At 55.2% G+C, this 133929-nt stretch overlaps 10 protein-coding genes across 14 annotated transcripts in view; 5 read left to right on the top strand and 5 right to left on the bottom strand.

The window, feature by feature from the left end:
* Positions 1 to 1770, top strand: part of LOC138734008 (microtubule-associated proteins 1A/1B light chain 3C-like) — a 1917-nt gene extending 147 nt beyond the window's left edge. The window contains exons 2-4 of the mRNA XM_069881540.1: positions 94 to 149; positions 307 to 413; positions 1353 to 1770. Coding sequence (XP_069737641.1) covers positions 94 to 149; positions 307 to 413; positions 1353 to 1770 — 581 coding nt within the window. The remainder of the gene's footprint in view (positions 1 to 93; positions 150 to 306; positions 414 to 1352) is intronic.
* Positions 1771 to 20267: 18497 nt separating this feature from the next.
* Positions 20268 to 34820, bottom strand: PIN1 (peptidylprolyl cis/trans isomerase, NIMA-interacting 1). The gene is made up of 4 exons (XM_069881584.1): positions 34741 to 34820; positions 29549 to 29749; positions 25296 to 25406; positions 20268 to 21409 (listed from the first exon to the last, which is right to left on the bottom strand). Exons 1-4 carry the CDS (start codon positions 34796 to 34798, stop codon positions 21300 to 21302), a joined length of 480 nt encoding a protein of 159 aa, XP_069737685.1. The 5' UTR covers positions 34799 to 34820; the 3' UTR covers positions 20268 to 21299.
* A 2792-nt stretch (positions 34821 to 37612) lies between these two features.
* On the top strand, positions 37613 to 41366 carry FBXL12 (F-box and leucine rich repeat protein 12). 2 transcript variants are annotated; one of them, XR_011339521.1, is made up of 5 exons: positions 37613 to 37713; positions 37789 to 37861; positions 39610 to 40813; positions 40890 to 41250; positions 41355 to 41366. XR_011339521.1 is itself a non-coding variant. In XM_069881613.1 (3 exons), exons 1-3 carry the CDS (start codon positions 37625 to 37627, stop codon positions 40363 to 40365), a joined length of 918 nt encoding a protein of 305 aa, XP_069737714.1. In that variant the 5' UTR covers positions 37613 to 37624; the 3' UTR covers positions 40366 to 40873. The 2 variants fall into 2 exon arrangements, 1 of the variants encoding a protein (XP_069737714.1); XM_069881613.1 differs by lacking the exons at positions 40890 to 41250; positions 41355 to 41366 and having other exon boundaries at positions 39610 to 40873.
* Positions 41367 to 41551: 185 nt separating this feature from the next.
* Positions 41552 to 46961, top strand: LOC138734056 (hepatic lectin-like). The gene is made up of 7 exons (XM_069881614.1): positions 41552 to 41580; positions 42820 to 42962; positions 44114 to 44221; positions 44723 to 44797; positions 44973 to 45124; positions 46371 to 46483; positions 46727 to 46961. The coding sequence occupies exons 1-7, from the start codon at positions 41567 to 41569 to the stop codon at positions 46860 to 46862; spliced, it is 741 nt and encodes a 246-aa protein (XP_069737715.1). The 5' UTR covers positions 41552 to 41566; the 3' UTR covers positions 46863 to 46961.
* A 3382-nt stretch (positions 46962 to 50343) lies between these two features.
* On the top strand, positions 50344 to 75534 carry LOC138734053 (LIM homeobox transcription factor 1-alpha-like). Its single transcript, XM_069881611.1, has 8 exons — positions 50344 to 50401; positions 52895 to 53081; positions 70690 to 70922; positions 71704 to 71861; positions 71946 to 72023; positions 73281 to 73416; positions 74680 to 74838; positions 75380 to 75534. The coding sequence occupies exons 1-8, from the start codon at positions 50344 to 50346 to the stop codon at positions 75532 to 75534; spliced, it is 1164 nt and encodes a 387-aa protein (XP_069737712.1).
* A 5659-nt stretch (positions 75535 to 81193) lies between these two features.
* On the bottom strand, positions 81194 to 83698 carry CHCHD5 (coiled-coil-helix-coiled-coil-helix domain containing 5). Its single transcript, XM_069881587.1, has 4 exons — positions 83650 to 83698; positions 83442 to 83582; positions 82492 to 82643; positions 81194 to 81508 (listed from the first exon to the last, which is right to left on the bottom strand). Coding segments are annotated over exons 1-3 (294 nt in total). The 5' UTR covers positions 83652 to 83698; the 3' UTR covers positions 81194 to 81508; position 82492.
* Positions 83699 to 84007: 309 nt separating this feature from the next.
* ATP13A1 (ATPase 13A1) lies at positions 84008 to 105739 on the top strand. Its single transcript, XM_069881603.1, has 26 exons — positions 84008 to 84379; positions 86242 to 86331; positions 87213 to 87403; positions 87717 to 87789; positions 88076 to 88231; positions 88741 to 88810; positions 89706 to 89812; positions 90736 to 90865; positions 91351 to 91406; positions 92537 to 92663; positions 92889 to 93026; positions 93794 to 93914; positions 94471 to 94628; positions 95459 to 95634; positions 96467 to 96577; positions 97504 to 97629; positions 97902 to 98010; positions 98862 to 99061; positions 99425 to 99521; positions 99902 to 100083; positions 100341 to 100455; positions 102005 to 102201; positions 102663 to 102805; positions 103514 to 103625; positions 104764 to 104907; positions 105539 to 105739. Exons 1-26 carry the CDS (start codon positions 84032 to 84034, stop codon positions 105647 to 105649), a joined length of 3588 nt encoding a protein of 1195 aa, XP_069737704.1. The 5' UTR covers positions 84008 to 84031; the 3' UTR covers positions 105650 to 105739.
* Positions 105740 to 106815: 1076 nt separating this feature from the next.
* MVB12A (multivesicular body subunit 12A) lies at positions 106816 to 111692 on the bottom strand. Of its 4 annotated transcripts, none has more exons than XM_069881608.1 (9): positions 111547 to 111692; positions 111365 to 111460; positions 109065 to 109155; positions 108823 to 108949; positions 108648 to 108746; positions 108454 to 108530; positions 107284 to 107348; positions 107156 to 107206; positions 106816 to 107028 (listed from the first exon to the last, which is right to left on the bottom strand). In XM_069881608.1, exons 1-9 carry the CDS (start codon positions 111628 to 111630, stop codon positions 106966 to 106968), a joined length of 753 nt encoding a protein of 250 aa, XP_069737709.1. In that variant the 5' UTR covers positions 111631 to 111692; the 3' UTR covers positions 106816 to 106965. The 4 variants fall into 4 exon arrangements, with proteins under 4 accessions (XP_069737709.1, XP_069737707.1, XP_069737708.1 ...); XM_069881606.1 differs by lacking the exons at positions 111365 to 111460; positions 111547 to 111692 and adding exons at positions 109263 to 110616; positions 111042 to 111340 and having other exon boundaries at positions 109065 to 109191; XM_069881607.1 differs by lacking the exons at positions 111365 to 111460; positions 111547 to 111692 and adding exons at positions 109263 to 109673; positions 109713 to 111339 and having other exon boundaries at positions 109065 to 109191.
* A 47-nt stretch (positions 111693 to 111739) lies between these two features.
* DSN1 (DSN1 component of MIS12 kinetochore complex) lies at positions 111740 to 117592 on the bottom strand. The gene is made up of 11 exons (XM_069881610.1): positions 117510 to 117592; positions 116449 to 116494; positions 114680 to 115027; positions 114424 to 114497; positions 114171 to 114243; positions 113575 to 113662; positions 113302 to 113361; positions 113088 to 113159; positions 112863 to 113010; positions 111966 to 112053; positions 111740 to 111878 (listed from the first exon to the last, which is right to left on the bottom strand). The coding sequence occupies exons 1-11, from the start codon at positions 117549 to 117551 to the stop codon at positions 111808 to 111810; spliced, it is 1110 nt and encodes a 369-aa protein (XP_069737711.1). The 5' UTR covers positions 117552 to 117592; the 3' UTR covers positions 111740 to 111807.
* Positions 117593 to 120079: 2487 nt separating this feature from the next.
* Positions 120080 to 132182, bottom strand: PBX4 (PBX homeobox 4). The gene is made up of 9 exons (XM_069881586.1): positions 131838 to 132182; positions 129026 to 129099; positions 123634 to 123875; positions 122599 to 122789; positions 122221 to 122356; positions 121742 to 121898; positions 121449 to 121555; positions 120989 to 121075; positions 120080 to 120445 (listed from the first exon to the last, which is right to left on the bottom strand). Exons 1-9 carry the CDS (start codon positions 132041 to 132043, stop codon positions 120353 to 120355), a joined length of 1293 nt encoding a protein of 430 aa, XP_069737687.1. The 5' UTR covers positions 132044 to 132182; the 3' UTR covers positions 120080 to 120352.
* Between the last annotated feature and the right edge of the window lie 1747 nt (positions 132183 to 133929).

Here is a 133929-nt window from a genome sequence, read left to right as displayed (position 1 = left end):
ACCCAGTTCCAACCCTATGACCATGGGCAGGGCCACCTCCCACCAGGTGTAGGGTTCAGCTACGCTTATTCCTCCTCCTTTCCTCTTCAACAGCCACCAGGATGCACGAAGTGACCGAGATCCGGATCAAATATCCCAACAAGATCCCGGTAAGAGCCACGTCCCCGTCTCTTCGGGGCCAGCTGGAAGCCAAACTCGGAGAGTCCTCACTCAAGACTTCATGGCTCAGCTCTGAAGACCCCAGTTCTTCTTTTCTGGATAAGAGGACCCCGAGTCTCACCCTCCGGCACCTTCTCCTCGCTGCAGGTGGTCGTGGAGCGTTACCAGAAGGAGAAGAACTTACCCCCCCTGACCCGAACCAAATTCCTGGTGTCCCAGGACCTGCCCCTCTCCCAGTTCGTTGTCACCTTGAGGTAAGTGGATAGTGGTCGGATGGGGCCAAGATTTGGATCCAGAGCCCTGGATCCGTGCAACCTGGGCTGGAAAACACCTGGAAGCCCCTTTGGCTGCTCTAATGGGCAAGTGATTTGGACTCCATGACCCCATGGGTCTTCTCCAACCTGGTGATTCTACGATTCTAAGTGTTTACACTTAATGCAATTAGCCTTTGCAATTAGCTCGTTGATGCACGGAGGGAGCCTCCTCCCTCTCCACCCTTGGCTCCTTCCCCAGGGTCAATTGCTAATTGGGGGTAGGTGATTAGCAGGGCTGCAAACGAGCAGCAGGGTTGTAGTTGAGTCTGAAGCCTTTGAGCTCTGGGAATCGCTCCCAGGGACCAACATCTCCCAGCAGGAAGGGTTTGGGATGGATGGAGATGTCGTGGCTCGTCTTTATGGATCTTTTTGGCTGTGTCCTTGCACCAACCTTGATGCTGGTGGGAGATGATCCCAGAATCCTGAACTGGTTGGGTGGGAAGGGTCCTCTGGAGCTCCCCGAGTCCCCTCTAGGTTAATGTGATTCTATGAACGGATTTACACGGGTGGCTCGTAGGCACCGAGATGCTTTTGGAGGAGCTGATGTCTTCATCTGGAGGAGGCTTGAAGCCTCCTGGTCCACTGGAAGGTCTGGAGGAGGCTTGAAGCCTCCTGGGCCACTGGAAGGTGTCCCTAGAGTTGGAACGGGATGAGCTTTGCCTCTTCCAACCCAACTCATTCCACGATTCTATGGGGTCCGAAGCTTTGTTGAGGTCGAGATAGACGACGTCCACTGCTCTCTCCTCACCTACCCAGCTAGTTGTGTTATCGAAGCACAACCTGGTCCCTTGGGGAGGAGCCACGAAGCGTCTGAGGCAGCTCCGTGTCCCCACAGATGGATCTAGGGAGCTTCCCCATCCTTCCCCTTCCTCCCCGCAGGACGCGGCTCTGCCTGGGCTCCTCCCAGACCTTCTACCTGCTGGTGAACAACAAAGGGCTTCCCAACATGGCCATCACCATGCAGGAGCTCTACCAGGACAACAAGGACGAGGACGGCTTCCTCTACTTGACCTACGCCTCCCAGGAGATGTTCGGCAGCTCCAGGGACCCCAAACTCACCCCTCGCCTTGTGGCTCCTCATCTCAACCCCCCAACGCTGATGGGGTTGGGGATCCATCCATCCAAACGTGGCTTCAGACCCCTGTGGAGCCTCAAATTGTGGCTGGATCAAGCCTCATCTTCTCTCTGGCTGCAGCCTGACAGGTTCGATCTTAAAAATTATTCTCAACACCTTAATCCGGTGGCTTCGGCTACGAATTCCTCTCCCCCTGCGGCAGATGGTGTTGGTTTACGCTGATGGATGGGGACGTTCTTCCTCTAAGAGGCCCTTCTAAAGGGCTTTAGAGCCTGTCATCCCTGCTCAGGAGAACGTCGCCTCCTTCTAAACGTTCCTCCTAACAGGATTGAGGGCTTGAGGAGGTTTGCGTTAAGCCGCGTGTCCCTTCTCGCCGCTGCTGGAGCATCCGAGCTCTCCAGAGGTGGAATAAAGGAAATTTTGGCTGATGCCTCTGGCTGCGGCTCATCCCTTGGATGCAAAACCAGCTTTAACCTCAGGGTTTAACCTCCCTGGTTTGCTGGGCTGGCATCTGGGGGAGGAAAAACCTAGGGAAGGGAACATTTTTTACTCCCCTTATAGCAAAACCAGCCTGGGAGAGAGACTTTTCTGCAGAAAAGCAGCTCCCCATCGCGCTCCCCTCTGCAGAATCAGGGGGGACCCTCCCCAACATCTCCATCCAGCACCCCAAGGGCAGGGCGAGCCGCTAAAATCCGCAGCGGAGAGGTGGCGGAGCTCCGATGAGTCAGATGGAGACGCTGCTGAAATATTTAAGGCTTCCCCCTCGCCATCAAATTGCGTGGTCACGCCGGGGGAATATTTCAGGCACGTTTCATCTTCAAATGTTAATAAATAAGCTCTAAAATTAGCTGCCAGCGGCAGCGGGAGCCGAGAGGCTGGTGGGGAGAGGGGAGGCGAGTTCCTCCTCCTGCAAAGGGCTGGAGAGTGGGAGCTGGGGGCTCTCCTGGACCCCTGGGTTGGATGCAGCCTCCAAATTTTGGAGGAGCAGGTTGGATTTTGAGGCTTTGGGAGGGGTTTTCAGGGGGGAGATGACAGCTCTGTGGTTGCTGGAGACCCTTCCCCTGCACAGAGGGATGGAGAGTGGGACCTGGGGGCTCTGCTGGAGCCTCCTGGCTGGATGAAGCCCCCAAATTTTGGAGCAGGTTGGATTTGAGGCTTTAGGAGGGGTTTTCAGGGGGGAGATGACAGCTCTGTGGCTGCTGGAGACCCTTCCCCTGCACAGAGGGATGGAGAGTGGGAGCTGGGGGCTCTCCTGGACCCCTTGGTTGGACGCAGCCCCCAAATTTTGGAGGAGCAGGTTGGATTTGAGGCTTTAGGAGGGGTTTTCAGGGGGGAGATGACAGCTCTGTGGTTGCTGGAGACCCTTCCCCTGCATAGAGGGATGGAGAGTGGGACCTGGGGGCTCTGCTGGAGCCTCCTGGCTGGATGAAGCCCCCAAATTTTGGAGCAGGTTGGATTTTGAGGCTTTAGGAGGGGTTTTCAGGGGGGACATGAGAGCTCTGTGGCTGCTGGAGACCCTTCCCCTGCATAGAGGGATGGAGAGTGGGACCTGGGGGCTCTCCTGGACCCCTTGGTTGGATGCAGCCTCCAAATTTTGGAGGAGCAGGTTGGATTTGAGGCTTTGGGAGGGGTTTTCGGGGGGAGACGACAGCTCCACGTCCTTCCCACGCAGAGAACTCCAGAGCTGGACCCAGAACTCCAGGTTTGGTCCCCCCAGAGGGGCAGAACCCTCGCTCTGCTGCTCCCCCGGCTTCGGCTCCAGCCCAGGCTCCGATTCCCTTCCCCTCATCTCCATCACTCCATCCTTTTCTCTCCATCTGTCGTCCCAACCACAGCGTTTCCCTCTGTGACTCCCGGAGCTCCCAGGCAGCTGCTGGGAGGCCGCGTTTGCTCCCTGCACAGACACTTCCCTGCTTGGGTGGTTGGTTTTTTTTTTTTTTAAACCATATATTTAGCTTGTCAGCCTGCAGCTGATCTGCTAATACCTCCACCAGCCTCTCTCCTTCTTGAAAAAAGAAGGGGCTGGCGCATCTCGGTGTTTGCACACACACGTTCCACGTTCCTCTTCCCTCCAGGCTCCCTGTAATTAAAACCGGGAGCTGTTTTGGGTGTGAAAATTAGTTATCAGGGTCCCTGCAGCCCGTAGGTTTGATTCTAAGCAGCCTGGAGCTCTCTCAGCTGAAAACTCGTCCTAGGAGCCTGGTTGAACCTCATCCTGTTGGCCCTTGGCCCATGGATCCAGCTTGTTCTGATCTCAAATTGGAGCTTTCCCACTCTCCATCCATGGATCCAGCCTGGCCTGATCCCTCTCTAGATCCTTCCTGCCCTCCAGCCATGGATCCAGCCTCTCCTGATCCCTCTTTAGATCCTTCCTGCCCTCCATCCATGGATCCAGCCTCTCCTGATCCCTCTCTAGATCCTTCCTGCCCTCCATCCATGGATCCAGCCTGTCCTGATCCCTCTCTAGATCCTTCCTGCCCTCCATCCATGGATCCAGCCTCTCCTGATCCCTCTCTAGAGTCTTCCTGCCCTCCATCCATGGATCCAGCCTCTCCTGATCCCTCTCTAGATCCTTCCTGCCCTCCATCCATGGATCCAGCCTCTCCTGATCCCTCTCTAGATCCTTCCTGCCCTCCATCCATGGATCCAGCCTGTCCTGATCCCTCTCTAGAGTCTTCCTGCCCTCCATCCATGGATCCAGCCTCTCCTGATCCCTCTCTAGATCCTTCCTGCCCTCCATCCACGGATCCAGCCTCTCCTGATCCCTCTCTAGATCCTTCCTGCCCTCCATCTGTGGATCCAGCCTCTCCTGATCCCTCTCTAGATCCTTCCTGCCCTCCATCCATGGATCCAGCCTGGCCTGATCCCTCTGTAGATCCTGCCCTCCAGCCATGGATCCAGCCTGGCCTGATCCCTCTCTAGATCCTGCCCTCCAGCCATGGATCCAGCCTGGCCTGATCCCTCTCTAGATCCTTCCTGCCCTCCATCCATGGATCCAGCCTCTCCTGATCTCAGGACCTGCCAGGAAAGCCAAAACTCTTAATTACAGGTTGAATTAACGCTGAAGGCTCCCTGAGCTGTGAGATGTGGCACCTTGGGGTTCAAATCCTTAATTAACTCGCAGGGAGGAAGAACAAAGGGGTCTGGAGCAGAGTTGGGGGGTGAAGAAGGTAAAACGCAGCCTCGATTTCTGCTGGGAAGAGGTTTTCTTGTCTATTCCAGCCCTTTCCCTGTGTTCTCTCATCATAAGGAGGGAGGGGGAACCCCAAAAGCTGTTTCCTTGGAGATGTCGGGGCTCACTCCAGGAGGGTGACTCCGACGGGGAAGGCTGCGGTCGAGAGTGAAGATGAAGAGTCTCCTGTGGCTTGGACCAGGTCAGCGGGACTGGGAGAGGAGGAGGAGGAGAAGAAGGAGAAGAAAGAGAAGAAGGAGAAGAAAGAGAAGAAGGAGAAGAAAGAGAAGAAGGAGAAGAAAGAGAAGAAGGAGAAGAAAGAGAAGAAGGAGAAGAAAGAGAAGAAGGAGAAGAAAGAGAAGAAGGAGAAGGAGGAAAGAAGGAGAAGGAGGAAAGAAGGAGAAGGAGGAAAGAAGGAGAAGGAGGAAAGGAGAAGGAGGAAAGAAGGAGAAGGAGGAAAGAAGGAGAAGGAGGAAAGAAGGAGAAGGAGAGAAGAAGGAGAAGGAGGAAAGAAGGAGAAGGAGAGAAGAAGGAGAAGGAGGAAAGAAGGAGAAGGAGGAAAGAAGAGAAAGAGAAGGAGGAGGAGAAGAATACAAGAAGAAAAGAGGAAGAGGAGAAGAAGGAGAAGAAGAAAAGAAGAAGAAGAAAAGAAGGAGGAGAAGGAGAATAAGGAGAAGGAGAAGAAGAAAAGAAGAAGAAGAAAAGAAGGAGGAGAAGGAGAATAAGGAGAAGGAGAGAAGAAAAGAAGAAGAGAAGAAGAAGAATACAAGAAGAAGAAAAGAAGAAAAGAGGAGAAGGACAATAAGGAGAAGGAGAGAAGAAAAGAAGAATACAAGAATACAAGAGGAGGAGGAGAAGAAGAGGAGGAGGAGGAGAAGAAGAGGAGGAGGAGGAGAAGAAGAGGAGAAGAAAAGAAGAAGGAGAAGACTCCAGGGAGACCTTAGAGCAGCCTTTCTGCATGGAAAGGGGCTCCAGGAAAGCTGGGGAGGGGCTCTTGGTCAGGGAGTGAAGGGATAGGACAAGGGGAACAGTTTTGAGCTGCAAGAGGGGAGATTGAGGTGAGATCTTGGGGAGAAACGTTCTCCTGTAAGGGTTGGGAGGCCCAGGTTGCCCCGAGAAGTGGTGGCTGCTCCATCCCTGGAGGGGTTAAGACCAGGTTGGATGGAGCTTGGAGCCCCTGATCCAGTGGGAGGTGTTGGATCTGGATGGGCTTTGAGGTCCCTTCCAACCCAAACCATGATTCCAAGTGCCGGTTTTGAAGCCTCCAGCTGCAGGAGGAAGAAAATTGGGATGAAAATCAAAGCCGGACACGCCACGTGATGAGCCACAAAATATCCGATGGGGACAAAAAGCCGCTAGAGGACTTAATCACCTCAATTTGGAGATGGATCTCATGGAAAATGCATATTCAAGGGCTGGAGAAAAGGAACCGAGCGTAATCAGGAGCCAGTTTGTGTTTCCCAGCATGTTCAGAGATGAAAGAACAATTTACCCAACGATGCGATTCTTCCATCCCATAAAGAGCCCGACAATAGATATTTAACCGCTAACGAAGACACAAAGTGAAGCTGAAGGGAATCTTAATGAGCAAGCGAGGAGGTGAAACCCTGTCCGGCCGCGTAGGTTGGAAAATCTCGATGTTCGGAAGCACCTGGAGTGAAGAATCGGGTGCTGGTTCCCTTTGGTGCCTCCGGAGACGAACGAAGCGAAGAAACGAGGGTGAAAAGGGCTCAGAAATCCATCTGTGTCTTCCCACCCAAACATCTCACGCCCCTGCTGAGGAAATTAGTCGCTGCGTAATTAACGGAGAATTATATTGGCGATAAATATGTAATTATATTTGTCCTCGCGACGGCAAATGGCATTTAGCGAAAGAAATGGAGCAGCAAAAAGTCCATCGGCGTCTCGTAAACGCCGGGTGGGATTCGTTGAAGTGATTCAGCAGGAGAAATGAGAGACGGGAAGATCGACCTTCGGGTTGTCCGCATTGGGATGGGGGAGAGGGGCTCCTGGTCTACCCAGCTTGGGTTTTGAGGGGCCTGCGGCTCATCTTGGGGTCATTGGGAGCCTTGGGGAGCAGGATCCGCACCTGGGAGAGCAGGATCTGCACCTCGGAGCAGGATCCACATCTTGGGGAGCAGGATCTGCACCTTGGAGCAGGATCCGCGCCTTGGGGAGCAGGATCCGCGCCTTGGGGAGCAGGATCTGCACCTTGGAGCAGGATCCGCGCCTTGGGGAGCAGGATCCGCGCCTTGGGGAGCAGGATCTGCACCTTGGAGCAGGATCCGCACCTTGGGGAGCAGGATCCACACCTTGGGGAGCAGGATCCGCACCTTGGGGAGCAGGATCTACACCTTGGGGAGTAGGATCTGCGCCTTGGGGAGCAGGATCCGCACCCTGGGGAGCAGGATCCGCACCCTGGGGAGCAGGATCCGCACCCTGGGGAGCAGGATCTGCGCCTTGGGGAGTAGGATCTGCACCCTGGGGAGCAGGATCCGCACCCTGGGGAGCAGGATCTGCGCCTTGGGGAGTAGGATCCACACCTGGGAGAGCAGGATCCGTGCCTTGGGGAGCAGGATCTCCACCTTGGGGAGCAGGATCCGCGCCTTGGGGAGCAGGATCCGCACCTTGGGGAGCAGGATTCGCGCCTTGGGGAGCAGGATCCGTGCCTTGGGGAGCAGGATCCGTGCCTTGGGGAGCAGGATTTGCACCTTGGAGCAGGACCTGCGCCTTGGGGAGCAGGATCTGCGCCTTGGGGAGTAGGATCTGCACCTTGGGGAGCAGGATCCACACCTGGGAGAGCAGGATCCGTGCCTTGGGGAGCAGGATCTCCACCTTGGGGAGCAGGATCCACACCTGGGAGAGCAGGATCTGCACCTTGGGGAGCAGGATCTGCACCTTGGAGCAGGATCCACACCTTGGGGAGCAGGATCCGCACCTTGGAGCAGGATCTGCACCTTGGGGAGCAGGATCTGCACCCTGGGGAGCAGGATCTGCACCTTGGAGCAGGATCCACACCTTGGGGAGCAGGATCCACACCTTGGGGAGTAGGATCTGCACCTTGGAGCAGGATCCACACCTTGGGGAGCAGCCCCAGGTCCCTCAGCTGGTCCCAGAAACCCTGCACTCCAGCCCCTTCCCAGCTCCGTTCTCTTCTCCAGATGTTCCCCAGCCCCTCAAGGTCCCTCAGACCTGAGCCCAGGATTCCAGATGTGGCCTCACCAGCTTCAAATCCAGGGGGACAATCCCTTCCCTGCTCCTGCTGGCCGCCCCGTGGCCCAAGCCGGGATGCTGGTGGCCTCCTCGGCCACCTGGGCTCGTGTTCAGCTGCCCTTGACCCAATTTTCTGCATCACTTCGCTATAATTCTATAATTTACAGATATTTTTCATCTTTTTAGGGGCAGCCAGTGCCCTTCCGAGGCTCCAACCGTGTCCAGAGACACCAGAGCCCCTTCTCCTCGCCCTGCGAGTCCAACCTCGGCGTTCTCTCCTCTCCAGAGCCGTTTATTCACCTTTATTTATCCCGGGATCCCCCGAGGCTCTTTAATTTCAGAGCTAAATCCCGGTTGATCCAGCAGCCGTGATATCTCCTGCCTGCGTCCCTCCTCTTCTCATTATTTTATATTATAAGTGATTTCACTCGCAGTCACATCTCACGCTTTTTATAACCCACGCGAGGGGAGATTTTATAGCCGAGAAGGTCCCGGAGGTTCTGAATCCAACCAGGAGCTCGGACCAAGGGCATCAAATCCCAGAGCATCCACCTAGGAGAGTCCAACCAGGTGAGCATCGTGATCGGAAGGAGATTTATCTTTATCCCATGAAGGTCTTGGAGCAAGGAGACATCCTTGGGTGCACCCACGGATCTCCAGGACCCACGTCCATCCAGGACCTCCCACCACCTGCATCCATCCATCCAGGATCTCCAGGACCTGTGTCCATCCAGGACCTCCCACCACCCACTGGGATGAGTGGAGCTGGAGGCCCAGGGGCCAGAAGGACCCACACATGTTCCCAGCATCCTCCATCAGCTCCAGGAAGGAGCAGATGAAGACGTCGGCTCCTCTGAAAGCATCTGGGTGTCACCATGGAGCTCCAGAGATGGGGTCCAAGAGCTGTTGACGCCATCAGAACCAAAGAATTATGGAATGGGTTGGGTTGGAAGGGACCTCAAAGCCCATCCAGGTCCATCCCTGCCACGGGGACACCTCCCACTGGATCCAGTTGCTCCAAGCTCCATCCAACCTGGTCTTCAACACCTCCAGGGATGGAGAAGCCACTGCTTCTCGGGGCAACCTGGTCCAGGACCTCCACATACTCACCGGAGAACGTTTCTCCCCAAGATCTCGCCTCAATCTCCCTTCTTGCAGCTCAAACCCGTTCTCCTCACCCCGTCCCTGCACTCCCTGACCAAGAGCCTCTCCCCAGCTTTCCTGGAGCCTCTTCCCATCCTGGAAGCTGCTCTAAGATCTCCTTGGAGTCTTCTCCAGGCTGAACAACCCCAACTCTCAGCCTCTCCTTGAGGTTCTCCAGCCCTCACATCATCTCCGTGGCCTCCTCTGGCCTCGCTCCATGAACTCCACGTCCTTCCCGTACCGAGGACTCCAGAACTGGACCCAGAACTCCAGGTTTGGTCCCTCCAGAGCGGAGCAGAGGGACGGAATCCCCTCCCTCACCCTGCTGGTCCCACAACTTTGGATGCAGCTCAGGATCTGGAGCTTCTCCTCCTCCATCACCCCAATTCCTTCTCCTCAGGGCAAGGTCACGGTCATCTGGAGCTCCTATAATGAACTTTTCTAATCCTCGTTATGAATAGAAACCTTCTAAGACTGCAGCGCAATCTCTGCTCGTTAATTAACGATGAGTGGCAGGCTGCCTTGTCAAATAAAAAGCTTTAAATGTGATTTGGGGGTGGGGGGGGGATGCACCTTCTCAGCTCCACTGGGTTCTTCTTCCTTCTGAAAGTGAGAGATGAGAGGTGAGGAGAAAAAAGCCACAGCAGAGCAGAGGGGGCTCGGCTCCAAATTGCCCCGTTAACGCTGCTGCTAATTGCGTTCCTGCTGTTCAACGCAGCAGCAGCCAAGAAAAAATAGAAGAAAAATTCAAATTTTGCTGCAGTTGGAAGCTGCAGCTCGATGGAGGAGTCAGAGGGCATCAAAGCCATCGAAATATCATTAAACTTGGGATGGGGACGCGGGGAAATCCAGAAGAAATGAGCAGAAATGAGAAGTGGGTTGGAAGAAACGATCATCGAGAGCAACGACTGCGGAGAAGGGTGGATGGGGACAGGCTGGGAGAAGAAATTGGGCTTGTGTTGAGCTCCAGGATCGTGCTCCATCCTTCTCCTCCCACCAGGAGCACAGAGGAGGAGGACACGGAGCTCAAGCTCTTCCCCTACAAACCTCTGTTGGGTTTATCCAAACCTCTCAGTCCTGCAAACCCCGTCGGTCTCATCCTCGGTGTCCTTCACGCCCACCTGGTCCATCCAGCAGGGACCTTCTGGGTTCCCTTCACCAGCCTTGGAGTTTTGATTAAAGGTTTGAAGCCGGCACCACCCCAGATCTTCACGAAGGCTCAAAGGGATCCACGGTGGTGGTAGAATCATGGAAGGGTTTGGAAAGGACTTTAAAGTCCATCCAATTCCAACCTCACGCATGGGTAAGGACACCTCAACTGGACCAGGTTGCTCCATCCAACCCTCAGACCTCACAGGAAAACGTTCCTCCTCAAAATCTCATCTTAACCTCCTTTCCTTCAGCTCAAAACTGTTCCCCACGTCCTATCCCTGATCAAGAGCCCCTTCCAAGCCTTCCTGGAGCCCCTCTCCATATGAGAAGATGCTCTAAGGTCTCCTCAGAGCCTTCTCCAGGCTGAACAACCCCAAGTCTCCTTGGATGGGAGGTTCTCCAGCCCTTGGATCATCTCCGTGGCCTCCTCTGGCCTCGCTCCACCAGCTCCGTGTCCTCCAGGTGCTGAGGACTCCAAAACTGGACCCAGAACTCCAGGTTTGGTCTCCCCAGAGCGGAGCTTGCGTGGGACTTGGGGCGCTGGGTGGGTTTTGAGGTCCCTTCCATCCCAACTCCTTCCATCATTCCGCGATTCTATGATTCCTCCCAGCCCGGAGCCTCATCCGGGACGGAGCGAGCGCTCTCGTTCTGCATGAGGAGCACATTCCCTGGAAGTAATTAAAGCCCCTCAGGTCATTAATATGGAAATAAATTCCTGCTCCAGCGCAGCGAGATGTTTGTGCAGATTGGAAGCAGCTTGCGGAGATTTTGCTTCTGACTGGGTGGACGTTAAAGGCTCCCATCACAATGTCGATGATTTCTTCTCTTCTTTTGGATGAATAGTTGGCCATAAATAGACTCTGATTAATTGCGGCTGCACTTGGAGGGGCTGGAAATGCAGCGTGTGCCGCTCGGGATTGGGAGAATGGTCATCATCTGCCTTTGAGAGTCGTTCAGCAGGAGAGGAGCTCGGCTCAGCCGGGAGCCAGGTGGCTGCTCGCACGTTGGAGCACCAGGAAGAGCCTTGATCGCACACGCGGCTCCAAAGAAACGAGCCCAGGGGCCTCGCTGCGAGTTAATTACCAGCCCTGCCTCGTTTTGTGTCTCCAACGAGGGGCAGAAGAGCTGGGAGGAAGCAGAGCTGGGCCAAGACTCATAGAATCTAATTGGAAAAGACCCATCGGGTCATCGAGTCCAACCAGAGAATCACCAGGTTGGAAAAGACCCATCGGATCATCGAGTCCAACCAGAGAACCACCAGGTTGGAAAAGACCCATGGGATCATCGAGTCCAACCAGAGAACCACCAGGTTGGAAAAGACCCATGGGATCATCGAGTCCAACCAGAGAATCACCAGGTTGGAAAAGACCCATGGGATCATCGAGTCCAACCAGAGAATCACCAGGTTGGAAAAGACCAATCAGATCATCGAGTCCAACCAGAGAATCACCAGGTTGGAAAAGACCCATCGGATCATCGAGTCCAACCAGAGAATCACCAGGTTGGAAAAGACCCATCGGATCATCGAGTCCAACCAGAAAATCAGAGAATCACTGGGTTGGAAAAGACCCATTGGGAGGGGAGATGTTGAAGACCAGGTGGGATGGATCTTGGAGCAACCAGATGCAGCGGGAGGTGTCTTGGAGCTGGATGAGCTTGGAGGTTCCTTCCAACTCAACCCAATCCATGATTCTATGATGTTCCCGGAGCCGTGAGGTGGTGTGGGGGCAGGTCTGGTGACCACAAACACATCCTAAAGATCCCAAACATCTCAGACAGACCCAGGGTCTCCTCCTCCTGCTCATCCCAACCCCACTGAGGCTTCTGAGCTGCCCGAAGCATCGCTTGAAGTTCATTTTGGAGAGGAAAACAGGGAAGAAAGGGCTTTCAAACCAGAGAAGCAGCAGTGGATGCAGATAAACCCAGATGACCCTCAGCAGAAAGCTCTTCTCCAACAAACCCTTCATCATCCAGGCGCGATTAGCCCCAGGAAGGAGAAAACGAGCCCCCCAGACGGAGCTTTCTGGAGGAAAAAACAGCTGAAGGAACGTTCCCGCTGTCTCCAAGGGATGAAAAAGGTTTAAACAGCTCCTTCAAGAGCGGCTCCTCTTTCATCTCCCGGCGGGTCAGCAGGGTCCAAGCCTCCAGGCGGTTTCGTGGACTTCAAAGGCAGCAGATGCCGGCACAATTTGGACTCGGATGATCTTAGAGATCGTTCCCAGCCTCAATAATTCTATAATTACCCAGCCAGCCTCGTCAACAGCCACTGGCTGAGCTCGGGCGGCTACCTGAGAAGGAAATAAAAGGCAGGGGAGGTCCCCCCTTGTCTTCTGGGCGCCTTTTTCTGTGGTTTGTTGCTTCAAACCAGCGGCGTTTAACCTCTTTGGGATGGAGGGCAACCTCTGCTCAGCTCTGGGGACACCAAACCTGGAGCCCCGTGGCCAGTTCTGGAGTCCCCAAAATCAGAAGGAGATGGAACGGGTCCAGAGGAGCCTAAGGAGATGATCTGAGGGCTGGAGAACCTCCCGTATGAGGACAAGCTGGGAGAGTTGGGGTTGTTCAACCTGGAGAAGAGAAGGTTCTGGATCCACTGGATCCAGTTGCTCAGAGAACTGGTGGCTGCTCCATCCCTGGAGATGTTGAAGACCAGGTTGGATGAGGCTTGGAGAACCTCATCCAGTGGGAAGCATCCTTTCCCATGCCACAGGGTGGAACGGGATGGACTTTGAGACCCTTTCCAACTCAAACCATTCCACAATTTCTCTTTTTAAAGCTTCTAGTCCTTGTGTCTCACCTTGGCTCTTCCCTACTGGATCCGAAGATGTGGTTGCCCCTCCTAGAAGGACTTGACACCAGGCAGAGAGACAGGAGAAGCCTCCAACCCCCTAAAAAAAAAGGTTAAAAATCCTTTCCAGGGTGTTTTTCCAACGCTGTAGAGTTTGAGTTATTAGTTTGGAGCCGGTGGGTGAAGCGAAAGCCACCAAACGAGGCCCTAATTGGCTGAGGGAACAAACAAAATGAGCTGAGCTCTGACTCTGGATGTCCTGCAGCTCCTGTCAGGCTCCGCGAGGCCGAGGAGGACGCGGAAAGCGCGGAGGGAGCCGCGATTAATCATCACGCTCGGCGCTTTAGGAGGGAAGAAAATAAGCAAACAAGCCACGAGGAGAAATGGGTTGGAAGCCGGGAACATTTATAACTTCTCGGGAACGAAGACGCTGGGGGGAAAGCAGCAGGCAGCTCGTTTTCTGGACGTCTCCAAGCTGGTTCTGAATCCTGGAGCTGCTGCAGCACCTGCCAGGGCTGGATTGAGGCCAGGAGGGAGCTAGAAGCTCCTCTCCTGAGGGACAAGGACCAGCAGAGCCCAGCTGGTGCCTGTGGCCGAGGCGGATGGAAGCCAAAGCTTCAGGAGAGCAGCCACCTCTCCAAGGAAAAAGGCTTAATGCAGGTGTCGGAGCGATTCCTTCTCTATGCCAGAGCTTCCTCCTGCATCTCATCACCTCCCCATCCCACCCCAGAGCTTCCTCCTCCACCCTATCACCTCCTCATCCCATCCCAGAGCTTCCTCCTCCACCCTATCACCTCCCCATCCCATCCCAGAGCTTCTTTCTCCATCCTACTGCCTCCCAGCTCCATCCCACAGCTTCCTCCTCCATCCCAGGGCCTCCCCATCCCATCCCAGGACCTCCCCATCCCATCCCAGAGCTTCCTCCTCCACCCTATCACCTCCTCATCCCATCCCAGAGCTTCTTTCTCCATCCTACTGCCTCCCAGCTGCATCCCAGAGCTTCCTCCTCCATCCCAGCACCTCCCCATCCCATCCCAGTGCCTCCTAGCTCCATCCTAGAGCTTCCTCCTCCATCCCACCACCTCCCAGTGCCTCCTAGCACCATCCCAGAGCTTTCTCATCCATCCCACTGCCTCCCAGCTCCATCCCAGAGCTTCCTCCTCCATCCCAGCACCTCCCCATCCCATCCCAGAGCTTCTTTCTCCATCCTACTGCCTCCCAGCTCCATCCCAGAGCTTCCTCCTCCACCCTATCACCTCCCCATCCCATCCCAGAGCTTCCTCCTCCATCCCAGCACCTCCCCATCCCATTCCAGAGCTTTCTGCTCCACCCCACCACCTCCTAGCTCCGTCCTAGAGCTTCCTCCTCCACCCCACCACGTCCCAGCTCCATCCCAGAGCTTCCTCCTCCATCCCACCACCTCCCCATCCCATTCCACCACCTCCCAGCTCCCTCCTAGATCTTCCTCCTCCATCCCACCACCTCTCCATCCCATCCCATCATCTCTCCCCTTCGGTACCAGCCTCCACTGGTGTGGAGCTGGGACTTAATGGCAGGAGAAGTTCTGGAGACAAGAATCCCACCCTACCAGGCGAGATCCCAGCCCGGCCGGGGGCAGCACGGAGCCCCTGGGAGGCGACCGCTCGCTGCCCTTTCCCTTTTCCATCGTTAAAGCAACGAGGCTGGATCAGAATGAGATCACCCACCACTAGCTCCCTCCTCGTGAGGAGAAGGACACGCAGGGAGGCGGCTGCGAAGCACTCGGGACGGAAAAGCAGCTGCTTTCAAATAAAAAGAGGAATAAAATCATGTCGAAAAGCAAAACTCGGCGCGTTTGGTGACCTGGCAAGAACAAAAGGGGCTCTCGAATCCCCCTCGGGGGCTGCTCTCCGGACAAGTATCCGGAGAAAGAGGGAAAAGCTGGAGCAGCGACGAGGGCGGAGAAGGAGAAGCGAAGGCCACCGGGATCTTTGCCCCATTTAAAGGTTCTCGGAGACCTTTCCCGGAAAGAACGACCTAAACAGCAGCCGGCGCTGGTGAAGATGAACAAATCGTGGGATCTCCAGCTATTACAGAGAAGGGTCCTGGTCCCCTCGCTCACGTGGGCAACGAGCGGAGGTGGCAGATGCCCCGAGGACTTCAACCTCTTCCGAGCTGCTATTTCTCTTCCCTGCTTCTAGTCTCCAAATCCACAGGAGCTCCTGCGAGAGGCTCGAAGAACTCGGCCTCGGAGGAGGCTGGAGAGCAGCCAACGCGGCTCCGACTCGCCGTGGGCGGCTTGTTATGGGGATAAAGCCGAAGGATCGAGACAAACATCCCTCAGACAGACAGACAGACAACCCCGGCCAGGGGGCAGCTCACTAAGAATCCAGCAGAGACCCGAGAAACGGAATCAAAGTCAGGAGCTCAACTGGGAAGGGACAAGGGAGAAGGGAAGCTAAGTTGTTCAGCTTGGAGAAGGCTCCAAGGAGACCTCAGGGCAGGTTCCAACAGGGAAAGAGGCTCCAGAAAAGCTGAGAAGGGGCTTTTGATCAGGGAGAGGATGAGGAGAACAGTTTTGAGCTGAAAACGGGGAGATTGGGATGAGATCTTAGGGAGAAACATTCTCCTGGGAGGGTGAGGAGGTCCTGGACCACGTTACCCCAAGAAGTGGTGGCTCCTCCATCCCTGGAGATGTCCAAGACCAGGTTGGATGGAGCTTGGAGCAACCTGATCCAGTGGGAGGTGAAAAGGGTTGGAACTGGATGGGCTTTGAGGTCCTTTCCACCTCAAACCATTCCAGGATTCTGTGTTTCTCAAGCAAACATCAAGCTCGAGCATCCCAACCCCTCTCAGCACGCGTGAAGCTTTCCAGCAGCTTCTCTGCTGTGCAGAAACATCTCCCAGCCCCTCCGAGCCCCCTCCAGGCTCTGGAAAAGCTAAAATACATCGGAAAAATTAAAATCCATCCCATCTCCAAGGAAGAACCTCACCCAGACAACCTCTTCCCTTCCCCAAAGCCTCCAGGTTGCGCGGAGCCCTCGGAGACGCAGCAGCCCAGGCCACGGCAGCCAACCCTCGCTCTTCGTTAAGCTGGGAGTGCCGGGAGCTAATTAGCAGGGAAGTTCATGACGAGGGGAGCTTAAACGCTCCAGCATCGTCCTTGGAAGACGCCAGGAGGTCTCAGGCAGCTGGAGGTGCCGAGAAGGAGACCAGAGCCGGTAACGAGACGCGGGGTTGGGGAGGGGAGGGAGGGGGAGAACTCAGCAAATTAAATCCGGTTGATGATCCAATTAAGGGTCCGTTTGGAGGGAAACGAGAGTCCCCCGGCAGATGGAACGCTGAGAGGCACAAAATGGCCCTGCAGGGAGCGCGGGGGCTGGGGAGACGCGGCTGGTTCCGGCTTCGTACCACGGCTCAAGAGCTACATCTAGAGGTCCAAGAGCCTTCCAAGCTGGAGCCGCAAAGGGCTTCATCCTAGAATCGTGGAACCATTAACGAGGAATATCACAGAATCCTAGAATCATGGAAAAATTAATGAGGAATATCACAGAATCCTAGAATCATGGAACCATTAATGAGCGATATCGTAGAATCATAGAATCGTGGAACCATTAACGAGGGATCTCGCTCCTTAGAATCCTAGAATCATGGAAAAATTAATGAGGAATATCACAGAATCCTAGAATCGTGGAATCATTAACGAGGAATATCACAGAATCCTAGAATCATGGAAAAATTAATGAGGAATAGCATAGAATCCTAGAATCATGGAACCATTAATGAGCAATATCACAGAATCCTAGAATCATGGAATCATTAATGAGCAATATCACAGAATCCTAGAATCATGGAAAAATTAATGAGGAACATCATAGAAACCTAGAATCACAGAATAATTAATGAGCGATATCATAGAACCATTAATGAGGGATCTCGCTCCTTAGAATCCTAGAATCATGGAACCATTAACGAGGGATCTCGCTCCTTAGAATCCTAGAATCATGGAACCATTAACGAGGAATATCACAGAATCCTAGAATCATGGAAAAAAATAATGAGGAATATCATAGAATCCTAGAATCACGGAATAATTAATGAGCGATATCATAGAATCATAGAACCATTAATGAGGAACATTGCTCCTTAGAATCCTAGAATCACAGAGCCATTAACGAGGGATATCATAGAATCATGGAACCATTAACGAGGGATCTCGCTCCTTAGAATCCTAGAATCATGGAATAGTTTGAGTTGGAAGAAACCTCAAAGCCCCTCCTGTTCCAGCTCCACTGGATCAGGTTGCTCCAAGCCCCATCCAACGTGGCCTTCAACACCTCCAGGTGTTCCCCTTCTTCTCCCCTCCCAAAAAACCCTTGTGACCTTTTTTTTCAGGGCTAGAAATGACAACTCCGAGCACCCCCCGTGTCCTCCTGAGCTCAGCTTTCCACACGGAGCCCCAGCACCTTCTCCGAAGCTCCTCCAGAGCCACGCGTGCACTCAAGCTTCCTTGTCTCCTCCACAGAAGCTTCTCCAGAGGTGCCGGAGAAGGATTTTTAGTGGGATCGACGCTGCTCCAACTCCCTCTGGGTTTAGCAGGTAAAAAACGAGACTGGAACCTGGGAAAGCAGCGAGGGGGCTGCTCCATCCCCACTTTCCTCTCACCTTCAGCCCCCTCGAGCTGGAATGAAGCATCGTTCTCCCACGCCTGCATCCAACCCGGTTCCTGATCTCCTGGGACGCGACAGCGTCTTCCTCAGGCTCTGGAGAAGAACCAGAAGACGTCCCTTAAATGATCCCTCTGGAGAAGCGAAGGCTTCCAAGACGCCACAGTCAGAAGTCGTTAATGTCAGTGTCGCGGCTCCAGCGACGCGTCCAAGAGTTGACGCTCGCTTGGAGGACCACGCCAAGGTTCCCTGCAGGAACGAGGAGGGATGGATGGAGCCCGGCTGCTCCGTCACTCACCCGGGAAGGAGCCTGGGAAGGGCTGCGAAGGGAGGAGGTGATGGAATCGGGTTACGATAGCGCAGACGCTCACCGCAAGCGCGAGTTCCCTGAGAAAAGGGCACGAAGCCAAAGCAGCTCGTGGTTCCGAACCTCCACAAAGACATAAAAGAGCACTCAGGGCTCTCAAATCCTGAAACAACCAACTCCAAAGGGATGAGGCACCTGGGGGTGTGGAGCCTGGAGAAGAGGAAGATGAGGGGAGACTAGAAAGGAGGTTGTGGTGAGGTGGGCGCTGGGCTCTCCTCCCAAGGAACAAGCGATGGGATGAGAAGAAACAGCCTCAAGTTGCACCAGGGGAAGGTTTAGGTTGGATATTATGAAAATATCCCAAGAAGATACTGGTGGTGAAGAGCGATGAAGCATTGAAGTGTCTTCTCAGGGCAGCGGTGGAGTCTCCACCCCTGGAGGGTTCAAAACACGAGGAGCTGTGGCACCTGGGGACGTTGTTTGGTGGTGTTGAGCTGATAGTTGGACTGGAGGAGCTTAAAGGGCTTCTCCAAGGAGGAGGACAAAGGTTGTGAGCTGAAAAGAGGGAGATTGAGATGAGATCTTGGGGAGGAACATTCTCCTGGGAGGGTGGGGAGGCCCTGGGCCAGGTTACCCTGAAAAGTGGTGGCTCCTCCATCCCTGGAGGTGTTGAAGACCAGGTTGGATGGGGCTTGGAGAACTGGATCGAGTGGGAGGTGTCTCCCTTTGAGGTCCTTTCCAACCCAACCCATTCCATGAATTGTTATGTTTTAGGGTTCTTACAAACATCCCAACCATCATCAAGCACCTTTGAGAAGCCAGAACCTTCCCACAAGCTCCTTCCAAACCTACAGCAGGAAAAGAAAAACCCTCGGTAGCATCTTAACCTCCTTTTTCTTGGCCACAGCCACCTCCTCAACCCTTCGCTCACGGCCAGAGACGATCCCTGTCCCGCAAAAGGTGGTTCTAACCCCACCACCGCGACCACCTCGATGCTGCAGGAACATCTAAGAAGCAAAATCCTTGAAGCCATAAAATTCCCCTCACCTGCCGCTGCTTTTTGCTGCGTCACCACCTCTCCAGGCGGAGATGACACCTCCGCTTCCCTCGTTTTCCCTCTGATCCCCCTTCCCCGCTCTCGCGCAGCTATTTCAGGGAATTTCTCTTTTTGAAGCTCTCACCTGCTTGTCACCCTGAGCCGGATATTTCTCGTTGGAGTTTATTTTATTGTCTCAAATCGCTGCGTAGCTATGGAAACCGACTTTTAGCCGATGCACAGGAGCTTTTTGTCTTCTCCAGCGCAGCAGAGCTGCAAAAAATATTCATTTTTGGTGTCAGTGAGCACAGGAATTGTAGCAGATACGGAGACGCTGCCTTTTCCAGCTCCAAGATGAGTTTTCAGGGTCAAAAAATAAGCGAGGAGCCGCTCATTGTGCTGGTTGATTCCATCCCAGGAACACCTGGAGCTGGAGAAGTGAGAAGAAGCTATTAAATCACATAGGAGAGCTTGTGGGTGGAGAAGGGATGGGGAGAAGCCCCGAGGAGAAGGATTTGGGGGAGGAGAAGCTTCAAATGAGCCACCAAAGTGCACTTGAAGCCTGAAAAGCCAAACCAGATCTTGGGCTGCACTCAAAGCAGCTCAAAAATGGGACCAGGAGGAGAATCTGCCCCTCTGCAGAGACCTCACCTGGAGCTCCTGGTGCTCTGGAGTCCTCAGAACTGGAAGGACGTGGAGCGAGGCCTGCAGAGGCCACGGAGATGATCTAAGGGCTGGAGAACCTCTCAGATGAGGACAAGGTTGGGAGAGTTGGGGTTGTTCAGCCTGGAGAAGGCTCTGAGGAGACTTTAGAGCAGCTTCCAGGATGGAAAGAGGCCTCCAGGAGAGCTGGGAAGGGGCTTTTGATCAAGGAGTGAAGGGACAGGACGAAGGGGAATGATTTTCAGCTGAAAGAAGAGATGGGGATGAGATTCTAGAGAGAAATAATTCACCATGAGGACGGTGAGGCCCAAGCTGCCTTGAGAAATGGTGGTTGCTCCATCCCTGGAGGTGCTGAAGGCCACGCTGGATGGAGCTTGGAGCCACCAGATCCAGCGGGAGGTGTCCCTGCTCCTGGCAGGGTTGGAATTGGATGAGTTTTGAGGTCCCTTCCCCTTTCTATAACCTGTTTCCATTTCAGAATTTACAAAATAAACCCCCGCAAGCCCCAACTCGGCGCAAACCACAGAGGATTTTGGGCTGTTCCACTAGAAGCACCAAGACCTCCGCCGGCGAAGGAAGAGAAATAATCAATACAGGAGCTCTTGAAATGTTTAAGTGGAGAGGGTTTTATTTTCTGCGCAGAGAACCGGAACTCGACAGCACTGGACCAAAGCTGGGATTTGGTTTTTTCCCTGGTTTTTTTTGTATTTTGCTAAAGAGAAGCAACACGGTGCAACTGGAAAACAAGTTTACAGTGTTTAAACCACGAGAGGATCGAGAGGAGGTGGAGAATAAAAGGAAAAAAAGAGCCTTCTAGCTACAACTTAAATCCACAGCGCAGCCCGGCCGAGGAACGGCACCGGCGCGGCTAAAAATTGGAGTGATTTCAGGCTGGGACGGGGAGAAAACAGCATCCTACGTACCGCTCGGCAGCTCAGGGCTCTTCCCGGGCTGGGAACTACTGGCCTTTAGCCTCTCGCGGTTGGGAATCGGAACCAAAAGGCAGCTTCAAGTTTTCGAGTCAACGGCAGGAGCGGAGAACGAGCTCCCGGTGCCTCTCCGGGAGGGGACGGAGGGAGGATCCCGGCCTGACGGAAGCTCCGAGGCTCACGCCAAGCGAGGCTCAGGCCAAGCTGGCTCCTCCTGCGCTATCTTCACGGTGAATTAGTGGATGGCTTTGAGAAATGAGGCCTACGAACCGCAGAGCCGTCCCCGTGGGGGTTAAGCAAACATGCAGAGGGAAGGGGAGTTCGTTCCGTTAGAGATTTCCAGGCGGCTTCGCAATAAATACTCGGCGTCTCGGTCGGGGGGGGATGAGAGAAGCGTTGAAGGGTGACCTGCAGCATCCTCGGCGTAGAAGCCGCGTCCCTAGAACTCAAGCAGCCAGAAAACATCGCGTTTGAACATTCTCTCCGCTGCTGAAAGACGTCGCTGGCTTATTTTTCGATTGCGTCCTCACCCTTGGCTACACGTCTCGGCGAGAACCACGGAATAGACTGATATGAAATGAGCTCGGTGGGTTTTTTTCTGGATATGAAGTTCATTCGGGAGAGCGCGGGCTCGGAGAAGGTTTCGCGGTGGGTTTCCTGGGCTTCCCCTCGCCCTTTACCTTTCGAGGAGGCACCGAGGCACCTTCACTCCGTGCGCAGGATGATGTGGATCCCTGATTCTGTGAAAACCGGCCCGCTCATCTCGCCGGCCCTCAGCGCAAACGAGGCGTCTTCGAAAGGTTTCTGCATCTGACCTGGGGAGAGCAGAGAGCACAGAGCTTCATTAAAACCCCGCGACGAAGAAAAGAGCTTGCGGAGCAAGCGAAGCCTCAAAAAAACGAAGGCGGCTTCCAGGCAGACAACAAAGTCACCAATTAATAACTCGCAGGGGGCGTTTGTTTGCATCGGCTCCCGGAAGATGATTCCAAACAACTCCCTCACGCTTTTAAACAGGGGATGGGAGGCACCAACTGCTGACTAATAGATTCAGTTGGGCTGGAAGGGACCTCAAAGTCCATCCAGTTCCACCCTCTTCCACGGGTAGGGACACCTCCCACTGGATCTGGTTGCTCCAAGCTCCATCCAAGCTGGATTCAGCATCTCCAGGGATGAGAAATGAGCTTCTCTGGACAAGCCGGGCCTCCCCACCCTCCCAGTTGGAGGGAAGGGAGGGCACCCAGAGGGACCTGGAGGAGCCGGAGAGGTGGGAATGTGTGGACATCAAAGTTCAACAAGGTCCCGCGCTGGGGTCAGGACGATCCCAAGCACAAATCCAAGCTGGGTGAAGCCCTAAACCAGGATTGGGAGCAGCTCTGAGGAGAAGCAGCTCCATGCGAGACCTTAGAGCAGCTCCTAGTAGGGAAAGGGGCTCCAGGAAAGCTGGGGAGAGGCTCTTGGTCAGGGAGAGGATGAGGAGAATGGTTTTCAGCAGAAAGACAGGAGATTGAGATGAGATCTTGGAGAGAAACGTTCTCCTGGGAGGGTGAGGAGAACATTTCCCAGGTTAACCAAAGAAGCGGTGGCTGCTCCATCCCTGGAGATGTTGAAAACCAGGTTGGATGGGGCTTGGAGCTCCTGATCCGGTGGGAGATGCCCCTGCCCGGGGCCAGAAGGTGGAACTGGATGAGCTTTGAGGTCCCTTCCACCCCAAACCATCCTCCAACTCAAATCCTACAGCAAGGAAAGACGATGGGAGAGCCGCGGACCCAAAAGGCCGAGGAGATTAGCTCTGCAGCCTCGTTGGCACAAGAAAACGTTTGTTTTCCAGGCTCCTGTGCCCTCTAAATAATTGACACGGCACACGTGGAGGATGTCACGACCCAGATGAGAATCGTTTTCAAGGCTCCAGCCTCTAAGTCAAGAGGTTTAATCATCCAGGCTTGGGAAAGCCAGAAGAAAGCTCAGAGGAAGGACCCTGAACAGGGAGCGGAACCGCTGCAGCTCTGCAGCAGAAGGAAAAAAAAACGTGGCCCGAGCCTCAGGCAGCAGAATTCGAGCCAAGAGGAGCCCAGCCTGCAGAGAGGGGCTCGAGGGGGACTGGATTCTAGTTTCCAGGGACGGAAGGAAAAGCAGAAAACCCAGATAAAATAATCCTGGAATGGTTTGGGTTGGAAGGAACCTCAAAGCCCGTCCAGCGAGCTTCAGGAAGGGGCTGCAGAACGATTCCTGACAGCCCGATCGCAGCAATATCCTCGTCTCCCTGCAAACTCAACCTTCCCGACCCCTCCAACGACCCCAAATCCCAGGAGAACCTCCAGAATTCACGATTTCTTTCCGACCCTCCATCCACCCGCGCCCCGGTCGAGGCCTCCAAGCCACTCGGGTTCCTCTTTCAGCATCACTAACAGCTTCAGCTCGGCACCTTCCCCCTCCCAGAGTGTTTTATTACCGATGCAGTCGCCTTTCCAGAGCTTCTCGGCTCTCGTCTCAGCGCTTTGATTAACGCCGAGGTGACACAGGCAGCTCGCTCGGCTCCGGTTACAAAGCTGCCGTCCTTCCCTCTCAAGCAGCTCTGAATTTTTGGGTTATTTTCCACTAGGACCTGAAATCTTCCCCCTTCAGCCGAGGGAACAGCCTCCCCGCGGTCCTCCTCGAGCAGGAACATGACTTATGTGAAGGGTTTCCAGAAGACAAATTGAAATGTTTTAATAACTTCAGCTCCAACGTACCCAGAGCACCAAGTTCTAAGAAATTAGATTTTCAGCTCAGGATTAAAAAAGAAGAAAAACCGAGGGAGGATGGAGGGGGGATGGAGCAAGAGATTTTGGCCACCACGCAGGGTGTCAATGCCACCTAGTGGAACCCAGTTCTTGATTTCTTTATATTTTGGGGAGAAGAACGAATCTTTCTGTTTATCTGCGAAAAGCCCAGAGAGCTGAGCATCCGCTGAACCCCAGGATTAAAGCTTCGTTATCTCTGAACCCATAAATCATCCCTGTTCAGCCTTGAAAGAATCTGTGAGGCAGCAATTGCTGACTAATAGATTTAATTGGGTTGGAAGAGACCTCCAAGTCCATCCAGTTCCACCTCCTTCCATGGGAAGGGACGCATCCCCCTGGATTCGGTTGCTCCAAGCTCCATCCAAGCTGGATTCAACATCTCCAGGGATGAGAAACGAGCTTCTCTGGGCAACCTGGGCCTCCCCACCCTCCCAGGAGAACATTTCATCCTCATATCTCATCAAAAATCAGCGATCGGATAGGGAGCAGTGATTAAAAAGAGTATTTTGGGGGAGAAAATCACCTGGAAACACATTCCTGAAGGCGAATTCTCCTTGACTTCAGCAACAAGAGGGTTCTGGGGGTGTTTAACCTGGAGAAGAGGAGGCTGAGGGGAGACCTCATCGCTCTGAGCGGCTCCTGGAAGGGAGGTTGAGGTGGGTGCTGGGTTCTTCCACCAAAGAACAAGCGATGGGATGAGAGGAAACAGCCTCAAGTTGCCCCAGGGGGAGGTTTGGGTTGGATATCAGGGAAAATTCCTTTATGAGAAGAGCGATAAAACCTTGGAAGCGCCTGCACGGGGCAGCGGTGGCGTCTCCATCGCTGGAGGGGCTCAAAACTCGTGGAGATGTGGCATTTGGGGACAGGGTTTAGTGGTCTTGGGTTGACTGGATGAGCTGAGAGGTTCCAAACTCATCGATTCCACAATTCTATGGCTCAGAAGCTCCAACGAGCCTACTAGAACTCTATTTCTGAGTGTTTTTAACCTTCCCAGGGTGTCCTACAAGGGTAGGAGCCCAAGAGGAGCTTCCAAACGCTTCTCTCCATGAACAGCGAAAGAAAATTCCTGCTAAAAGAAGACACCAGGGTGTTGCTCACCCTTTCTGGTGTCGCAGCTCTTCCTACAGATCTTCCTCGAGGAGCTCTGCCAGCCCCAATGGCTTCAGAGCACTAATTAGAACAATAAAACCAGCATTTTGTCTCCCTGGCAGGGACCTTTCGTGCCCGTCTCCAACTAAAACACGCGCAGACGCTCTCGCTATAAAGAGATTTGGGGTTGGTCCTTCGCTATCGCAGCTGCACTCAGCGACATCGCCGCTTTCCGTTTTCCTCCTAGTGGGAAACGGCTGCAAAAAAAGCAGCCGGAAAAATCAAGCAAACGAGGTCTCGGAATTACACGTTCGCAGCCAAAGCTCCTCCAACAAATCTCATTAACGAGGATGCACCAAGGAGCTTCTCTTTGTCGCTGCGATCAATAATCCTGTAAGAAAATCGCATCGCGCTGCGGATCATTCCCCCTTCCACGATGCCTTAATAGCTTTCTCCTCAAAGATTCCAGCGCCAAATCATTAGATTAAATTAGATAAATCTGTTCGATTTCTCCGCTCCTTCCTTATTCACGATGCTGGGCAGCTGGATTGTCACTCGGCGGCGCTGGAAAATCCCTTTTCCAGGGGGGAAAAGCCAATTTCACGAAGGGTTTTTTTGCACGACGCCTCCTCCCTGCCTCGGATAACATTAGGGTTGCGCTCCTAATCGGTTTAAGTTCTCAGCATCGAGCTCCGTTTCCCGCAGAGCGGGTTGCTGAGCGCATCAATCCCCTTCCCGCGGTCATCCCCCAGTCAGCGGGATGAGTTCTTCAACCCCTCCCCTGCCAAAAGAATCGGAGTCGTCCCCGTGATCTCGATCCGGCTCCACTCACCTCTTCCAAACGCACCCAGATCGCCTCCTGCTTTCGCGGAGCTGCAGTCGCTGAACTGCGAAGCCAGGGATTCGAAATCCTCCTCCCCCGACTTGATCTTCTGGATGTAGCCTGTGAGTAGAGGGAATAATTCAATGAGGGGAAGGCAAAACGGGGAAAACCTCCTCCAAAACCTCACGTTCAGGTTCACGTCCCACATCAAGAAGCGCAGAAACACAGCAATGTTGAGGTTGGAAAGACCTTCAAGCTCAACCAGTCCAACCTTCAGCCCAACATCACAAATTCTGTCCCCGAGTGCCACATCTCCACGTGTTTTGAGCCCCTGCAGGGATGGAGATGCCACCACTGCCCTGAAAAGCCACTTCCAACCCTTCAAAACTCCTTCCATGAAGGAATCTTGCTCAATATCCAACCTAAACCTCTCCTGGTGTAACTTGAGGCTGTTCCCTCTCATCCCATCGCTTGTTCCATGGGAGAAGAGCCCAGCACCCACCACCTCACCACAACCTCCTTCCTGGAGCTTCTTGGAGCGACGAGGTCTCCCCTCAGCCCCAATCTCTGGGCTCCAAACCCTTCCCAGCTCCGTTCCCCTTCTTCTCCAGATGTTCTCCAGCCCCTCAATGTCCCTCATGGAGCGAGGGGCTCAAAACTGAACCCAAGATTCCAGGTGCGGCCTCACCAGCTTCAAGCCCAAGTCCATCTTTGCATCATGGTCCGGATCTATTTAAGCTTCTGTTAAGCAAAAAGGTTGATTCCACCCCCCCGTGAAGCACGGGAATTCATTATTGGGCTGGAAATTAATGAGTTTTGACATCAGAAGGGCTCTCACCGTGGTAGAAGAAGCCCCAAGGAGGGAATTATTTGTCAAAAGAGGTTTCTAAAAGGTCAGTCAAGAAATATTTGGAGCCTTAACCAAGAGCTCTGACTCTTTCCGGAGCAGCAGAAACCTCCGCGCTAGCTCAGAACGAGAAATCTGAAAAGAAGGATCAGATTTTCCAGCTAAAAGCTCACTATCGCAATTACGGAGCCGTTAATTACAGAGAAAAAGCCCCAAAGTGGTGCTCCAGCTTCCAACCCAAAGCAATTCTCCATCCCAAGTGAAATCCAGCTGAGAGTTGGGGTTGTTCAGCCTGGAGAAGGCTCCAAGAAGACCTCAGAGCAGCTTCCAGTACAGAAAGAGGATCCAGGAAAGCTGGAGAGGGGCTTGTGACCAGGGAAAGGACAAGAGGAACGGTTTTGAGCTGCAAGAGGGGAGACTGAGATGAGATCTTGGGGAGAAATGTTCTTGTGGGAGGGTGGGGATGCCCTGGACCAGCTTGCTCCATCCCTGGAGGTGTTGAAGACCAGGTTGGATGGAGCTTGGAGCCCCGATCCAGTGGGAGGTGGAACTCGGTGGGTTTGGAGGTCCCTTCCAGCCCAAACCATCCCACGATTGCTCGATTTTATCAATCCAAGAGCGAAACACAAGGCGAAGGTGTTTCTCAAACCATGAAGTTTTTGGCCTTAGAGACTCCAGCGCGATCAGCAGCGTTTTTACATCACCAAGTTCGTTTAAATCGTCACGTTAAGATAAAATTTCATCTCCCGAGTCACCTGCCCTGGTCACACCAGCTGGTTCCTGGCAGTAACGAGTTTCCTAAGGACACAGAGCAAACCAGTCACCTCCGCGCTGGGTAATTAAACACGAATTTCACATTAACGAGCAACCCGAGAGGAAAAGGCGCCTGTCAGCTGGATGAGGGTTTCCTTGGATAAAGCCCGAGGTGGGTGTTTCGAGGCATTTGCACCAGCACCTCGTGTGGAAACTTCAGTTCTGCAAAGTGGGATTAATGAGCCTTAACGATCGGAACAAATTACGCGCATCGGGTGTTGTCCAGGTCGCCCCTAGAACCGCTCCAGGCGTGAGCAAACGAGACGAACGAGCCATTAGCGCCAAGAGGAAGAACGGATTGTACTGAAATGAGGAATTCCAAGGAAAAGGAGCTTTCCGGGATTGAATTTTGGGATGAGTCGCAGATAATTCTGCGTCAAGGAAGAGCAGGAAGCGACTGCGAGATGCTGATAACCTGGAGGGCGAGGAAGGTGGGTTGGAAGATTATAGAAGACGTGAATTATCAACATCCAAGAAAACCAAGTGAAAACCACAAGGATTCACAAATGGAACCAAATTAATCTGCTTCTGCAGGAATCCAAAGATATGAAGGTGGAGTAAAAACTCCAGAATAGGGTGTTTGGCTTTAAAATTAACGCGTGAGGCTCTGAAATTGTGGAATTCTCTGCAGAGGGAAGGGCAGGGGGGCTGCCGGGAGCCGATCAGGATGATGAGAAACCAGAAGAAATTCAAGCTGGAGGAAGATTAATTGGAACTGAAGCGCAAAGGAGGGGTGAGAAGAGCAAGAAGGGCTGACCTACATTCCAGAAACTAAAAAACCAGCACGTAAAGACAAGCTGGTGAGGAGCAGGGCTCCCCAGATGCGCCGAAGGGTCAGTATTAATGAGCTATTAAATGTAATTTGGTAATTAAAAGGAAGTCCAGGCAAACTGGGGAGGGGCTCTTGATCAGGGAGTGCAGGGATGGGACAAGGGGAAGGGTTTTGAGGTGAAAAAGGGGAGATTAAGATGAGATCTAAGGGAAAAATGGGGGTGGGGAGGTACTGGACCAGGTTACCCAGAGAAATTGGGGCTTCTTCATCCCTAGAGAAGTTGAAGACCAGGTTGGATGGAGCTTGGAGAACCTCATCCGGTGGAAGGGGGTGGGACTGGATGGGCTTTGAGGTCCCTTCCAACCCAACCCACTCCAGGATTCTATGAATTAAACACTAACGCAAGAAAGGATAGAAACGGAGCGTTATTTAGCTGGAAATTGGGTTTGAACGTGTCAAGAGTGGAGATAAGTTTGAAGGAACCTTTACAGCAGACTCAGAGCCTTCCCTGCCCCTTTAATTTCCAAGAGATTAACTACTTTCCAGAGATTCCGGAGCCTTCCAGCCCTCCTAACTCGCTCCCCTTATTATCTGGGAAAAGCCAAAGGGAATATTTGACTTCAGTCACGTTCACCTACCAAACCCAATTGTCTTTAGCATCGTTCCCTTTCCTGCGGGAAGAAAACGCTCCCTGATCCAATTTCTTCCTTGGATTTTTATTGCAGAGCATCAAACCCAGAAATCTTGGACATAATCTACCACCGAACACAACACGAAACGCAGAGTTTCAGCTGAAAACCGTCCTGCTCACCCTACAACAACCTGACTCCCATCTCTGCCGGTGAATTTTATCAGAAGGAGGGAGCGGATACCACCTGGTGGCCGCTGCCTCGCTGCTCCGAGTTATTTAGCAAAGATATTTCCCTTCCCAGGGCTTCCAAACGTGGATTTATTGTGGGTTAGAACTGAGGGAAGGGCCAAAACACCCTCCCAATCCTCCTCTCATCGCTGAAGATTCCCAGCTCGCATCCGTGTGCTCCCAAACCAGCTTCACTGCTGGAAAAGATAGAGCTGCCTGCTTAAAATGGTCTCGGTTTCATCATTTCATTACTGGAAAGGATTTAAAACTGCTTAAAATGGTCTCGGTTTCATCATTTCACCACTGGAAACTATTTAAACCTCACCCCAAGCTCCTAAATCCTGCGATTCCAAGAGGTCAAAGACCAGGAAGAGCTGGAAGTCGCCTGCCCTCCCTAAGATCAAAACCAACATCAGCTCAATCCGACTAGGGGAGCCGCAAGGAGAATTCCAGGCTGTGGAGATTCTCCAGCGCCTACTATGAAGGTTCCTGACCTAGAATACGTTGGGAAAAGTCAAAACCGATCCCCTTTACAGCCTTCTAAAACGATGGAAACATCAAGCAACTGGATTTGAAGCAGAGATTTAATCAGCACTGAATCTAAGTTGCTCTTAGGGCAAGGAGTTGTGACATTAAATAAAAAAGAAATGGTTAAAGATCTCATTTTTAGCTTTAAATTGTTTTATTTTCGAGATAAAATACACATTTACACGGGGAAATACAAACAAACCTCAGAGATGGCAGCACAAACAGCCCCAAAGGGGACGAGGGGTGGGCTGGGACCTACCTGGAGTCAGTTCAAACGATTTATTCGAGTGGCTGGGACGGGGAAGTCCGACTCCAAACCACTTGCCTCAAAATCTTTGCTCTAAACAAACCAAACTCCTCATTCCGGACACCGATTCCAGCCTCCAAACGCCTTTCCCCCCCCCAACAGCCTCATCTCCTTTCTTTTTCCTGGGTTTACTTGCCATTTATAAGCTCCAGCGCCTCATCTTTGGTCCGCGTGATCTTTTCCTGCCTCCAGGACGAGGGTCTCCGCGACTGGTTGTGTTTCACCAGGAGGTGAGAACATCGCACTCTGCTCGGCTCCCCTTGCCCGTTCTTCCCGCTGCCGCTGGGTCGTTCCCACTGACTCGCGTTCGTGATGTGGTTGAAGTAATAAACTCGGCCTGGGGGGAGAGAGAGAGAGGCGCCCGGGGTTAAAACAGCTCTCGGCAGACCCCAAAAAGCAGTTTCTCAGCCCCAGAATTGGCTCCTCGGCCCCCTGAACCAGTTGGTGACACAGCAAAGGTCGTTTCTCACCACGAGAATCAGCTCCTTGACACTAGAATTGGTTTCTGACACCGAGAATCTGCTTCTCAACCCCCAGAATCAGTTTCTGACACTGAGAATCAGCCCCCTGAACCAGTTCGTGACCCCCCAGAGTTCGTTTCTCACAAGAATCAGCTCCTCGACACTAGAATCTGTTTCTGACACTGAGAATCTGCTTCTTGACCCCTAGAATCAGCTCCTCAACCCCCAAAATCAATTTCTGATACTGAGAATCAGCTTCCCAACCCCCAGAATCAGTTTCTGACGCTGAGAATCAGCTCCCTGACCCCCAGAATCAGCCCCTTGAACCAGTTCGTGACCTCCCAGAGTTCGTTTCTCACCACAAGAATCAGCTCCTCGACACTAGAATCGGTTTCTGACACTGAGAATCTGCTTCTCAACCCCCAAAATCAACTCCCCAACCCCCAAAATCAATTTCTGATACTGAGAATCAGCTTCCCAACCCCCAGAATCAGTTTCTGACACTGACAATCAGCCCCCTGACCCCCAGAATCAGCCCCCTGAACCAGTTCGTGACCCCCCAGAGTTCATTTCTCACCACAAGAATCAGCTCCTTGATACTAGAATTGGTTTCTGACACCGAGAATCTGCTTCTCAACCCCCAGAATCTGCCCCCTGAACCAGTTTGTGACCCCCCAGTGTGTTTCTCACCACAAGAATCAGCTCCTCGACACTAGAATCTGTTTCTGACACTGAGAATCTGCTTCTTGATCCCTAGAATCAGCTCCTCAACCCCCAAAATCAACTCCCCGACCCCCAAAATCAATTTCTGATACTGAGAATCAGCTTCCCAACCCCCAGAATCAGTTTCTGACACTGACAATCAGCCCCCTGACCCCCAGAATCAGCCCCCTGAACCAGTTCGTGACCCCCCAGAGTTCATTTCTCACCACAAGAATCAGCTCCTTGATACTAGAATTGGTTTCTGACACCGAGAATCTGCTTCTCAACCCCCAGAACCTGCCCCCTGAACCAGTTTGTGACCCTCCAGTGTGTTTCTCACCACAAGAATCAGCTCCTCGACACTAGAATCTGTTTCTGACACTGAGAATCTGCTTCTCAACCCGTAGAATCAGCTCCTCGACCCCCAAAATCAACTCCCCGACCCCCAAAATCAATTTCTGATACTGAGAATCAGCTTCCCAACCCCCAGAATCAGTTTCTGACACTGACAATCAGCCCCCTGACCCCCAGAATCAGCCCCCTGAACCAGTTCGTGACCCCCCAGAGTTCATTTCTCACCACAAGAATCAGCTCCTTGATACTAGAATTGGTTTCTGACACCGAGAATCTGCTTCTCAACCCCCAGAACCTGCCCCCTGAACCAGTTTGTGACCCTCCAGTGTGTTTCTCACCACAAGAATCAGCTCCTCGACACTAGAATCTGTTTCTGACACTGAGAATCTGCTTCTTGATCCCTAGAATCAGCTCCTCAACCCCCAAAATCAACTCCCTGACCCCCAGAATCAGTTTCTGACACTGACAATCAGCTCCCTGACCCCCAGAATCAGCCCCTTGAACCAGTTCGTGACCTCCCAGAGCTCGTTTCTCACCACAAGAATCAGCTCCTTGATACTAGAATCGGTTTCTGACACTGAGAATCTGCTTCTCGACCCCCAGAATCAGTTTCTGACACTGAGAATCAGCCCCTCAAACCAGTTCGTGACCCCCCAGAGATCGTTTCTCACCACAAGAATCAGCTCCTCGACACTAGAATCTGTTTCTGACACTGAGAATCTGCTTCTCAACCCCCAGAATCAGCTCCTCGACCCCCAAAATCATTTTCTGATACTGAGAATCAGCTTCCCAACCCCCAGAATCAGTTTCTGACACTGACAATCAGCTCCCTGACCCCCAGAATCAGCCCTGTGAACCAGTTCGTGACCTCCCAGAGTTCGTTTCTCACCACAAGAATCAGCTCCTTGATACTAGAATCAGTTTCTGACACCGAGAATCTGCTTCTCAGCCCCCAGAATCAGCCCCTCAAACCAGTTCGTGACCCCCCAGAGTTCGTTTCTCACCACAAGAATCAGCTCCTCAACACTAGAATCTGTTTCTGACACCAAGAATCTGCTTCTCAACCCCCAGAATCAGTTTGACACTGAGAATCAGCCCCCTGACCCCCAGAATCACCTCCCTGAACTAGTTCTTGACCCCCAAGAGTTCGTTTGTCACCACAAGAATCAGCTCCTCGACACTAGAATCAGTTTCTGACACTGAGAATCTGCTTCTCGACCCCTAGAATCAGCTCCTCAATCCCCAAAATCAACTCCCCGACCCCCAGAATCAGTTTCTGACACTGAGAATCAGCCCCCTGACCCCCAGAATCAGCCCCGTGAACCAGTTTGTGACCCCCTAGAGATCGTTTCTCACCACAAGAATCAGCTCCTCGATGCTAGAATCGGTTTCTGACACCGAGAATCTGCTTCTCGACCCCCAGAATCAGTTTCTGACACTGAGAATCAGCCCCCTGACCCCCAGAATCAGCCCCATGAACCAGTTTGTGACCCCCCAGTGTGTTTCTCACCACAAGAATCAGCTCCTCGACACTAGAATCTGTTTCTGACACTGAGAATCTGCTTCTCAACCCCTAGAATCAGCTCCTCGACCCCCAAAATCAACTCCCCGACCTCCAAAATCAATTTCTGACACTGAGAATCAGCCCCCTGACCCCCTGAATCAGCCCCCTGAACCAGTTCGTGATCCCCGAGTTAGTTTCTCACCACAAGAATCAGCTCCTCAACACTAGAATCTGTTTCTGACACTGAGAATCTGCTTCCCGAACCCCAGAATCAGCTCCCTGAGCCCCAGAATCTGTTTCTGACACTGAGAATCAGCCCCTCAAACCAGTTCGTGACCCCCCAGAGATCGTTTCTCACCACAAGAATCAGCTCCTCGACACTAGAATCTGTTTCTGACACCGAGAATCTGCTTCTCAAACCCCAGAATCAGCTCCCCGAGCCCCAGAATCAGTTTGACACTGAGAATCAGCCCCCTGATCCTCAGAATCACCTCCCTGAACTAGTTCTTGACCCCCAAGAGTTCGTTTGTCACCACAAGAATCAGCTCCTCAACACTAGAATCAGTTTCGGACACTGAGAATCTGCTTCTCGACCCCTAGAATCAGCTCCTCAAACCCCAAAATCAACTCCCCGACCCCCAGAATCAGTTTCTGACACTGAGAATCAGCCCCCTGACCCCCAGAATCAGCCCCGTGAACCAGTTTGTGAGCCCCCCAGAGTTCGTTTCTCACCACAAGAATCAGCTCCTCGATGCTAGAATCTGTTTCTGACACTGAGAATCTGCTTCTCAACCCCCAGAATCAGCTCCCTGAGCCCCAGAATCAGTTTGACACTGAGAATCAGCTCCCTGACCCCCAGAATCAGTCCCCTGAACTAGTTCTTGACCCCCCCCGAGTTCATTTCTCACCACAAGAATCAGCTCCTCGACACTAGAAGTGGTTTCTGACACCGAGAATCTGCTTCTCAACCCCCAGAAAGAGCTCCTCGACCCCTAGAATCAGCCTCCGACCCCCAGAACCCACTTCTTGATGCCTAGAATCACTTTCTGGCCCTGAGAAGCAGCTCTTCGGCCCCCCCCCCAAACCAGCTTCTGACCCTCAAAATCAGCTCCCTGAGCCCCCAGACCAGTTTCTAACCCTGCAAATCAGATCCTTAATGCCCAGAATCAGGTTTTTTACCCTGAGGATACGCCCCCCACCGTCATCACCAGTTTCTGACCCTGCGAATCATCTCCCTGGCCCCCAGGCTCCCTTTCTGAACCCCAGAATCCACTTCTTGACCCCCAATAACTGGGTGAGATCTGGCGTCTCACCTCAATCTCCCTTCTTGCAGCTCAAAACCGTTCCCCTCATCCCATCCCTGCCCTCCCTGGGACCCCCCCCCAGCCTCATTCAGCCCCCACTGAGGCCCAGAAGCCGCCCCCCAAGGGCTGCGTCCCCCTCTTACCCCCCTAGACCCCAATGAGCCCCAGACCAAGCCCACCCTGCAGCCCCCCAGCCCCCCAGCAGCCCCCCAGATGCCACAGAGGCCCAGATTAGCCCCCACAGATCCCATTGAAGCCCACTCTACTGCCCTCCCCAGCCCCATTTGCAGCCCCCCAGGCCCCACTGAGCCCTAGACTGACCCCTCCCCACTGACCCCCAGCCCCTCTTGCAGCCTCCCCAGGCCCCAGCTGATGTCCAGGAGCCACCCCCAGCCCCACTCGCAGCCCCCCAGGCCCCACTGAGCCCTCCCCACTGACCTCCAGCCCCACTCGCAGCCCCCCAGCCCCCACTGAGCCCTCCCCACTGACCCCCAGTCCCATTCGCAGCCCCCCAGCCCCCACTGAGCCCTTCCCACCGACCCCAAGCCCCACTCACAGACCCCCAGGCCCCACTGAAGCCCACGAGCACCCCCCCAGCCCTACTCACAGCCCCCCAGAAGCCCAGGAGCACCCCCCAGCCCCACTCACAGCCCCTAGACCCCACTGAGCCCTAGACCGACCCCTCCCCACTGACCCCCAGCCCCCACTGAAGCCCAGGATCACCCCCCAGCCCCACTCGCAACCCCTAGACCCCACTGAGCCCTAGACTAAACCCTCCCCGCCGCCCCCCCAGCCCCCCTCACAGCCCCCTCAGCCCCACTGACCCCCACACCGAGCCCTCCCCGCCGCCCCCCAGGCCCCACGGAGGCCCAGCCCGGGCCCTCCCCGCCGCCTCTCGCCCTGGGCCCCGCTCCCAGCCCCTCCGAGCCCCAGCCCGGCTCCTCCCCGCCCCCTCCGGCCGCCCTCGCAGCCCCCCGGGCCGGTCCCTCCCCGCCCCTCGTACCGGAGCTGCGGCTCATGCGCTTCTCCCAGCCCGCGGGCAGCTTCTCCTCCTCCGCCATCTTGCCTCTCGCCTGCGCTGCCCGGCCCGCCCTTTTATGAGGGCGGAGGGGGCGGGGCTAAAGGCCGCGATCTCCGCTTTCATTGGTTACTGAGGCGCCGGCTCCCGCCCTCCCCGCGCTCCCATTGGCTGAGGCGCATGCCCGTCAGCGAGCGAGCAGGGCCCCGTCACGTGACGCAGGCGCGGACGGTGGCCGCGGGGGGACAAAAGGCCTCGAGAAACAGCGCAGCGCAGTCTCCAATCCCTTTACTAGCTCTTCGCTCCCCATGGAGCTAAAAAACCTGGAAAAACACCTTTATTATAAAGCAAATTAACGCTCCAGGGTCATTCTTGAACGCTTAGAGCCTCAGCGCGAGTCCAGCTTGGCTGTACTGACAGATAACAGTGATATAAGGATGCAAGCTCTCCAGCACCAGCGCGCAGTTCGCTTTGATAACAGAGCAATTGATGAAATTTTCTCTTTTGTGGTTTTTCCCAAGGCTTCTCGCTGCAGCTGGGATTCTATCCTTTGTCTCCATGCCTCAAGTGGCCCTTTTGGGGTAAAATCTAGGAGCTGCCACGCGTGTTCCCTCCCAGTTCCCCCCTTCCCACGGAGCCGCGCGACAATCAGAGCCTGGAAAAACATCTTTATTATAAACCAGCTCCACGCTCCAGGGTCGCTCCTGCACGTTGAGAGCTTCAACGTCGCTCCAGCTCGGATACAAGGGGAGTTTAGAAGCGGATAACGGGAATTTTGGGATGCAGAGGGGGTCCCATGATTCACCGGAACAAACTTTATTGGTAGTAGAGCTCCAGGTTCATCCCATCGTGGATCTCATCTGGAAGGGGGAGTTAAGGAAAAGGGGAGGAGATGGATGGGGTGAGGGTTTGTGGGGTGAAAAACCTGCTTGGAGAAGGATACAGTCGCCAAGAGTGACGTGATCCTTGAAAATCGTGTACCTGGAGACGTGGAAAAGAGAGATATGAAGGCTCCAAGCCCCATTCCAGAACCTGGGAGTGCTGGAGAGGGCCTAACAGACCCCGAGGGGTCACCGTTCTCCTTCCATCACCCCAGGACGGAGTTTTTTTCCACTCTCGCCTCCACTCACCACTTCTTGAGCACAATTTTATCCCAGCGCGTCCCGGTTTGCGCCGCTATCAGCTTCTTCAGATCCCGGATGGAATCCTCGGTGCTAACGGAGCCGTTAAGGGAAACCAGGACAGGAGGAAACCACCTTCCCCACCCTCACCCCCCACCCCCAAGCCCCCAAACCCCCCGGTTCCCAGCGGATACTTGCATTTCACCCGCACTTTCTTGCCCAGCCGGTCGTTGCAGACGACTTCGATCATGGTCGCCTGGGGGAGGAGAGAACAGGGGTTAACGAGGAGAGCGGAGTCTTTCCCAGCTCCGACCCCTCAAAGACCCTCGGAGCGTGGATCCAGGTCCCTCTGCAGAACCTCCCCGACCCCCAGCAGATCCACTCTCCCTCCCAGTTTAGTGTCATCCGCAAAGGGATGAAAAGGGAGGGGAAAAGGGATGAAAAGGGAGGGGGAAAGGGGATGAAAGGGGAGGGGGAAAAGGGACCAAAAGGGAGGGGGAAAGGGGATGAAAAGGAAGGGGGAAAAGGGGATGAAAGGGGAGGGGAAAAGGGATGAGGAGGGAAGGGGGAAAAGGATGAGGAGGGAAGGGGGAAAAGGGACAAAGAGGGAGGGGAAAAGGGAGGGGGAAAAGGGATGAGGAGGGAGGGGGAAAAGGGGCGAAAAGGGAGGGGGAAAAGGGACCAAAAGGGAGGGGGAAAAGGGACCAAAAGGGAGGGGGAAAGGGATGAGGAGGGAAGGGGGAAAAGGGACAAAGAGGGAGGGGAAAAGGGGCGAAAAGGGAGGGGGAAAAGGGATGAAGAGAAGAGGAGAAAGGGATGAAGATGGAGAGGGGAAAAGGATGAAGAGGGAGGTGAAAAGGGATGAAGAGGGAGGGGAAAAGGGATGAAGAGGGAGGGGAAAAGGGATGAAGAGGGAGGGGAAAAGGGATGAAGAGGGAGGGGAAAAGGGGACGAAAAGGGAGGGGGAAAAGGGACCAAAAGGGAGGGGGAAAAGGGACCAAAAGGGAGGGGGAAAAGGGATGAAAAGGGAAGGGGAAAAGGGGACGAAGAGGGAGGGGGAAAAGGGATGAAGAGAAAAGGGGAAAGGGACGAAGATGGAGAGGGGAAAAGGGGACGAAAAGGGAGGGGGAAAAGGGACCAAAAGGGAGGGGAAAAGGGACGAGGAGGGAAAGGGAAAAGGGGACGAAAAGGGAGGAGGAAAAGGAATAGGGAGGGAAGGGGGAAAGGGACGAAAAGGGAGGGGGAAAGGGACGAAAAGGGAGGGGAAAAGGGACGAAAAGGGAGGGGAAAAGGGACGAAAAGGAAGGAGGAAAAGGGATAGGGAGGGAAGGGGGAAAGGGACGAAAAGGGAGGGGAAAAGGGACGAAAAGGAAGGGGGGGAAAGGGACGGGGAAAAGGGACGAAAAGGGAGGGGGAAAAGGGACGTAAAGGGAAGGATGAAAGGGATGAGGAGGGAAGGGGCCGAGGGGCCGAGGGGGAAGGGGAACCGGAAGGCGGAGGGAAGAGGCGTCAAGAAGGAAGGGGAGGAGAAAGGGGCGCTGGGAAGGGGTGGAAGGAAGGACTCGGCGGGGGTTGGACAAGGAAAAAGGGTTCAGGGGGGTCGCTCGGGCCCCCCCGGGGCTCCCCCCCCCCCAGCGCCCACCGAGCTCCGCGCGCTCCGCCGCCACCGCCGCCGCGCCGGAACCGGAAGTGACCGGCGGCCTTCGCGTAGCCGGAAGCGGAAGTGGCGCTGCTCGGCGGCGGCCAAGATGGCGGCGGCCGCGGCGGAGCTGCCGGACTCGGTGCTGGTGCGGATCCTGGCGCTGCTGCCGCTGAGGGAGCGGCTGGGGGCGGCGAGGTGCGAGAGGGGAAGGGGAAAGGGGAAGGGGAAGAGCCAGGGGAAGGGCCCTGACCGGCTCCCGCCTCCCCTCAGCGTCTGCAGGCGGTGGCAGCGGTTGGCGCAGGACCGGGAGGTGTGGAGAGACGTGGATGGGAGCGCGCACCCGGTACGGGGAGGGGGGGCTGGAGTGGGAGGGGAGGGGGGGGGCCTGAGGTGGGAGGGGGGTGGAGATGGGGAGAAAGGGGAGGGGGGGGCTGAGGGATGCGGGGGGGGGAGCTGAGGGGTGAGGGGGGGGCTGAGGTGGGAGAGGAGGGCTGAGGGGAGGGGGGGATGAGGTGGGAGGAGGGGGCTGAGGTGGGAGGAGGGGGCTGAGGTGGGAGGAGGGGAGGCTGAGGGGTGAGGGGAGTCTGGGGTGTGAGGGGAGGCTGAAGTGGGAGGGAGGGGGGGCTGAGGGGTGAGGGGAGGGGCGTCTGAGGGGCGTGAGGGGGGTCTGAGGGGTGAGGGTGGGGGCTGGGATGTGCGGGGTGGGGTCTGAGGAGCTTGGGGAGGGGGGTCTGAGGTGTGTGAGGAAGGGGGGTCTGAGGTGTGTGGGGAGAGTGAAGCTGAGGGGTGAGGGGAGGGGGGGACTGAGGGACAAGGGGGGGTGAGGGGAGGGGGGTCTGAGGTGGGAGGGGGGTGGAGATGGGGAGAAAGGGGAGGGGGGCTGAGAGGTGCGGGGAGGGGGAGCTGAGGGGGTCTGAGGGAGGAGGGGAGGGGGGTCTGAGGGGCGCGGGTTTGAGGGGGCTGAGGTGGGAGGGGAGGGGGGTCTGGAGGGTGAGGGGAGTCTGGGGTGTGAGGGGAGAAGGGGGTTGAGGAGCACGAGGGGGGTCTGAGGGGCACAAGGTGGGTCTGAGGGGCTCAGGGAGGGGGGGCTGAGGTGTGTGGAGAGAGTGAAGCTGAGGGGCAAGGGGAGGGGGGCTGAGGTGGGAGGAGGGGGGCTGAGGGGTGTAGGGAGGGGGAGCTGAGGGGCGCGGGTTTGAGGGGGCTGAGGTGAGAGGGGAGGGGGGGTCTGAGGGGCGAGGGGAGAGGGGGCTTGAGGGGTGAGGGGAGTCTGGGATGTGAGGGGAGGGGGAGGCTGAAGCAGGAGGGGAGGGGGGTCTGAGGGGCACAAGAGGGGTCTGAGGGGCTCAGGGAGGGGGGTCTGAGGGGCGCAAGAGGGGTCTGAGGGGCTCAGGGAGGGGGGTCTGAGGTGTGTGGGGAGAGTGAAGCTGAGGGGCGAGGGGAGGGGGGACTGAGGGACAGTGGGAGGGGTGAGGGGAGGGGGAGGCTGAAGTGTGAGGGGAGGGGAAGAGGGGCTGAGGTGGGGGGTGGGGCTGAGGTGTGCAGGGAGGGGGGTCTCAGGTGTGTGGGAGGGGTCTGAGGGGCACGGGGAGGGGGTCTGAGGGGCGTGGGGAGGGGGGTTTGAGGGGTGAGGGGAGATGGGGTCTCGGGTGCTTGGGGAGGGGGGGTCTGAGGGGTGCGGGGAGGGGGTCTGAGGGGTGAGGGGAGATGGGATCTCAGGTGCTTGGGGAGGGGGGTCTCAGGTGTGGGGGGGGGTCTGAGGGGCGCGGGGACGGGGGTCTGAGGGGTGAGGGGAGATGGGATCTCAGGTGCTTGGGGAGGGGGGTCTCAGGTGTGTGTGTGGGGATCTGAGGGGCACGGGGAGGGGGTCTGAGGAGGAGGAGGAAGAGCGAGCTGAGGGGGAAGAGAGAGTTGAGGAGGAAGAAGGGGAAGCTGAGGAGGAGGAGGAGGAGATGGGGGAGCTGGGGAGGAAAAGGAAAGGGGAGCTGAGGAGGAGGAGGAAGAAGGAGCTGAGGAGGAGGACAGTGGGGCTGAAGAGGGTCTCGGGTGTCTCCGGAGGTTCCCCCCGTCCCTTATTCCCCGTTTCTCCCCCAGCTCAGCTCCCGCTCCCTGTGGCTGCTGCTGCGCCGGCGTTTCCAGCCGAGCCTGCGGACCCTGCGGCTGCGAGGAAGGCTCCGCTCGGCCCTCAGGCAGCGCCTCCTCTCCCCGGCGCTCCTGGCCGCCCTCGCCAAGCGCTGCCCCCGGCTCCTCGGCCTCTACCTCACGGAAACCGACCTCCGGCACCTGCCCTCCTCCAGCCTCCCCGCCTCCCTGGTGGCGCTGGAGCTGAGCTGCTGCGAGATCCCGGCCTCCTGGTTCTGCTCGGCCCTTCCCAACCTCCGGCACCTCGTGATCCGCCGCGTCCCGGCTTTTTCCGACCGCCACCTCCTCAACGTCGTCTCCGGGAGCCGCTTGAAGAGCTTGAGCCTTTCCGGCACCTACCGCCTCACGGACGTGGGGATTTGCCGAGCGGCTCCGCGGTTGGAAGAGCTGGAAACGCTGCGGTTGATCCGATGCGGCGTCGGAGACTCCGCCGCCGGCTCCATCGGGCTCTACATGAAACGTTTGCGTCTCCTGGAGCTCGGCGAGGCTCACGGGCTCACGGAAGCGGGTTTGAAATCCTTGGGATCCCTGCGGAGCCTGGAGACGCTCGACCTCCACCTCCCGCTCTCTCCCGGCGCCGTTATCGCCGTGTGCCGAGCGCTTCCCGGGCTGAGGAGCCTCCAGCTGCGAGGGCTTCGCTTCGAGGATGGAATCACAGATCAAATCCGAGCGGATTTTCCTTTTTGTAGCTTTTCCAAGGCTCCTTGACGCTCAGCAGGGATTTCGAGCTTCGTTTTCACGCCTTAAGAGCCCTTTTTGGGGTCGAATCTGCTTCCCGGGAGCTGCTGCGTCTGGTTTGGGGCCAGAATCTCCTAGCAAAGCACCAAACTTGTCACACAAAATGCTTTATCGTAAACTTAATTTTGGTTTCCGTGGATTCAGGGAGTCAGAAAGCTGAGGAGCATCCAGCTTTGGGAACCGAGTCACTCCTCAATGGTCTAAAATCCAAAGATTTTTAGCCGTGGGGCTTCCTGAACCCCCAGTGCTCCCGGGATTCTTTTCTGGTGCCTCAGGTTTGCTCCGAGCAACCTCTTTCCCTTTTCTTTTTCCTTTTCTTTTCCTTTTTTCCTTTTATTTTCCTATTTTCCTTTGATTTTCCCACCTCCTCCTCCCTGCGATGTCGCAGCACGGCTCCCACGCCACAAATCACAGCTCGGTGAGGATGTTTTTAAACTGAATATCGCTTTTATTTAATAAAAACCACTGTCTAATTCTATTTTCTCACCCTGCAGTGTTTTAATTGATGAAGATTTTCCTTCAACGACCTGAATACTTTACATTATGACCCTTCAGGTGTTGGGAGCTGCGGAGCCGCTGGCTTGAGGCCACGGAATCAGCGCCGGAGGCAGGATGCAGCGATCCAGATGTGGATTTATCCCTCGAGTTAACCGGTTCTTGGATCCTAGAAAAGCTTTTTCTTTACGCAGGAAACCTGGGGAGGGGCTCTCGAACAGGGATGGGGTGAGAGGAATGATTTTAAGCTGAAAAAAGGGAGATTGGGGTGAGATATCGAGAAGAAACGTTCTCCTGTGAGGATGAGGAGGTCACCAAAGAAGTTGTGGCTGCTCCATCCCTGGAGCTGTTGAAATGCAGGTGGGATGGAGCTTGGAGCGACCTCGTCCAGTGGAAGGAGACGCTTTAATTCCTTTAAAATCCTCCTGATTATTCAATGTTTCCAGCTCCTCTCTTCCTTCCAGACCTGGGAAGTGGGAATCGCTGCTCCGGCTTGTTCCGTGTTTAGCTCCCAAAGCAAACGTTGAGGTTCTCCTTGCGTTGAGCGACGTCTCAGCTGCCCGATGGCTTTTTATTTGGTTCTGTGCTCCCTTTCTACCTTCTCTACCCGAGCCTGGAGAGAGAGGCGGCACTTGGAATGTTAATATCGCTAATTACTCCAGCGTAAAGGCCTGTGATGGAGGCGGAGAGGTTGGTATTAAACCAGCAGCCTTGGGATTTGTTCCAATGCTGAGCTGGGGCCTTTCTCCCTTGTTTATTTGCCCCGAAGCTCCTGAGATCGTGTGTAGGAGCAGAAAGGAGCCCAGGGCGCAACGACCGGTTGCTAACGAGGCGCAGAGCAACGAGGGTTTCGTCAGGCGCGGGGTCACTGCCCCCCGGGTCTGTCCAAAACCCAGCGGCGATTGCGAAATTGGAGGGGAGGGTGGGGAGAAAAGAGCTGGAGCTGGAGCAGAACCCAGAAACGGCTCCACCGAGACCTTCATCCGCCCAGGGGAACGTTCCGGGCTGAAGAAAAAACCCGATGAAGAAGTTTAGGGAACGTCAGGTCGCGTCTCGGATGGTCTCGGGGGGTGGACGAGGTGGGAAGAGCCTCTTGTAGGGTTTTAGGAGGATCCAGGACTTGGATGGAGAGTGTTGTGATTAGAATCTTGGACTCGTGGGATGGTTTGAGTTGGAAGAGACTTCAAAGATCACCTTGTTGCAAACCCTTTCGTGGCCAGGGGCACCTTCCACTGGGTCAGGTTGCTCCGAGCCTCATCCAACCTGGCCTTGAACCCCTCCAACACGCATTTTATCTCAACGTGATGGGTTTAAATGATCTTCACTGCGCAGAAGTCAAGTGGTCGCCCTTTGCTTTGCCACCAGAGTCTTATTTTAAGAGAAATAGCTGCAGTTAGGCTGAAAAAACTCATTATTTGAGAAACGTGGTGGAGCTTCTCTTCCCTCAACACCCCGAGTCCTTCTCCTCAGGGCTTCTCCCAATCCATTCTCCATCCAGCTTGGATCTGAGCTTGGGATCGGTCCAACCCCAGTTCAGGACCTTCCTCTTGAGGGTTGAACTCCATGAGGTTCACGTTGTCCCGTTTCTCCAGCCTGTCCAGCTCTATTTCTTGGATGAGCTCTTCCGTTGGGTCCCTCCTTGTGCCTCAGCTTTGGTTTCCAGACCATTCCCTAATTTCCTGACCTGCTCCTTTCTACTCTTGGAGGAAACGCCTTCAAAACTTGAGAATTTGCTCTTTTTTTAATGCAAAATGATCAGAGAAAGTCACAAACATGAGGCCACCTGGCTTGGCTGGAGGAAAACTTCTGGATTGATGAATTATTGGAAGTGGATGCGATCCAAGCTGCTATTTTGAGAGGACAAACCAATCGGACACGGCCTCAAAAACTGCCTGGTTAAATTATAACCTCTAGGTTGTCCATCCCTAGAGGCGTCGCAGATCCTCAACTCCAGAGATCTGGAGTGAAAAAGCTTCTGGCTCGATCGGAAGCTTCATCCCCACCTTTTCCCAACCGCAGCTCCCCCGGGATGGATGAGGAACGTCTTCACGATGATCTACGTGTTTTTAAAGGTAAGTTCAGCCACACCGACCCTTCATCCTGTTAATTTGGGGACAGAGGGTAACGAGATAGAAGCTCGTGGCTTGCTCTTCTCCCAACACACTTGTTTTCTGAGGGAGAGGAAGGTCCGTGCTCCTCTTCCTCCTCAGCTTGAGCATCTCGGCTCTACCGGGATCGATGGGTTGGGATGGAGAATCCAACCCTGGTGAGCCAGGAAGGGGAAGGGACGTTCCTGGAGGTCTGGGGCATCCCTGAAGGATTCTCGTGGTCCTCTGCCAGCAGCACCGGGGAGGGTTCAGCCTTGGAAGCGTCTTGGACTGGAGTAAATCCAGGTTCTTCTGAAGTTCTCCCAAGCTGAGCTCCTCAAAGCAAGAGTTCCTTGAAAATCTCCCAAGGCTTGGAACCCAAGGGTGTTTCCAAGGCTGAACCTCGGAATCCGAGGTTGTTTTCAAGGTTCAACCCCTCCAAGAGGTTCACTTGGGTCCTTCAAAGAGTCCTCCAGGTTTTGGGATGTCACGAAGGGGGTAAATCTCATTTGGAAAGGGTAACGAGGCATCTGGGGGGGGGTTTAGAAACACAACGGAGCCCAGAAAATGGGATGAAACCTTCTAATCCCTCTTTATTTTGCTGAGATCACCCGCCTTGTGATCTAACGCAACGTTTGGGGGGTCTGAACCATCAATGTTTTGGCTTCTGCGGCAAATCGTTAACTATTTTGGGTTATTTATTAACCCTCCGATAAACGGAACCACAGAAACTATGAAATATATCCCGGTGACCTGAGGGAAATGGGGATCCTAGAGAAGAGAAGGCTCTGGAGACACCTCAGAGCAGCTTCCAGGGTGGAAGGAGGCTCCAAGAAAGCTGGGAAGGGGCTCTTGGTCAGGGATGGGACAAGGGGAAGGGGGTTGAGCTGGAAGAGGTGAGATCTTAGAGAGAAATATTCTCCTGTGAGGGTTGGGAGGTCCAGTTGACCTGAGAAGCGGTGTCTCCTCCATCCTTGGAGATGTTGAAGACCGGGTTGGATGAGTCTTGGATCACCCTGATCCAGCGGGAGGTGTCCCCGTGAAAGGAGTTGGACCTGGATGGACTTTGAGGTCCCTTCCAACCCGTTCTACGATTCGATGAGTTATTTTCACACCCCTTCTGTTTTCTTTTCAAGACAGAAGCTTCTTCCAGCAGAAGGTGAGATCCTTCTCCACTGTCTACCTGCTCCTGGCCCTCTCCGTGCTCCTGACCATCATCCTCTTCGCCGTGTCCCTTTCCAGAGGTACCGGGACATCTTTTAACTCAATTAAGCAGGGAAGACCGTGAGATAATTGAGGTCTAAGTGCACTTAGGGGTCTCTAGGGGACCCTACAAGACCTAACTCCACAGGACAGAGGGACCAGAGGAGCTTCCAGACCATCCCATGCAGTGACTGCTGATGTCCAAGCCACCACTTAGCTATGAAATAGAAATAAATCTACTAAATAATTGTCACCAACGTCACAGAAACCGAGATCAGGGACACCCAGAGCAGGTTTGGAGATGACCCCAAGTGTTGAGGTCCCTTCCAACCCAACCCATTCCTATGATTCTATGAAATTTCTCTCTAGAAATTGAAATAGCTGCACATATAAACATGCAAAATACCAGATAATCTGAGCTCTAAGCCAGAATTTAAGATTTTTTTGCTGGAAAAGTGAATCCAGAAGCCAAAAAACCCCATCTTGGTGGGTTGAGGAGATTGGAGACAACTCAACCACTAACCCGGCGTCTCTTCCGATAGTTTCATCCGTCTCTTCAAAACTCCACGAGCTGCACTCGGAACGGAAACAAAACTTTTCCAGCAGGGATTTTCTCCGTAAGTTCCTGGCTTCTTCCCAAACCCACGAGTTTTATTTCCCCTCCGGAGCTGAGAGGGGAGGTTGGAGAGTTGAGTTTCCTCAACTCCGTGAGTTTCCTCAACTCTCCAAGTTGAGTTTCCTGAGTTGTTTTCCGCTCTGGATTTTGCTGCTTTTCCTTCCTTCTCTCTCCAGTTTTTCCCTGCGGAGCCGAATCCAGGGAGTGGGAATATTTCGATGGGAAATGTTACTACTTCTCGCTGAGCAGGACGAGTTGGCACAAGGCGAAGGCTCATTGCGAGGAGATGCACTCGCACTTGGCCATCGTCGACAGCTACGCCAAGCAGGTAACGGTCCCACCTGGAAAATCCAGGCTTCCCGAATCCCAAATCCTATTAAAACCTCCTCTAGGAAAGCTCAGGCTTCCCAAATCCCATCCCAACCCCCTCTAGGAAAGCTCAGGCTTCCCAAATCCCATCCCAACCTCCTCTAGGAAAGCTCAGGCTTCCCAAATCCTATTAAAACCGCCTCTAGGAAAGCTCAGGCTTCCCAAATCCCATTCCAACCCCCTCTAGGAAAGCTCAGGCTTCCCAAATCCCATCCCAACCTCCTCTAGGAAAGCTCAGGCTTCCCAAATCCTATTAAAACCGCCTCTAGGAAAGCTCAGGCTTCCCAAATCCCATTCCAACCCCCTCTAGGAAAGCTCAGGCTTCCCAAATCCCATTCCAACCCCCTCTAGGAAAGCTCAGGCTTCCCAAATCCTCTTCCAACCCCCTCTAGGAAAGCTCAGGCTTCCCAAATCCCATCCCAACCTCCTCTAGGAAAGCTCAGGCTTCCCAAATCCCATCCCAACCTCCTCTAGGAAAGCTCAGGCTTCCCAAATCCTATTCCAACCTCCTCTAGGAAAGCTCAGGCTTCCCAAATCCCATTCCAACCTCCTCTAGGAAAGCTCAGGCTTCCCAAATCCCATCCCAACCTTCTCTAGGAAAGCTCAGGCTTCCCAAATCCTATTAAAACCCCCTCTAGGAAAGCTCAGGCTTCCCAAATCCTCTTCCAACCTCCTCTAGGAAAGCTCAGGCTTCCCAAATCCTATTAAAACCTCCTCTAGGAAAGCTCAGGCTTCCCATATCCCATCCCAACCTCCTCTAGGAAAGCTCAGGCTTCCCAAATCCTCTTCCAACCCCCTCTAGGAAAGCTCAGGCTTCCCAAATCCCATCCCAACCTCTTCCAGGAAAGCTCAGGCTTCCCAAATCCCATCCCAACCTCCTCTAGGAAAGCTCAGGCTTCCCAAATCCCATCCCAACCCCCTCCAGGAAAGCTCAGGCTTCCCAAATCCCATCCCAACCCCCTCTAGGAAAGCTCAGGCTTCCCAAATCCCATCCCAACCCCCTCTAGGAAAGCTCAGGCTTCCCAAATCCCATCCCAACCTCCTCTAGGAAAGCTCAGGCTTCCCAAATCCCATCCCAACCCCCTCTAGGAAAGCTCAGGCTTCCCAAATCCTCTTCCACGCATGGAATTTTGCTTCTCCAGCTCCTCCGTGATGCAAAAAATGCCCCCGAGGAGCCTTTTTCCTGATCCCTCTCCCCGCTGCAGAGTTTTATCATGTTCAGGACCAGGAACGAGCGGTTCTGGATCGGGTTGACGGATGAAAATTCCGAAGGGGAATGGGAATGGATCGACGGGACCGACTATAAAACCACCTTCACGTGAGTCCCACCCGCTCGGAGTTTTATTTCCCGTCATCCCATAAAGAAATCAGCATCCCGGCTTGTTTTAAACTGAATTTTTTCAGTGGGAACAGGCACAAACGCGGCCTCAGAGGTGAAAAAATAGCATTTAAATCCATTTAAAATCCGATTTAGGGGATCAGTTCCCACCCCCAGCCCCAGGGGAGGATGCTCCGCTCAGTCCTCGCCTCCATATCTCAATTTTTCTCCTTTTATTCCCAGGTTTTGGAAGGAGGGAGAACCCAACAACAGCGGCAGCAACGAGGACTGCGCCCACCTCTGGGTTTCCGGGAAGTGGAACGACGTTTACTGCACCTACGAGTGTTACTACGTCTGCGAAAAGTCCCTTCCCCGCTGAGGAAGCTCCTTTTTCCTTCTTAATTTATAGCAGCCGAGCGCCCTGCTCTTCCTCCCCACCTTCCTCCCCACCTTCCTCCCCACCTTCCTCCCCACCTTCCTCCCCACCTTCCTCCCCACCTTCCTCCCCACCTTCCTCCCCACCTTCCTCCCCACCTTCCTCCCCACCTTCCTCCCCACCTTCCTCCTCCTCCCCACCTTCCTCTTCCTCTTCCTCCCCACCTTCCTCTTCCTCTTCCTCCCCACCTTCCTCTTCCTCTTCCTCCCCACCTTCCTCTTCCTCTTCCTCCCCACCTTCCTCTTCCTCTTCCTCCCCACCTTCCTCTTCCTCTTCCTCCCCACCTTCCTCTTCCTCCCCACCTTCCTCTTCCTCCCCACCTTCCTCTTCCTCCCCACCTTCCTCCCCACCTTCCTCCCCACCTTCCTCCCCACCTTCCTCCCCACCTTCCTCCCCACCTTCCTCCCCACCTTCCTCCCCACCTTCCTCTTCCTCCTCCTCCCCACCTTCCTCTTCCTCCTCCTCCCCACCTTCCTCTTCCTCCTCCTCCCCACCTTCCTCTTCCTCCTCCTCCCCACCTTCCTCTTCCTCCTCCTCCCCACCTTCCTCTTCCTCCTCCTCCCCACCTTCCTCTTCCTCCCCACCTTCCTCTTCCTCCCCACCTTCCTCTTCCTCCCCCCCTGAAGGGATCCAGGTTCTCTCTGGGGGACCTCGAGCCTTAATAAAGGATAATTAGTGCTCTGGTTAACGAGGATTCTGCCTGGGAAGGGGGAGCTGGGGGGGGGTCAGCAGGGAACAGGCTCTTTGCACCCCTAAATGGAGCCCAGTTCCCCCCAGTTCCCTCTGGTTCTCCCAGTCCCCCCAGTTCCTCCCAATTCCCCTTGGTTCTCCCAGTCCCCCCAGTTCCCCCTGGGGTCCCCGGGAGCCTCATCCCGCCCCGGAGGGTCCGGGAAGGGGGAGAAGAGGGGGGGTGTGTCTCATTGTGGACGGGGTCCCTGGTGCCGGCGCCTCCCAGTGCTCCCAGTCTGGGAACGGCGGCACCGGGAACCGAGGGACTGGGATGTGAGTGTGAGTGGAGACCCCGATACCGGGAACCGAGGGGTTGGGATGCTCGGGATGTGAGTGTGTGGATACACACGCGTGTGCTCCCCGTCCGTGAGTGGAGACCCCGATACCAGGAACCGAGGGACTGGGCTGCTTGGGATGTGAGTGTGAGTGGAGACCCCGACACTGGGAACTGAGGGGTTGGGATGCTCGGGATGGGAGCGTGTGTGGATCATCCACACGTGTGCTCCCTGTGTGTGAGTGGAGACCCCGACACTGGGAACCGAGGGGTTGGGATGCTCAGGATGGGAGTGTGTGCGGAGACTCACACGTGTGTGAGTGGAGACACTGACACCTCCACCAGGAACTGAGGGGTTGGGATGCTGGGGACGTGTCTGTGTGCGCAGACGTCACGCGTGTGCTCCCTGTCTGTGAGCAGAGACCCCGATAGCGGGAACCGAGGGACTGGGATGCTCGGGATGTGAGTGTGTGCGGAGACTCACACGTGTGTGAGCGGAGACCCTGGTACCCGCACTGGGAACTAAGGGGTTGGGATGCACAGGATGTGAGTGTGTGTGGAAACACACGCGTGTGCTCCCCGTCTGTGAGTGGAGACCCCGATACCAGGAACTGAGGGACTGGGCTGCTTGGGATGTGAGTGTGAGTGGAGACCCCGACACTGGGAACTGAGGGGTTGGGATGCTCAGGATGGGAGTGTGTGCGGAGACTCACACGTGTGTGAGCGGAGAGCCCGGTACCAGCCCCAGGAACTGAGGGGTTGGGATGCTGGGGATGCGTGTGTGAGTGGAGACCCCGATGCCAGCAACCAAGGGGTTGGGATGTGAGTGTGTGTGGATACACACGCGTGTGCTCCCTGCGTGTGAGTGGAGACCCCGACACTGGGAACCGAGGGGATGGGATGCTCAGGATGGGAGTGCGTGTGCAAATCCCCACACGTGTGTGAGCAGAGACACCTCCACCAGGAACTGAGGGGTTGGGATGCTGGGGACGTGTGTGTGTGCACAGACGTCACGCGTGTGCTACCTGTCTGTGAGCAGAGACCCCGATAGCAGGAACCGAGGGACTGGGCTGCTCGGGATGTGAGTGTGAGTGGAGACCCCGACACTGGGAACCGAGGGGTTGGGATGCTCGGGATGTGAGTGTGTGTGGATACACACGCGTGTGCTCCCTGCGTGTGAGCGGAGACCCCGATACTGGGAACCGAGGGACTGGGATGCTGGGGATGTGAGTGTGTGCGGAGACCCACACGTGTGTGAGCGGAGACCCTGGTACCAGCACCAGGAACCAAGGGGTTGGGATGCTCGGGATGTGAGTGTGTGTGGATACACACGCGTGTGCTCCCAGTCTGTGAGTGGAGACCCCGACACTGGGAACCGAGGGGTTGGGATGCTCAGGATGGGAGTGTGTGCGGAGACTCACACATGTGTGAGCGGAGACCCCGGCACCAGCACCGGGAACTGAGGGGTTGGGATGCACGGGATGCGTGTGTGTGTGGAGACCCCGATGCCAGCAACCAAGGGCTTGGGATGCTTGGGATGTGAGTGTGTGTGGAAACACATGCGTGTGCTCCCTGCATCTGAGTGGAGGCACCAGCTCCGGGAACCAAGGGACTGGGATGTTTGGGATGTGAGTGTGTGCGGAGACCCACACGTGTGTGAGCGGAGACCCCGGTACCAGGAACCGAGGGGTTGGGATGCTCGGGATGCGTGTGTGAATGGAGACCCCGATGCCAGCAACCAAGGGGTTGGGATGCTCGGGATGTGAGTGTGTGCGGATACACACGCGTGTGCTCCCTGCATCTGAGTGGAGACCCTGATACCGGGAACCAAGGGGATGGGATGCTCGGGATGCGAGTGCGTGTGCAAATCCCCACACGTGTGTGAGCAGAGACACCTCCACCAGGAACCGAGGGGTTGGGATGCTGGGGACGTGTCTGTGTGCGCAGACGTCACGCGTGTGCTCCCTGTCTGTGAGCAGAGACCCCGACAGCAGGAACCGAGGGACTGGGCTGCTCGGGATGTGAGTGTGTGCAGAGACTCACACGTGTGTGAGCGGAGACCCCGGGAACCGAGGGCTTGGGATGCTGGGGATGCGAGTGTGTGCAGACCCCCACGCGTGTGCTCCCTGTCCCTGAGCAGAGACCCCGACACCAGCAGCTCCGGGACCCGTTGAGCTCCGCGTCCCGCCTGGCTGGGATGGCGAGTGGGAAATTGCGCCGTCGCAGCCCCCGGAACGGGCTCCGCTGATGCCACGGGAATAATCGCTCCTAACCCCAACGGGCCGGTGGGGATCGGAGCGGATTCCTGCCTCCCCCTCCCCGATTTCGTTGCCCTTCGTTGAGCTCCGGGACGCAACGAAGGAGCCGCGTTGACCCACCGGTGGTGGTCCTCGACGCTCTTCGCCGTCCGCAGCCAAAGGGATGAAGACGGAAGAGGCTCCGTCCTGCTTGCAGCAGGCGACGCCGCTGCTGGGATTCGGTGAGTGCTGGGGGGACCGGGATGCAGGGAGCCCCTCCGACCCCCCCAAGGCTCCATCCATGGTTGCCTTCCCCATCCTCATCCCCCCCGAGGGTCTCGGCTCAGCCGCAAGTTGCATTGGGACCAACCGACCCTGCTTGCGCTTCCAATTTTTCCGTATCTGTAGGATACGCAACATTCCCAGCTCCCCCGAGGGGCTTATTCCTCACTCGGGAAGGAGATTCCTTCCCTCCCGCAGGGCTGGGGGCAGCGAAAAGAGGGAAGACCCCCTGGTTTTTCCACCTTTGTGGATTTAGAGGTGCCGGCTCGCCGCGAAATCCCAACTTGTGATCCCACAGCGGCCGCTCCGCGCGTTGAGGTTGTTCCCATCGGCATCCAGCGAGGAGCTGGGGAGGGAGAGGGACCCCCCCCAAGCCTCCGTCCATCCCTCGCGTGCCCCCCAAACCTGCAGAAACCCCTTCGGCGCCGCCGTTTATCCTGATTTTCCGGAGCTCCCCAGGCTGTTTGGCCCTGGAGCGTCCCAGCCGCAGCCCGTTTCCAGCTTTCCGCACCCGGATTTCAAATTTCATCGAGGATTTCAGCCCAGGAGACCCGCTGGGGGATCCCTGGACCTGGAAACGGGGCTGGGGGTGGGGGGTGGAATGAGGGATAAGACCGGGATGAAGCTGCCTGCTGGATGCTCTCCGGGTCGCATCCTCCTTTTCCCAGGGAAAAACATGTTTGGTTGGGATTTTTCTTCATTAACGTAATTGTGGGTCCAAACTGTTGCGTTTTTATGATGTTTTTAAGGCTCCTTCGCTTTCAGTTTTGCCTCTTTCTCCCTGGCTGGCGGGGAATTCGGGGAAACCAACAGCTTTCCTGGGATTCTCCACCATCCCGACTCCCCGGGGCTGGAATTTTGGGTCTCTCCCTTTTATCCGGAGCCCACGTTCCCGCAGCTCCCGGCTGATTTAACTCTCCGCTCTCAGCTAATTCGCTCTTCGCTCCAATTCCTGCTTTTCCTCCTTAAATTAAAGAGGAATCGGGATTTTTGAATCCCAGATGGCTGTAAACCCTTGGAGGTTTGGCTGTGACACCGGACTCGGTGACCCTCGTGGGTTCCTTCCAAGTCGGGACGTTGTGACACGCAACCCAACGCCAAGAAGGGGGAAAATATTTGATGTTAACAGAGCTGGAAATGAGATGGGGAGGCTCCACGTGGGATAAATATCCATGGAAAACCTCGGCGTGCGCCCCTGGGGTGGGATGATTTGGTGCCTTGGCCATCCTCGGGGTGTCCTAGAGCTGGGAGAGCTCTGCTCCAGCCCAAAATTCAATTAAATTGTCCTCTTTGGGGGCTAAAATAGACCTCAGAGCAGCTTCCAGGGTGGAAAGAGGCTTCCAGGAAAGCTGGGAAGGGGCATCTTGAGGAGGGAGGGCAGGGAGAGGATGAGGGGAACGGTTTTGAGCTGGAAGAGGGGAGGTTGAGATGAGATCTTGGGGAGAAACGTTCTTTTGGGAGGGTGAGGAGGTCCTGGGCCAGGTTACCCCAAGAATTCATCCCTGCTCCATCCCTGGAGATGCTCAGAGCCAGGTTGGACGAGGCTCGGATCCCCCCGATCTGAGGTGTCCCCGCGCACGAGAAGGGGGGTTGGAATTGGATGGGCTTGAGGTCCCTTCCAAGCCAACCCATGCCGGCATTCCACGGAAAGCATCGGGGAGCTCGTAAAAGCCGAGGAGCTTGGCCGAGCGGAGGCTGCGGAGGGTGCCGAGGGTGCCGCCGCCTGGCTCAGCCGGCAGCCCAGATCCAGAGCGCCAGATAGCGCCTTTACGACTCCCTCCTCTACCTTGGAGCCAGCGGGACGAAGCCTTTGAAGAGCAGCCACAGATTTCCACGTCGATAGCACCGAGGAGGAGTTAAAAAAAAAAAACAAAACCCACTTTGCAAAGCTCTGGAGCCTTTTCCAGCCCCAAATCGGGGGTGAAACTGGATTAAATTCAGGTATCGGTGTGGCCTCTGCCCTGGATCGAGGTGGTGAAGAAGCTCAGCACCCAGAAGGACTTAGACTTGCTCTCATTTTCCATGGGTTTGGGGTTCACCTGGGATTCTCCACCTGCAAAACCCAAAATTCGTTGCTTTTGCAGGGCCAGCTTGGATATTTCTAGTCAAGGTTGAGCCAAGCGAGTCCACGTTGAGCCTTTTGCCTCCTTCTTCTGCTCTAAAGTTATAAAAGGAAAGGAAAGCAAAGCAGCAGGTGATTGTAGGGAGTGAGGTGAGGTGAGCATCACCCCTACAAGGGACGTAGTCATGGAATTATGGGTTGGTTGGGTTGGAAGGGACCTCAAAACCCACCTAGTTCCACCCATGGGGACATCTTCTACTAGATGAGGTTGCTCCAAGCCCCATCCAAGCTGGTCTTGACCCTCAAGGGGCGTCCACGATGCCTTGTTCCAGCCATCGTGGTCCCCGGCGAAGGGAAAAAACATCTCACGGCGTCTTCTCCCCCTGCCCAGGTTCAGAGTCCAAGATGCAGGAGGTTTGCGCCGGCTGCGAGACCCCGATCGCCGACCGGTTCCTCCTGCGAGTCAACGAGCGCTCGTGGCACGAAGCTTGCGTCAAATGCACCGTCTGCCTCCAGCTCCTCTCCGGGACCTGTTATTGTCGCAACCGGCTGCTCTACTGCAAGCACGACTACGAGAAGTAAGTGTCCTCTGGTCTTTTTTTGGATTTTCGTGCCTTCTGGAATCATCTTTGGCTGCGTCGAGGGGGGTTCTGGAAGGGGGGGTTGGGAAAGGTCATCGTGGTATTGGTGTCATGTAGCTTGGGGAGGTCCAGGTGGGGTCCAGGAAGGGTCTACAGAGGGATCGGGCCAGGCTGGATCCATGGATGGAGGGCAGGAAGGATCTAGAGAGGGATCAGGAGAGGCTGGATCCATGGCTGGAGGGCAGGAAGGATCTAGAGAGGGATCAGGAGAGGCTGGATCCATGGATGGAGGGCAGGAAGGATCTAGAGAGGGATGGGGACAGGCTGGATCCATGGCTGGAGGGCAGGAAGGATCTAGAGAGGGATCAGGAGAGGCTGGATCCATGGATGGAGAGCAGGAAGGATCTAGAGAGGGATCAGGAGAGGCTGGATCCATGGATGGAGAGCAGGAAGGATCTAGAGAGGGATGGGGACAGGCTGGATCCATGGATTGAGGTCAAGTCTATGAGATTCAAGTGCTGAGTTCTGCTCTTTGGTCCCAACAACCCCGTACAACGTTCCAGGCTTGGGGGAGAAAGGCTTGTGACCTCCAAGCCCACGCCAGGTGGTTGTTGGACTCGATGATCCGATGGGTCTTTTCCAACCTGGTGATTCTCTGGTTGGATTCGATGATCCCATGGGTCTCATCCAACCTGGTGATTCTAGGATCCACCTCGTAGGGTTTCCACCTCCTGAAGGGCTTTTTGGTGCTTTCGGAGGCATCTCCGCTCCGCACCTTTGCGCTTCCACCATGGGAATTTGCAGGGAGCCAAACTCCCCGTCCCTCTGCTTGGAAATCTCACCCCCTCGCGGCTTCGTTCTTGGCTCGGACTCCCCCAGGTCCGTTTTTTTGGCCGACGATGAATCTCAAAGGGCAGGATCCGGCGTCGCCCGGGGCTGGCGGCCCTGGTGACCTGGAGGGGAGCCCCATCTGGCATCTATTCCTCTTCCACGTGAAAGAGGAAAAGGCTTTAATGGGGAGATAAGCCGGCAGCTGCATCTCGAACGCGGGGGAAGCACCGAGGCTGTTGATCTCGAGATGAAATGTTAAGCCTGAAGATGGATGTCGTCCCGAGCATATCAAAACCCACAAGCTGGAAGGTTTATGGGGAAGTTCTCCTCTTCCCCTTCCCCCTGGGGCCCCGCCAGCTCCTCCGGGGGCTTCGCGCAGGCACCTGCCCTGGAAATCCAGCTCGGAGAAGCGCGGCGGCGCGGGAGGAGGAGGAGGAGGGGGGTGGAAGGCGAAATCCTCCTGGACGATGAGAGAGCGGCCGCCACGGCCAAGTCCCCGCCGCTTGGTTTACTTTGAAGTTTTGTTTTGGTGGGACGACGGGGGCTGCGGGGGCTGCTGGGAGCTGGCGAGAGGGACGCGAAGCGCGGCCGTCCCCCTCCCTTCTCCTCCGCCCGCGCCTTTCTACCCATGTGGAGATGATTTGCTCGTCCTTCTCTACCAGATAACGGGGTGAACTCGGCTCGAACCCGCTTTCTTCGCTCCTCCGTCGCGCGACCCGCACGGCTGAGCGCAAACCGAGTCCTCCCAGCGACCTCTCGGTCCCCAATCCTTGCTTAAACCCAGGGGGTTCTCCATCTGGTTGGAGGAGAAGCTTGGAAAGGGCTCATCCCAGCACGTCCCAGTACATCCCAGCACATCCCCATCCCTTCCGAGGTGCTTTTGGAGCTGTTCCTTGCTGGGTGAGATGTGGAGAACCACGCTGGGATGATGTTCCCAGCCATGAGGGGGTTGGAAAGGGGGTTGAGGTTCAGGAAAATCCTTCTGAACCATCGGCAGCAAATTATACCTTTGGGAACCCACCACAGGTAGCCTCACCTGGAGCTCCACAGCCAGTTCTGGAGTTCAGGGAGGACCTGGAGCTGGTGGGAGGAGGACAGAGGAGGTCACGGAGATGATCTGGAGAAGCTCCCATCCAAGGAGAGGCTGGGAGAGCTGGGGTTGTTCAGCCTGGAGAAGGCTCCAGCAAGACCTTAGAGCATCTTCCAGTATGGAAAGGGGCTCCAGGAAAGCTGAGGAGGGCCGGGAAAGGACAAGGGGGGACAGTTCTGAGCTGCGAGAGGGGAGATGGAGATGAGATCTTGAGGAGAAATGTTCTCCTGGGAGGGTGGGGAGGTCCTGGACCAGGTTTCCCAGAGCAGTGGTGGCTCCTCCATCCCTGGAGGTGTTGAAGACCAGGTTGGATGGGGCTTGGAGCCCCTGATCCAGCAGCAGGGGTGGAACTGGATGGGCTTTGAGGTCCCTTCCACCCCAAACCTTTCCATGATTCAACGACACAAACAGCGTTACCTGAGAAAATCGGAGCTGACTTATTTTTTTTGATCAGGTGGAGCGAGCAGGTTAAAGGTCCAGGGACAGGTGACCGGTGGGATGTGGACAAGGGGCTGGAAGTCCCTTGTGCAACCAGAAAAATCAGTGTGGGGCCATCAGGGAGAAGGCAGGAGCCCCGATCCTCCCCGCAGGGACCCTCCCTGCTTGGCTATCGCAGCCTGACCCAGCCCGAGCACCTTGGCAGCTCTTCTGAGCGAGCTGGTTAATGTTTAAACCCGTGTGGGAGGGCTCCTCGTCCCAGCAAAGATCTCCCGGCGCGGAGAATCCAGGCTAGAAGTTGGATAAGAGCGAGACCCCGCGCTGTGTGCAAAGCCCAGTGCATTCCAGGAGCAGGAGTCAGGCTCTCAAAGTGATGAAATCGGGGTTGAAAGCAAAAAGATTGGGGATTTTCTGTTTTTTTTTCATGGATTGTGTTGGTTTTTAAGCCTCAAAGCTTCTCCTTCCACTTTTCTGCGGCCGAGACTCGTGGTCGCAAGCAGCTCTGAGACCCTCAGGGCGATTCCTCTGGGAAAACGTGGGGCTTGAGATGCATTTATGACCTAAAAACCAGAGAATTGAGGAAAAACCAAATCGAGGATGGGTTGTAAGAGCTGGTGGTGGCTACTGGACTTAAAAAAGGGGCTTCTGGTTGCCCCTCCAGCCTCGTTTTCCCAAGAGCTCCGAGATCCTCAGAGCGATTCCTCGGGGAAAACGTGGAGCTGGAGGTGTATTTTTAACCTAAAAAACTGAGAATTGAGGAAAAAATAAATTGAGGGTGGGTTGTAAGAGCTGGTGGTGGCTACTGGACTTAAAAAATGGGCTTCTGGTTGCCCCTCCAGCCTCGTTTTCCCAAGAAGGGAGCAGGTAGGGATCCACGTGGGATCTCTGAGCACCAAGGTCCCCCCTCAAGTGGTGTCTTCTCCAGGTTCTCTTGGTGCTTTGCTGGAGGGAGTTAATGAAACGCGACAGCGCCCTGCAAAGGGAGCGAATAAATGAGATAACGAGCGCCCTTGACGAGGCAGTGATGGATGGAGCCTCACGGACCCTGCGGGGACCTCCAGGGCGTGAGACGAGGAGGTGGGAAGGAAAGAGCCTCGTTCTGGGTGGTGGGACCAGCTCCAGGAGTGACCATTAGCGTGACGAGTTGTGCTAATCGCTGGCCCTCCAAGGAGCATCTGAAGCTCTCGTCTGGAGAAACGATGCTCCTCCAAGTTGGGGAGGTCATCCTGGCTCCACTGGTGGGACCTGTGGGACCTCAGCGGAGCAGGAACTGGGAGGTGGCTGGAGCCACCCCTGATCTACTGGTGGTTCCTCAGCAATATAGAACTTGGGAGGTGACTCCAGCCACCCCTCATCTACTGGTGGGACCTGTGGGACCTCAGCGATGCAGGAATTGGGAGGTGACTCCAGCCACCTCTTCTCCACTGGTGGTTCCTCAGCGATGGAGAACTTGGCAGGTGGTTGCAACCACCTCTTCTCCACTGGTGGGACCTCAGAGGCGCAGAACCCGAGCATCCTCAACCTGAGAAGGAACCAGGTTGTCCTCTTTTTAGGGCAACCCCGGTGGGTTTGCAGCTTCCCATCCCTCTGGGACCTCCAGGGTCGCCACCACGGAGCAGGATCAGCTCCCAAACCCGATGGCTAAAACCTCATCCCTTTTTTTTTCCCCCCACCCCAACTCTCTCCCCCTTCTCCATCGGGTGGGCGGTTTGGCCCCGTCTCCCACTGCGCGCGGAGCCCGTCTGATGATTAACGACGTTAATTACGCGCAGTCGTTCCTACCCGGCTTCTCCTCGTTCCCTCGCCTCGGCTCGTTGACGAGGCCCGGGAAATTAAGCACTAACTCTATAATCACCACGAAACGAAGGAGACCTGCAGATGCGCCTTGAGCGTCGTTAAGGTCCCAGCCGCCACGTGTCGTCTGCTCCTCAGCGCGTCGTTATTTTTCTAACGGGGAGGGAGAATCCACGGGGGGAGACGAACTTTTTCTTCGTACGCCGCACATTATTTTAATTAAATGTCATTTACTTTTGATGGATGTTCTTTCTTTTGGGGGCTGGTATTTTATTTTATTTTATTTTATTTTATTTTATTTTATTTTATTTTATTTTATTTTATTTTATTTTATTTTATTTTATTTTATTTTATTTTATTTCATTTTATTTCATTTTATTTTATTATTTTTTCCCCTTCTATGCTTTGTGTCCCGTGGTTTTGAGCTTCTCCTGGAACCCACATCACCAAGTTTCATTCCTGGGTAGAGTTTTCTCACCCCCCAGCTCCTGGAACTTGGTGATCGTAGCTCTTCTCTACCAAATGTGAAGCACCAGATGGTTTAGTGGTCGATGGGAATGGTTGGACTCGATGATCTGGTGGGTCTCTTCCAACCTGGAGATTCTATGATTCTAGAATTCTATGATTCTATGGTTCTATGATTCTATAATTCTATGATTTTGTGATTCTATAATTCTCTGATTCTATAATTCTCTGATTCTATGATTCTCCCACATGACGTTCTGGTCTCCAAATTGGAGAGACCTTGATTGGATGGATGAACTTGGCGGATAAGGAATTGGACGCACTCTAAGAGTCAATAACTCAACGTCCAGGTGGAGATTGATGATGAGAGACCTTCCTTAGGGGTCGTTATTGGGACTGGCGGCGTTAAATGTCTTTGTTGGGAGGTTGGAGAGTGGGATTGGGAGAACTTTTTGAAAATTTACCGATGACATCAAGCTGTGTGATGTGGTTGATGTGGTAGAAGGCATCTAGGTGGCTTTTAGAGGGAAGGGACCCCACACAAAGGGATGTGGAGAGGTTGAGGGTATCTAGGTGGCTTCTAGAGGGGATGGGACATCATCCAGGTAGAAGGGACCCCACGCGAAGAGACCTGGAGAGGTTGGAGAGGGGTCTCTACGACCACCACACAGTTCAACAAGGCCAAGTGCACCTGGGTCAGAGCAATCTCCATCCCTGGAGGGGTTGAAGGGCAGGTTGGATGGAGCTTGGAGCAACCTGGTCCGGTGGAAGGTGTCCCTGCCCTGTCTTTGAGCCAACTGGATGGTCCTTGAGGTCTCTTCCCACCCCGTTCCACGGTTCCTTGATTCTTTGCGTGCCTGTGGGAATAATTTGCTTGCTGTTCGGATGAAAATAAGGAAACTACGAACCCCAGAAGGCTCAGATATCAAAGCAGAAACTCCTGATCCAAGGTGTCATCTCCCCCCAACCAGGAGACACGGAACAAAAGAGGCGTTGTGAACGTTTTGGATGCTCAACCCTCTCAGTGAAAGGAATTTCTCCTTCCCTCCAGGCTGCAGGTGCCTTTATGGGCACACGACAAGGGTTTTTGCTCCTCGAGGATGCTCCCAGCCGGCCCCTGGGCTCGGGGAGGGGGACACGGGCCAGCGCGAAGCGGCCTGGGAGCCGCACGGGGTTGGGACGGGTTGTTCTTCAGGGCTGAGATCATTCACGAGGCGCTGAGAGACGAGAGCTGGGGGTGGCCACGGGGCGCTGGGCTGGGGAGGGAGGAGGAGGGACGTTCCGCTTGGATCAGAGGCGGCTGGAAGGATGAGGTTCGGCCTGAGTGCTTGGTCGTGTCCCCGAGATCCCTTTGGTTCATCACGGAATCGTGGAATGGGTTGGGTCGGAAGGGACCTCAAAGCCCATCCAGTTCCAACCTTTTTCATGGGCAGGGACACCTCCCACTGGATCCAGTGGCTCCAAGCCCCAACCTGGCCCTCAACACCTCCAGGGATGGAGGAGCCACCACTGCTCGGAGCAACCTGGTCCTCCCCACCCTCCCAGGAGAACGTTTCTCCCGAAGATCTCATCTCAATCTCGCCTCTTGCAGCTCAAAGCTGTACCCCTTGTCCTATCCCTTCCCTTCTTGACCAAAAGCCCCTTCTCAGCTTTCCTGGAGCCTCTTTCCATCCTGGAAGCTGCTCTAAGGTCTCCTCAGAGCCTTCTCCAGGCTGAACAACCCCAACTCTCCCAGCCTTGACCTCGGATGGGAGGTTCTCCAGCCCTCGCATCATCTCCGTGGCCTCCTCTGGCCTCGCTCCACCAGCTCTAGGTCCTCCTTGTGCTGAGGACTCCAGAACTGGGCCCAGAACTCCAGGTTTGGTGTCTCCAGAGCGAAGCTGAGAGGCAGAACCCCCTCCCTGACCCTGTTGATCCCACAGCTCTGGGTGCAGGTTTAGATCCAGCACCACCCCAGCTGGGCTTGGGGGTTCTTGGGGTGTCTGGGCAAGGAGAAAGGCTTAAAACTCCAGCTGTGGATGTTCTTCTCATCCCAGAACCTCCGTTGCCTTCTCCACGCCTGCAGTGCCGCTCGTCCCGTGCAGCAGGAGGGTCTGGATGTTCCCCTCACGCTCTCTCGGCTGCAGCTCATCAGCCTCTTCCCTTCTCTCCAGCCTCAGGAGAAGCTCTGGGACGCAAGCCTGACGGCTTTGGAAGGCACCAAAGGCTTGGAAGCTGCCCCCGTGCTCCTGGCCACGGCATCTCTCCCTCTGTCCAGAGCCAGGGACCAGCGGAGGGCGGCCGCGAAGGCGAAGGTGCCAGAAATAAACTCCCGAGAGCCGATTTTCCAGCGGTGCCAGGGGCCGCGGAGCTGGAAAAAGCCATCGGAGAGGCAGGCGGGAGCGTATTGGCAGGCAACGTGGAGCCCGGAGCTCCTCATGCTTTAAAACAAACCTTTTTTTTTGATCCCAGATGAGCTGGTTCCTGGCGTATGGTCGGCCCAGGTTCATCTCTCTTCTATCGGGGTCTCCAGGAAAGCTGGAGCTCCCTGAGCTGCGTCCCAAATGTGGGATCCGGAGGGTGAGGGAGGGGGTTCTGCCTCTCAGCTTCGCTCTGGAGACACCAAACCTGGAGTTCTGGGTCCAGTTTTGGAGTCCTCAGCACAGGGAGGACCTGGAGCTGGTGGAGCGAGGCCAGAGGAGGCCACGGAGATGATCCAAGGGCTGGAGCACCAAGGAGAGGCTGGGAGAGTTGGGGTTATTCAAGAAGAGAAGGCTCCAAAGAAACCTTCTAGCAGCCTTCCAGGATGGAAAGGGGCTCCAGGAAATCTGGGGAGGGGGTTCTTGATCAGAGAATGCGGCAATGGGATGAGGAGAAGGGTTTTGAGCTGCAAGAGAGGAGGTTGAGATGAGATCTTGGGGAGAAACGTTCTTCTGCGAGGTTGGGGTTGCCCCGAGATGTTGAGGCTGCTCCATCCCTGGAGATGTCAAAGACCAGGTTGGATGGAGCTTGGAGAACCTCATCCAGCGGGAGATGCCCCCATGGCAGGGATGGAACTGGCTGAGCTTTGAGGTCCCTTCCCACCCAACCCATTCTGTGCCTCCAACCTCTTACAACTCCTTGATTTCTGGTTTTACCTGGCCCTGCAGGTGTAGCACCTACAATCCATCATCCCATTTCTCCATCCCCCATTTCCTTCTTGGCTCAGTCGGTGTGAAACCAGCCGCTAAGAAACAAACAGGCATCAAATTCCTCTTCCTCTCATTTTTTCCCAAGCTATTTTTGGCTTTTCTGCTTTCGACCCCTCTCCCTTTCCCACCCTCTGGACTCCTGGTTGCCCCTCGTCTCCATCGTTGCCGCTGGAGAATGTGGCCCCGTCTTTCCTAAATCGAATTATAAGCCATAATCTGCTTCTAGCTCTCAGTCCACACCCCCTCCTTAATGCAATTAAGCTTAAATGAGGTTAATTACAGTTTATCCCGACCATCTTGGTGGCAGCTTTACACCTCGTTGGCTGCTCACGTGGGTTTTTCTGTTATCGGGTCGTATCTGAGCTGCTCAGCCTGGAAGCATCACCCCAAATCCCTTCGCAGGTGCCTGGATGGGGGAAAGAGGGGAGGTCGAGATGAGATTTTAGGATGAAAAGTTCTCCTAGGAGGGTGGGGAGGTCCTGGCCCAGGTCTCCCCATCCCAGGAGGGGTTCAAGACCAGGTTGGATGGAGCTTGGAGCCCCTGATCCAGTGGGAGGTGCCCCAGGGTTGGAACTGGATGGGTTTTGAGGTCCCTTCCAACCCAACCCATCCCATAACTCTATGAATCCATCCCAATTCACTTCAAGTGGTGACTCCAAGGTCACCGTGTTGCTCAAACCGAGAATTTGTTGACTATTCGCCTTGAAAATGAGACTCCGGCATCAAACCCCTTGCCCCACGGCGGCATTTCTGCGTTGTGGAGCTAATTTAAGCCGCCGCATTAGGATAATTAATTGCTGGAGGTGTTGAGGGCAACTGGTTTTGGGTCTCTCTTCGCTTCCCTCCAGCTGCCAGTGGCTCTGTGGACCAGGAGAGGCCACGTTGCTGGTTGTGACCCATTCCCTGAGGCTTTAATTGGGGTTTTGTTGCTCCTCTTCTTTTTTTTCTTCTCTAAACTCCCCTCCCCTTCACCCCAACTCGCTCCCTCCCAAGTCGGGCTGGTCCCTCAGAGACGAGGCAGCCGGTTTCTCCAGTTAAACAGGCAGATCCCTACGAGGCGACAGCTTCACAGCTCTCCCCGCGTCAAAAAACCTCTTTAAATCTGATTATACTTCCCCGACTCCTGCTCTAAGAGCATCCCCACCGCGGGATGCAGGAGCCGACCGCGTGGATCGCTCCTCAAGGTCCATCAGGGCTCGGGCTGGGACCAATTCCTCATTCCAAGTCGCTCATCGGCTCAACCCCCCAACGATGCTCAACCCAAGCTGGGCTGCGAAGCTCTGAAACGCTCCAGAAAGGGGGAACTAGAGGCATTTTGCGCGGAAACGTCGACTCCGCTGCCTACACGGGGGTTGGACGGAGCTAAATGTCAACCCTGAGCAGCAGGAGCAGCTCCGGCTCCGTCGGGAGCCACCAAACCCTCCCTCGCGCCACCTCGTTCCTCCTTTCAGCCCCAGCCAGGAGGGGCGAGAGCGCAGACTTTAATTTAAATCACGGCTCCCCAGCTCGTTCTTTCCTCAATCAATATTGCTTTTTACATCATATCTAATCTCTTTTTTTCTTTTTTTTTTTTCGCTCGCCTTCGCCTTCCCCCCCCCCCACCCCAGCCCACTTCCCAAAGTAAAATTTAATTAAATAATTCTAATGAATGTTTAATGATCTCCTTTTGTCATTATTAAAGCTGCAATAAAAGTGTCTGCGGCCCCTCTATCTCCCTCCCCCGTTACTCCCCCCCCTCCCCTGCGCACACGGGTCCCGCTGGCTCGTTTTCTCCCCCCCTCGCGCCGACATTCAGCTCCGCAAACAGGAAATGAGAAAAGGAGAAACAGGATATTGAGTGGAGATAGTAGCCCGATCGGTAATATCACCCCTAGCTACCGAGCTAAAAAAAAGAAAGAAAAAAAAAAAAAAATAAAAAAAGAAGCCTTCTCCTGCTAGGAATATTAATGGAGACGAGGAGGATGCTCGGAGCCGCGGAAGAAAGAAGGAAAAGTCAATATGGATTGAGAAATCCCAACCCCAACCACAAAAAAAGCGTTCGGTTTGTGTTTCGTGCAGCGGAGAGGAGGCAAATGATGGAATCATGGGTTGGGTTGGGTTGGAAGGGACCTCAAAGTCCATCCAGATCCACCCCCTGTGCCACGGGGGCGCCTCCCGCTGGATGAGGATCTCCAAGATCCATCCAACCTTTTTTTTTTTTGATAGGAATGGTTGGACTCAATGATCCAGTGGGTCTCTTCCAACCTGGTTATTCTATGATTCTATGATTCTATGATTTTATGAACCTGGTCTTCAAAACCTCCAGAGATGGAGGCTCCAAAGAAACCTTCTAGCAGCTTTCCAGGATGGAACGGGGCTCCAGGAAAGCTGGGGAGGGGGATCTTGATCAAGGAGGGCAGGGAGAGGATGAGGGGAACAGTTTTGAGCTGCAAGAGGGGAGATTGAGATGAGATCTTGGGGAGAAATGTTCTCCTGGGAGGGTGAGGACGCCCTGGACCAGATTCCCTGAGAAGTGGTGGCTGCTCCATCCCTGGAGATGTTCAAGGCCAGGCTGGATGGGGCTTGGAGCATCAGAATCCAGTGGGAGGTGTTGGAACTGGATGGGCTTGGAGGTCCCTTCCAACCCAATTATTCCATGATTCTGTGCTTCTAAGCCCTTTGCTCGGGGATCGATGGGATTGGGGACGTGCTGCTCCTCTAGGAGAGAAACCACCTGGAGGTCCAGGCAGATAAAACTTAATTTTGAGACCTTCTTTCCTCATCGTTGAACCGCGTCCGTAAGGGAGACGCGATGATGGTCTCTGAAATTGCTTGGGGAAGGGCCACAACTCCTTTTTCCTATTTATTTTTTTGAGCTGGTAGCATCCATCCCACCTCTCCTTCACCTGGAAGAGACTCAGCAGCCCCGTCCCTCGATGAAAATAAAAAAAAAAAGGTGGCGAGAAAAGAGACGCAAGAAAAACCCACCCCACATTTTTTCGTGTTTTAGCATTCACGGCGCTACGAGAGGCGCCCGCTGGATGCCGGGAGATTTTAATAAAGAAGACAGGCCTGTGAAATTTAATAAAAGAGTTCATCAGATTAGATGGTGATGGCTCCGTGCCACCGCGCTGGCAGCAATATCCTCGCCGGGGATGGGGGGGGGGGGTTTAACCCCTTGAGGGCCACGCGGCGGCGCGGTATTAAATCTTTGAGTAGCGTTTCGCTCGTGTCACTTTAATATTTATGAAGCTTTGGGTTTGGGAAGCACTTTATGGTTGTTTTGCTTTTTTTTTTTCTGCTGGTTGGTGAGAAGCTCGAGGTGAGCTCGTAGGGCAGAAACCAAGGGTGTCCTGGGTGGCATCAAAAGACAAGGGAGTAGGGAGGGAAGGGATCCGGCCCCTCTATTCATAGGATCGTAGAATCACCAGGTTGGGAAAGACCCATCGGATCATCGAGTCCAACCAGAGAATCGTAGAATCACCAGGTTGGGAAAGACCCATCGGGTCGAGTCCAACTGTTCCTCATCTGGAGGATCGTGTCCAGATTTGGAATCCTCACCAGAAAAAGGAGGTGGAGCTGTTGGAACAGGTTCAGAGGAGGCTACAAGGATGATCTAAGGGCTGGAGAACCTCCCGTGGGAGGACGGGCTGAGAGAGTTGGGGTTGTTCAGAAGAGAAGGCTCCGAGGAGACCTCATAGAGACCTTCCAGAACCTGAAGGGGCTCCAAGAAAGCTGGAGAGGGACTATTCATAAAGGCTTGAGTGATAGGATGAGGGGGAATGGGGATAAATGAGAAGATTTAAGCTTGATATAAGGAAGAACTTCTTCACGATGAGGGTGGGGAGGCCCTGGAACAGGTTGTCCAGGGAAATTGTGGCTGCTCTAGCCCTGGAGATGTTGAAGGGCAGGTTGGATGAGGCTTGGAGAACCTGATCCAGTGGGATAGTTGGAACTAGATGATCTTTAAGGTCCCTTCCAACCCAAACTGTTGATTCTAAGTCAGAAATGAAGAAGGAAGGAATTCTTCTCCTCAAACTGAGAAGCTGTGGTTGATGCCGTAGGGACTGAAAGAGCAGACGGTGCTGTGGTTGCCTCCTCCTTTCCCTTGGGTGTCCCCTTCTCCATCCCCACCCTCATTCCCACCCCAGGAGCTGAGAAGAGAGGCTTTGCGCGTTCCATTTCAATATTTCTGGTGGCTACGGTGGATTTTGCAGCTCAGCCTTAAGTCAACAGACCTTGCTTAAGCCCCGACTGCTTCATTTTGACTAAACCCAAATCAAATAAGCTCGTTTGGTGAAGCCCGGCTTCTTCTTTGCTTCATTAACACCTTTTAATCCCACCAGGATAATCACGTACCCCTGAAATTCCCCTTCCCAGGCCTGGGTCGGCATCTTCTCGCTGCCACGGGAGGTCAGAGAGGTTCTCAAATAACTCGATGCTCAGCTCTGTGGGACTCGATGATCCGATGGGTCTTTTCCAACGTGGTGATTCTCTGATTCTATCTGGAGAGCTGGGAGCTGGGCTGAGCTTCTCCTCCAGAGCCGTGACAGAGCTCTGCGAGGATTCTTGGAGAACTGGGACTCGGGGTGATTTGCAGTGGTGGAGACTCCTGGAGGGCTTCAAAACATGTGGAGCCATGGTGCTTGGGGACATGGTTTAGTGGGACTGATGGACTTGATGATCTTAGAGCTCTTGGGCTGATGGACTTGATCTTAGAGGTCTTGGACTGATTGGACTTGATGATCTTAGAGGTCTTGGACTGATTGGACCTGATGATCTTAGAGGTCTTGGGCTGATTGGACCTGATGATCTTAGAGCTCTTGGGCTGATGGACTTGATTTTAGAGGTCTTGGGCTGATTAGACTTGATGATCTTAGAGCTCTTGGGCTGATGGACTTGATCTTAGATATCTTGGACTGATTGGACTTGATGATCTTAGAGGTCTTGGGTGATGGACTTGGTGATCTTAGAGGTCTTCCCCAATTTTCATGATTCCATGACCCTCGGACTCGTTAGGAACAGGCGTGGGATGTCGTTATCATGAGTCACAAGCCCTTCGACGTGGTCCTGATCCGCTCTTCTCCAGGATCACCAGAAGATCCTGGTCCTAATTACCCTTTTCATGACGAACCCGGGAGCACGTTTGATTTTTGGACCATCCCTCCACGTAATTTCTGCTGCTCCTCAACATCCCGGAGCCGCATCCACAGCTCGTCCTCCCAAACCTCCTTCCAACCCACCACGGTTTGTTCCCATGGCGACGCAAACAATATTACCTCGACTTAAACGGATTCAGGCAATATTAAAACCAGCCTCTTTAGGAATTCCTGGGGTTGGAGGGGGCTGAGAATTTTAATTTCGTGTAATGCGAGCTGACACCGTCTTTATGAGCTGCTTGCTGAATGTTTTCTTCAATTAGGCCAAAGCGGAGCGGATTTGTTTTCGGGGCTTAGCGAGGAGGTGGGAGGGAGCAGACCTCGCGATGTCCGAAGATTTTATTGAGTTACGAGGCAGGGACGGCGCTTCCCTCACCTGAAAGCTGCAAAAAAAAAAAAAAAAAGCCTTTTTTTTCATGGTAAATTGGCACACGCCTCTAGATTTAACGAGAATCGCTCATTGCCTCGTCCCACAAGCGGTCGGGGAGAGCTTCGAGCAGCTTCCAGGGTGGAAAAGGGGCTCCAGGAGAGCTGGGGAGGGGGGTCTTGACGAGGGACAGCAGGGAGAGGGTGAGGGGAATGGGTTTGAGGCGAAAGAGGGGAGATGGGGATGAGATCTCGGGGAGAAACGTTCTTCTGGGAGGGTGGGGAGGCCCCGAGAAGTGGCTGCTCCATCCCTGGAGGGGTTGAAGGTCGGGTTGGATGGAGCTTGGAGCAACCTCATCCAGTTGGAGGCGTCCCCATGGCAGGGATGGAACTGGGTGGGCTTTGAGGTCCCTTCCAACCCGTTCCATGATTCTATGTTTAGGAATATGTCCCACGTTCCCGTCTGAGCCCAGACAGCCACGATCGTGGACTGACCCGGCCATTGTCCCCCAGGGCTCCGTGGTGGCTCCAGCCCTGGTCAAGGTCTTTATCAACGACCTGGATGGAGGCATCGAGGGCACCCAGAGAGAGTTTGGGGGTGACACTGAGCTGGGTGGATCTGCTGGAGGGTTTGAGGTTCTCCAGAGGGCTCTGAGCTGGTTGGATCCATGGGCTGAGACCAAGGGGATGAGGTTGGAGCAGGACCTTGGGGCACAACGACCCTGGGCAGCTCCAGCCTAGGAGGAGTCTGGCTGGAAAGGGCCTGGAGGAGAAGGACCTGGGGGGGTTGGTGGAACAGGAGGATGTGGAGGCTCTGGAGCGAGTGCAGAGAAGAGCAACGAAGCTGGGGAGGGGGGTGGAGAAGGAGAGGAGCTGAGGGACACGGGTTGGTGATTGATGGGGGTGGTAGGACTCCATGACCCAATGGGTCTTTCCCAACCTTGGTGCTTCTCTGATTATTTTCCGAGTACAACTCAGGGAAAGGCAAAGAAGAGAAGGAGGCGAGAAGGAGCGACGGGGACGGGGAGGGGAGCACGCAAAGACGCTCACACAAAGGGGAGCCAAGTCCCACCCCGCTCCACTCGGAAGGTCCCAGCCCCTTCGGCGAAAGCCACCGCGTCGCGCAAATCCAGGGTGGTATTTGGAAGGGCTGAGCCCACCCCGTAAGCCTCTTCATGCTGCTCCTCCGAGTTTGCCAGGAGGATTAACCCAGGCTTGTTCTCAATCCCGGTTTATGAGTTCCCTGCTGGTGGGGAAGATCCCGCGTGTTTAAACAACAGCCTAATTAATCCCGATTTTATTACTTTCTCTCGTCAAGTGGCTAAATAGAAGCTGTCAGCCGGCAGCCGCCGCCGCTCGCGTTTGTTTAGATCCCAAATTACTTCATCAGAACCATCTGCTCGGGACGCGGGGCGCTCGGGGGGGGGTTGTTTCTCTCTCCGGACACGGTGTGGGGCGCAAACAGCCTCCCCACCGTGGGACTCGCAGCAGGAGGCTCCTCCGAGTCCCAGGGAAGGTCCAGGAGGGGTTCGAGAAGCTCTTTCACCCAACAAAGCCAAAGAGTGAAGAGCCCAAGAGAGGAAGAGGGGACGTGGATCTCTGGCCTGGTGGGTCAAGCAAGTTCTTGATCCTCCCTGGGGCTTTGGGAGGGTGAGAAGCCCCAAAATCCAGTTGGGATGAAGAGTTGGGGTGAACGGAGCTCAATCCAGTTGTGTTCCTAGAGCTCAGCGACGGTTTAGTCTCTTTATCCATGACCTGGATGAGGGGATCGAGGGCTCCCTCAGTGAATTTGCAGGTGACACCAAACTGGATGGATCTGCTGGAGGACAGGAAGGATCTAAAGAGGGATCAGGAGAGGCTGGATCCATGGCTGGAGGGCAGGAAGGATCTAGAGAGGGATCAGGAGAGGCTGGATCCATGGCTGGAGGGCAGGAAGGATCTAGAGAGGGATCAGGAGAGGCTGGATCCATGGATGGAGGGCAGGAAGGATCTAGAGAGGGATCAGGAGAGGCTGGATCCATGGCTGGAGGGCAGGAAGGATCTAGAGAGGGATCAGGAGAGGCTGGATCCATGGATGGAGGGCAGGAAGGATCTAGAGAGGGATCACGAGAGGCTGGATCCATGGCTGGAGGGCAGGAAGGATCTAGAGGGGGATCAGGAGAGGCTGGATCCATGGATGGAGGGCAGGAAGGATCTAGAGAGGGATCGGGACAGGCTGGATCCATGGATGGAGGGCAGGAAGGATCTAGAGAGGGATCAGGAGAGGCTGGATCCATGGCTGGAGGGCAGGAAGGATCTAGAGGGGGATCAGGAGAGGCTGGATCCATGGCTGGAGGGCAGGAAGGATCTAGAGGGGGATCAGGAGAGGCTGGATCCATGGCTGGAGGGCAGGAAGGATCTAGAGAGGGATCGGGACAGGCTGGATCCATGGATGGAGGGCAGGAAGGATCTAGAGAGGGATCAGGAGAGGCTGGATCCATGGCTGGAGGGCAGGAAGGATCTAGAGAGGGATCAGGAGAGGCTGGATCCATGGCTGGAGGGCAGGAAGGATCTAGAGAGGGATCAGGAGAGGCTGGATCCATGGATGGAGGGCAGGAAGGATCTAGAGAGGGATCAGGAGAGGCTGGATCCATGGATGGAGGGCAGGAAGGATCTAGAGAGGGATCAGGAGAGGCTGGATCCATGGCTGGAGGGCAGGAAGGATCTAGAGGGGGATCAGGAGAGGCTGGATCCATGGATGGAGGGCAGGAAGGATCTAGAGAGGGATCGGGACAGGCTGGATCCATGGATGGAGGGCAGGAAGGATCTAGAGAGGGATCAGGCCAGGCTGGATCCATGGATGGAGGGCAGGAAGGATCTAGAGAGGGATCAGGACAGGCTGGATCCATGGCTGGAGGGCAGGAAGGATCTAGAGAGGGATCGGGACAGGCTGGATCCATGGATGGAGGGCAGGAAGGATCTAGAGAGGGATCAGGACAGGCTGGATCCATGGCTGGAGGGCAGGAAGGATCTAGAGAGGGATCGGGACAGGCTGGATCCATGGATGGAGGGCAGGAAGGATCTAGAGAGGGATCAGGACAGGCTGGATCCATGGCTGGAGGGCAGGAAGGATCTAGAGGGGGATCAGGAGAGGCTGGATCCATGGCTGGAGGGCAGGAAGGATCTAGAGAGGGATCAGGGCAGGCTGGATCCATGGCTGGAGGGCAGGAAGGATCTAGAGGGGGATCAGGAGAGGCTGGATCCATGGATGGAGGGCAGGAAGGATCTAGAGAGGGATCAGGGCAGGCTGGATCCATGGATGGAGGGCAGGAAGGATCTAGAGAGGGATCAGGCCAGGCTGGATCCATGGATGGAGGGCAGGAAGGATCTAGAGGGGGATCAGGAGAGGCTGGATCCATGGATGGAGGGCAGGAAGGATCTAGAGAGGGATCAGGCCAGGCTGGATCCATGGATGGAGGGCAGGAAGGATCTAGAGGGGGATCAGGAGAGGCTGGATCCATGGATGGAGGGCAGGAAGGATCTAGAGAGGGATCAGGCCAGGCTGGATCCATGGATGGAGGGCAGGAAGGATCTAGAGGGGGATCAGGAGAGGCTGGATCCATGGCTGGAGGGCAGGAAGGATCTAGAGAGGGATCGGGACAGGCTGGATCCATGGATGGAGGGCAGGAAGGATCTAGAGAGGGATCAGGAGAGGCTGGATCCATGGCTGGAGGGCAGGAAGGATCTAGAGGGGGATCAGGAGAGGCTGGATCCATGGATGGAGGGCAGGAAGGATCTAGAGAGGGATCAGGCCAGGCTGGATCCATGGATGGAGGGCAGGAAGGATCTAGAGGGGGATCAGGAGAGGCTGGATCCATGGATGGAGGGCAGGAAGGATCTAGAGAGGGATCAGGCCAGGCTGGATCCATGGATGGAGGGCAGGAAGGATCTAGAGGGGGATCAGGAGAGGCTGGATCCATGGCTGGAGGGCAGGAAGGATCTAGAGAGGGATCAGGAGAGGCTGGATCCATGGATGGAGGGCAGGAAGGATCTAGAGAGGGATCAGGCCAGGCTGGATCCATGGCTGGAGGGCAGGAAGGATCTAGAGAGGGATCAGGAGAGGCTGGATCCATGGATGGAGGGCAAGGAGGATCTAGAGAGGGATCAGGAGAGGTTTTTTCCCACCTCAGTGACTCTGTTATCCCATGATTCTTGCTGGGATGTCCTAGCCCAGCTCCAACCATCCATCCCTTTCTCCCTGTGGCTTCCGAAGCCTCAGGACAGGGTTGATCTTCCCCTTTCCAACTCTCTAACCACCGGGACCTTCTCCGCAGGCTCTTCCAGACCAAGTGCAGCAGCTGCCTGAAGGCCATCGCCCCCTCCGAGCTCATCATGCGGGTGCTGGAGAACGTCTACCACGTCCACTGCTTCTCCTGCTGCGAGTGCGAGCGGCGCCTGCAGCGAGGGGACGAGTTTGTCCTCAAGGAGGGGCAGCTCCTGTGCCGCAGCGACTATGAGAAGGAGAAGGAGATGCTCAGCGCCATCAGCCCAGCGCCCACGGAGTCCGGTGAGAGCCTGGAGATGTCCTGAGGGTGGAGAACCAGGGTGGACTTGGTAGAGAGAAGGTCTTTTAGTCCATAATTAACTGCGGGGAGGGAGGAGATGTAGGTAGGTGGATGTTGTGGCATCTTTTCTTCTTGGTGACAGCCAACCGAGGGGGTACAAGGTTGAGATCCACTTGGATGGTTGATCTGGAGAGGTTTGGGTGCCTTGAATGGTTGATCTGGAGAGGTTTGGGTGGGTTCAATGGTTGATCTGGAGAGGTTTGAGTGGGTTGAGTGGTTGATCTGGAGAGGTTTGAGTGGGTTGAGTGGATGGTTGATCTGGAGAGGTTGGGGTGGGTTCAATGGTTGATCTGGAGAGGTTTGAGTGGGTTGAGTGGTTGATCTGGAGAGGTTTGGGTGGGTTCAGTGTTTGATCTGGAGAGGTTTGGGTGGCTTGAATGGTTGATCTGGAGAGGTTTGGGGTGGCTTGAATGGTTGATCTGGAGAGGTTTGAGTGGGTTGAGTGGTTGATCTGGAGAGGTTTGAGTGGGTTGAGTGGATGGTTGATCTGGAGACTTCTGGATGGGTTTAATGGATGATACGGGGCCAAGGTGGCCTAGAAGCTCCGTCTCTGAGTTTCCAGCGTTCCCGGGAGCCCCATCTCAATCCAGGAGCTTCTCTGGCTTCGTTCCCTGCTCCAAACCTCACCTTGGATGGAGCAGACCTTGGCCACATTCCTCTGGATCCTCGCCCCGGGAGAAGATCCAGAGAAGCTGAACCACGGCTCCCGCTGTCCCGTTGCAGTGAAAAGCGAGGACGAGGACGGCGGCCACCCCCACGGCAAAGGGAGCGAGGAGAACAAGGACCACAAGCGCTCCAAGCGCCCACGCACCATCCTGACCACCCAGCAGCGTCGGGCGTTCAAAGCCTCCTTCGAGGTGTCCTCCAAGCCCTGCAGAAAGGTACGAGGGACTCTCCACACACGAGGCTCGGAGCCTTTTTTTTGGAAGAGCCACTTCAGTTCTGATTCAGGGTTTTGTGGACAGGTCAGAGAGACCCTGGCGGCCGAGACGGGCTTGACCGTGCGGGTGGTGCAGGTTTGGTTCCAGAACCAACGAGCCAAGGTGAGTGGTGGCTCCTCGGCGACCGTTGGGGTCTGGGAGGCTGCGGGGCAGCAGGTTCGCTCGCTCAATCCAAATAAAACATGGAATAACTTCAAAAAATAGAGGAAAAAGGGCGAAGAGCAGCTCTGAAGGACCATCCCATGGGTCCAGCTGGTCCTACCACATGTATCCAGTAGCAAAAGCTTGAAAAGAAATTAAAAATGGATTAATTATTGATGTTTTCAGGGATTAACGTATTTCACTTCGTGGTTTTTGGGTTTGATTTCTCTTTTTCTACTTGCTTTTCCTCCCTCTCTGTAGAAAGACGAGGAGGATGAGGTTGTAGAAAGACGAGGAGGATGAGGTTGTAGAAAGATGAGGACGATGAGGTTGTAGAAAGACGAGGAGGATGAGGTTGTAGAAAGACGAGGAGGATGAGGTTGTAGAAAGATGAGGAGGATGAGGTGGTAGAAAGATGAGGAGGATGAGGTTGTAGAAAGACGAGGAGGATGAGGTGGTAGAAAGACGAGGAGGATGAGGTTGTAGAAAGACGAGGAGGATGAGGTTGTAGAAAGACGAGGAGGGTGAGGTGGTAGAAAGACGAGGAGGATGAGGTTGTAGAAAGACGAGGAGGATGAGGTTGTAGAAAGACGAGGAGGATGAGGTTGTAGAAAGACGAGGAGGATGAGGTTGTAGAAAGACGAGGAGGTTGAGGTTGTAGAAAGACGAGGAGGATGAGGTTGTAGAAAGACGAGGAGGATGAGGTTGTAGAAAGACGAGGAGGATGAGGTTGTAGAAAGACGAGGAGGATGAGGTTGTAGAAAGACGAGGAGGGTGAGGTTGTAGAAAGACGAGGAGGGTGAGGTGGTAGAAAGACGAGGAGGATGAGGTTGTAGAAAGACGAGGAGGATGAGGTTGTAGAAAGACGAGGAGGATGAGGTTGTAGAAAGACGAGGAGGATGAGGTTGTAGAAAGACGAGGAGGATGAGGTTGTAGAAAGACGAGGAGGATGAGGTTGTAGAAAGACGAGGAGGGTGAGGTTGTAGAAAGACGAGGAGGATGAGGTTACGAGCAACCACTTCATAGACTCATGGAACGGTTTGGGGTGGAAGGGACCTCCAAGCCCATCCAGTTCCACCTCCTTCCATGGGCAGGGACACCTCCCACTGGATGAGGCTGCTCCAAGCCCCATCCAAGCTGCTCTTCAACGCCTCCAGGGAGGTGGGTCAGCCCCACGTGTCTCCCGCAGACCGCTCCAGGCTCTCCATCTCCTTGCAGATGAAGAAGATCGCTCGGAGGCAGCAGCAGCAGCAGCAGCAGCAGCAGCAGGAGCAGGACCAGCTGGGCAACCCTCGCTTGGGGAGCGGGAGAGGGACCGGGCGCAGCAGCAGGCAGAGCAACGACGACAGCGAAGGTGAGGAGGACACGGGGTGTAGCTCCTCTTCTTGAGAAGACGGTGGTTGAACATCAGCCCTGAGCACCAGCTGGTCCAGAGCTCATAGAGCCATAAAATTGTTTATATTGGAAAAGAGCTTTAAGGTCGTTGAGTCCCTTAACCCAACGCCGCCAACTCCACCACTAACCAGGTCCCTAAGCACCATGTCTCTATGGCTTTTAAGCCCCTCCAAGGATGGAGACCCCACCACTGCCCTGCAGAGCCACCTCCAGTGCTTGGAGATCCTTCAAGTGAAGGAATTTTTTCTAATATCCAACCTAAACCTCCCCTGGATCATGGAATCGTCACCTCTAAGATCAAGTCCAATCAGCCCAAGACCTCTAAGATCACCAAGTCCATCAGTCCCACTCAACCATGTCCCCAGGTCTCCACGTGTTTTGAAGCCCTGGAGGGATGGAGGCTCCAACGCTGCCCTCCAGGGCTGCTTCACTGCTCTTTCTTCCCAATGTCCAACCTTCCCACGTGCAACTTGAGGCCGTTTCTTCTCATCCCATCGCTTGTTCCTTGGGAGAAGAGCCCAGCTCCCACCTCACCACAACCTCCTTTCTGGAGCTGCTCGGAGCAAGGAGGTCTCCCCTCAGGCTCCTCTTCTCCAGGCTGAACCCCCCCAGGTCCCTCAGACACAACCCCTGAGCTCCAAACCCTTCCCAGCTCCATTCCCCTTCTTCTCCAGATGTTCTCCAGCCCCTCAATGTCCCTCTTGGAGTGAGGGGCCCACAACTGACCCCAGGAGTCGAGGGGCCGAGGCCAGAGGGAGAAGAACCTCCCTGGCCCTGCTGGCCACGCTGGGGCTGCTCCAAGCCCAGATGCCCTTGGCCTTCTTGGCCCCCTGGGCCCCTGCTGGCTCCTGTCCCACCAACCCCCCCAGGTCCTTCTCCTCCAGGCCCTCTCCAGCCAGACTCCTCCTAGGCTGGAGCTGCCCAGGGTCGTTGTGCCCCAAGGTCCTGCTCCAACCTCATCCCCTTGGTCTCAGCCCATGGATCCAACCAGCTCAGATCCCTCTGGAGAACCTCAAACCCTCCAGCAGATCCACCCAGCTCAGTGTCACCCCCAAACTCTCTCCGGATGCCCTCGATGCCTCCATCCAGGTCGTTGATAAAGACCTTGAGCAGGGCTGGAGCCACCACGGAGCCCTGGGGACACCGCTTGTGCCATAACCTTACGGGAACAGCTCTGCTGGACTTTCTTTTCTTCACCCCATCCCACCGCTTGTGTCTTTAGACGGCGCGAGCGTTCACGGCCTGGACGGGCTCATGGTCCCCTACCCCAGGATGTCCCAGCAGCAGCTGCTGCCCCTGGATCAGAACAGCTACAGCTCCGACTTGTACCGACAAGGGCTGACGCCGCCCCAGCTGCCTGGAGACCATCTACATCCCTACGGTAGGAGAACATCTGGATCTCTATTTTAGGAGACCGTCTACATCCCTGTGGTAGGAGAACATCTGGATCTCTATTGTAGGAGACCTCCTGCATCCCTATGGTAGGAGAACATCTAGATCCCTATTTTAGGAGACTGTCTACATCCCTATGGTAGGAGAACATCTGGATCCCTATGGTAGGAGACCACCTGCATCCCTACAGTAGGGGATTCTTTCTGGATTTTTACCTGTGATGACAACTCGTAGACTCATGGAATGGGTTTGGTTGGAAGGGACCTCAAACCCCATCCAGTTCCACCCCGTTTCATGGTCAGGGACACCTCCCACTGGATCAGGGGCTCCAAGCTCCATCCAACGCAGCCTTCAACCCCTCCAGGGATGGAGCAGCCACAACATCTCAAGGCAACCTCAGCCAGGGCCTCCCCACCCTCCTAGGAGAACGTTTCTCCCCAAGATCTCACCTCAATCTCCCCTCTTGCAGCTCAAACCCGTTCCCCTCGTCCCATCCCAGCGCTCTCACCGCCTTTTCCTTCCTCTTCCAGACTCGGAAGGAGTTTTTCACGACATGGACGGCGACAGCATCGGCCACCTGGGGGACTGCCTGCTCTCCACGGCCGAAGCCAACCTCCTCCAAGCCCGCGTGGGCAACCCCATCGACCGACTCTACTCCATGCAGAGCTCCTACTTCACCTCCTGACCTCAGCAAAGCTCCCGACGCTTCCCGAGCATCTCGGACGGAGGCTGCTTCCAAGTCGGAACGAGGATGAGGGAGAAGAACCAAGCCTGAGACCTTCAGAGACGTTCCTCGAGACCTTCAGAGACGTTCCTCGAGCACCACGCGACGGAGGAGGCGACAATCTAAGCACTAACCCAGCCTGAAGGACTTTGCGTTGCCTCTCTCCGATGTTCTAGCCACCAGTAGAGCGAAGGTACGATGTTGTTTAGCTGTAACTTTAGCCGTTTGTCCGGTGTTGAAGCTTTTTTGGAGCCTTCTGTCCTGCAAACAAAGACTGGCCAAGCTCAGCAGAGCCGCCCCTGGAAGCAGGAGGTGCCCTGACCACAAGAACTCTTGATTATTTAAGTCCTGGCTGCAGCCGCGCCGCTCGCTGAGCTGGTTTCACCTCATTTCCCACCCCTAATGCAGGTTTCCTGGCACAAGGTTGACGTTCAACAATAAAATCCAAGCTCTTGAGGCACCTCAAGATGCTCCTTTGGAGATTCTCCGCGTGGTTGTGGATCAGCTGGACCAGGACGGGGGCTCTTTTAACATTTGATGTTTCAGAAGAGCCCAGCGGTTTGGTCCTTAGTTGAAACGACTCATGGATCTGCTTCAAGAACCCATGGAACGCGTCCCCTGCCACCTTGAGGGAAGAGCAACGCGCCCACAGTGACTTCTCCACCACCTCCATGCCCCTCGGTCTCAAAACGATTCGTTTTCCTCCCCATAGGGACACAACAAAGTCACGTTCTCACAAAATTGTGGAATCGTTTGGTTGGAAAAGACCTTTGGGATCATCGAACCCAACCATACGTGTCTTCTACTAAACCATCTCTCTGCTTTTGAAGAACTCGATGGATGGAGACTCAAGCCCTTCCTTGAGAAGCTCATTCCAGCGCCGGCCACGCTAATTCCTGGTTGTTTTTCTTTAGAGAAACGAAGGGAAATGCTTTGACTCTAAAGATGCTCCTGCTAGAAGGCTCTTCAGCAGCTCCATCTGCAGGACTTCCCACCCCAACCGCCTCCTCCCAGCTCCTCCCTTCCCACCTCTCAAGGAAAGGAACCAGATTGCAATGACAACGCGTCCCCAGCGAGCCACTTAACTCCATTTGGGTTTTGAGGAGAACCCAGGGATGATCTAAGGACTCAACCAAGGGAAAAGTGCGTCCCTGCTGCAGATAGAAAGGAATAATCCACGTTCTCCACCCATCCTCGTGCCATGGGGTGGTGAGGTATGAGAAGAAGGTGGGCAAGAGGCAAGAAAGGGAGAGGAGAGAATGAAAATCTGGGTTCCTACCAAAGGGAAATGTGTTTTTCTCCTGCCTAGGACGCAGCTCTGGGATCTGGTTCTTTATAAACGTGATGGAGAGCCTGGAAAGGTCCCTTTTCCTCTGCTAACGGCCGAAGGAACACGGTCCTCCAGAACCAACCACCCCAAAATGGAAATCTCAGAGCTCCAGAGCTCCGATTTCAAACCTCAGAGCTCTGAGAACCAGGCTGAGTGGTGGCTCTGTGCATCGTGTCTCTCTCTCTGAGCCTCTTGAGGCCTCTCAGTTGGGTTTGAAAGCCATCAGTTGGGTTTGAAAGGGATGTAGCCTCTCAAATGAGAAAAAAACCTTCATTTTTGTTGCCTGGAAGGACACAAACCTGAGTTTGGAGAGGAAACGAGACGCAGTCCCGACCCATTTTGCTTCTTATCAAGACTTTGTCCCCTCCTGGGCTACTTCTAGAGAACAAGAAACCCCGAGAGACAGCCCCACAACCTGTTTAAAGCTCATTCCACGCTCCCAATCTTTACAAAACCTGTGTGAACACGACCCGTGTAGAAATTCCTGGTGTCCCCAGTGCCAACTTCTGGAGTCGGACTTTTCTTTGCTCTCCAGACGCCGCCGGGAGCCGCACGTAGAGTTTAAAGACACTCGGACCTTTCTTTTCCCAAGCTCTTTTGCAGAAAAGAGCCACTTAGGACGCGGGCGCCCAGGTAGACGCGTCCCAGCCCGAGCTGCTCCAGCTCGTTGACTCCCACCGTGGTGGGACCATCACCCACATCAGATCAGCTCCTCGAGCTGCGTGTCCCTCCTCGAGGCTCTTGCACTAGGGACGGGCTCGCTTTAGATTCAATTTTAAGAGGACGTGACCACGAACTCTGCAAATTGATGTTTCTCTCAATTATCAGAACCCCCTTCTTGCCTTTCCTCGTGATCCCGTGCTGTGACGTGCCGGTGGTTTATTATTATTATTATTATTATTTTTTATTGCATGTACATTTGGAAATAAAAAAAGAAGGAAATTAAGTGGAAATGTGAAGTTGCCTTTCCCGGGTATCCTGGAAAAAAGGAGAAAGTGGTGGTGGAGTCACCAACTCAACAGGGTCGGTCGCAAAGGAGCAAGAATTTCAACAGGAATCAATAATTCCAAGCGTATCCTGAGCTGCAGCCAAAGCTGTGGGAGCAGCAGGATCAGGGAAGGGGATTCTGCCCCTCTGCGCCGCTCTGGAGAGACCAAACCTGGAGTTCTGGGTCCAGTTTTGGATCCTCAGCCCAGGGAGGACCTGGAGCTGGTGGAGCGAGGCCAGAGGAGGCCACGGAGATGATGAGAGGGCTGGAGAACCTCCCATCCAAGGACAAGGCTGGGAGAGTTGGGGTTGTTCAGCCTGGAGAAGGCTCTGAGGAGACCTGAGAGCAGGTTCTCACGTGGAAAGGGGCTCCAGGAAAGCTGGAGAGCGGCTTTAGATCAGGGAGAGGATGAGGGAAACGGTTTTGAGGTGCAAGAGGGGAGATTGTGATGAGATCTTGGGGAGAAATGTTCTCCTGGGAGGGTTGGGGAGGTCCAGGTTGCCCCAAAAGTGGTGGCTGCCCCATCCCTGGAGGTGTTGAAGGCCACGTTGGAGCAACCGGATCCAGTGGGAAGTGTCCCTATGGCAGGGGTGGAACTGGATGAGCTTTGAGGTCCCTTCCAACCTAAACCATTATATGATTCTATCACCTTTGGAGTCACTCATGAGCCTCTTTCCATACTGGAAGCTTCACTGAGGTCTCCCCAAAGGCTTCTCTTCTCCAGGTTGAACAACCCCAACTCTCTCAGCCTTTCCTTGAGGTTCTCCAGCCCTCACATCATCTCCGTGGCCTCCTCCGGCCTCGCCCCACCAGCTCCAGGTCCTCCTTGTGCTGAAGACTCCAAAACTGGACCCAGAACTCCAGGTTTGGTCTCTCCAGAGGGGAGCAGAGGGGCAGAATCCCCCTCCCTGAACCTGCTGGTCCCACAAGTTTGGATGAAGCCCAGGACACGGGTCGATCTCCTGGCCGGGCTCCAAGCGAAGCCCCCGCGCGAGGGGTTGGAATGTGGCTCCGCGTCGCTCTCTGCCCTCGGCCCTTGCCCGTTGCAGCCTCTAAATCTGTCGCCGCGACTGCAAAGACCAAAGGGGAAAAAAGGTGATTGATGGTTCCTTTAAGGAAGAGAAGCAGAGTGGAAAACGAGACGATTTTCTGGATGAAAAATTAAAGGGACGGTTTGGGTTAGTTCCTCATTCCAAGAGCGCGCGTCACTCACCTGGTGGGTTTGAAAGTTCTGCTTGAGAGGAAAAGGGACGTCAACAGGAGTTACAGCAACAACGCGCTGCCACCCGGCACTGCTGGAGATCCAAACCACAAAGAAATGGAGGAAAAACAAAGCCGAGAGTTAAAAAACCTCATGAACATGGAATGGGGTGGGTTGGAAGGGACCTCAGAGCCCATCAGGCTCAGGATCCAGGGACATCTCCACTGGATCAGGGGCTCCACGCCCCATCCAACCTGGTCTTGAACATCTCCAACTCATATTTTATCTGTCCCTTGGGAGAAGAGCCCAGCTCCCTCCTCTCCACAAGCTCCTGGCAGGGAAAGAGCAAGGAGGTCTCCCCTCAGGCTCCTCTTCTCCAGGCTGAACCCCCCCAGCTCTCTCAGCCGCTCCTCTTCTTCTCCAGCCCCCTCCCCAGCTTCGTTGCTCTTCTCTGCACTCGCTCCAGAGCCTCCACATCCTCGTGTCCCACCAACCCCCCCAGGTCCTTCTCCTCCAGGCCCTTTCCAGCCAGACTCCTCCTAGGCTGGAGCTGCCCAGGGTCGTTGTGCCCCAAGGTCCTGCTCCAACCTCATCCCCTTGGTCTCAGCCCATGGATCCAACCAGCTCAGATCCCTCTGGAGAACCTCAAACCCTCCAGCAGATCCACCCGGCTCAGTGTCACCCCCAAACTCTCTCCGGGAGCCCTCGATGCCTCCATCCAGGTCGTTGATGAAGACATTGACCAGGGCTGGAGCCACCACGGAGCCCTGGGGACACCACTAGGAACTGGCCTCCAGCTGGAGTTAATGCTTAAAAATCAACTTCTCCCTCTTTTCCCGTAGCAGTCGCCCTCTCTAAACCCATTTTGAAGCAACTCTCAGCTTTTTCTCTTAACTTTTCTAGCAGAAAACATCCCTTGATGTTTAAAATGCATCAGATAAAGGGAAATAGAGTTTCCTGCGAGCTTGCGTGTGTCTTTTAGAGGTACAAACCACCCTCTCAGAGGTGAAAAACACGCTCTCGGAGGTACCAAACCCCCTCTCGGAGGTTCAAAGGAGCCTCAGGGACACAGCAAAACCTGCTCAACTCCCAGCCCAATATCACTCCGGTGCCGTACGCAGAGTTTTTGTGTCATTTTCTCCCTTTTGGAGAGTTCGGTTCCCTCGAACATTTCTGGGAGAGCACGTTCCAGCTCCAAAGAGCAGCAAAACCATCACATCAAAGCTGAATTTGTGTAATGAGGTGATAGAAGCTCCTTTCTTCCTCCTCAACCCTGGTCTCGGTGCCTCAAAGGACCCTCTAAGGTGAAATTATTGTTTCTTGCAGTGGTTTTTAACTGTTTCTCACTAGTTACAGCCCCAAAACTCCTTCTTCTTGGAGCTGAGGTGTCTGTTCCCCTGTGAGAGAAGCAGAAGAGGGAAGACTCCCTCTGCTGTTCTAAACCAGAAGAAGACCTGAAGCTCTGAACCCTTCCGAGCACCCCAAAAACAGAGATATTTTCAAGTTTACAAGCAAAGCAAAGTCCCTGTGGCAGGTCCAGCTCGGAGAGCGGCTTCCATCCTCGATGGAAAAAGCCTGAGCTGGCGCTGGATCACAGAATCGTGGAATGGTTTGGGTTGGAAGGGACCTCAAAACCCATTTAATTCCACCCTCTCCCACTGGATCAGGGGCTCCAAGCCCCATCCAACGTGGCCTTCAACACCTCTAGGGACGGAGGAGCCACTACTGCTCTGGGGAACCTGGTCCAGGGCCTCTACACCCTCCCAGGAGAACATTTCACTCTAAAACCTCATCTCAATCTCCCCTTTTTCAGCTCAAAACCGTTCCCCTCCATCCTCTCCTTGACCAAGAGCCCCTCCCCAGCTTTCCTGGAGCCCCTTTCCACCCTGGAAGCTGCTCCGAGGTCTCCCTGGAGCCTCCTCTTCTCCAGCCTGAACGATTCCAGCTCTCCCAGCCTCTCCTCAGACAGGACTCCAGCCCTTGCATCACCTCCACGACCTCCTCCACATCTTCCAAAGTGGTTTATTTATTTAGATAATAAATATTTTACTTCATTACTAAAGGAGCTGCTGAAGAAAGGATCGAAGAAAAGAGCTCAGGGTTGATTTTAGCTTTGGGCCAAGCACCTTCCTAGGTCGTTTCCGACCCTTTGGTGTCGCTTCAACGCAGTCTCGCGATTTATTTGCTTAGAAACGTTTTTAGATGGAGAAAACCCAGTGTCACCAACGCACAAGTGAAGAGGAAACGCTCCCACATCCCTGCTGTCCACGGAATCGGAGCACGGCGCGATCAGAACCACCCAAAGGCAGCGTTTCGTTTATCGGCAGAGGGAAAACCCGCTCGATCGAGCACAGGATGGATCCTCCTGAATCCAGAAAGGCTTCTCCTTCCCCTCTGAGGCTGGATTTATCAGTCCCTGTGGAAAGAAAACCACAAATAAAAGCATCAGGGAGGCTCCGTGCGCGCACAACACCCTCGTTATGAGGCACCGGAGGCCACCACACGCTTAGGAGCTCAATATTCTCTTTAACGTCGCTCCGCAGGCATTTAAAGAGCATTTTCCGAGCGACCTATGTCAACAAAATTGCTCTATGGGATTACAGCAAGATTGCTTCCAGCCCAGAGCCTTTTCCCACAGGGAATTGGTTCGGAATGACCTGGATCGTGACCAACGCTGCGGCTTTTCCAGCCACCACAGCCCCAGATTTACACCGGCGAACAATCCATGCTGCTCAATTCCCTTCGTTTTAGCCTCAATAAACCTCCTGGCTGAGCTCTGGCTTCTCCCGAGATGAGGGGAGAAGGTGGATAGAGATAAAATTAAAGTCTGTGTCCATTCCAGGTTGTTTTATTCCATTTTAGGCATTTAAATGAGCTTCTCGGGGACACAGGAGGGCTCTGAACGCGGGTCTGGAGGGAACGCAGAGCTCTTGCTCTTAACGTGGGAGGCTGGAGTTCGAGCATAAAACTAAAAACCACGTTAACAAAGAGCTCTGAATCACCGCCAGTAACGAATTTGACGTGTGTATATTCTCTCTAAACTTCTTACTCGTTATCTTGTGTGAAAGAAACCTCCTTCTTCGCACAGCAGGAGCGAAGCAAACCCTCCCTAGCCAAGTCCTTTCTGCATAACCTCCCCGAAAGCAGAACTATAATTTTATGGCATTTAATTTAAATAATTTATTTAAGTGATCAAGGCCCTGCACTTTGGAAGCAACTCGCACCACGCTTGGAGCAAGAAATACTGATGAGATTAGGCAGATAAAGCTGCGGGTTTCGCAGTTATCTCAGCTCATGGTTTAGTTTTGATAGGAATGGTTGGACTCGATGATCCAGAAGGTGTTTTCCAAGCTGGTTATTCTAGGAAAGGAGCCCCCCGCTCGGCCTCTGGCCACTCACCTCACGTGGAGAGCTTCACCCGGTCAGCGCAGAGCAGGAAGGCGTTGACGTGGTCGCTGCAGTTGACGACGGAGGCTTGATTCTCCTTCAAACACTGCTCGAAGGCGACAAACGGCTCCGCGCAGGCCTGACGGATCTGCCGGATGATGGGGCTGCGAGACAACAGGGACGGGAACTGGCTGGATCCACGGGCTGAGACCAAGGGGATGAGGTTGGAGCAGGACCTTGGGGCACAACGACCCTGGGCAGCTCCAGCCTAGGAGGAGTCTGGCTGGAAAGGGCCTGGAGGAGAAGGACCTGGGGGGGTTGGTTGAACACGAGCCAGCAGGGGCCCAGGGGGCCAAGAAGGCCAAGGGCATCTGGGCTTGGAGCAGCCCCGGCGTGGCCAGCAGGGCCAGGGAGGTTCTTCTTCCTCTGGTGAGATTGAACCTTGAATCCTGGGGTCAGTTGTGGGCCCCTCACTCCAAGAGGGACATGGAGGGGCTGGAGAACATCTGGAGAAGAAGGGGAATGGAGCTGGGAAGGGTTTGGTGCCCAGAGGTTGTGTCTGAGGGACCTGGGGGGGTTCAGCCTGGAGAAGAGGAGCCTGAGGGGAGACCTCCTTGCTCTTTCCCTGCAAGGAGCTGGTGGAGAGGAGGGAGCTGGGCTCTTCTCCCCAGGGCCAGGGGCCAGGCCGAGAGGGAACGGCCTCAAGCTCCACCAGGGGAGGCTCCGGCTGGACAGCAGGATGGAATCTTTCCTGGAAAGGGTCCCTGGGCCCTGGGACAGGGAGGGGGTTGAGTCCCCTGCCCTGGAGGGGTTTGAGGGCCGGGTGGACGAGGTGCTGAGGGACACGGGGCGGTGATTGATGGGGACGGTTGGACTCCATGATCCGCTGGGTCTTTTCCAACCCCACCGCCCTCCGAGCGGGCCCAGGGACCCCCCGGGGGCCGCGCCCCCCCCGCACTCACTGCGCGGCCGCACAGCGGGAGATGCCGAGGCGGAGCCGCTCACAGTCGCTCTGCCAGGTGGCCGGGCTGGCGGCCACGCAGCGCCCGTATTCCTCCATCTCCTTGCGGCAGTAACGGGCCGTCACCTCCAGGGCCGCTTCCCTGCGGGGAGACAGCGACGTTAACCGGGGGAGAGGCCCGGGGGGGGGCCAGGGTCCCCGGGACTCACATGGTGCGGCCGCACCGGGCGCCCGCCGCGCTCTGAGCATGCGCCCGCGGCTTCCGGGTTTTTAAAGCGCGGCCGCGCGGCTCTGCGCATGCGCAAACCGCCGTCCTGTAGCACTGCGCATGCGCAAACCGCCGACCTGTAGCTATGCGCATGCGCAGATAGAGGATCGTGCAGCGCTGCGCGGTCTGCGCATGCGCAGTCTTCGACCGTATGGATTTGTATACTACTAGTGCGGCTCTGCGCATACGCAGTCCCTACAATGCGGCTTCGCGCGCCCCTCGTCCGCGCGCTTTGCGCATGCGCAGCCTCGGGCTCCGCCCCGTTCCCGCCACCGCCCCCATAAAACCGGAAGCGGAAGCGGCTCGCTGCCGTCTCGGGGAAGATGGCGGCGGCCGGCGGGGCCGCGTCTCCCTCGGACGAGCTGGTCTCGTCGGTGACGCTTTACCGGCGGCGGCCGCGGCTCCTGCACGGCACCGTCCTGCCCTTCGTGGCGGGGCTCTACCCGGCCTGGCTCTGGCTGTGGGGGCCGCGCGTGTGGGCGGCGTGGGGGGACGCGGCGGCGGCGGAGGAGGGAGCGGAGGCCTCGGGGGCCTCAGGCCCCTCAGGCCCGGGCCCCGCGCCGCCTGAGGCCGCGTTCCTGGCGCTGGCGGCGATCGGCGCGGTCCATCTGCTCACGGCGCTGTCGGGGCTGTGGTCGGTGCACGCTCATTGCGCCCTTACCTGCGTCAAGGTGAGTTGCCGGGGCCGCGGGGGGAGTTGGAGACTGGCTTGGGCTGGAAGGGGCCTCCGAGCTCATCCCGCTCCGCCCCCGCGAGGAGCAGCGACCCCTCCCTCTAGATGAGGCCGCCCAAGGCCCATCCAGCCTGGCCTCCAAGGATGGAGAAGCCGCAACTTCCCTGGGAACCTGTTCCAGGGCCTCCCCGCCCTCATAGTGAAAGAATTCCTCTTCCTGTCTAGTCTAAATCTGCTCCTCTTCAGTTTATTCCTGTTCCCCTTTATCTTATCCCTACAAACCTTTATGAGCAGTCCCTCCCCAGCTTTCTTGGAGCCCCTTTCGGGTGCTGGAAGGTCGCTATAAGGGCTCCTCAGAGCCTTCTCCTCTCCAGGCTGAACAGCCCCAACTCTCTCAGCCTGTGCAGGAGGTTCTCCAGCCCTCAGATCATCCTTGGAGTCTCCCCTGGACTCGTTCCAACAGCTCCATCTCCTTCTTCTGGTGAGGATTCCAGAACTGGACGCAATCCTCCAGATGAGGTCCCACTAGAGAGGAGCAGAGGGGACAATCCCCTCCCTCTCTGCTGGCCACGTGGCTTTGGTTGCCTTGATGAACCTCCTGAGGTTCTCCCAGCCCCACTTCTCCGGCCTTTCCGGGTCCCTCTGGATCACGTCCCGTCCTGGTGTGGAAGGAAACACCAGGGACCCACGTGTTTTCCTGTCCCCACTGGCTCTGCTGCTCTGTGGAGGTCTCTGAGCCCTTGGAGGGGGAAGTTGGATTTCCTGGGGGTGTCGGCTCCCTGCACCCTCATCCTGGTGAACCCCAAAAGCTGCTGGTGCCGTGGGGCCAGCCCAGAGGGAGCCCTCGGGAAGCCCAGGGAGGTTCCTCCTGCTGCTCTTGAGCTGAGGGTTCAAGGGTTTCGCTTTCGATGGGGCTCTTTGCGATGTGACAGAGCTGCTTGTGGAAGAAAGAGGTGAAGTTTTTCCAGGAAAATGTTTCTCCTTTTCGTAGGGATCAGGCAGCTGGAGGGACAGAGATGCTTATTCCGCCTCCCATCGGATCAGGGGCTCCAAGCTCCATCCAACGTGGCCTTCAACACCTCCGGGGATGGGGCAGCCACCACTTTTGGGGCAACCTGGGTCTCCCAACCCTCCCAGGAGAAGGTTTCTCCCCAAGATCTCATCTCAATCTCCCCTCTCGCAGCTCAAAACTGTTCTCCTCATCCTCTCCCTGATCTAAAGCCGCTCCCCAGCTTTCCTGGAGCCCCTTTCCACGTGAGAAGCTGCTCTAAGGTTTCCTCAGAGCCTTCTCCAGGATGAACACCCCCAGCTCTCCCAGCCTTGACCTCGGGTGGTTCTCCAGCCCTCTCATCATCTCCGTGGCTTCCTCCGGCCTCGCTCCACCAGCTCCACGTCCTTCCTGGGCTGAAGGCTCCAAAACTGGAGCCAGAGCTCCAGGTTTGGTCTCCTCAGAGCGGCGCAGAGGGGAGGAATCCCTCTCTCCCCCTGCTGCTCCCACAGTTTTTGGTGCAGCCCAGGATCTGGTTGAGTTTTCCGAGCTGGAAGCCCAATTTACTGTCTCCTGTGGAGCTTCTTCTCCCTCAACACCACACATCTTTCTCCCTGGAGGTGTTGAAGGCCACGCTGGCTGAGGCTTGGGGTAACCTGATAGCGGGAGGTGTCCCTGCTCATGGCTGCTTGGATCTGGATCGTCTTTAAGGTCTTTTCCAACTCGTAATCAGAGCGATTTCCATTCTCACGAGGGTTCCACAAAGCATCCAGCTGCCAAGTCCTTTTTTCCCAGCTGGGATTGCTGCCACCTCCTTGAAATCCAGGCTCTAGGATTGTTTTTTTGAAGCAAATCTTGTTTGTTTTTTTCAGGAACCTTGCCCGAAGAAAGCCACCTTGGCTAAAGTCGTGCCGACCCCCAACAACGGATCCGTTGAACTGGTGCCGCTTCACAGAGACCGGGTGAGGAAAAGGGTGGTTGTCCCACACCAAGAAACGCTTCGAGCCTGCAGTTTATTCCCTTTTAGCATAAATAAGTCTGGAAGGACTTCTGTGGGAAGGCAGAAGTGGGACTGTTAAAGATCCAGTGGATCTGCTGGAGGGTTTGAGGTTCTCCAGAGGGATCTGAGCTGGTTGGATCCATGGGCTGAGACCAAGGGGAGGAGGTTGGAGCAGGACCTTGGGGCACAACGACCCTGGGCAGCTCCAGCCTAGGAGGAGTCTGGCTGGAAAGGGCCTGGAGGAGAAGGACCTGGGGGGGTTGGTGGGACACGAGGATGTGGAGGCTCTGGAGCGAGTGCAGAGAAGAGCAACGAAGCTGGGGAGGGGCTGGAGGAGAAGAGGAGCGGCTGAGAGAGCTGGGGGGGTTCAGCCTGGAGAAGAGGAGCCTGAGGGGAGATCTCCTTGCTCTTTCCCTGCAAGGAGCTTGTGGAGAGGAGGGAGCTGGGCTCTTCTCCCCAGGGCCAGGGGCCAGGCCGAGAGGGAACGGCCTCAAGCTCCACCAGGGGAGGCTCCGCATGGACAGCAGGATGGAATCTTTCCTGGAAAGGGGCCCTGGGCCAGGGAGGGGGTCGAGTCCCCTGCCCTGGAGGGGTTTGAGGGCCGGGTGGACGAGGAGCTGAGGGACACGGGTCGGTGACTGATGGGGACGGTTGGACTCCATGATCCGATGGGTCTTTTCCAACCTGATGATTCTCTGATTTCCCAGTCACGTAGCACGGATAGAATCCAAACCATGACAGAAGATGCGAGGGGCTGGAGTTGTTCCCTTCTTCGATCCAGATGACGCGTGGAACGAAGCCTTCCGAGCGTGCTCAACCGCTTCTTTTCCCCCCTTTCCATAGGATGAAGACGGGCAGGAGGCTCTTTCCTTTGAATTCCAGAAAATCAAATACTTCTATGAGATAAACGGCAAGAAACAATTCCTCCCCGTGGCTTTCCCTGTGGAACATCCCCTTTCCTACTACCAGAACGCCCGCGGTTATCAAGAGGACAAAGAAATCCGGGTGGCTGAGAAGAAATACGGCACGAACAAGTAAGTTTTCCCCATGCAGGAATATCCCAGCGTGAAGAATAACGGGGTCGAACCCCAATCCTCATCCTGCTTCTCACATCTCATTTATTCCTCCAAACTTCATTCAGATCCCTTTACGGAGAACGGCCTTGGATGAAGGGGTTGTTAATGGGAATGAATCATGTATTGTGAATGAACAGGATCGAAAGAATTGAAAATAGGGACATTGGGGAGTCCGGTCTGGTCTGAATGTGGACCTGCAGGGCATTTGGGGGCTGGGATTTTGCTGAGAATCCAGGTTTTTTAGGTTAATAAGGATTCTCTTCTTTCCCAGGGCGGAGATGGTGGTGCCGGAGTTCTTGGAGCTCTTTAAAGAGCGAGCGACGGCTCCGTTCTTTGTCTTTCAGGTAAAACAAAGAAATGAGAAGAGCTGTAAATGCTTTTCCTTCTTAAAAATGGGAGAATTCGTGGCTTGAGAGCCAGAAATACGGGGGCAGCTTTCAAAAACCAGGAGAAGGGGATGTCCTTGTGCTGCGAGATTGATTTTCTTTCTCCCTGATGAGATCCTGGGATTTTCTCTTTTCCTGGTTGTTTTCTGAGACATTCAGCGCGTTCCAAAGACTCCGAAGAAATGGAAGGCGGTTGATTTTAGGGTGGGCTGGGGATAACTTCCCCGTCGTGCTCTCCCCGCAGGTTTTCTGCGTGGGTTTGTGGTGTTTGGACGAGTACTGGTACTACAGCGTTTTCACCCTCTCCATGCTGGTGGCCTTCGAGGCGTCGCTGGTCCAGCAGCAAATGAGGAACATGTCGGAGATCCGGAAAATGGGCAACAAGCCGTATATGATCCAGGTAATCGGAACCTGAGGGCGCGGGAGTCGTAGAATCACCAGCTGGAGGCCAGGTCCACGCGGTGTCCCCAGGGCTCCGTGCTGGGTCCTGTCCAACGTCTTTATCAACGACCTGGATGGAGGCATCGAGGGCTCCCTGAGAGAGTTTGGGGTGACACTGAGCCGGGTGGATCTGCTGGAGGGTTTGAGGTTCTCCAGAGGGATCTGAGCTGGTTGGATCCATGGGCTGAGACCAAGGGGATGAGGTTGGAGCAGGACCTTGGGGCACAACGACCCTGGGCAGCTCCAGCCTAGGAGGAGTCTGGCTGGAAAGGGCCTGGAGGAGAAGGACCTGGGGGGGTTGGTGGGACACGAGGATGTGGAGGCTCTGGAGCGAGTGCAGAGAAGAGCAACGAAGCTGGGGAGGGGGCTGGAGGAGAAGAGGAGGTGGGTCTCTTCCAACCTGGTGATTCTATGATTCTAAGTGGTTTGAGTCAGAAGGGACCTCAGATGGTTTTTTTTCTCTTACAGGTTTACAGGAACCGCAAGTGGCGCCCGATTTCCAGCGATGAGATTATCCCGGGCGATATCGTTTCCATAGGTAATTAAAACCTCGTTCCAATCAGATTTGCTCCAGTTCCCTGGTGAATTGAACGAGGACCAACGATCTAACGGCCACACTTAGGTGCCCTCGAGGACTTTGCTTCCTACGTGTCCCAACCCGAGGGTCCAAGAGAATAATCCGTGGGCTGGATCTCTCAGACCTGCTGCCTCGCTTAAGGAAATGAGAAAGCAGCCTCAAATCTTTCAGTTAGGACTGTGAGGGTGAAGATTTCCCCCTAGAATAGAAAGGGAAGATCTCTCTCTCTTGACCCTGCTGTCCTCTTTAAGCTGGTGATCCCCGACCTCGACACCAGTTTTAATTTTTAATTAATTTGAAGCTTTCCTGGTCCCACGAGAGGCCAAATAACTTCCGAGCCCTCTCGGTTCTGGGCGGTAGTGGACGTGCTGCAGAGTTTTGAACGTTTAGGAATCTCCTTTCTCTCAGCTAAACTGAGAATCGGAGAAACACAATCACGAAGAATCATAGAAACGTGGAATGTTTGGTTGGAAGGGACCTCAAAGCCCATCCAGTTCCACCCCAGGCCCTGAGCAGGGGCGTCTCCTACTGGATCTGATGCTCCAGGCCTCATCCTACCTGGCCTTCAACATCTCCAGGGCTGGAGCAGCCACTTCTTCTCTGAGAACTTGGGTTGGGGCCTTCCCACTCTTGCAAGAAACCATTTTTCCCTAAGATCTCATCTCAATCTCCCCTTTTTTCAGCTCGAAACCATTCACCCTCATCCCATCCTCGCAGTCCCTGCTCAAGAGCCCCATCCCAGCTCTCCCAGAGTCTCCTTTCCTTCCTGGAAGTTGCTCTAAAATTTCTCTGGAGCTGTTTGTTCTCTTTTCTTTTCTCTTTGAGCTTCTTCTCAGCGTTAATGGGTTTCTTACAGGCCGCTCTCCGCACGAAAACCTCGTCCCGTGCGACGTTCTGCTGCTGCGGGGAAGGTGCATTGTGGATGAAGCCATGTTGACGGGAGAATCCGTGCCCCAGATGAAGGTCGGGGTGACGTAACCTTCTCTTTCAACTTAAAAATTAAAAATACTCAACCCCAACGCGGCGTTTCCGAGGGCAGCTTAGCCCAGGCAACCCGATCCCTTCGTTATCGGCTCCCCGCTGGTGATTGATGGTCCCTGGTAAATGAGAAACAGAAATATCAATGTTGTCTGGCGCTGTCTGCGGGTCTGAACCACTTAGTCACCCTCCTACGCGTTCCGCGGTCTGGATTCCTTTAGCTGGGGAGGAGGAACAAGTGGAGAGCACCTCAAAACCCTAAATATTCCTTCTTTTCGTGCCAGCGGGGGACTTAAAAAGAGATCAAATAGTGCTGGCAGAGCCTTCCTCGCTGAATTCCGTGTTCCAAAGAGTGAACTAAAGGGAAAACCACAATTCTGGGAAGCAATCATGGTGCTGAACCTGAAAATATTCCAGAAGCGGTTGGAAAACCCCCTTAAACACACGTGGTGAATTTTGGGGTTGTCCCTGTGCAGGATCGAGAGTTGGACTCGATGATTCTTGTGGATCCATCCAGCTCGGAACATTCTATGATACTGTGACTATTCCCCAAAACCAGAATAACAAGGCCAAACGAGTCCCCCCAAACCACAATTTGAAGGCCAAACGAGTCCCCCCAAACCACATTTTGAAGGCCAAACGAGTCCCATCAAACCACATTTTGAAGGCCAAGTGAGTCTCCCCCAGACCCACAATTATAAGGCCAAACAAGTCCCCCAAAACCACAATTTGGAGGGTGAGCGAGTCCCCCTCAAAACCAGAATTCCCAGAAATTCCAGGCCTTAAGCCGAGGCTGCTGTGGAGCCGAGTGGCGTGTTGGGGTCTTGGTTCATTTCAGACCTCAAGAGCGTCTCGTGGGATCGAAATCGAGAGGAACGTTTAAAATTTACGTGGATGTTGTCCTGCAGGAACCTGTGGAAGATCTGAACCCGGAGCACATCTTGGACATGCAGACAGACTCTCGCCTCCACATCATATTTGGAGGAACCAAAGTGGTTCAGCACATCCCGCCCCAAAAAGCCACCACGGGGCTGAAACGTAGGTACCTCTGCAACTTCTCTCTTGAGAGGACACGTCGTACCCTCATGGATTTAATTTAAACAGCTTGTTGGAGCTTTTGGAGGCCGTGATCAAGTCCTTCTCCCTCCCTAATGGGTTTTAAACAGCTTGTTGGAGCTTTTGGAGGACGTGATCAAGTCCTTCTCCCTTCCTAATGGTTTTTAAACAGCTTGTTGGAGCTTTTGGAGGACGTGATCAAGTCCTTCTCCCTCCTTAATGGGTTTTAAGTAGCTTGTTGGAGCTTTTGGAGGACGTGATCAAGTCCTTCTCCCTCCCTAAGGGGTTTTAAGTAGCTTGTTGCAGCTTTTGGAGGATGTGATCAACCTCGCTAATGGTTTACGTTGATAATTAGATAATTTAAGCTGACAGGGTCCCCTTGTAAGCAAGAGGAGGGTGTAGCTCTTGTGTTTTCTGTCTGATAAGCCTACAAAAGTTTTATATTGAGCTTTCGGTCTTCGTTCCAGCGGTCGATAACGGGTGCGTGGCCTACGCCCTGAGAACCGGCTTCAACACCTCTCAGGTAAGACATGAATATCTCTTTCCTCTGTCCTGATCGATGCTGGTTCTGTTGTTCAGGAACTATTTGATGAAATCCCAGGTGATTCGAGGGCTGGAGAACCTCCCGTTCAAGGAGAGGCTGAGAGTTGGGGTCATTCAGCTTGGAGAAGGCGCCGGGGAGAACTTAGAGCAGCTTCCAGGCTGGAAAGATGCTCCAGGAAAGCTGGGGAGGGGATTTTGATCAGGGAGGGCAGGGATAGGATATGGGGGAATGGTTTGAAGCTGAAAGAGGGGAGAGTGAGATGAAATCTCAGGGAAAAACGGCCTCCTGTGAGGGTTGGGAGATCCTGGACCAGGTTGCCTCAAAAAGCAGTGGCTCCTCCATCCCTGGAGATGTTCAAGGCCAGGTTGGATGGAGCTTGGAGCCCCTGATCCAGTGGGAGGTTTGGAACTGGATGGGTTTTGAGGTCCCTTCCAGCCCATTCTGTGATTCTATGAAATACAAGAGCGAGAAAATATAATTCAGGGCATCAAAGTTCCTTGGAAGAGGAATGAGTAGGTTGGTCTCTGTCAAATAAACAAGCTGGTGTTTGATGGAGCAGCCTGAGAGTCAGGATTCAGGGTTTTTATTGTGACTGACCACCCCTCACACCCTTCAGCTCCTCGTTATCCCCGATTCTGTGATGATAATTGTTGGGAAGAGGCACTTGAGGGTGTTCGGAGGGACTGGAGATGGGAAGAGGAGCTTTTCCAATTGAAAGTTGAAGATTGCTTTAAGGAAATCGTGGCCTTGAGAGACTTAGCGATGACTTTGGGGGGTTACCAGCCTAATTATAGAATCATTAAGGTTGGAAAAGACCTTCAAGCCCATCCAACTCTCAGCTCAACACCCCCAGCCCGCTGAGCCGCGTCCCCAAGTGCCGCATCTCCATGAGTTTTGAACCTCTCCAAGGAAGGAGACTCTCCAGCTTCCTTGAGCAAAGCGATTTCTGGGTTTTTCCCTCAGTGACTCTTAAGAGGACACAGAAATGAGAATCATTTTCAGGCTGTGGTACCGAAACACCAGAGTGTGTTTTAAAAACTGGGGTTCATAGAGCTTGGTAAGAAATTGCTGCTGAGAGAGCTTCTTGCACTCAAGACCCTTCTTCCCAGGGGAAGTTGCTGCGCACAATCCTCTTTGGGGTGAAGAGAGTGACAGCCAATAACTTGGAGACCTTCATCTTCATCCTCTTCCTGCTGGTTTTCGCCGTCGCCGCTGCAGCGTACGTCTGGATCGAAGGTGAGATTCCCTCTTTCCTCCTCCAGGACACGTTCCGAAGCTCAGGAGAAGCACAGTTGGCTCGGTTTGAGTTACGATATCCAGGTTGGGTTGCGTTGGTGTTTCAGTGTAGGGGCTCGCGCTGCGTTCGGGATCCTTTTCTTGCCTTTCCCGGGTAAATAAGCTGCTTTGAGGGACTCGGGTTTGAGGATGAGGAGGTACGAGGTCTCTCGTATCGTTCTCCAGGCACCAGGGATCCCAGCAGGAACCGGTACAAGCTCTTCTTGGAATGTACTTTAATCCTGACGTCGGTTGTTCCACCTGAACTTCCCATCGAGCTCTCCTTGGCCGTCAACACCTCCCTCATCGCCTTGGCCAAGCTCTGTGAGTCCTAAACCTGAGCGCAGATGCGAAAACGAGGCCGATTGTGTCTGGGAAAATACTTGTATGGAAGCCTCCTCGCTCGCCAGTCCCGTGGTGAGCAGGAGGATGGATTGAGAGCAGCCCCGAGAAGGACTCGGGGTGCTCTGGAGGAGAAGAAGCTCAGCAGAAGCCAGCAAAGCGTTCCTGCAGCTCAGAAACCCAACCATGTCCTGGTAGAACTCCAGAGGGACCTTAGAACAGCTTCTCGTGTGGAAAGAGGCCTCCAGGAAAGCTGAGGAGGAGCTCTTGTTCGGGGACTGGAGGGAGAGGATGAGGGGAACGGTTTTGAGCTGGAAGAGGGGAGGTTGAGCTGAGATCCTGGGGAGAAACGTCCTCCTGGGAGGGTGGGGAGACCCTGGCTTAGGTTGCCCAGAGCTGTGGTGGCTGCTCTGTCCCTGGAGATGTTGAAGGCCACGTTGGATGGGGCTTGGAGAGCCTCATCCAGGGGGAGGTGTCCCTGCTCAAGGCAGGAGGTGGAACTGGATGGGCTTTGAGGTTCCTTCCACCCCAAACCATTCCCTGATGCCGCAGGGAAGACTTCAGGGTCGCTGCTACCACCTGGTGTCTGTTCACGTTTCAAACACGACGAGAATTCAAAAAATTTGGGTTCCTTAACTCTGAGATCTGTGTTGACAGCTCCTGTTTTTGTGATTAAAGCCCCTCAAGATCCTCCCGCGGCTTTGCTGCCGCCGCTGCTCTCTCTCAGAATTCCCTCTGGTCTCTTCCAGACGTTTACTGCACGGAGCCTTTCCGCATCCCCTTTGCGGGCAAAGTTCAAGTTTGCTGCTTCGATAAAACCGGCACCTTAACCAGCGACCACCTCGTGGTGAGAGGAGTCGCCGGGCTCGGGTAGGTCCCCAGGGCTTTTCCGGACGCGCTTTCCTGAGGTTTTGGCTCTGGGAATCCCTCAGATGGGAGCGAAACCTCATCCCAGTGGGGGAGAGAAGGAAATCGGGGATTCTCACTGGAAGGAGAGAGGGTTTTGCTCTCCAGCAGTGACTCTGGATTTAGAATTGTGGATTTAATTGTCGGGGGGGCTTCTTCTCTAGAGGTTTTATGTGAGTGAGGCCGTAGAATCCTGCTTCTCCTTCCCCTGAGCCGAGTTTGAGGGCTGGATGTTGTAGGAGAAACTCATCCGAATCCTTTCATTCTTCAGGAAATCCAAAATGTTCGTTCCAGCCCAGATTTTGGTTGTTCTCCTTGAATCGGGAGGCAAAAATTGATGGGATTTGGCACCGTTTGCAGTTGAGACAGCGCCAGGTTCCCCAAAGCTTTGATCTCACCACGAGACGCTCCGGTGTTTGTTGAGTTCGAGCAGGAATTTTGCCCCGGGAAGCCTTCCAGCGCTCGTCTGCGCTAACGAGAACGGGTCTGGTAACAGGGTCTTTTCCTTTTGGGGCCGCAGGGACGGGAAGGAGGTGACCCCGGTGTCCGACATCCCCGTAGAAACCCACCGAGCCATCGCCACGTGCCACTCGCTGGTGCAGCTGGAGGATGGGACGTTGGTGGGGGATCCCCTGGAGAAGGCCATGTTGACGGCCGTGGACTGGACCCTGACCAAAGGTAAAACCGCTTTCCAGCTCCTCCTTGGCCGATTCCTTCCCCTTCACTGTGGATTTTTTGTTTTGGAACACCGATTTTCTCAATTCTGAGCATGGAATTATCTCAACTATGGAGATTTCTCGTGCCCCGAGCCACCTGGTGTGGCTTTTCCTTCTGGGTTTTCACCTGTGATGACAATTCGTAGACTCATGGGATGGTTTGGGTTGGAAGGGACCTCAAAGCCCATCCAGTTCCACCTTCCTGCCACGAGCAGGGACTCCTCCTGCTGGATCAGGAGCTCCAAGCTCCATCCAACGTGGCCTTCACCATCTCCAGGGATGGAGCAGCCACCTCTGCTCTGGACAACACGGTCCAGGGCCTCCCCGCCCTCCCGGGAGAACATTTCTCCCCAAGATCTCATCCCAATCTCCCCTCTTGCAGCTCAGAACCGTTCCTTTCACCCTCTCCCTGCCCTCCCTGATCAAGAGCCCTTCCCCAACTTGCTTGGAGGCCCCTTTCCACACTGGAAGGTGCTCTAAGGTCTCATCTCCAGGCTGAACAACCCCAACTCTCAATTTGTCCACGGACAGGAGGTTCTCCAGCTCTTACATCATCTCCGTGGCCTCCTCTGGCCTCGCTCCACCAGCTCTGTGTCCTCTCATACCCCTTCAACCCTTCAAAACGATGCAAATAGATTGTTCCGATTAATTATATCCCTTAATTCTTGGTGAGAATCCTTTGTGTCTAGGGAGAGGGAATTCCAGTGATCTCGGTGGTGGGACCCGAAGGGAGGGGATGTTGCTTTTCGTAGCGAGAAACCTTTCAGGATTTCCTGATCTCTTTGTTTCCAGATGAGAAAGTTTTCCCCCGAAGTATTAAAACTCAGGGACTGAAAATTCACCAGCGCTTTCATTTTGCCAGTGCCCTGAAAAGAATGTCGGTCTTGGCGTCCTACGAGAAGATCGGCTCCGCTGATCTCTGTTACATTGCAGCGGTGAAAGGGGCCCCGGAGACGCTGCACAAAATGGTGAGAAAAGGCTCCTCCAGCATGTCTGCTCGTCCCCTTCCACCTCTCCTCCCTCGCCGGAACCCGGATGATGTAGAGATCATCGTCGTAGAGTGGTTTAGGTTGGAAGGGGCCTCAAAACCCTTCCAGTTCCATCCCTTCTATGAGCAGGGACGCCCTCCGCTGGATCAGGGGCTCCAAGCTCCATCCAACGTGGCCTTCAGCACCTCCAGGGATGGAGCAACCTGTTCCAGGGCCTCCCCACCCTCCCAGGAGAACATTTCTCCCTGAGATTTCACCTCGATCTTCCATCTTCCAGCTCAAAACCGTTGCCCTCGTCCTCTCCTTGCACTCCTTGATAAGAGCCCCTCCCCAGCTTTCCTGGAGGCGCTTCCCATCCTGGAAGCTGCTCTAGGGTCTCCTCAGAGCCTTCTCCAGGCTGAACAACCCCAACTCTCCCAGCCTTGTCCTCAGATGAGAGGTCCTCCAGCCCTTAGATCATCTCCGTGGCCTCCTCTGGCCTCGTTCCAGCAGCTCCAGGTCCTTCCTGGGCTGAGGATCCAGAACTGGTGTCCCTGCAACCTTCTCCACGATGACCAACATCGAGTCAACCAGCGCCTGAAAATCTCCACCTGGGAGTTTTGCTCTGATCCCAGTGGGAACCGAATTTACGTTCCTGGCCCTGTTGCTTTTCCTGAGAGCAGAGACTCAAATCTTTGGGGTCTCCTCCTTCGCCCTAGATGGCGAAGGGCCCTCCCGAAGGCTCCTCTTTCCCCTCCAGCCGCATATTTGATGGGAAACGTGCTATGAAATCGCGTTTAGAACCGTGTTAACCTTCTACTTTTTCCTCCAGTTGTCCCAGTGCCCCAGCAACTACCACTCCGTCCACACGGAAATTTCGCACGAGGGAGCGAGAGTGCTGGCCCTCGGCTACAAGGAGCTGGGACACCTCACTCACCAGCAGGTACATCTGTTCGTTTAGTCCTTGTAGTTCAGCTCCTGGAAAGCAAACGGAGGTGGGGAGGGCCGGGAAGCCGAGTGGGACTCTTCTAGGATGCGGTTGTCCGATCCTAATGTAGTCGTGGTGTTGCGATCAGGATCTTCTGGGACGATCTCGGCCTCTCCGTTGCGCTCCCAGCTTCCAGTTCTGGTGCCTCAGAGAATCCTGGAGTGGTTCGGGTTGGAAGGGACCTCAAAGTCCATCCGGTTCCGCTCCTGCGAAGGGCTTTCCACTGGATCAGGGGCTCCAAGCTCCATCCAACCTGGTCTTAACACCTCCAGGGATGGAGCAACCTGAGCCGGGGCCTCCCCACCCTCCCAGGAGAACGTTTCTCCTCAAGATCTCATCTCAATGTCCCTTCTTCCTGCTGAAAACCATTCCGCTTGCCCACTCCCTGACCAGGAGCCCCTCCCAAGCTTTTCTGGAGGGCCTTTTCCTTACTGGAAGCCGCTCCGAGGTCTCCTTGGAGCCTGCTCTTCTCCAGGCTGAACAATCCCACCTCTCTCAGCCTGGAACCATCGAGGAAATCCTCTCCCACAGCGGGTGCTTCTTAAACCTCCCCGGCCCTGCCTTTTCCGTCTGCCTTGTTGATCAAAATTTCTATTGCCCTGGTCGAGAGGCAGGTTCAGCTCCTCCTGGTAGGATCTGCGAGGCTCAGCGCTGACGTTCTCAGCTCTGAAGCTGATTTTCCGCCAGGATGAGCTTGTGTAGCTGTTCTCGGGGCTGTTTCTGAGGAGCTTCGTGCCATCAAGTCTTTCTTCTAGACCAGCCAGACCCTTCCAGGGCTGCTCCGTGGGTCTGGGAGCAGCAGCGATCCTAGCGCTGCTTTGATTTCGAGGACCCGTCGTTAATCCGGGGCGTCAGGTAACTCTGCTGATTGGCTTCGGCAGGTGAGGGAGATGAAGCGCGAAGCCTTGGAGTGCGACCTCCGCTTCGTTGGGTTCATTGTGGTCTCCTGTCCTCTCAAAGCCGACTCCAGAGCTGTCATCAGGGAGATCCAGAACGCGTCCCACCACGTAAGCGGCTTCCAAGCCTTTAGGACGTGGAGTTTCAGGACCTTTGCGAAGCGAGGCCTTTTCCTGTGGTGGGATGGGGTTTTTGGGGTGGGATTTGCCTCGGTGCGGGGGGAAAATCCTTCCTCTGGGAGCTGCTCAGAGCTGCAGCTCGTAGGGAGCATCAGCAGCGTCCGTACTCAGCAGAAAATCTTTCCTGCGTGGAGAAGCCTCGCTGAGAAATGCCCTTTTCTCTCGCAGAGCTGACTTTGGAACCCTTTTCGCTTTCCCTTCAGGTAGTGATGATAACGGGAGACAATCCTCTCACCGCCTGCCACGTGGCGCGGGAGCTTCACTTCCTCCAGAAGGAGAACACGCTCATCCTTCAACCTCCTGCGAGCCAAGGTGAACGACCCCGCGCAGCAGAAACTTGTTTTAGAGGAGAACAGCCAAAGCGATAACGGTTGTGTCGCTGATTGTACAATCAGAGACTTGTTTGGGTTGGAAAGGACCTTAAAGATCATTTCAGAGAATCACCACGTTGGAGGAGACCCACGGGATCATGGAGTCCAACCGTCCCCATCAATCACTGACCCGTGTCCCTCAGCACCTCGTCCACCCGGCCCTCAAACCCCTCCAGGGCAGGGGACTCAACCCCCTCCCTGTCCCAGGGCCCAGGGCCCCTTTCCAGGAAAGATTCCATCCTGCTGTCCAGCCGGAGCCTCCCCTGGTGGAGCTTGAGGCCGTTCCCTCTCGGCCTGGCCCCTGGCCCTGGGGAGAAGAGCCCAGCTCCCTCCTCTCCACAAGCTCCTTGCAGGGAAAGAGCAAGGAGGTCTCCCCTCAGGCTCCTCTTCTCCAGGCTGAACCCCCCCAGGTCCCTCAGACACAACCTCTGGGCTCCAAACCCTTCCCAGCTCCATTCCCCTTCTTCTCCAGATGTTCTCCAGCCCCTCCATGTCCCTCTTGGAGTGAGGGGCCCACAACTGACCCCAGGATTCAAGGTTCAATCTCACCAGAGGGAGAAGAACCTCCCTGGCCCTGCTGGCCACACCGGCTCTGATCCAAGCCCAGATGCCCTTGGCCTCCTTGGCCCCCTGGGCCCCTGCTGGCTCCTGTTCCACCAACCCCCCCAGGTCCTTCTCCTCCAGGCCCTCTCCAGCCAGACTCCTCCTCGGCCGGAGCTGCCCGGGGCTGTTGAGCCCCAAGTTGCGTTTCTCGGAGGTGCCTTCGTGCCCATCGTGTCCCTCTCTCTGCAGATTCGGGCTGGCAGTGGCAGTCGTTCGACGGCTCCGTCGCGCTGCCGGCCCTGCCGCCCTCCCTGCGCGAGCTGACGCGGCGCTACGACCTCTGCGTGACGGGCGAGGGGCTCTCCCACCTCCAGGCCCTGGACAAGCAGCAGCTGCTGAAGCTCATTCCGCACATCCAGGTGTTCGCCAGGGTGGTGCCGAAGCAGAAGGTGAGAAAAGGCCTCGGAAAACGCCTCCTGGAAAGCTGGGGAGGGGCTTTCGATCGGGGATGGGACGAGGGGAAGGGTTTTAAGATGAAAGAGGAGAGGTTGAGATGAGATCTTGGGGAGAAATGTTCTCCTGGGAGGGTGAGGAGGCCCTGGCTGAGGTTTCCTCAAGACGTTGTGGCTCCTCCAGCCCTGGAGGCGTTGAAGGCCACGTTGGATGGAGCTTGGAGCAACCAGATCCAGTGGGAGGTGTCCCCGTGGCAGGAGGTGGAGCTGGATGGGCCTTGAGGTCCCTTCCAACCCAACCCATCCCATGGTTCGGCGCCCAGGCCTGTGGATTCTCACCGACCACCTTTGCTTTCGCAGGAGTTTGTCGTCACCGCTTTGAAGAGCCTGGACTACGTCACGTTGATGTGCGGAGACGGCACCAACGACGTTGGAGCTTTGAAACACGCCGACGTGGGTGAGTTCGGCTTCAAACACAGAACCAGGGTTGGTTTCTCTGGTGGCTTTGGGGCTGGGATCCATCCAACCGACATCACGTGGTGGCAGGAAGGAACGTTTAGGAGGATTGCTGTGCCGGTGGAACATCTGGAGGGTGCAGACCAGCAGGGTTTCATCTCAAAACCATTTTCCTCACGCTATCCCTGCACTCGCGGCTCCAGAGCCCCCTCCCCAGCTTTCCCGGAGTCCCTTTCCCCACCAGAAGCTGCTCTAAGGTCTCCCTGGAGCCTTCTCCAGGCCGAACAACCCCAACTCTCCAGCCTTTTCTGGGATGAGATGTTCTCCACCCTTCGGCTCCTCCTCTGGGGTCGCTCGAACGAGGTTTTCGTGCTCCTTCAGGGGTGGCGCTGCTGGCAAACGCCCCCGAGAGGCTCCCCGAACGCAAGAAAAGATCTCGAGAAGGAGCCAGCGATGGGCGACCGGCCCTTCCGGCGATGGGGAGCGGAGCTGTGAAGCCCACGTCCCGCGGGGCCAAGCACCGGGTCCTGTCCCAGCGAGAGGAGCAGCTGGCCATCCACAGGGTTGGTAGCAACATCTGGAGAAGCTCGTTAATTTATCCTTGCTCTTCGTTTACCGCTCGCTCGTGAGGGTTTGGAACAATGGGATGTGTTGGGAAAACACCAACTTCTTCTTCTGAGGTGGGAGGATGGGTTTGAGCTGGAATGTTGAAGCTTTTCCAGCTGGATCTCACGGGGATTCAGGAGGAGATGAGGTGGGATGGACTGTGATTCAGGTTCTGGTGGTGAGATGGATGTTTGGATCTCTTCTTCTCCCCCAGGAGCGGCTCAATCAGGTCCTGAAGGATTTGGAAGAGGAGCGAGTGCCAGTCGTCAAGCTGGGAGACGCCAGCATCGCGGCGCCTTTTACCTCCAAACTCTCCTCCATTCAGTGCAGTGAGTGAACGCGGGGGGTGGAGTCATCGCCGCGTGGCCGTGGGGCCTAGAGGCTCCTTGGAGGGGCTCTAGAGGGTTCTTGGAGATCCTAGAAGGGTCCTAGAAGGCCCTAAAGGGGTCCTAGGGGGCTCTAGATGGTTCTTGGTGGTCCTAGAAGGGTCCTAGAAGGCCCTAAAGGGGTCTCAGGGGGCTTTAGAGGGTTCTTAGGGGTCCTAGAAGGCCCTAAAGGGGTCCCGGGGGGCTCTAGAGATTTCTTGGGGGTCCTAGAAGGGTCCTAGAAGGCTCTAGATGGTTCTTGGGGGTCCTAGGAGGGTCCTAGGGGGCTCTAGATGGTTCTTGGTGGTCCTAGAAGGGTCCTAGAAGGCCCTAAAGGCGTCCCAGGGGGATTTAGAGGGTTCTTAGGGGTCCTAGAAGGCCCTAAAGGGGTCCTAGGGGGCTCTAGATGGTTCTTGGTGGTCCTAGAAGGCCCTAAAGGGGTCTCAGGGGGCTGTAGAGGGTTCTTGGGGGTCCTAGAAGGGTTCTAGAAGGCCTTAAAGGGGTCTCAGGGGGCTGTAGAGGGTTCTTGGGGGTCCTAGAAGGCCCTAAAGGGTTCTCATGGGCTTCTAGGGGATTCTTTGGGGGCTCTAGAAGGTCCTAAAGGGGTCCCAGGGGGCTCTAGAGGGTTCCTGGTATCCCTAAAAGGGTCCTGGGTGTCCCTAGAGGGTTCTTGGTGTCCCTAAAAGGGTCTTAGGGGTCTCCAAAGGGGTCCTGGGTGTCCCTAGAGGGTTCTTGGTGTCCCTAGAAGGGTCTTGGGGGTCTCCAAAGGGATCCTGGGTGTTCCTAGAGGGTTCTTGGTGTCCCTAGAAGGGTCTTGGGGGTCTGCAAAGGAATCCTGGGTGCCCCTAGAGGGTTCTTTGGGTCCCTAAAAGGGTCTTTGGGGTCTCCAAAGGGGTCCTGAGTGTCCCTAGAAGGGTCTTTGGGGCCTCTAAAGGGGTCCTGGGTGTCCCTAGAGGGTTCTTGGTGTCCCTAGAAGGGTCTTGGGGGTCTCCAAAGGGGTCCTGGGTGTCCCTAGAGGGTTCTTGGTGTCCCTAGAAGGGTCTTGGGGGTCTCCAAAGGGATCCTGGGTGTCCCTAGAGGGTTCCTGGTGTCCCTAGAAGGGTCTTGGGGGTCTCCAATGGGATCCCGCGTGACCCTAGAGGGTTCTTGGTGTCCCTAGAAGGGTCTTGGGGGTCTCCAAAGGGGTCCTGGGTGTCCCTAGAGGGTTCTTGGTGTCCCTAGAAGGGTCCTGGGGGTCTCCAAAGGGGTCCTGGGTGTCCCTAGAGGGTTCTTGGTGTCCCTAGAAGGGTCTTGGGGGTCTCCAAAGGGGTCCTAGGTGTTCCTAGAGGGTTCTTGGGGACCTCCAAAGGGGTCTTAGGTGTCCCTAGAGGGCTCTTTGGGTCCCTAAGAGGGTCCTGGGGTTCCCTTTCCAAAGGGACTGAACCCCAGACCCTGCTCTGTTCCCCTTCCCCAAGGGCCGAACCCCCCAAACCTGCCGTTCCCGCTCCAACGGGCGCCCCCTCTCGCCCCGCAGTTTGCCACGTCATCAAGCAAGGTCGCTGCACGCTGGTCACCACCCTGCAGATGTTCAAGATCCTCGCCCTCAACGCCCTGATCCTCGCCTACAGCCAGAGCGTCCTCTACCTGGAGGGGGTCAAGTTCAGCGACTTCCAGGCCACGCTGCAGGGGCTGCTCCTGGCCGGCTGCTTCCTTTTCATCTCCAGGTCCAAGGTGAGAGGGCTGGGAATCGGGTCGGGTCCGGGGACGCTCCGCGTTGGTCCCGTCAGGAGGATGGAGGGAGCTCCTCTCTCCGAGAAAAGCCGTTTCTTTTAGGAAGTTAACAATCCTCAGCGCTGGACGGGGCGGGACTTGGTGGTTCCTGCGATTTGGGAGCTTCTCGTGATCTCAGGTGGCTTCGTTGAGGCTACAGGAAGAGCTGGAATGAGGGGGTTGGGACCCGGGGGTTTGGGAGGCTCCTGAGGAGCATTTTGTGATCACAGGTAGCTTTGTTGAGGCTACACGAAGAGCAGGGAAGATAAAAAGGCTCCGTTGAGGCTCTTCCTCGCTCCAGCCAAGGCTCCCCCGTGCGCCCGAAGTGGAATTCTTGGAGGCGACACAAATATTAGTGGAGATTGTGCTGGAAAACTCCCCGGAGCTGCTCAAACCCCTTCGTGTTTGCTTTTCTCTTCCAGCCTTTGAAGACTCTTTCCAAAGAGCGTCCACTGCCAAACATCTTCAACCTCTACACGGTCCTGACGGTGCTGCTGCAGTTCCTCGTCCACTTCCTCAGCCTCGTTTACCTGTACCGGGGCGCCCAGGCGCGCAGCGGGCCCAGGTAAGGCTCTCGTCTTCCGGCTCCGGAGGAGTTCAGGATCATGGGATGGTTTGGGTTGGAAGTTCCAAGTTCCTAGTGGTGTCCCCAGGGCTCCGTGGTGGCTCCAGCCCTGCTCAAGGTCTTTATGAACGACCTGGATGGAGGCACCGAGGGCTCCCTGAGAGAGTTTGGGGGTGACGCTGAGCTGGGTGGATCTGCTGGAGGGTTTGAGGTTCTCCAGAGGGATCTGAGCTGGTTGGATCCATGGGCTGAGACCAAGGGGATGAGGTTGGAGCAGGACCTTGGGGCACAACGACCCTGGGCAGCTCCAGCCTAGGAGGAGTCTGGCTGGAAAGGGCCTGGAGGAGAAGGACCTGGGGGGGTTGGTGGGACACGAGGATGTGGAGGCTCTGGAGCGAGTGCAGAGAAGAGCAACGAAGCCGGGGAGGGGGCTGGAGAAGAAGAGGAGCGGCTGAGAGAGCTGGGGGGGTTCAGCCTGGAGAAGAGGAGCCTGAGGGGAGACCTCCTTGCTCTTTCCCTGCAAGGAGCTGGTGGAGAGGAGGGAGCTGGGCTCTTCTCCCCAGGGCCAGGGGCCAGGCCGAGAGGGAACGGCCTCAAGCTCCACCAGGGGAGGCTCCGCATGGACAGCAGGATGGAATCTTTCCTGGAAAGGGGCCCTGGGCCCTGGGACAGGGAGGGGGTTGGGTCACCTGCCCTGTTTTCTCTCAGACAGGAGGAGTTTGTGGATCTCTACAAGGAGTTCGAGCCCAGCCTGGTGAACAGCACCGTCTACATCATGTCGATGGCCATGCAGATGGCCACCTTCGCCATCAACTACAAGGCAAGGGCTGGTTAAACCCCATCTCCTCATCCACCGTCTCAGTGAGGGCGTGGAGGGCTCCCTCACAGCAAATTGTCCCGATCTAGAGAGGGATGGGGACAGGCTGGATCCATGGATGGAGGGCAAGGAGGATCTAGAGAGGGATCAGGAGAGGCTGGATCCATGGCTGGAGGGCAGGAAGGATCTAGAGAGGGATCAGGAGAGGCTGGATCTATGGCTGGAGGGCAGGAAGGATCTAGAGAGGGATCAGGAGAGGCTGGATCCATGGCTGGAGGGCAGGAAGGATCTAGAGAGGGATCAGGAGAGGCTGGATCCATGGATGGAGGGCAGGAAGGATCTAGAGAGGGATCAGGAGAGGCTGGATCCATGGATGGAGGGCAGGAAGGATCTAGAGAGGGATCAGGAGAGGCTGGATCCATGGATGGAGGGCAGGAAGGATCTAGAGAGGGATCAGGACAGGCTGGATCCATGGCTGGAGGGCAGGAAGGATCTAGAGAGGGATCAGGACAGGCTGGATCCATGGCTGGAGGGCAGGAAGGGTCTAGAGAGGGATCAGGAGAGGCTGGATCCATGGATGGAGATGAGGGAGGATCTAGAGAGGGATCAGGAGAGGCTGGATCCATGGATGGAGGGCAGGAAGGATCTGGAGAGGGATCAGGAGAGGCTGGATCCATGGATGGAGGGCAGGAAGGATCTAGAGAGGGATGGGGACAGGCACCTGGTGTGGATCATGGGGTGGCCAGGAGGAGCAGGGAAGGGCTTGTCCCCCTGGGCTCAAAGCTGCTGAGGCCACACCTTGAATCCTGGGTTCAGTTTTGAGCCCCTCGCTCCATGAGGGACATTGAGGGGCTGGAGAACGTCTGGAGAAGAAGGGGGACGGGGCTGGGAAGGGTCTGGAGAGCGAGGGATCTGAGGGGGGTTTGGTCTGAGAAGAGGAGGCTGAGGGGAGACCTCATCGCTCCGAGCGGCTCCAGGAGGGAGGTTGTGGTGAGGTGGGGGCTGGGCTCTTCTCCCAAGGAACAAGCCATGGGATGAGAGGAAATGGCCTCGAGGTTCACCAGGGGAGGTTTAGTTTGGATCCCTGTCTGAAGGAGCACGGCCTCACCTCTGCTCACAGGTCCTCCGTGCTCTTTTCCAGGGCCATCCCTTCATGGAGAGTCTCCAGGAGAACAAGCCCTTGCTGTGGAGCATCGTCCTCTCGGGCTTCGCCATCGTGGGGCTCCTCACAGGCTCCTCTCCAGAGTTCAACGAGCAGTTCGGGTTGGTCGAGATCCCAACCGAGGTGAGCGGGAGCCACATCCTGAGCTGCAGCCAACGCTGAGGGACCAGCAGGGTCAGGGAGGGGTTTCCGCTCCGCTCTGGAGAGACCAAACCTGGAGTTCTGGGTCCAGTTTTGGAATCCTCAGCGTGGGAAGGATGTGGAGCTGGTGGAGCGAGGCCGGAGGAGGCCACGGAGACGATGAGAGGAGAACCTCCCGTCCAAGGAGAGGCTGGGAGAGTTGGGGTTGTTCAGCCTGGAGAAGAGAAGGCTCCGGGGAGACCTTAGAGCAGCTTCTTGTATGGAAAGAGGCCTCCAGGGAAGCTGAGGAGAAGCTCTTGATCAGGGAGTGGAGGGAGAGGACGAGGAGAAGGGTTTGGAGCTGCAAGAGGAGAGATTGAGATGAGATCTTGAGGAGAAACGTTCTCCTGGGAGGGTGGGGAGGCCCTGGCTGAGGTTGCCTCGAGACGCGGTGGCTGCTCCATCCCTGGAGGGGTTGAAGGCCACGTCGGACGGAGCTTGGAGCTCCTGATCCAGCGGGAGGTGTCCCCGTGGCAGGGCTGGAGCTGGATGGGCTTTGAGATCTCTTCCAACCCGACCTTCTCCATGGCTGCGAGGGAGGAGAAGGTCTCAGGTGTCACGTTTCCTTCCCCAGTTCAAGGTGGTCATCGCCGAGGTGCTGCTGGCCGACTTCTTCCTCGCTCTGGTAGCCGATCGGATCCTTCAGTTCCTGCTGGGAAGCGCCAAGCTCCAAGTGCCTTCCTGACCGGAATCGTGAGGTCCCCTCGCGCCCGGCGCCGCGTTTCTCCGCCGCGAGGCTCCTCCTTGCTTCTCTTGACGAGAACTGATCCCGTTGGGGATAAACGGGCCCCGGGGAAGCTTTTCCTCCAAATCAAACACGGAAACCGAGCACCTCCCCGAAGCCGCGTTTGACTTTTTAACAAAAAAAAAAAAGTTTCCAGGACGAAGCGAGCGAGAGTTTTGTATCGCCCCGACGCGTAAGGAAACGGTTCGGTAACTCAGAAAGCGGAACCGATGGCTTTTGAAAGACCTTGGGGGGGCTGAAAGGTTCGTGAGACCCTCTAGAGGGGTTTTTTGGGGTCCCAGAAGGCCCTAAAGGGGTCCCAGGGGGTTCTAGAGGGTTCCTCGGGGTCCTAGAAGGGTCCTAGAAGACCCTAAGGCGGTCCGGGGGGGTCTAGAGGGTTCTTGCGGGTCCTAGAAAGGTCCTTGAAGGTCCTAAAGGGTTCCCAGGGGGCTCTAGAGGGTTTTTTGGGTGTCCCAGAAGGTCCTAAAGGGGTCCCAGGGGGTTCTAGAGGGTTCCTGGGGGCCTAGAAGGGTCCTTGAAGGTCCTAAAGGGGTCCCAGGAGGCTCTAGAGGGTTCTTGGGGGTCCTAGAGAGGTCCTAAAGGAGTCCCAGGGGGTTCTAGAGGGTTCCTTGGGGTCCTAGAAGGGTCCTAGAAGACCCTAAAGGGGTCCCAGGGGGTTCTAGAGGGTTCTTGGGGGTCCTAGAAGGCCCTAAAGGGGTCCCAGGGGGTTCTAGAGGGTTTTTTGGGGGTCCCAGAAGGTCCTAAAGGGTTCTCAGGGGGTTCCTCGGGGTCCTAGAAGGGTCCAAGAAGACCCTAAAGCGGTCCTTGGGGGGTCTAGAGAGTTCGTGGAGGTCCTAGAAGGCCCTAAAGGGGTCCCAGGGGGTTCTAGAGGGTTCCTTGGGGTCCTAGAAGGGTCCTAGAAGGCCCTAAAGGGGTCCCAGGGGGTTCTAGAGGGTTCCTGGGGTCCTAGAAGGGTCCAAGAAGACCCTAAAGGGGTCTCAGGGGGTTCTAGAGGGTTCCTCAGGGTCCCAGCCGAGCCCTCGAAGGCTCCGCCACTGCCAGAGCTCCTGTAGCGTGAGCTGCCGTCCTGCCACCCTGGTCTTTTCAACCCCCTTTCGAGGCAGGCGAGAAGAGAAATACATTTATTTTTTTTTGCCTGAAGCGATTCCTGGAAGCGTTTTTGTTGGGATTTCTTGAGGCACCGTGGAATTCCATCAAGGAAAAGAGGGGGGAGCCCAGCCCAGCTGCAGTTTCCACCCTCGGGGTAGGTTCTGCCGCTAACAAACGCTGGGAGGGAGCCGAGCGGCGGCCGTTCTCTCCACTACGAAAGCGTAATGGTACTGGGAACAAAACGATTTATGGTTCGAAAAGATCATCCAGTCGGGATTCTGGGATGGGGGAAAGTCGAAACGCGCCGGCTCGCGGCCCCGAAAGAGGCGCAGGAGCAAAGCAGCCGAGCTCGCTCACCTCTCTCTCGATGTCTGCAAGCGACTTCACGGTCAGGTCGGTGAGGAGAGCCTAGGAAAGAGAAAAAATTCGGAGTTAGGGATGGTCCGGAGGGAGGATGGAGGAGGGGGAAGCCCAGGGCAACTCACGGTGCTGCTAGGACCGAGCCTGCTCTCAAATCGGGGGTGCAGGGCGAAAGGGACGCCGTCCATGGCTGGAAATGGAGCGAGAGAGGCAATTAGGGAGAGCGAGGAGCCGAGTAATTAATCGCCGCCCGAGGGAGCTGAGTGGAAGGGGACAGCTCGGAGCCGGAGCTTCGTCAGGGATGGATTTAATTGGGGAATCACTGGGGTTAGGAAAGTCCTCCAAGCTCGTTTAGTCCGATCATCACCCCAGCACCTCCAAACCTCGTCCCCAGCGTGCGCCGAGCCCCTGCAGGGATGGAGAATCACCCTGGGGCTCCCTGGGAGCTGCTTCCAAGGCTCAGCGACCCTTTCCATGAAGGAATCTTCCCCGATATCCAACCTAAACCTCCCCTGGCGCAACTTGAGGCCGTTTCCTCTCATCCCATCGCTTGTTCCTTGGGAGAAGAGCCCAGCACCCACCTCGCCACAACCTCCTTCCTGGAGCCGCTCGGAGCGATGAGGTCTCCCCTCAGCCTCCTCTTCTCCAGGATAAACACCCCCAGGTTCCTCAGCTGCCACAAGAACTCCCTTCCCCAGCTCCGTTCCCCTTCTCCAGACCCTTCTCAGTTCCATTCTCCTTCTCCAGACGCTTCTTAGCTCCGTTCTCCTTCTCCAGACCCTTCTCCAGCTCCGCTCCCCTTCTCCAGACCCTTCCCAGCTCTGTTCCCCTTCTCCAGACCCTTCCCAGCTCTGTTCCCCTTCTCCAGACCCTTCCCAGCTCTGTTCCCCTTCTCCAGACCCTTCTCAGATCCGTTCTCCTTCTCCAAACCCTTCCCCAGCTCCATTTCTCTTCTCCAAACCCTTCTCCAGCTCCGTTCCCCTTCTCCAGACCCTTCTCCAGCTCCGTTCCCCTTCTCCAAACCCTTCCCAGCTCCGTTCCCCTTCTTCTCCAGCTGTTCTCCAGCCCCTCTTGGCGTGAGGGGCTCAAACCTGAACTCAGGATCTGAGGGACGGCCTCACCCCAACAAGGAATAACTCCCAGGATGGGGGAGAAGCCTTCGGACCCCCCTCCTCTAAACCAATTCCAGTCTATGGGGTCTGTGAGCCCATTTTTTTGGTTTTAAAGGACCCCTTAACCCCCCGTGGGCTTGCTCGGTGCCGCCTCCGATTCCTGAGGGATGAAGGTTTCTTTACCCGAGAGGCCGTAGATGCTGCCGGCGTCGTGCAGGGCTCCGGGCGCTCGTTTCGGGCTGGTGGGAGCAGCGGGTGCCCTGCAGCGATCACAATTAATCGGCGGCTGGTAACGAGCGCCGGGGCCAGGGAAAGCGAAGCGGGGTTTATTCCCACTCGTGGATTATTCCGGGGAATACGCCTCGGCTCCTACGTACCCCTGGGGCGAGGCCGGAGCGCGGAGCGAGAGCTGCTGCAGGCTGAGCGGCTCGGAGAGAGGCCCCTTCTTACACCAGAGGGCAAAGCCTCCGATTTCCCTGCGGAAAGAATCCAAAGGGAGTTTGGGGGGAGTAAAAAGAGGGAGCAGGGGGTGCAGGAAGGGCCCCCCCCTACCCGATTTTCATGTAGAGGGGGAGAGCGCTGCTCTTGGCGCTGAGCTGGACGTCGAACACGGCCGTGGCGGCAGCTTCTCGCGGCTGCAGCCTCACGTAGATTCGCTTCTTCCGGGAAACGGCGGCGCCTGCGGAGGGAAAATGGGAGAAGGAGCAGGAAGCGAGGGCTGGGAAGCAGGGAAGGGGGTGCTGGGGGTCACTTCCCGCTGTCTCGGGGGAGCGGTTCCTGCGTCGGGTACTTACGGGGCTCTGGGAACTCCGGAGCGCGGGTGTAGCCGGAAGGATGGGGGCTCCGGTCGCTCAGCACCTGAACGTCGGTGACCACCGGAGCCACCTGGATGGGACGGGGACCTCGGAACCGGGACGGGGACTGGGATGGGGACCCCGGCACTGGGATGGGGCCTCGGAACCAGGACGGGGACTGGGGACTGGGATGGGGACCCCGGGACTGGGATGGGGACCCTGGGACTGGGATGGGGACCCTGGGACTGGGATGAGGCCTTGGAACCAGGACGGGGACTGGGGACTGGGATGGGGCCTCGGAACCAGGATGGGGACTGGGGACTGGGATGGGGACCCCGGGACTGGGATGGGGCCTCGGAACCAGGACGGGGACTGGGGACTGGGATGGGGACTGGAGACTGGGATGGGGCCTTGGAACCAGGACGGGGACTGGGGACTGGGATGGGGCCTCGGAACCAGGATGGGGACTGGGGACTGGGATGGGGACCCCGGGACTGGGATGGGGCCTCGGAACCAGGACGGGGACTGGGGACTGGGATGGGGACTGGAGACTGGGATGGGGCCTTGGAACCAGGACGGGGACTGGGGACTGGGATGGGGACCCTGGGACTGGGATGGGGCCTCGGAACCAGGACGGGGACTGGGGACTGGGATGGGGACTGGAGACTGGGATGGGGCCTCGGAACCAGGACGGGGACTGGGGACTGGGATGGGGACCCTGGGACTGGGATGGGGCCTCGGAACCAGGACAAGGACCCCGGGACTGGGACAGGGACCCTGGGACTGGGATGAGGCCTCGGAACCAGGACAGGATCTCAGGATTGGGGTAAGAATTCGGTACCGGGATGGAGACCCCATAGCAGGACGGGGGCCTTGGTGCAGGGATGGAGAAGGTGATACTGGATCAGGCCTGGGCACTGGGATTGGGGCTTGTTACTGGGCTGGGGCCTCGGAACCAGGATGGAACCTCAGGATTGGGGTGGGGACTCGGTACTGGGATGGAGACCCCGTAGCAGGGCGGGGGCCGTGGTGCAGGGATGAAGTTGCTGCTGGATCAGAACCTCGGTACTGGGATGAGGCCTGGGCACTGGGATTGGGCCTCGTTACTGGGATGGGGCCTCGGAACCAGAATGGAATCTCAGTATTGGGGTAGGAACTTGGTACTGGGATGGAGACCCCGTAGCAGGACGGGGGCCGTGGTGCAGGGATGGAGAAGTTGCTACTGGATCAGGACCTCAGTACTAGGCCTGGGCACTGGGATGGGGACCTTGGGACTGGGATGGGGCCTCGGAACCAGGATGGAATCTCAGGATTGGGGTGGGAACTCGGTACTGGGATGGAGACCCCGTAGCAAGATGGGAACCTTGGTACAGGGATGGAGAAGTTGATACTGGATCAGGCCTGGGCACTGGGATCGGGCCTCCTTACTGGGCTGGGGCCTCAGAACCAGGATGGAATCTCAGGATGGGGGTGGGAACTCGGTACTGGGATGGAGACCCCGTAGCAGGACGGGGGCCGTGGTGCAGGGATGGAGTTGCTGCTGGATCAGGACCTCGGTACTGGGATGAGGCCTGGGCACTGGGATCAGGTCTCGTTACTGGGATGGGGCCTCGGAACCAGGACGAGGACCCCAGGACTGGGCTGGGGCCTCAGAACCAGGATGAAGACCCCGGGACTGGGATGGGGCCTCGGAACCAGAATGGACTCTGAGGATTGGGGTAAGAATTCGGTACCGGGATGGAGACCCCATAGCAGGACGGGGGCCTTGGTACAGGGATGGGGAAGGTGATACTGGGATCGGGTCTCGTTACTGGGATGGGGCCTCGGAACCAGGACGAGGACCCCGGAACTGGGATGGGGCCTCGGAACCAGAATGGAATCTCAGGATTGGCGTGGGAACTCGGTACTGGGATGGAGACGCCGTAGCAGGACGGGGGCCGTGGTGCAGGGATGGAGAAGTTGCTACTGGATCAGGACCTCGGTACCAGGCCTGGGCACTGGGATGGGGACCTTGGGACTAGGATGGAGCCTCGGAACCAGGATGGAATCTCAGGATTGGGGTAGGAACTTGGTACTGGGATGGAGACCCTGTAGCAGGACGGGGGCCGTGGTACCAGGACGGGCCCTCGTTACTGACTCAGGACCTCGGTACCAGGATGGGCCCTCGTTACTGGCTCAGGACCTCGGTACCGGGATGGGCCCTCGTTACTGGCTCAGGACCTCAGTACCGGGATGGGCCCTCGTTACTGGCTCAGGCGCACGGTACCGGCCTGGGCCCCCCGCCCCCCGTTTCCCCACACCTGGGCTCCTCCGGTTCTCACGCACAGGTAGCCGGTGCCCTTGTGGCCGAAGCCCTTGGCCAGGCCGGCCGCTGCGCCCTCGGCGGTCGCCGTGATCTGCGGGCACAGGGAGCGTCAGGCCGGCGCGGAACCGGAACCAGATGGCGGAACCGGGCAGGAGGGAGCTCTGCCGCCGCGCCTACCGCGCTCCAGCCTGCGGGAACGGCCGCGAGGCCCAGAGCCAAGCCGATTCCGGTGAGCGGAGCCCCCTCCGCCGCCGCCGCCATGGCTGCCGCGTCCAACCGGGAAGTGCCGGAGCCATGGGGCGGCGATTGGCTTGCAGCCTGAGCGACGCGAGCGGCGACCAACGCGCGGAGACCGAGGCCGTGGGGCGCGTTGCGAGGCGGAAGCGCGGACTCATCGCGTTTATTGCCCGCAGCGGCGCGGCCGCAGCCCCCAGCCCCTCAGGCCTCGGGCGGAGCGGCGAGCAGCTTGCGCACGGGGGAGTTCTCCAGCCGCCGGAAGGTCCTGGAGGCTGGAGGGGAGGGAAAACGCTCGTTAATCCTCGTTAATGAGCCCGGGGGAGGTTTTATTCCCCGCCACCGAGGGGTTTCTCGCTCACCGAGCTGTTCCGAGAGGCGCTGCAGGTAGAGCCGGCTGTCCTCGCTGAAGGCCTGCAGCAGCCGCACCGCCTGCTGGAGCTCGTCCAGCTGCAAAATCAAAATATTCCTTCCTAATTTCCCATCTCAAGCTCCCGTCTTGCAGCTCAAAACCATCCCACTTCATCCCATCCCTGCCCTCCCTCATCCTAGAGCCCCTCCCCAGCTTCCCTGGACGCCTCTTCCCATACGAGAAGCTGCTCTCAGGTCTCCCCAGAGCTTTCTCCAGGCTGCACGACCCCAACTCTCCCAGCTTTGTCCTCGGATGGGAGGTTCTCCAGCTCTCAGATCATCTCTGTGGCCTCCTCGGGCCTTGCTCCCCCAGCTCCGTGTCCTCCCTGAGCTGAGGATCCAGGTTTGGTCTCCGCAGAGGGGCAGGATCCCCTCCCTCGCCCTGCTGGCCCCACAGCTTCGGCTGCAGCCCAGGATCCCGTTTGCTTTCTGGGCTGCAAGTGCTCTTTGATGCCTCCTGCTGATCTTCTCCTCCTGCGAGTCCTTCTCGGGGCTGCTCCCACTCCATTCTCCGCTCAGCCTCGATTTGGGACTGTCCCAAATCCTGCAGGACGTTGCACTTGGTCTTGTTGAACTTCATGCCGTTTACACGATCCCATCTCTCCACGTCCCTCTGGATTCCTTCTCTCCGGTGCGTTCACAGAGTCGCTAGGTTGGAAAGGACCCACTGGATCCTGGAATCCAACCCTTCCCAACTCTCTCAGCCCGTCCTCGACAAAGCTCGGTGCCATCCGCGACCTCGCTGAGGGTTCCCTCTCTCCGTGTTTCCAACAAAGACGTTAAACAGCACTGATCCGGATGGAAAAATCCCCCGCTCCGCCCTGGAAACGGGATGGTTTCCAACTCACCACGAGCTCCATGCAGCTCAAGACCTCGCCCTGGTCGTCCAGGACCTGCTGGTAGTTGGGTTTGGTGCCGAGGACTGCGGCCTGCGAGGTCTGCAGGAAATCGTGGGGCGCCGCCTGCCCCCTCTTCTCGCGGCTTTCCTCCAGCTGCCTGCGGAACAGAGCGCGCGGATCCCTCGGCATCAGCCCGAAGTTCCTTCCCAACACCCCACGGGGAACGATCCCCACCTGGCTCTCTCTTCAGCTCCGGCCTGGTAGCGCTGCAGGAGCTGATCCCAGGACTGCGATTCGGCTGCGAACCTGTGGAACGGGAAGAGAGAGCAGGTATCCGAGCGCTCCCTGTGCAAAGCTCAGTGACAGCGCAGGAAAAACGCCTCAAAACCATTAAATATTCCCCAAATCCCCCTGAGGAAAGGGTGTCAGGAGCTGCAGCCGGCCTTACCTGGCGATATATTCCTTAATCTGCGCCACCGATTCATCCAAAGCAGAGTCCAGCAACATCCTAAAGCGGAGACACGGGATACAGGGATACGGATCCGCCCCTCACAGCATCGCACGGGGTTCTGCTCAGCGCTGACGCACTGCGAAGGCTCAGAATTCCAGAAAAACTAGAGCCACAGGGATGTCTTTAGGGATTTAGGGGCTGGGCAGGCTGTAAAGGATCCCCCTTCCCCCCAAAAAATGCAGCTGCGTTCCGCGTTTGGAGATTCCCTACCCGTTGGGATCTTCCACGCAGCTCTTGAGCGTTCCATCCAGTTTTAGCTTCTGCACGTATCGCTTCAGGTCCTCCGCGACAGAGCGCACTGAGGGCACAGGGAAACCGCGCCGGGATAAACCTCCTGCTCCCAGCGACTTGGATACGGAGCAGCACGACCAGGATCCATCTCCATCTCCATCTCCCCTGGCCTTTCCTCCAGCCCTTCCTCATCTCCGTGCCCCCCACTGGCCTCTCTCCAGTGATTCCTGCTCCTTCTGGAGCCGGGAAGCTCAGAGCCGGCCCCAGATTCCAGCTGGAGCCTCTCTAGGGCCAAGCAGAGAGGGAGAAGAACCCCCCTGGCCTGCTCCCCATGCACCCCAGGACTCCCAAATCCTAGTTGGAAGGCTCTCCAGTGATTCCATGCGCTGATTCTAATGAAACTCCTCGTCCCTGTGTCCCCATTTCACTTCCAACGTGTTCATTTCTTCCATCCCAGCAGCTGTCGCCGCGCACAGAACTTGTGGCTGCTCCCACCCCTCTGGAAGCAGCTGGATTTGGGGAAGGAGCCATATTTTACACTCGGGATCACCCTGGATGCACGCGGAGCAACTCACCGTTAGCTCTGAACGCCTCGGGGCTAAAGCCATCGGTTTCCTTCAAGACGTGTTCAAACTTCTGCGCGGAAAACTAAAAGGGAGATAGGAAAGGTCTTGGCAGCTTTTCCGGAGGTGTTGGGAAAGGCAGAGGATCCGTTCCAGACGGAGAACGGAATCCCTCCTGCCCCAGCTCCCTCGCTGTCACGCAAATTCTTTCTGTTAAGTGGCAGAAGAAAGGAAAATAACTTCATTTTAAGGGAGCGGCTCATACCTGGAAGCTGGATAACAGCAGCATGGAAAGCCTGTCCGTCTCCGGCAGCTCCAGGCTGATGGATTTGCACAATTCTGAAAAATGGGAACAGGATTGTTCAGGAACAGTTCAATTCCTACCAGGCTGCAAGCGGCTGAACCATTCCGAAAGGACTGAAAGCGAGGAGATGGATAGAGCGGGGAAAAGAGGGAGAAAACGAGTTTCTAAGGAGAAAACAGGCTCGGAGCGCAACAGAGGGAGGACGTGGAGCACACACCGGTGACGTCCTGGTGCACGGGAGGGAGGGATTTTCGGCGCTTGGTCCCCTTCAGGCTGGAACGACACCAGGAGCGACGTTTGGATCGAGGAGTGGGGGCCAACAGTCTCGGCGAGAAGTTAAAGGAGCTCAGGCTGCGGTCGTTCCCGGAATTGCTTCTCCAGGGAGAAATCCTCACGGGACTAGGGCCGGAGGGGCTCTTCCTGAGGCCGGGACTCTGCTGGGATCTTCTCCTCCGAGTCGCTCCGGTCGTTGCAGGGGGACTAACGATCTTTTTGCTCACAGCAGTGACGTCAGGTAGCTTCTGCACTTGCTCAGGATCCACCTCCTTCCCTCCTTGGTCAGGATCTGAGAAAACCAGACGATAAACAGAGATGAAAGGGCATCTCCCACGGATTCAGGGGCACTAAACCTGGTTTCTGGGCTTTGCTTTCCAGCCTGGAGGAAGCAACGGCTGCATCGATGCTCTGCAGCTTCCCCAGACTCACACTGCCTCTGCTTCTCCCTTCCAACTCCTTCTTCTGGAAGCCCATGGATCCTTCCTGCCCTCCCTCCGTGGATCCAGCCTGGCCTGATCCCTCTCTAGATCCTTCCTGCCCTCCAGCCATGGATCCAGCCTGGCCTGATCCCTCTCTAGATCCTTCCTGCTCTCCATCCGTGGATCCAGCCTGGCCTGATCCCTCTCTAGATACTTCCTGCCCTCCAGCCATGGATCCAGCCTGGCCTGATCCCTCTCTAGATCCTTCCTGCCCTCCAGCCATGGGTCCAGCCTCTCCTGATCCCTCTCTAGATCCTTCCTGCCCTCCATCCATGGATCCAGCCTCTCCTGATCCCTCTCTAGATCCTTCCTGCCCTCCATCCATGGATCCAGCCTCTCCTGATCCCTCTCTAGATCCTTCCTGCCCTCCATCCATGGATCCAGCCTCTCCTGATCCCTCTCTAGATCCTTCCTGCCCTCCATCCATGGATCCAGCCTCTCCTGATCCCTCTCTAGATCCTTCCTGCCCTCCAGCCATGGGTCCAGCCTCTCCTGATCCCTCTCTAGATCCTTCCTGCCCTCCATCCATGGATCCAGCCTCTCCTGATCCCTCTCTAGATCCTTCCTGCCCTCCATCCATGGATCCAGCCTCTCCTGATCCCTCTCTAGATCCTTCCTGCCCTCCAGCCATGGATCCAGCCTCTCCTGATCCCTCTCTAGATCCTTCCTGCCCTCCAGCCATGGATCCAGCCTCTCCTGATCCCTCTCTAGATCCTTCCTGCCCTCCATCCATGGATCCAGCCTGGCCCGATCCCTCTCTAGATCCTTCCTGCCCTCCAGCCATGGATCCAGCCTCTCCTGATCCCTCTCTAGATCCTTCCTGCCCTCCATCCACGGATCCAGCCTCTCCTGATCCCTCTCTAGATCCTTCCTGCCCTCCATCCACGGATCCAGCCTCTCCTGATCCCTCTCTAGATCCTTCCTGCCCTCCATCCACGGATCCAGCCTCTCCTGATCCCTCTCTAGATCCTTCCTGCCCTCTATCCGTGGATCCAGCCTCTCCTGATCCCTCTCTAGATCCTTCCTGCCCTCTATCCGTGGATCCAGCCTCTCCTGATCCCTCTCTAGATCCTTCCTGCCCTCCCTCCGTGGATCCAGCCTGTCCCCATCCCTCTGCAGACCCTTCCCACCCTCCAGCCCACGCTCCATTCCATCTCAGGAACAATCCCAAGGTTCCTGGCTTGTTACCGGACACCCCTTTCCTTCTCCCTTCCCCCCCAACCCCCCTTACCTGACACGGCACCTTTGGCCGCAGCGTGGGCTCCACGGGGAGAACTCTGAAGGAAAAATCATAGAAACATCAGGTTGGAAAAGAACTCCAGGATCATCGAGTCCACCCATTCCTATCAACCACTAACCCATGTCCCTCAGCACCTCGTCCACCTGTCCCTTAAACCCCTCCAGGGCAGGGGACTCAACCCCCTCCCTGTTCCCGGGCCCAGGGACCCTTTCCAGGAAAGATTTCATCCTGCTGTCCATGCGGAGCCTCCCCTGGTGGAGCTTGAGGCCGTTCCCTCTCGGCCTGGCCCCTGGCCCTGGGGAGAAGAGCCCAGCTCCCTCCTCTCCACAAGCTCCTTGCAGGGAAAGAGCAAGGAGGTCTCCCCTCAGGCTCCTCTTCTCCAGGCTGAACCCCCCCAGTTCTCTCAGCCGCTCCTCTTCTTCTCCAGCCCCCTCCCCAGCTTCGTTGCTCTTCTCTGCACTCGCTCCAGAGCCTCCACATCCTCGTGTTCCACCAACCCCCCAGGTCCTTCTCCTCCAGGCCCTTTCCAGCCAGGCTTCTCCTAGGCTGGAGCTGCCCAGGGTCGTTGTGCCCCAAGGGCAGGACCCGCCATTTGGCCTCGTTAACCCTGATGCCATCGGTCTCATCCCAGCGCTCCAGCCTGTCCAGATCCATGTGGAGCCTCCCGACCCCCAGCAGATCCACACCTCCTCCCAGCTTAGTGTCTCCTGCGAACTTGCTGAGGGGGCATTTGATCCCCTCATCCAGGTCTTTGATAAAGATGCTGCACAGGGCCGGACCCAGCCCTGGGGACACCGCTTGTGACCGGCCTCCCGCTGGAGTTAACTCCCCCGACCTCAGCTCTCTGGGCTCGGCCACCTAACCAGCTCCCCACCCGGGAGAGGCCGCGCCTCCCCCTCCCACAAGCCGACAGCTTCCTCAGCAGAATGCTCCGCCTCAAAGGAGCCCAAGAAGGCTACATCCAAGAAACCATGACGGGGGCTGCCGGCGAGCCCCTCCTCGCCTCCCCAGCAGCTCAGCCGGGCCCCTTCTCAACCCTTTCCAGCGCTCACCTCCTCCCCTGGCCCGCGGGGCCCCTCCTCGAGCGCCGCCATGACAGCCCCTCAGCGGCCGCGGGGCACGCCGGGAAGGGGCGTTTCCCGCCCTTTTTCCCCTCAGGGTTTCCCGCCCTTTTCCCCTCCCCTCAGGGTTTCCCGCCCTTTTCCCCTCCCCTCAGGGGTCGCCACCATTTTTTATACACCCCCCCCCCGAGAAAACTGAGATTAAAAATGAGAAAAAACGCCTTTATACGTGCTCTATCCTTGATAAAAATCTCAACCAAAAGCGGTGGGCTCTGTGTTAATGCACAAAACCCATTTATGCTGGAATTCCAATTTTTTTTAATTGTTGTTTTCCTTTTTTCAACAGAATTGGTCATTCTAAAAGAGCCCAAGGAAGCTGAGAACGTTCCTTGCCCCTCAGGCTTTCCCCCAAGAAAACAGGGGGGAAAAAAAGGAAAAAGAAGTACTTTAGAAGTTTATTATATTCTAGACAATTATTCTAGAAGTTTATTATCTTCTCAGACAATTCTAGAGCCCCCCAGAGCCCTTCTAAAGGCCCCCAGACCCTTCTAGAGCTTCTCACGTCCCTTCTAAAAGCCCCCAGACCCTTCTAGAGCCCCCCAGGGCCTTTCTGAAAGCGCCAAGACCCTTCTAGAGCCCATCTGGACCATTCTAAAGGCCCCCAGACCCTTCTAGAGCTTCTCACGTCCCTTCTAAAAGCCCCCAGACCCTTCTAGAGCCCCCCAGAGCCCTTCTAAAGGCCCCCAGACCCTTCTAGAGCTTCTCACGTCCCTTCTAAAAGCCCCCAGACCCTTCTAGAGCCCCCCAGAGCCCTTCTAAAAGCCCCCAGACCCTTCTAGAGCTTCTCACGTCCCTTCTAAAAGCCCCCAGACCCTTCTAGAGCTTCTCACGTCCCTTCTAAAAGCCCCCAGACCCTTCTAGAGCCCCCCAGGGCCCTTCTAAAGGCTCCCAGACCCTTCTAGAGCTTCTCACGTCCCTTCTAAAAGACCCCAGACCCTTCTAGAGCCCCCCAGAGCCCTTCTAAAAGCCCCCAGACCCCTCTAGAGCCCCCCAGAGCCCTTCTAAAAGCCCCCAGACCCTTCTAGAGCTTCTCATGTCCCTTCTAAAAGCCCCAAGACCCTTCTAGAGCTTCTCACGTCCCTTCTAAAAGCCCCCAGACCCTTCTAGAGCCCATCTGGACCATTCTAAAGCCCCCCAGACCCCTCTAGAGCCCCCCAGAGCCCTTCTAAAGGCCCCCAGACCCTTCTAGAGCTTCTCGCGTCCCTTTTTAAAACCTTGCTTGAAAATAACCTTGCTTGAAAATGGTGGACTCGGTGTTGAAGCTGAAAAGCTGCCTCAGGCCCTGAGGTGTTCCTGCTTTCCCCCCCTACCCTCAAGAAGCCTCTGCCTTCCCCCCACAAGCCTTCCCCCAGGCAAACTGAGAGGAAAAAGGGAAAAAAAAAGGCTTTGGAAGTTTATTATCTTTGATAATCGTCTCTACTGGAAATGGTGGACTTCGCGTTAACACAGAAAAAGTTGATTATCCATGGAATTCACGTGGGGTTGTTTTTCTCTAGCTGTGAAATCAGAATTACATGTCAAGAAGCGAAGGACTGCAGCTTTATAAACGAATGGATGGAATTGGTCATCTTAAAAGAGCCACAGGAAACCAAGAATCTTCCTCAAGCCTCAGGGTTTCCCACCTTTTTGCCCGTCCTCCAGGGAGACCCTGGCTCCCCCTCAACCACTTCCCCAGGAAAACTGAAAAAAAAAAGAAGGAAAAAAACCCCCAAACTTTGGAAGTTTATTATCTTTGATAATAATTGAAAGGGGTGGACTCTGTGTTAACATACAAAAACTGATGATGCATGAAATTCACGTGGGTTGTGGTGTTGTTCTTCGTTTTCACTAGATGTTCAATTAGAATTATGGCGTAGGGAGTCAAGGACTGCAGGTTTATAAACGAATGGATGGAATTGCTTATCTTAAGAGAGCCAGAGGAAGCTGAAAATCCACCTCATGCCCTTTCCTGCCTCCTTCTTTTCCTTCCCACCTTCCCCTCAGGGAGCTCCTGGCTCCCCCCATCCCTTCAGGGAGCCCCCAGCAAGGAAAATTGAGAGGAAAAGGGGGGAAAAAGAGGCTTTGGAAGTTTATTATCTTTGATAAAATCTCACGTGGAAGGGGCAGACTCTGTGTTAATGCACAAAACCCAATTATCCATGGAATTCAGGTGGTTTCTGTTGTTTTTTTGTTTGTTTGTTTTTTCACTAGACATTAAATTATGTGGAATGACAGAGGATGGAAGATCCGACCCGAGAGCAAAGTCCAGTGAGAGGTTTGGTAAAGCAAGGTTCTGATTAATTAGCTCAGAATGAAGTCTAATTAAGAAAAGCTGATTTTCCTATACAAAATTACCATACAGAGAACGCATACAATTACAATACAGGGATTTAACTGTTAGTAGCTACCACTTAGAACAGAAATTCCATCATAAAAAACTTCATGGAAATTAAAATAAGTCAATTCTTTCAAGCTGTAAAACTTGAGACAAACGCCAAGTTCTAGAAGAGACGCTTTTTCCCCCGCTTCTTACCATAAAACCCATAGTTTAAAAAAAATTAATTTGGTTAGGAAAAGGAAGCAAGTTCTTTTAAACCAATTTCACATCCTAAGGAAAAAAAGAACTTGACTGCGTGAGGCTGAGAGGTAGAGAGGCATCGCCGCGCTCACAATCTTCTCTTGGCTCCGGGGAGGGGTTTCTGAGGTATCAGCTGTGTGTCAAGTTGTACAAACAATACTAGTATTGACAAATTACACCAACGACCTCTTTCCTCTCATCAATAGGTCCTAAAAACTTAATTAGACGCATCTGAATTAACGCTTCCAGGGTCTCCAGCAGGTGAAGTGATTGATGAAGGGGTAGTAGCATCCTGCCAGCTGCCATTAGCCTGCAGGGAGAATAAATATTTCCTTTAATTAAACCTTTACGAAACCACATACGCCTCTATAAATTCACACCTTACAAGGGAGGGTGCGTTTGAAAGGAAAGAACTACACATCTGCTCTGGCAACACTCATGAATGCCATCCTCATCCTCCTCCTCCTCCAACGGTTTGGGTTGGAAGGGACCTCAAAGCCCATCGAGTTCCAATCCTTCTACTGGATCAGGTTGCCCCAAGCCCCATCGTAGCCAAGGATGGGGCAGCCACAACTCCTCTGGGCCTCCACCCTGAGATTTTATGGTGTTCCCCTTATTCCTAGTGCAATAATTATTCCTTACAGCAAGAATTAACCGACGTGCACGCATTTTCTGGCGAGCAAAGCCACAATTTTAAATCAAGCCTCCAGGAGGGAAAGGCCGGTGTGTTAAACCACATCTTTTCCAGCTTTTTCCTGTCCCCAGGAGATGTCAGGGAATAAAAGCTCGGTGTTTATTCACAGATCATTAACCCACTTCAGCAGAATCTGCGTTCCTAGCACACGTATCTTACATCTATGCGCTGCGTTGTGTACAAGGGATTCCCCACAATCGTGTCGTATCTCCCCGTCTGGTGTATGACGTGATGCAAGGAATCCATCTGGAACAAGATCCCACAGAACAAGGAGGGTAAGGAAAAAAAATGAAGTTAAAAAACTACATGGTATGGATCAAACGGGCCAAAAGGTTTTCAAATAAGTGTAACTTTTCTTGCAGGAAGACAAGTTTTCTTTACAGCGTCTTGTTATTTACCCAGCTAGGTCACTATCAAGCAGAATCAGAACTTCGCACCCATCGCTTTTATGAGAAAGGAACAGATTCCATGCAGTTTGTGCTAAAACAGAATCAGTTTTCTACCTTTTCAGCTAAGCCTCGTTTAAGTAACTTCATTTTCTGAACGGTAACTACAGGTTTTTCAGGCAGTTTCTCTCTAGGAGGGATAACACGGTCTATTTTTTTATTTCCTCACTGACCTGGGACTGGACGTTGGCTCCCACTGGGGAACTCTGGTAAGAAGTCAACGACTGTAGGTTTATAAACGAATCGCTGGAATTTGTCATCTTAAAAGAGCCAGAAGAAGCTGAAAAATAAAAAAGAACATGTTTTAATAAGAAATAAAACCCACCAAAAATGGTTCTTCACTGCATATTCCATAAGTTTAGAAGAAAAAGAAAACCTACGATTGTTTCAAACACCGGTATTAATCCTTAGAAGAAATAACCAGTGTCTCCAAAGCAACTGACTCTTTCCCAGCGCTTCTACTCACCCGAATTCGGCGTCGACGGAGAGTTCGCCTGGTTGCCTTGAGCCACGACGTTGGTAGCATCCACTGCTGTTTTTGCAGCGTAAATATTAGCTTCTTCTTGGAACTTCCCCATGTTCTTTTTGTATCGAATTCTTTTGTTACCAAACCAGTTGGAAACCTGGAGACGAACGTAGCCGTTAGATTGGATCAAATGATCCCAACTATATTTGGAAGTTACCAGCAAAGGAGATCATCAAATCCAGGAAGAGTTTGGGTTGGAAGGGACCTGAAAGCTCATCCAGTTCCACCCCCTGGATCAGGGTCAGGAAAGACATTTTAAATTAGGCTTAAAGCAGAAAACACCTACTCCTAAACTCTTCTGAAAAACCTAAATGCTATTTAAAGCCTCAGTGGCCAGAGCCTGTTGTTAATTATACTGAATTCTAAGCCATTCTTTGAGGGAAAAACCAGCCTTGAATTCCAGAGGAAACACCCCGTACCTGCGAAACTGTGATGCCGCCTTTCTTCGCGAGCTCTTCTTTGGCCTCTTCGCTGGGGTAAGGATTGCTCAGATGGGAATAAAAATACTCATTCAGCACTTCCGTGGCCTGTTTGCTGAAGTTGCGTCTTTTACGCCTAAAAAACAGGAGTTACTCCTGGTTATAGAGCTGTAGAGTGGAGCGGACAAAGCACAAAGTTGGCTTTTCCTCTCTAAAATACGTTCGTTCCAGAGGAGGATGCAAGAATTGAGTGGAATTCAACTGATGTTGATGTTAGAGCAAGAAAATCGGATCTGAATTCTTAAAATTTGAACTAGATGGACACTGGGAGCAACAGATAAGAGGTTTCTTACGCGATCGCTGTGCTTTTTGCAGTACCTCGCATCGAGGAAGCGTGAGCGCAGGATCATCACGGCCTCGCACGTGCTCTGCTTCAGCTGCATCTGGATGGTGCTGAATTTCCCGTGGATTATATTCACCATGCGCTCGATTTCTTTCGGCGAGATGGGTCTGGTTCGACTCTGCTCCCTCAGCAGGTTCATAACGTGGGTGGTGAACTCGCTGCAGGCCTGAAGAGACACAGACGGGGATGGACAAATAAAACACCTTGGGGTTCCTCGCCCAACAAGAATACATCCCATCAACTTGAGGAGTTTCCATGTTTCAGCTTTACTCTAGTTCATAATCATGGGATGGTTAGGTTGGAAAGCACCTTAAAGCCCACCACGTTTCCCCCTTCCACCGGATCCGGTTGCTCCAAGCCACATCCAACCTGGTCTTCAACACCTCCAGGGATGGGGCAGCCACAACTTCTCGGGAAAACTCCATCCACCCTCACAGGAACATTTTTCCCTAATATCTCAGCGAAATCTCCCCTCTTTCAGCTCAAAACTGCTCCCCTCATCCTCTCGCTGTGCTCTCCGATCAAGAGCCCCACCCCAGCTTAGGGTTCCCTCGCTCTACCTACTCTTTTTTTTTTACCATTAACAATTTGCTTTTCTTTTAATAACAAAAATCACAACAGAATCATAGAATCATGGGATGGGTTGGGTTGGAAGGGACCTCAAAGCCCGTCCACTTCCACCTCCTGCCACGAGCAGGGACACTTGCCACTTGATCAGGTTGCTCCAAGCCCCATCCAACCTGGTCTTCAACACCTCCAGGGATGGAGCAGCCACCTCTGCGCATTTACTCTTAAAGCCCATCACCGGAGCTAAACGAGACGCTTAATAATTTGACACCTAGTCCCTCTAGCTTCACCTTCCTTCCGTAACACCGAGCTACGTCTCCAACCGCACTCGCCGTCCTCGCGGGTTCGCTGCGCTGCCTGTTCCCTTCTCAAACCGAGAGCGAAGGGGAAAAAGGGTTATTTTGAATGGAGATGATAAAAACTCTTCCATGCAGAAAGATCACCTGTTCATATTTCTCTAGCTCAGAGTGGTAAATCTGTCGGATCTGTGACAGCTTGGCCCTGTAGTCAGAGTGCTCAATGCTATTGTCATTTGGACAGCCACCTGATGTTGCTGCTACAGCCATCGGTCCTCCTCTTCCTCTTTTCTCGGGCCCGGAGACGCCCTCTGCCAGCAACATGTTATCTAGTCTCATTAGCTGGGCATCTGGGGGGTCTTCTTCCTGAATACCACGAATACTTAACACTAGAGAAACACAAAAGAGGGAAGAAAACGGTTATTTCTGAAACGGGAAAGACCACCCACTTCAATTCCTTCGAATTGAACATCCAATTCCTTCAGAGCCTTTGACACGGTTTCTCCCAGCGTTCTGCTTCACAGACTGTCGCCTCGGGCCTGGCCAGGCGCAAACGCTCCTGGGGGGAAAACTGGTTGTGTGGAGGGCCCAGAGAGGGGTGGGAGATGGAGTTAACTCCAGCTGGAGGCCAGGTCCACGCGGTGTCCCCAGGGCTCAGCGCTGGGTCCTGTTCAATGTCTTCATCAACGACCTGGATGGAGGCATCGAGGGCTCCCTGAGAGAGTTTGGGGGTGACACTGAGCCGGGTGGATCTGCTGGAGGGTTTGAGGTTCTCCAGAGGGATCTGAGCTGGTTGGATCCATGGGCTGAGACCAAGGGGATGAGGTTGGAGCAGGACCTTGGGGCACAACGACCCCGGGCAGCTCCAGCCTAGGAGGAGTCTGGCTGGAAAGGGCCTGGAGGAGAAGGACCTGGGGGGGTTGGTGGGACACGAGGATGTGGAGGCTCTGGAGCGAGTGCAGAGAAGAGCAACGAAGCTGGGGAGGGGGCTGGAGGAGAAGAGGAGCGGCTGAGAGAGCTGGGGGGGTTCAGCCTGGAGAAGAGGAGCCTGAGGGGAGACCTCCTTGCTCTTTCCCTGCAAGGAGCTTGTGGAGAGGAGGGAGCTGGGCTCTTCCAACCTGGTGATTCTATGAAGAAATTCCAGCAAAGCATTTCAATGCTTTGATGTTTGAGCACGTCTTGAGCTCAAGAGAAAGTCGTGAGACGACACCTCCAAACCAAGAGGTTGAGAAACATCAAAAGATAAAGTGTGTTTTCAAACACACGCAGATAAGGCAGCTCCTCAGGGTCCTCCTGGTTTATACAACATTCCCAGATCATTTTAGCAGCCTTATCAGAATTAGAAGAGGTTCTTACATAGATTCAGAGAATCGTTTAGGTGGGAAGAGACCTTAAAACGGGAAGGCAGAGGGAGCTGTAACCGAGCACATGGGCAACTGTAAACTCAGCTATGAGGAAATGGTTTGTTATTTTTATAGTTAATGGCTTTTCTAACTCATTATGCAATTAAGATTAACCCCTCTCCAAAAAACCATCAGAATCTCTACTGTAACGTTGCCAGAAATGAAACAAAAAGGCTTTTTAAATTTATTATTGGGGTTTTGTTTTGAAAACTCCCCACTTCTCCTTTTTTATTTTTCCCCAGAAGGGCCAGCAGCCCTTTGCTCTTTGTCTTTTTGCCAAAATTCCCATTATTGCCCCCGACCGGCAAGCGGAAATTCAGCACAACAGACACTTTGGTGTCACCTTCTCATCCCAAGGTGCTGCGGCCAAAACGTCTTTGTATGCACATCCGAGCACCTCGTGTTGAAGTCGAGCTCCCAGCTGCAGCTTAATTTTATGTCACTTGTCTAATTATGGCAATTAGACATTAGTTATCATCAATTAGACGTGCGCTTATCTCGAGCTGACTGCTGGAAAGCTTCGCTAACGCTCCTTCTGACTAAGGTGGGAAGAACCGAGCTGGGAGGCTCTGGTGAGAAACTGGATAGGATTGAACCATCATAACATGAATAAATAACATCTTTAAATGAGCGGCTCAAACTTTCCCTTAGTGACCTCTCTCAGTGGTGAGGAGACCAAAACCATCATCGAATTATGGAATGGTTTGGGTTGGAAGGGACCTCAAAGCCCATCCCGTTCCTCCCCCATGGGCAGGGAAACTTTCCACTGGATGAGGTTGCTCCAAGCTCCATCCAACCTGGCCTTGAACCCCTCCAGGGATGGAGCAGCCACCGCTTCTCCAGGCAACCTCAACCAGGGCCTCCACACCCTTACAGGAGGACATTTCTCCTCAAGATCTCACCTCAATCTCCCCTCCTGCAGCTCAAAACCGTTCCCCCCGTCCTCTCCCTTGATCAAAAGCCGCTCTCCAGCTTCCCTGGAGCCCTTTTCCATCACGGAAGCTGCTCTAAGGTCTTCCTGGAGCCTTCTCCAGGCTGAACAACCCCAACTCTCAGCCTCTCCTTGAGGTTCTCCAGCCCTCACATCATCTCCGTGGCCTCCTCTGGCCTCTCTCCACCAGCTCCACATCCTCCCTGTGCTGAGGGAACATCTTCACGTGCCTGTCCTCCTCTCCTGGTTGACCACACCTCGAGGAAAACGCTTCTCTGGAACGTCCACCCCTCTTCGTAGCCTTTTGGCCACCAAATATTTGATGTTTCTAGAGTAGCTGAAGAACAAATTACAACTCTATCGGTGAACGAGGCTTTGAGTTGAGATGCTGAATCAGGGGCAGAATCAGTTTTTTAAGTGGAATTTAGAAAGCTCTTTCGTAACGGTAAAATCCTTCATCGTTAAATCCTTCATAATTTACCATTTTTATGGATTAAGGAACCTCTATGCTGGCTCAGGAAGCTGGAAGACGAGCTCCTGCCCCAGTACGAACAAGACACTGTTCTCGAGCACATCACCTCCCCGAATCTATCAAAGACGCGTAGTAATTATACTAAGCAAAATGAAATTCCCATCATTTCTAATTAATCTTTAATTAAACTACCTCAGAACCTAAGGTGCCGCGGCTTCACTCAGTATGCAAATGCAATCACGACGACGTATTTACATCTCATTAATTAGAGATTTGCAGTTCTGTAATGAGCTGTACGAGCTCCCGGCTACGAAAACAAGCGAAACAGACTTTGCTTGGTCTCGCTTTCCTTCCCACGTTTCCCTTCAATGCAGAAAAGCAGGATGAACGACGGAATATAAAGTTAGACCCAAAAGTGAGAGGTGATGTGAGGGCTGGAGAACCTCTGGTTCGAAGATAGAATGAGAGAGTTGGGGTTGTTCAGCTCTGGAGAGACCTTAGAGCAGCTTCCAGTACGGGAAGGGGCTCCAGAAGAGGATGGAGAACGGGTTTTGATCAAGGAGTGAGCGATGGGATGAAGGGAACAGTTTTGAGCTGAAAGAAGAGAGATTGAGATGAGACCTTGGGGAGAAACCTTCTCCTGTGAGGGTGCGGAGGCCTTGGAGCAGGTTGCCCCGAGAAGTAGCGGCTCCTCCATCCCTGGAGGTGTTGAAGACCACGTTGGATGGGGCTTGGAGCAACCTCATCCATGGAAGGTGTTTCCAGGGGGCTGGAAACGCGCGGGCTTTGGGGTCCCTTCCCACCCAATCCATTCTGTGATTCTACGTTTTATTCCAGGAGAATTATTACCCCCTTTGTGTAGCACCAAGCAGTTTTTCACCCTCCTTGGAGACACCAACCTCCCCGACGTTCCACTCAGAGAACATCACCACCGCGGGTTCAGCCTCTCTCAAAGCCCCCTCAGGGCGTTCCCCAAATCCAAGGGAGTCTTGCACGCTCACGAAGCAAAGAGAACCCAAAGACAAAAGCCAGGAGGGCTCGGAGCCCCGAGAATCACAACTCGGAGCATCAACAAAGAGAAATTGTGTTCTCCAGCCACGCTGCTTCCCGAATTTTACACCGGGGTGAAGAGGAATCGAGGGAATTAAAGGCATTAAAAATGGAATAAGGGGCTGCAGCCAGCAGCGACGGGAAACAATAGGGAACAACGCTCCCCCCGAGCCCCCCTAATCCTATCAGGAACCCCCTAAACCCTCTTCAACCCCCCTGGGACAACTCAGAGCCTCCCCCCAAGCCATCGCAGGCTGGTGTCTCCCTAATATCCATAAGGAATAGCCTGGGATTTAATATTCAGCATCCAAGTTTGTCTTTCCCCCTAGGGATGTTTCATTCTGGGTCAGGCCACGTTTGGATTCACGCAGCTCAAACGTGAGACGGAACTCGGTTTGTAAAACGCCTGCTGCAAGGGTTAAAAACGCTCCAAACGCCTCCCCGAGTTCCCGAAAAAAACCACTGGATTCGATGCCTCTTCCGACAGCTCCTTGTACTCCAAGCAGGGGTTGAGAAAGGTTTGAAATCAGAGAAATTAAAACCATTCGGGGGACTCAAACAAAACACGAAACGTGGCGAACCTATTTAGAGTGATTTCTAATTTCTTTTTCATTAATTAACACAACCAGGGAGGAATCTCCAGCCCCTTTCAGCTCATCCCGAGCTATTGTGAGCGACGGGAGCTCCAACAAAGAGGGAAAGGAAAATAGGAGGGGGGGGATGTATTTTAAACCCATTTCTGAGGCAGCGAAGCTGTTTGTGAGCCTGGATCACAAAGAAATCCCAAAACCTTGGGCTCCAGCACCTCCAGGCTTTTGTTTGCTCCGAGCCGGAACATCTGCTCCCCATTAATTTAAATAAGGAAGAGACAGAGCATCAGACATTCAAAAAAAACCTAAGGGATCAAACCAAATCCAGCGTCGCGGCGAGAGCAGAGCCCGTTCCCGCAGTGCATTTCGCGCGGAGAAGGCAATAAAACCCGGGAGCCGCTTCTAACGCGGAAAAGCAAAGAGAAGCTCCTCTTTAAGAGCAGAAAAACCCACCCCTGGAACCCTAAGGCAGGTTCAGGCTGAGAAACAGAACGGAAAAATAAGGAAAACACCAATGTTTTTGTCGGGGATGATTAATTATTCCTTAAAAACACCCCAAAAATTCACTAGGGTTTATAGAAATGAGATATTCGAGCAACAACGCTTCAGTGTTCACGTGTGAGCATCTGCGGAGCGACTCAAACTCAAAATCCGTGGCCCTCGGAGCTTCTGCTCCTCAGAGGAAGCTGTGGGATTCCCAATCCCATTCCCTGCTCTTTCCGCATTTCCCAGTCTCGCCTGGGAGTTCTTCTCCACTATAGTTACTTTTCTACTCAACTTTTTCTACCATCACAGTCCTTAAAGAGAGAAAAAAGCACAGGAACCAGCAGGATTATTCAGGATTCTCCAGGAATCCAGCCAGACATCAAAATCCCAACCCACGGATTCTCTACATCCACAAAAAAGCAGCGCCGCTTCCTCCAAATCCGCATTATAAACCCATTTCCAGCTTCCAGAAGACCCTTAATCCAAATTAAACCGGCCTTAAGTTGGAGAATCTATCCGGGAAGCGCAGAGCGGGACAGATGAGACGGAGCAGGAGGCGGAACGTGAGGTTGCGGGAGAGCCGAGGGCAGCGGCGGCTCCTCCGTACCTGTTTTCTCCTTGATCTCGCAGAGCACGCTGAACAGAGCCGGCTTCATCCGGTGGCAGTTCAAGGCGTGTTTCCTGCAACGGGAGAAGGAGAAGGGAGTCAACACCGGCACGGAGAACTCAAGAAAACCGCATCGCGCCTTGCTGGGATCCAGAATTAAAGCCCTGGTGCTTTATTTCATCTCCAAGCATCACCGGAGCTCAGCGTCGTAGAGACACGTTGGCCTCAAAACCCAAAATTCTGCTTCTGGGAACGGCCGGCACCTTTGGTTCGTCCCAAAGGAGATGGAGACGCAGGTTTTGGACGCACGAGGATAAAACAGGAGCCAGGACGCGTCTAAAATCCACCTAAAAGGCAGCAAACGTGATGTTTTTAGAGCACCAGGAACAACAAACGCTCCTCGCGGGCTCATCCCACTCTCCCCGCTGGCGGCCCCTGATCCAACTGCGTTTAACCACGTTACAATATGAGTTTTACCACTGAATTTTACCCAATTTTGCCTTTTTGGAGCTCTTCCAGCATTTCCTGCCTTCCCTCCCGGCTCTTTCCCCACAGGGATAGACAGCGGGAAGCGAGAAGCCACCCTACCGCCTAATCCCAACAGGAAATTTCCCTCCAGCTGAGCTGGAAGCTCATCCAGAACGTAAAAAAATGGAGCTGAGCTTTCCCAGAGCAGCGTTTTCCTCAGCCCTCGCCCATTTCCAAGGGCGGCCAGCAGCGAGGAGCCCAACTTCCACTGGGATCCAGCAAAAAGGAGCCTCAAAAAAGCCTCAAAAAAGCCTCGCTTGCCACTCGCGACCCCTTTTAGAACTGAGAATTGATATTGAAATCCCATTTACGGCTCGCGTTCGAGGCGGATTTGATCTAAAACCAAACCGGTTGCTCCTCCGGCTTTTGGGAGCGAAGGGAACACAAGCGCTTGGCGTCCTCGCAAGCTCCAAGCGAACACGAGCTTTGACGGAAAAGCACGGCAGCTCGATCCCATCGGCCGCTCCCCTTCGGGACGCGGCGTCTCGGAGCCGTCCGATAACACCGACCCCAAGCCGAGCAGCCGCAGAACAAAGGCGGCGAGTGGAGTCTATTGTCCTTGCCTGAAGGAACGGGAAGAGATGGGGACAGAGGGGATGAATTCCAAGCCTCCAACTCCGCTCCACCCGTGGATTTTAGGTGAATGGCAGCACCGAGACCCGACCCGGAGCCACCTGCAGAATTAACCCAACCACGAGATCTTCCAAAGACGACCAAGTTGATGCTGCAACGCCTCTAACTGCAGCGTTAAACTCATCCTTGGTGGATTTGTTTCCTTTTCATGGAACTTTCCCCCAAGTTTTCAACTTGTCGTTAACGATTTGCGTCACGGGTGCTGGAAGAGGGACTTGGTTTAATATTTGATAAGAATGGTTGGACTCGATGAGCCAGTGGGTCTTTTCCAACCTGGTGATTCTACGATTAAGCACCCTCCAGCGTTAAAATGATACCTAAAAACCACCTCAAAGTTCATTTTTAGGATGAAATAATCCAGTTAATCCCAAACAAACACCACTCTGAGCAGTCCCAGTCCCATCCGCGGCCCCACGTTGCTCGTGGGACGGGTGGGATTTTCCTTTCCCAGCAGCAAGGATGACTCCAGCAAGCCAACAAACTTCTCATCCAGGAGACAAAAGCTTCTTTTACGTAGATAAAGATGAAAGCAACACCAAAAGGGCTTTAAAACGCAGGTGCTCCTGGTGGAACTTCAACGTTAAAGTGTTCAAGATGAGGCTGAACGGGGCTTGGAGCAACCTGACCGAGTGGGAGGTGTCCCTGCTCATAGAAGGGATGGAACTGGATGGACTTTGAGGTCCCTTCCAACCCAAACTATTCCATGATTCTATGAAAGTCACGACCAGGCCATTTCCCAAAGCCCATTCCTCGACTCTTGCTCAAAACCGAAGCTCCTGACACATTTATCCTGCTCAAAACCATCTTAAAAATGAGTTTGGGAGGCAAAACTGCGACCTACGGGGAAATCCGAGCCTCTGGAATCCACGTCGGAGCTGCAGGAGGTTCTTCTGGAGCCAAGGCGGAAGGGATAATCTCAGTTTCGGACAGAGAAATCCCCGCAAGAGATCGGGAACAGCGGCACCGGGGCAAAAAAAAGGCTAAAACCTCCTTTCTCCGGTGTTTATGAACCTGCTTTGTGAGTTTCCACCTTCTCCGCAAGCACCTCGTGGTGCTTAATAAAGGACGGATGCCCGGGAACTGAAATTCCAGCAGCCTGGGTGCCTTCCCAGTGCTGGTTACTGGGACCAGTGGGTGCCCGGGGAGGCAAAACCCCGAGAAAACTGGGGTGCAGGCAAGGAACGGGGAATTTCACGCCTCCGGAAGGTGATTTTCCACCCAACCCCGCTTGGTTTGCCATGTTTACATCCCAAAGAAGTCAAGGACACGGGGAAAGAATGAATGGAACGTCTTTTCCTTGAAAAATAGTTATGGAGAAACTCCCTGACAGCAGGAAAAAGCCTTTAAGGGGCTCCAGGGCTCTCCAGTTCCTCTGGGGGTGATGGGGGGAGGAGGAAGGGGGCAATTGAGCCCCTGGGGGTGATGGGGGGGAGGAGGAAAGGGGCAACTGAGCCCCTGGGGGTGATGGGGGGAGGAGTAGGGGGGACACCGAGCCCCTGGGGGTGATGGGGGGTAGAAGGAGGGGGGTAACCGAGTCCTTAGAGTTGATTGGGGGTGGGGGGGAGGCGACCGGGTCCTGTCTCCCCCCCACTCCCTCAAGGAGCTGAGTCACGGCGACGGGTACCGAGCCCCCCCCGCCCCCAGCCGGTACCTGGCTTGAGCCTCATCCAGGCTCTGGTCGGTGATCGCCATGATCTGCTGGAGAACATCCCCCGTGTCGTGGTGCCCGGGAGGAGGAGGAGGAGGAGGCGGCGGAGGCCCCGGCGGGGGAGCAGCCGCCACCGGGTCCCCGGGAGGGGGCGGGATCCCCCCGGGCAGAGGCCCCGCGGCGCCGTGCAGCCGGGACGGCTCCTCCATGAGCCCCGGGGTTGTTTGGTGGGGGAGGGGGTGGGGGGGGGAAGCGGCGGGGCCGGTCCCGGAGGCCGCGGCGGCAGCGGCGGCTCCAAACACAACGGGGCCCGGCGCCCGCGACCGACCCCCCCCTCCCCGCGCCCCCTCCGCGCCGCCGCCCACGTGACCCGCCCCGAGCCGCGCCTCTTATAGACGTGCCCCACGTGACCCCGCCGCAAGCCACGCCCCCCCTTCCAGGCCGCGCCTCACGTGACCCTCCCGTAAACGACGCCCTTTAGAGGCGCGCCGCCACCACGTGACCCGCCCCTCAAGCCACGCCCCCTCTGCTTATAACCACGCCCCGTTCCGTGAGGCCACGCCCCCTCCCCTTAGGCCACGCCCCCTCCCCTTAGGCCACGCCCCCTCCCCTTAGGCCACGCCCTCTCCCCTGGCTCCTACCTGGTCCCAGCAGCTGAGTGGGAGCTGGGGGAGTCCTGGAGCCCCTGGGGCTGGGGCTGAGGGGCCTGGGGGGGGTCAGCCTGGAGAAGAGGAGCCTGAGGGGAGACCTCCTTGCTCTTTCCCTGCAAGGAGCTTGTGGAGAGGAGGGAGCTGGGCTCTTCTCCCCAGGGCCAGGGGCCAGGCCGAGAGGGAACGGCCTCGAGGTCCACCAGGGGAGGCTCAGGATGGTTATTCGAGAAAATTCCTTCATGGAAAGAGCACTGAAGGCTTGGAAGAGGCTGTTCAGGGCAGTGCTGGAGTCTCCCTGCCTGGAGAGGTTCTAGCGCCGTGGAGCTGTGGCGCTTTGGGGCTGCTGGTTGTGCTGAGAGGTCTTCCCCGACCTCGATAATTCCATAATTCCCACCCCTCGAGGCCCCAAACCCATCTCCCACCCATTGTTTCCCATCTCAAGGAGCTCAGTGTCCCCTCTAGCGATGCTCATAGCTGAGATACCAACTAATTCCACCAAACACGAGCTGTGGAGCTAAAACGACTCATAAACCATCTCATTTGGGGCTCTTATCATCCTGGATTCAAGGATGACGAGGAATTAAATCCGGACCAGGAGAGCTGTGTCCAGCGCCCCGATAAATGGACCCGCTGGGGTATAATTAGCAAGTCAATTCTCTTCCGTCAGCACAAAATTTAAATAAAAAGGGGGGGAGATGAGAGGAAAAAAGCTCGTTTCAAAATATTCAGGGCTGACAAGTTCTAACCTGAGCCCTCAGCTCAGGGAGATCCACCTCGACATGGTTGCTCCTCATCTCTTGGCTCAGAGAGGGGTTTGTGCTGCTCCAGAGTTAAATGAGAAGAAATTTGATTAAATTTAATCATGACGAGCCCCACAACCACTATTTTTGGGGCGGTACAGCCCACAGAGACCATGAGCTCCGAAGAAGAAGCCTGTGGGCCTCCCCAAGCTTCTCTAGACCAACTCAAGCTCGTCTGGAGGCAACTCAAGCCGAGTTTTGCCGTCCCCAAGGGTTTTCTCGCTCTTCACAGGAGGCTTCAAGCCCCCTCAGCCACTTTAATGCATCTTATGGGCTTGGGGAGAAGCTCCACGTGACCCCACGGTCCCACAGTCTTCTGGGCTGCATCCAAAGCTGTGGGACCAGCAGGATGAGGGAGGAGATTCCATCCCTCTGCTCTGTTTTGGAGACCAAACCTGGAGCCCTGGGTCCAGTTCTGGATCCTCAGCACAGGGAGGACCTGGAGCTGGTGGAGCGAGGCCAGAGGAGGCCACGGAGACGATGTGAGGGCTGGAGAACCTCTCATCTGAGGACAAGGCTGGGAGAGTTGGGGTTGTTCAACCTGGAGAAGGCTCTGAGGAGACCTTAGAGCAGCTTCCAGGATGGAAAGAGGCTCCAGGAAAGCGTTATGCTCCTCCTGGAGTCTCCAAGCTCTCCAGATCCATG

The sequence above is a fragment of the Phaenicophaeus curvirostris genome, unplaced genomic scaffold (genome assembly GCF_032191515.1).
Source record: "Phaenicophaeus curvirostris isolate KB17595 unplaced genomic scaffold, BPBGC_Pcur_1.0 scaffold_51, whole genome shotgun sequence".
Classification (NCBI taxonomy): Eukaryota; Metazoa; Chordata; class Aves; order Cuculiformes; family Cuculidae; genus Phaenicophaeus; species Phaenicophaeus curvirostris.
This window is presented reverse-complemented; position numbering and strand designations above follow the sequence as displayed.

Excerpts from the sequence above, each read along its gene's own strand:
- CHCHD5 (XM_069881587.1), bottom strand. Across the intron at positions 82,644-83,441 it reads TCCCGCTGTGCGGCCGCGCA|CCCCATCATCCGGCAGATCC; the intron begins GTGAGTGCGGGG and ends GTTGTCTCGCAG.
- MVB12A (XM_069881605.1), bottom strand. The coding sequence starts at position 109,922 with ATGGGGTCTCCATCCCGGTACCGAATTCTTACCCCAATCCTGAGATCC. Across the intron at positions 109,192-109,262 it reads GTCCCCATCCCAGTCCCGGG|TCCCCGTCCCGGTTCCGAGG; the intron begins GTCCCCATCCCA and ends TCCCCATCCCAG. Across the intron at positions 107,349-108,453 it reads CAGCATCTACGGCCTCTCGG|CCATGGACGGCGTCCCTTTC; the intron begins GTAAAGAAACCT and ends CTCCATTTCCAG.
- LOC138734053 (XM_069881611.1), top strand. The coding sequence starts at position 50,344 with ATGAAGACGGAAGAGGCTCCGTCCTGCTTGCAGCAGGCGACGCCGCTG. Across the intron at positions 53,082-70,689 it reads TGCAAGCACGACTACGAGAA|GCTCTTCCAGACCAAGTGCA; the intron begins GTAAGTGTCCTC and ends CCTTCTCCGCAG. Across the intron at positions 71,862-71,945 it reads CCTCCAAGCCCTGCAGAAAG|GTCAGAGAGACCCTGGCGGC; the intron begins GTACGAGGGACT and ends TTTTGTGGACAG.
- FBXL12 (XM_069881613.1), top strand. The coding sequence starts at position 37,625 with ATGGCGGCGGCCGCGGCGGAGCTGCCGGACTCGGTGCTGGTGCGGATC. Across the intron at positions 37,714-37,788 it reads GAGCGGCTGGGGGCGGCGAG|CGTCTGCAGGCGGTGGCAGC; the intron begins GTGCGAGAGGGG and ends GCCTCCCCTCAG. Across the intron at positions 37,862-39,609 it reads TGGATGGGAGCGCGCACCCG|CTCAGCTCCCGCTCCCTGTG; the intron begins GTACGGGGAGGG and ends TTTCTCCCCCAG.
- PIN1 (XM_069881584.1), bottom strand. The coding sequence starts at position 34,798 with ATGGCGGAGGAGGAGAAGCTGCCCGCGGGCTGGGAGAAGCGCATGAGC. Across the intron at positions 25,407-29,548 it reads GGCGCTGGAGCTTATAAATG|GCTACATCCAGAAGATCAAG; the intron begins GCAAGTAAACCC and ends CTCTACTCACAG. Across the intron at positions 21,410-25,295 it reads TCTGGGTGCGTTTGGAAGAG|GTCAGATGCAGAAACCTTTC; the intron begins GTGAGTGGAGCC and ends TGCTCTCCCCAG.
- ATP13A1 (XM_069881603.1), top strand. The coding sequence starts at position 84,032 with ATGGCGGCGGCCGGCGGGGCCGCGTCTCCCTCGGACGAGCTGGTCTCG. Across the intron at positions 96,578-97,503 it reads GACACCTCACTCACCAGCAG|GTGAGGGAGATGAAGCGCGA; the intron begins GTACATCTGTTC and ends TGGCTTCGGCAG. Across the intron at positions 99,062-99,424 it reads GGGTGGTGCCGAAGCAGAAG|GAGTTTGTCGTCACCGCTTT; the intron begins GTGAGAAAAGGC and ends TTGCTTTCGCAG.
- PBX4 (XM_069881586.1), bottom strand. The coding sequence starts at position 132,043 with ATGGAGGAGCCGTCCCGGCTGCACGGCGCCGCGGGGCCTCTGCCCGGG. Across the intron at positions 121,076-121,448 it reads GAGCCAACGTCCAGTCCCAG|ATGGATTCCTTGCATCACGT; the intron begins GTCAGTGAGGAA and ends ATCTTGTTCCAG. Across the intron at positions 120,446-120,988 it reads ACACAACGCAGCGCATAGAT|GCTAATGGCAGCTGGCAGGA; the intron begins GTAAGATACGTG and ends TTCTCCCTGCAG.
- DSN1 (XM_069881610.1), bottom strand. The coding sequence starts at position 117,551 with ATGGCGGCGCTCGAGGAGGGGCCCCGCGGGCCAGGGGAGGAG. Across the intron at positions 116,495-117,509 it reads CCCGCGGGCCAGGGGAGGAG|AGTTCTCCCCGTGGAGCCCA; the intron begins GTGAGCGCTGGA and ends TTTTTCCTTCAG. Across the intron at positions 115,028-116,448 it reads GGCCAAAGGTGCCGTGTCAG|ATCCTGACCAAGGAGGGAAG; the intron begins GTAAGGGGGGTT and ends TGGTTTTCTCAG.
- LOC138734056 (XM_069881614.1), top strand. Across the intron at positions 44,222-44,722 it reads CGCCGTGTCCCTTTCCAGAG|TTTCATCCGTCTCTTCAAAA; the intron begins GTACCGGGACAT and ends CTCTTCCGATAG. Across the intron at positions 44,798-44,972 it reads TTCCAGCAGGGATTTTCTCC|TTTTTCCCTGCGGAGCCGAA; the intron begins GTAAGTTCCTGG and ends TTCTCTCTCCAG.